Consider the following 139,937-nt stretch of genomic DNA (forward strand, 5'->3'; position numbering starts at 1 on the left):
TGAGAGATGTCAGCTAAACAAGCAGAGATGCGTGCGACGACCTGGGTCTCTGAGCGGGGAAAGGACAGAATTAATTGGGTGTCGTCAGCGTAGCAGTGGTATGAAAAACCATGCGGGCTAATGACTGATCCGAGCGAGTTTGTGTACAAGGAGAAGAGGAGGGGACCAAGAACAGAGCCCTGAGGGACCCCTGTAGTTAATTGACAAGGGTCGGACTCGGACCCTCTCCAAGTAACCCTGTAGGTGCGGTCTTTGAGGTGAGGAGGGAAAGTGCAGAGCCTGAAACTCCAAGTTCTTGGAGAGTGAGAAGGAGGATCTGATGATTCACCGTGTCGAATGCAGCAGACAGGTCCAAAAGGATGATGACAGAGGAGAGGGATGCTGCTTTGGCAGTGTGCAGTTCCTCAGTGACAGCAATGAGAGCAGTTTCTGTGGAGTGACCTGCCTTGAAACCAGACTGGTGCGGATCCAGAAGGTTGTTCTGATGGAGATAACAGGAGAGTTGTCTAAAGACAGCGCGTTCAAGTGTTTTAGACAGGAACGGGAGGAGAGAGACAGGCCTGTAGTTTATAACATCTGACGGGTTGAGAGTGGGTTTCTTTAGGAGAGGGTTTACTCTTGCCTCCTTGAGACTGTTTGGAAAGTGACCAGAAGTTAGAGAAGTGTTGATGAAATGGGTGAGAAACGGTAGAATATCAGGAGCGATAGTCTGAAGGAGGTTTGAAGGGATAGGGTCCAGAGGACAGGTGGTAGGGCGGGCAGAGGTAATGAGGGTAAGAACCTCACTTGGAGAGAGAGGGGAAAAGGAGGTCAATGTGTGGGTGAAAGGAGGGTCTGGTGACCCAGCGGTGAGTAAAGGTGAGTCAGAAAAAGAAGAGCGAATATCATCAACCTTTTTTTCAAAGTGGTTAACAAAGTCGCTTGACAGAAGGGAGGAGGGGAAGAGGCTTTTTGGGGGGGTCCAGGAGGGAGGAGAAGATGGAAAATAGTTTTTTGGGATTGGAATAGGAAGATTGGATCTTATCTTGAAAGAAAGTGCTTTTTGCCTGAGAGATCGAAGAAGAGAAAGAGGAGAGGAGAGCCTGATAGGTTAGGAGGTCGTCCACCATTTCCGCTCTGCTGCCCGAAGGACGGTTCTATTAGCACGCAGTGCATCATTTAGCCAGGGAGCAGGAGGGGACTGACGAGCCTGCCGAGATGTGAGAGGACAGAGAGAGTCCAGAGAGGATGAGAGAGTAGAGAGGAGAGTTTCTGCAGCAGAGTTTGGAGGCAGCAATTGGAACGAGTCAGAGGAAGGGAGGGCTGAGAGCACCGATGAGGCAAAGGTAGAGGGGGAGAGGGAACGAAGGTTACGGCAGACAGGTGCAGGATGAGAAGAGATTAGTTTGTTATGTTTGGAAAGGGGTAGAGAGAATGAAATGAAGAAGTGATCGGATGTGTGGACCGGGTTTACAGAGAGGTTAGAAGTAGCGCAGTTCCTAGAGAATATAAGATCAAGGACATTGCCAGCTTTATGAGTTGGTGGGGATGGAGACAGTGAGAAAGCAAAGGCGGTTAACAGAGATGTTAGTTCGTCTATCTTCCCTGTCTGGAGGTTGAAGTCTCCGAGAAGTACAGCGGGGGGACCAGTTTCAGGGATGTGTGTGAGGAGATGATCTAATTCCTCCAAGAAGTCCCCCAAGGCGCCTGGTGGACGGTAGAGAACAACAATGTTAATTGTATAGGATGGGTTACTGTGACGGCATGGAATTCAAAGGTGGAAGGAGTGAAGTTAGGTAGCTTGAAGAGGGAAAAGCTCCATTTGGGAGAGAGCAGGAGACCAGTGCCACCTCCTCTGCCAGTGGGTCTGGGTGTATGGGAGAAGGAATATGCTGTGGAGAGAGCTGCTGGGGTGGATGTGTTGGATGGAGTAATCCACGTCTCAGTGAGAGCAAGGAAATCCAGAGACTGCAGGGAAGCGTAGCCAGAGATGAAGTCGGCCTTAGGAACAGCTGACTGGCAGTTCCACAGGCCGCCTGAAACTAGATGTTGGATCTCAGTGGAGCATGTGGGATGGACGAGAGCAGGCCGGTTATATCGATTACGAGATACACGGGGACAGTGATAATTGCGAGAAGACACATGAACAGGAATGGAGAAAATACACATGATTATAGCATGAGGGGCTAAACAACCAAATAAAATAAAACACCAGCGATACTTAGCTCAATCAAAGTAGGATTTGCCTTCTCTTTGCCTCCCGCAGGACTCTAATGTCTTTGCCAGTCTTACTCCCGCAGGACTCTAGTGGAAACGCGCCATTATGGCGCGTTTCCACTGCAGCGGGTAGCTCGCTTTAAGCGTGCCGAGCCGTGCGGGGCCCGTTTTTGGTTGCGTTTCCACTTGGCCTAGTTTTGGCCCGGGGCTACTTTTTCACCTTTTTTCTGGCCCGACTAAATCGTGGTTCTAGGGCCAGGAACAACCAGGCTGAGTCGGGCTGAGTATGCTAAACTAGAGAGAGGATCGCTGGCAAGGGGGCTACAACTACAACAAGATGAACATATTTGACCGTGATTTAATTGTAATACACGTTTCAAAATGATGCCGAAGTAACAACATACTGATACCGGTTAGTAAAAACCATGAATTAATGCTTTGACAAGTCTGCAGACAGACGGCAGGCGAAAAACCCTTTTAAAATGCATGTTTTCTAAATGTAGCTTGGCTAAGCTAACGTTGTATATGCTCCGACCGTCCACACTCACAGCAACGGCCTATACAGACATAAATAAAGCAGCGACTGTATTCACCATGACACAGGCAGTCTGTGGTTTGTACTTGTTTAACTTTTGTCTAGTTTCTGAACAGATATGAAGAGCTGTGAGCTCTGAGTGCTAAGAGCTAACGGCTGTGTTGTTTTTTGGGGCGCTCATTGAAGATGACGTCACGGCTCCGCCTACACTGTGTTACTATAGTTACTGCCCCAGTTCCTAAACTGTAATGGAAACGCAGCATTAAAGTGAGCCGGGCATAATAAGGCCTAACCAAACCGAGCGAGGGCTGCAGTGGAAACGCGCCATAATGTCTTTGCCCGTCTTAGCCTGTCTGACGCTGATGCTCCAGGAAAGTGCTACCTAAAATGGACACCTGATTGCTGAGTTCTCACAGCTGTGGGGCCACATCCTTTTAATTAGTTAACTCTCTGCAGCTGGTGACCCTCAAAAGGAAATCGAGACTGGCTTCCTCCTGACTTGTTATTGTCTTTTAAGTCAATTACATTAAACCCTAAGTAATAAAGTTATGAGTTTAACCCTTAATACAGTTACACCTACTTAATAAAGCTCTTAGTATTCTACAAATGTTTAAATCAAAGTTAACCCTAGCAGTCAGTTAGTTCAGTTTTAAGGTTTTCAGTCAAATTTCCATGTTTTATTTGTATTATTCGACTTTTCACTCAATTAATGCAAACCCATTCAAACTCCTACTCTATCTTTTTTTACACATAAGTAAGTAAGTCAGCAAAGCTTTGTTGATGTAGCTTTTCAACATCCAGCAATGGATTACCTTTGTATGAATTAGTTTTTATTAAATAGGGTTGACTGTTGTGGGGCAAAAATGGTCAACAAATAGCTGTGCTTTCGCGCGCTTTTATATCTTAATCCAAAAACGTAACCTATTTTTTATTTTCTATCAATATAATCTATTTATTTTTAAATTAAACCATACATCCACCACACAGCCCTCCCTTTTCCACTTCTCAGTTTTAATTCATGATTTCCTCCAGTCCAGACATCTTTCCGCCGCTGTGGGCTTTGCATAACTCTGCAATGTAGAGGGGGAAAAGATAATAAAATCATTACGAGTTCTCGCTCCATAGCCCAGCGGATTACGCTCCTTATGCAAACAGATGTTGATGAATTTACATAACAGAGAATCAGGCGGAGGAAAGCTCAGAGAGGAGGACACACGTAAACTATCCATGGTGTTTCAGCTCAGCCTGTTACTGCAGACATCATGACAGCAGGGAGTCAAGACTGACCCTGGGGTATTAACCGCTGACATTTCATCAGGGTTTTTCATGGAAAAGATCATCTTTTAGTTTCCACGCAAATGTAACCAATACTCGCATAGATTATCACACAATGGGATAGCTTTGACTGGCCTTTGGCTCTTTAATACTTCGGAAATCTGTTTCACTGCCATTTATAGGAAAACAGAAGGAGCTGATACAACGACAGAGTAACCAAATGAGCCTCTATTATCTTGAATTGATTATTTCAATCAAGAGTACAAACTGTCAACTTTATTAAATGTTAAATTATTTATCAAGATAAAAATGTCAAGCTTTCTCTTCCAAATGCAAAGATGTGTTCCCTGTTTATATATCTAATCAATTAAAATCGCTAGTTTTATGATCATAAAAATCATAATCCACTCAGGATACTCTCTGTGTTGTGCACTTTTAGCTGACACAGAAACACACACAATAAAACCAAAACCTCTGTATCTTTCTGTTTTTTTATTATCATTTACAAGCTGTAACACTTTACAATTTCTTATCCACATTAATGTTCTTCTACATAATCTTTATTTTACTTCCCACGGCAACATTTGTTGCATGTAATTAGTCCACATTTTTCAATAAACTCAATTCAATCATCATAAAGTTCATCTCAATTAGGACATGCATGCTATCGTTTAGAAATATTCAACATTTCCAGAGAAAGAATCGCCTTTTAATAAATGTATGTACTTATTTGTACCTTCAGGCAGAAACTCAATACAACCTTTAAAATGTTCCACAACTTTCATACATAATCGGAATGATCAATTATTATTATTCAACTTTGAAAGTGTTAAATCCACCGTGTTGAACTGCAGTGAATTGGCTATACTGTTATACTTCACAGTAAACAAAGGAAACAGAAACTCTACGCCTAACCTCTGACCTGACAGTATCAAATCTCTTCTGTCATGCTCAGATGGCAGTGTGTTATTTACAATATAAAGTGTACGCTCTGCATCTCTTTAGGTCATGCATGATCCTGATGCCCACCCATCACACCGCTGGCTCCTCCCAGAGAGTACAACTGGATGCAGCCACACCCTCCAACCCCCTTATACAACCTCCCAGCATCCCGCAGCAGGGCACACAGGGTCTCCACACACTGAGAGAAAGGGCTGCCACCTGGACCACGATAAACAGAACCGATACTGAGAGGAAGATAACATAACAGGAGGAAAACAGAAGGCTTGTTGCACCTTGGGTCGGCTGCTGGGTCTTGGATTAGGTGAAGCTATTGGCTGATGAACAGCAATCACCAAAATAAGGTTTGTACCTGGTGTCACTTTTTTCCTTTTTCTTTGGCAGTTGATTTCCTGTAATTGGAATAGTATTTGCTCCTGTTCTTTTGATCAGAAAACACACACTCGTACCATTTTGAGAAAAGGGCTTTATGCAGTCAGACAGTGATAATTATGTCAATCCCTGAGGGAACACATCCCACTCAATCTATCCTAATCCTAATTTGCTAGCACTGGCAAACACCAGCCAGCTGTGCTTCATCTGTCAGAAATTGTAAAAAGAAATGGTCATATTCATAATTACAACTTCAAATAGTTTTTTTTGTGTCTTTTGCAGAAATGAGTTTAGGGGCCGCGTGCGTTTTCTTGCGAGGAGGGAAGAATATTGTAAGTACATTTCTAATGGTGTGATGAAAGGTCTTGAACCAAAAATAAAAAGATGAGAGAAACCGAAATTGAGCATGCTGATGCCAGTGCTCCACCAGCCAATACACTTTAATCCGCAGTCTAATATGTGCACAGTTTAAATCTATTGTAATGTTCTGTATTGAACCAAAAAACATCAATTTTGTTAATTGAGTCTTACTACAAAAGACCAAACCAATTGCTTTTTCTCCCTTTGTGCAGACAAGACAGCTGGCTGAAGATGAGATTGAGGGTAAATACAATGTTCCTATTCTTCATATTCTCATGTTGGTAGATTAAACTCTTTGCATGTACCTCAATCTGACTGGGTGAATTTCTCTTTGCTGCTACAGAGCTTCGGGAAGCATTCAATGAGTTTGATAAAGACAAGGATGGGCTCATCAGCTGTAAGGACCTGGGGAATCTGATGAGGACGATGGGCTACATGCCCACGGAGATGGAGCTGATCGAGTTGAGCCAAAATATCAACATGAACCGTGAGTCCCACTCCCCAAAGAGAAACATATCTAAAAAACGTTTTTCGGCCGTAAACTGATGAGAAATCTCCAGTTAGAGAATCATTTGCAACGATGATTAAGAAAAGTCCTGAATAGTTTCTTTGGATTTCCCTTCAGTTGGTGGCAAAGTGGACTTTGAGGATTTTGTAGACCTGATGGCCCCGAAGCTTCTGGCAGAAACCTCCGGGATGATTGGGATGAAGGAGCTCAAAGACGCCTTTAAAGAGGTGAGAGTGAAAGGTTTTCTTAACATGAACTTTCCCAATTCAATGACTGAAAGATAGGGATACATAGTGATCTCATTTTCTTTGATTCTTCTCTTGTTTCTATGGTCAGTTCGATATGGATGGAGATGGAGAGATCACAACGGAGGAGCTGCGGTCGGCCATGAACAAGCTGATGGGAGAGCACATGAGCCAGAGGGAGATAGACACAATAGTAAAAGAAGCAGACGACAACGGAGATGGCACAGTAGACTTTGAAGGTAAGAAGTCTCAGGGAAATGGACTTCAATGATAGAGCAAATGTAATCACAATGATTTTATAAACTCTTTTTCTCTGCTGCAGAGTTCGTCAGAATGATGTCCCACGAATGAGCAGCTGAAAGAAGAAGAAATGACCTTTGCACCTCTACGGACAAGCTTTAATAACAATTCTGTCATTCTATAAAGCTCTTCAACAGATTATCTTTTTACATTAAGAATATATACTAATTTGTGATTTGAATAAAGTGCTGCTAAGAAAAGTGAAGCAATGTGAAGTTGTTCTCAGAGAGAATTTTACTATGCAACTATTGAAAGTGTCTATCAAACTAATAATGTTTTGCCTGATTATACCTATTTTATAAGTCATTTTGGATCATTTTGTTGAAATGGTTTGAATTTTTCAAATGTTTGTATTGTTAATTGTAGAATTTGATTGATTGTTTTTAGAGTACATTATTCATTTATGTATACAATCCAACAAGTAAAATCCTTGTCACAGATATCTTCCAGATCTCTAAATAAAACATCTAATGTAATCTTTTCCATTTTGTATATTTTGGTTTGAATGAATGCAACAGGCTTCATGTGTGGAACTGGAAAGGAAGCCAAGGACACTGTGCATGTATTATTCAGCATCATGTCTGCAAGAATTTTTATTTTAACTATTTGGTAAAAGGCTATCATTTGCCAAATGTGCCCAAAAACAAAAAATACTAATTTGTGCATGACTTCCATAATAAATCCACATGCATAACAGCACAAAACTCAATGGTTATATAATAATTTGGCATAACAATCTATGGATTTCGTGTACCAAAGCAGGGATTTGGAAAGCAAAAATATCAGCAATGCTGCTGCGCTGTGGGTAGATGAGGATTGAGTCATTTCTCTGCCGTGGCTTTGGTAGGACATCGGGATAAAGAGATTGTGTGACCACTGATTTGATAAGACTGCCACTCCAAAAACATCATAACTCTGACTTCCTGATTCGTGCAGAACAGATTTGTCGATATTAAGTGGAAAAAATGTTGGGAAAATGTGCTTCTACCAGAATATAGCCTTTTGAGTCATTCTTTCAATTTGGCTGTTCTCAGTACACATTTTTAGTGTTTGGGGAAATTTGTTTCAGTAAACATGCTTTATGGTGATGGTTAGAGACAACTTGTTCATATGATACTAATACTGATATCCAGTATCTGCCAAAACCAATCCGATAATGTATTTTCCCCTCTCTTATACAACCAAGCTGTTAACAATACATTTGCCCTTTGCTTAACCCCAGCCATTTAATAAACATAATGGTAAAACGAATATTTTATTTTCAGAAAACATACATAACCCACAACATGAGTCATTATTGCAAAACTGCTGCTTCCCCTTTATTGAAACGTTTTCACGCACTCGTGAAACATTGTGCAAAATCTGAGCATTAAGAATAACTTAAATAAAAAAGAAATGTGTAAAACTCTGGAAATATGCAAATCCGGTCCAATACTGGCCAAAATCAATGCATCGGCAATTACCACATTACCAATTAATCTAATCCGATAATACATTCCTTAAAACATCTGTCTATAACTGTCATTGGGTGTAGGAACATTTAGTTTTTTAGGTTTTTTTTAACCCTGGAATTGCATCAACTTTTGCACAAAATTGATTAAATAAAACATTATTTGAATGTTTATATTGTGCTGAACAATAAAAAGAAGCAGCATTTACACATTCAAAAGTCCTGTTTTGGGTTATCTATTTCTTTAATTTGGAGTAGAATATTTTTTTCCCAGTGTGAGCATGATGTTTTTAAAACATCTTCAGCAAAGTGCAGCCATACAAATGTTTTATCTGACTGTGACGAACTGATTTGTTGTGGGTTTAGAGACATGTTGTGTGTTTGTGTACATTACTGACCCAAATACCATAAAGAGTTCAGTGAGTGGATTCAGCCTCATCAGATTCAAACCATCCTCTCATTCTCTATTAACAAAATTGAAAATGTTATATTTAGTTAAAGTCAGCGGCAGAGGTTTTACTTGAGTAACATTTTGAATGCAGGACTTTTACTTTTAACAGAGTATTCCTACACTCGGGTACTTCAACAGCTTAGTTATTTAAGAGAGGGGGAAAAGATGGCAAAGGACTGATGTTGGCAGATATTATTTTGGTTTAAACATGAAAAAGTGATATTTGGCCATCCCAAGTATGAACCTGGACAGCACCCAGGCAAAGTATCCTAACCATAGCATACTGTAGTAATTGCATTTGCACTAATACAGAGTTATTATGTGGTCTGGAATAGCAGTTTGTGGTGAGCAAACACAAAAACATACAATTTGACTAAAATCTGCCTCAGAATTTCCACAGAATTCACTTCCCGCCCTGATAGAGGACCTGCAACAGAATACATCTCCATTGAACTGACAGCACATCTGAGCTTAAACACCTGTGGGGGATTTAGGGGTTGTAGACGGGACACTGTGCACCCTCACAGATGTTTTTGTATGGCAAATTTGACAAAACTTCCAATGGACGGACAGATGGGGAACAAGAGTTGACAGTACCAATTAACAAAAGTGAAGCAGTTCATGAAAAAACAGACCTAACTAAAGAAACACATCTGTCAGTTGTACTCCACAGATTGCATGCAAGGGGATAGAACTGTGGCAATATGCTTGAAAGATAAGTCACACATTGTCAGTTTTATGTCTCGTCAGTCAGACAGACAGGAAGCATTCATATTGTTTCATGGTTTTGTAATAAATGTATTGTAAGGGTGGGTGTTCCTAAAGAGGGTCCAACTCATCTGAGGGGTACCGTGCAAAGAGACGCCAACAAGGTCATAGTCAGAGTCAGATGATGTAATGCTCGCGTCCAGCCCTTTGCCCTCATCCTCCCTGATCCCTCTTACATCCAGCATCGACCTTTATCGCATAATCCACAATAATCTCTCTCTGTCGCTCTCTGAGTCTGAGGTAGCTACTCTGTCCAGCAGCAGCAGCAGCAGCAGCAGCAGCAGCAGCAGCAGCAGCAGCAGCAGCTTGTCGTGCACTTTTAATATGAACCGTTTGCAATCGTCTCCCAACATTGATAACCCTACGCTCAATTTTGTTTGTTTGTGCAGATTTGTTTATTTCAATCTCAGTAATCTGAGTGTAGGCTGCCTGGAGGGTATCTGCTGCTGCACCACCTGTCCTGGAGTCCATCAAACTCTAGTCTTTTCCTGTTTGCATTAATCTGTGAAATTGTTTCGTAACATTACATATGATCAGTGTTACATCATACCAGCAGCTAAACTGCTTTAACATGTTTTTGAGCTGAACCAATTTACAAAACAAGATTTTCAAGTGAAATTGTCGGAAGATTTTTTGAAAAGTTAAAGATATAACGGACTATGACGGACTGATTTGTTGTGTTTGTGTGCATTACTGACCCAAAAGAGTTCAGCGAGTTGATTCGGATTGATCAGATTCAAACAATCCTCTCATGTTCTATTTACAAAATGTAACATTTTATTTTTAGTTAAAGTCAGGGGCCAAGGTTTTACACGAAGAACATTTTGAATGCAGGACTTTTACTTGTAACAGAGTATTCTTACACTCTGGTAATTCTACTTTGACTCAAGCACAAGATCTGAGTACTTCCTCCCAGGGTCGTCCCTCCCTACACGCATCTCACAATGTCGCTTGGGACCCCAAATTGGCCAGGGACGGCCTTCCTCCTCTGGTCAGGGGTCCAAAGCTTAGAGCTTTGTCAATCCCTACTCTCCGCTACATTACTATTTGGAAACTCACATAAATCACTCTGAAAATTATTCTACGAAAATGGAATCACATTTTTCAAAAGATATACAAGAGTAACATTGCTACAACATTTGGATTATTAGACAAAGCACCATAGGAACTGAGATACAATGATGTATCTTTCCAAAAAAGCAGAAAGACACACAGTTGTTTAGTCGCTCTTTTTAGTCGTTACACATCTCTGTGAGTAGGTTATGTGTCTCTTTGCAGTTATTTTGTATTATATCAAAGTGGTTTTGTTGTCTTTGTAGATGAAGTGTGTCTATTTGAGTGAACGTTTTATTTAGGTGAAAGCCAGGGGAGTTCCTGACATTTTAAATTCCTAATTTATCCACCATGTAAATTATTGTTTACACTGTGACATAAATAGAACAGAGCCATTTAAATCGTTTTTCCACCAGCAGTACCTACTGCAATTACATATTTAGCTACTTGTAAATCATCAAGGGCCCGTCACTTTAACAAACGGAAGCCGGACATGGACATTCTGCTTCGCTCTCTGTCACTTCTGGAGAAATGTGTGCAACAAGAGAGCGCTACTAGTCTCCTGGCGATAGAGTGAAAGGCAAGAGAAAGTACGATTAGTTCACTCTTACACAAAGTTATGTTTCTAGTGTGTTTTTACTTATATCGGTGTGGACTGAGTGTGTATTAGTTGCTAATGTTAGCTTACTAGCTAGCCCTGCTGTTAGCTGCATGCTTCCCCAGCAGTCAGTGCCACTCATAGGTCATGTTAGACCCATAAATAAGGTTTGAAGTAGCGGCACTGCACTTTATTCATATAAAACAACCCTAAAGTTTGGGTTGCATGCCAGGTAATCGTCATACTCTTTGTCATTATTTTAGATATTGGACTAGCATTATAATTGTTGCTAACTAAACTCTTATTTACTTAGCTAGGACTTATAGCCTATTCGTTGTTTTCTGTCCACACAGGTCTCCACTGATGTTGACTGGATGTAGAAGCCCTTCTTGTAGATTTTTGTCACTCACCTATAGAAGACTTTGTACCAGGATCTCTCCATTTTCATCTCTCCCTCCACCAACTCACAGTCACAGCTTCTTTAGCCAACACACTTCAGTCCCCCCCTTATCTCCTCACTTCCCTCCCACCCGCTGCCTCTCTCTTTCTGCTCCCTGTCCCGGCTTGATGGAGCTGAAAGAGGTCCTGCAGGTGTTGGAGCAGCTCGCTCCTCTGTCTCTGGCCGAGTCCTGGGACAATGTGGGTCTCCTGGTGGAGCCCAGCAAACCCCGGCCTGTTAAAACCATCCTGCTGACCAACGACCTCACAGAAGGTGTCATGGATGAGGCCGAGGCCATGAGCTGTGACCTCATCATCTCATATCACCCCCCATTGTTTCGGCCTTTCAAGCGTCTGGTTCAAAAAGATTGGAAGCAGCGATTGACCATCCGGGCTGTGGAGGCCAGGATGGCGATCTTCTCCCCTCACACTTCGTGGGACAGCGTTAAAGGAGGAGTGAACGACTGGCTGGCTGGGGGATTGGGTAATATGTCATTTTGAGTTGTAAATGTGTCACACTTGCATATTTAATGAAGGCTAAAATGTTGTGACACCTCACTGACCCACTCTTCCGACCCTCATCTTGTCACCCTGGGTGTCTTATTCCGCCCTCTTTGCCTCTCAGGTAGCGGCCAGGTGTCCGTGCTGAGTCAGGCCCACGCAGCCGCCTCCCATAGCCACAAACTGGAGTTCACAGTCAAGAGCACAGAGGAACTAAACGCTGTGATGGAGGAACTGAAGGCTTGTGACAGTGACACAACTCTACAGCATTCAGCCGGCAGGTCCCGTACATGTTTGCATTGACCAAAGAAAAGTGTATAAATAACTAAATAAGCACCTCACATACTCACTTCAAAGGAATACTTCACCACTAAAATTATCAGTTGTATATCTTTTTCTCACATGGATCAGACGGCGAACAAAGAATCAAAAAACAGAATTTCTCACTGTTCAGGCATGTGAGAAAAGCAAATATTTTTACATGGGGTTGATAATTGTTAAAGAAATTACATTTTTTTTTTGTGTGAAATTATCCTTTAATTAAAGACCATCTTTCTAGTTTTGCATGTTTTCACTTTTAACCAAAATGTCTGTATAAAGACTTGTTTATTGTTCTGGGTTTGATATCAAAGCCAATGAATCCAATGCAGTTGTAGAGATGACTTTCACACCTTTGATACGTTTAGATTTTAAAAAATAATCTACGTTCACCCAGGCATTTTAGCACCGTTTCAGAAATGAACCCTATCGATACTTAACGCGCTGAAAAAAGTATTACACATAACCAATCATGTAGACTGGGCATGCCTTTCTAAACAGGAAGCAGATTATCTACTCAAAAAAAACAAAGGAGTATTTTTGTACTATTATAAAAGCTTTTGTTGGTGGCGTAAGATCTGCCTTTATCTTCTCCGACACACAGCCAGCACCTTTACCAAAAGCTGGTTACATAACTTCTACATCAAAGTAAAGGCTATAAAGGAAGCACTGATTGGGAGTTCCACACAATAGTAAAAAGAACAGAAGCTTATGTTGATAAGAACATAGTCAGGGGAATTTGATGTATAATTTTTTTTGAAAGTAATAGATTTAAACATGCAAAACCTATCAGTCCTTTTGGTGAATGACAGGTTGTTTGTCCTCACTATTAACAGACCAGACAACAGCTGGATCCATGTGAGCGTGACCTGCAGTGACTCAGCGCTGACCCCTAGTGTCCAGACTCTGTTACGACACAATGCTACCAGCCTGTCCTTCAGCATCCTCAAGTTAGAAAAGGTACAGAACACACACGCACAAACACACACACACATTCACGATAAACCAAGAAAACATTACTTTTATTCAGTATAAACCAATCAGGATAGAACAAATACTACTTTAGGATGGAAACAAAGCTCTATCTTGATTATTTCACAAAATAGTTGTGGATAGTTATATACTTATGATGTGATATACATGCATAGTGTTTATTTCTTGTTCACCTTCCACTCCCTGCAGCCTCCTCTCCCGGGTCACGGCCAAGGACGACTTAGTGTTTTGGACGAGCCGGTGACCGTTTCAGCAGCCATCCAGAAAATGAAGTCCCACCTGGGTTTGAGTCACCTCCGTTTGGCTCTGGGAGCAGGACAGACACTAGGTAAATACTTCTCAGAAAGACAGGAGGTTATTGTGCTGGTGTTATTAGTTGGATAAACACGTAAACAATGTAAAGTATGACAGTATAACACCCACCCATTAGGAGAGCCTGGGAGCTGTAGATGTCCTGAATGGTCTGCAGTTTCTCTTTTTTTAAGTCTAAAACCTGATTTTGGAATATCATAATAAGCTCTGCCAGAGATTTCAGCCTGGACTTGGCTTCTTTGGGGTTTAAAAGCTCACACATTAATAAAACCCCAAACGTGTCCTTGAATTGTATTATGGTATGTTTCAGAGTCCTCTGTGGGTACCGTGGCTGTGTGTGCTGGATCTGGAGCCTCAGTACTGGGCGGAGTCAAGGCAGACCTCTACATCACAGGTACATTTAAATAAAAATCTAATTTCAATGTCATAAAAAAAATGGTGTATTACTGTCAATGTATTGGCTTGATTACGCCTGCTGATGTAATGATCATACAGGTGAGATGTCCCACCACGAGGTTCTGGACGCCGTGGCGATGGGGACTAACGTCATCCTCAGTGACCATAGCAACAGTGAGCGGGGTTTCCTGGCAGTGTTCAGGGAGAAGCTGGCTGTGCGTCTTCCTGACAGTGTGACTGTGGCGGTGTCCAAGACAGACAGAGACCCTCTGGAAGTGGTCTGACCGACGGGGAGCTACACTTGTTGTCTGTCGGATACATGTTCACTGTTTTGATCGGATAAAATAAAAGATATTACCAAATCACCTTCTCAGGCTGCACGATTTCAAAAAATAAAAAACGATTATAGTGACTGATATTGCGGTATGATAGACAATATTAGATAATAGTAATTCAATACTACTATGATAATAGTACAATATAGGATCTGTACCAACAATTTTATTTTGATTAATTCTGTAGAATACCGTTTGTAATGCTAGACTTCTCTGCAACACCACAATACTTCATTTAGAATAATTTCCTATCTTTTTCTATTTGTGAGATTCAAATAGGTGTGTGTGAAATGACTGCATTAAATATATATTTTCCACGCAAAGTCTTTGTCGAGCAACATCTAAGCTATCTAAAGAGTAATACATGTCTTCTGTCTTAATGAAAAGTGCTTATTTCTGGCACAATCTTAGTACAAATGGGTTCTTGCCTGTTGGATGAGACAAAATATGCACAGTGAAAGCAGATAAAGCGTGTAATCTGACAACGTGTTTTCTGCATGCAGAGAATTTATTTATGAACAACACACAGTATGTTTCAATCCCAATAATCTGTGACATCAAAAATCCCTCTTTGTTGTGGGGAGACAGCCACAGACTTCCCCTAAAAGCAACAGTGTGTGCATCGTGCACAGAGCAACACTAATCCTCGTCAGATTACAATGCTTGTTGCTCCATTGTAAACATGCTCGAGGAATTCAGACAACCCCCTGTCATGAAGGAAGTGTTCGAACAGCAGGAACATCTGAGCCAGCAATGAACATTTCAAAACAAAAGCCTTTGATGGTGTCCTTTCCTCCCCGGTAACCTGACCTTTAGGCCTCAGTGAGCAAACAAAGGTGGATATCAAACCACTTAGCACATACATGTCGGGAGCAGGCCTATGGTAATCCTTAATGCACTGTCAACAGCACACACCACCTGCCCCCCACTCCAGTAATGGTACAAAAACAAAACAACTAACAATCCTCATCATGGCTTGTAACAGAATCTGGTGGCTGACACACCTGTTAGTTCGTAAAAACATTAAGAGACGTCACACACACCTCGCTGCCCTCATCAAGGTAATGACCTTTCTCTCAGCGTGGCGTTCACACCTCCACTTCCCCTTCTAGATTGTATCCCCTCCAACACACACACAGACACAAATGGAGAAGGAAAACAACAACTACAACAACATTTATACTTCACTCCTGGAAACGGTCTCCAGCTGTCACTCTTTAAAGTTGTCTATGAGCAGGTAGATTTGCTCCTCAAAGCTTTTAAAGAAGATGTTCTTGCTTTTCCAAGTAGTTCAGATGAATCCTTTATTTAAAAGCCTCTATGATCTGTTCCTAGAGTTCTCAAAAAGCCTCTATGATCTGTTCCTAGAGTTCTCAAAAAGCCTCTCTGTCAGTCCATGCATAATCAAGTCTCTGAGGAAGATTTGTTGTGATCTATGTTTCTTTAAGGACTTTAAGTTTTTTGGCAGGTAAAAAGCAGCCTACTATTTCATTTACATTACATTACATTGCATTTAGCTGACGCTTTTATCCAAAGCGACTTACAATAAGTACATTCGACCAGGAAGACACAACCTTGAAGAAAACAGAATCATATAAGTACATCAGGTTTCATAGAGCCAAGCATTTCAAGTGCTACTCAACTGGCTTTAGATAAGCCAGTCCTTTATTAGTATATAAGTGCTCTGTTAGCAGTTCTATGTTAGTAATTGTATCGCTCGAAGTGGAGTCGAAAGAGATGAGTTTTCAGTCTGCGCCGGAAGATGTGCAAGCTTTCTGCTGTCCTGATGTCAATGGGGAGCTCATTCCACCATTTTGGAGCCAGGATAGCTGGAGACATGTCAAATCCTACTCTACTAACAGGTTTCAATACATAAAATGGTGTACTTCTAAAGCCACACAGGTGCACTGTAATTTTAGAGATTTCATTTAATGTTTCTCTACCCAATGACATTTAATTTGAAAAAAAAGTACCTTTGAAGTTTCCTGAAGGTTTATGTTTGAATAATGCAAATGAAGCATTATCTAAGGCCAACGTTTAGTGAATTTATGAGATATCTACGGACACAAATAGACAAATTGTAGTTCAATAAATACTGAAATGTGTATATAGGATGTTTTCTTTCAACTAGTCTGAAAGACAACATGGTACAATAGCAAAACAGTTAAACATCTCAAAAATTAAAAACGGTGTTGGCCTTTTTGGCCTTGCAGTCGAGTAATCTCACATTGTGGTATCACTGCATTAGCAAGTGAAGGATCTAAATATCCTACACAACAAACTAATGTACTGCCTGGTACCAACAGAGGTTTGTCTGTGTGGTCCGCATTGTCTCCTTCACCTGAAACCCTGTCTGCACACCAACTTTTCTGTTATGTGGCAGCATATTTTGCACTTGAATCAATGTGGACACTCCAAGAAATGCTTTCGCAGAATCAGCTGTAATACCATGCTCTTACCTGAATTCAAACGTATTCATATAAACTTCTACACACTCGTGTTTTTGTTGGGGACAAATTGCAGCCGTCGGCCAAACTGTCTTCCTCTTCCACCTTCATTCAAGCCCGACTCCCTGCAGAGTGCTGAGAGGAAGAAACATGTCATCAAGCCATCAAACAGCCACAGGGTGGCTGCAGTGAAGCAGATTTATGTGTACACCTAAAAAAGTCATTTAAAGTAGGCAGCATTTCGAATAATTATTACAGACAAACTTAAAAGTAAGACTACAAATTGCAGTTGTCTGTTTTGATATCACATGAACACACATATACACACATGTACTGTACCTATTCAATGCTGAATTAATGACTAAAGCATTGTATTTATATTTAAATGTATTGAACACACTGCTTCTGTAACAAAATCATTTCCCAAATTGGGATTAAGTATATATCTATCTATCTATATTGAAACATTTTCTATATGTATAACAGATTAATCAGAACCAGTTGTTCATGACATGCAGTGGTGGAAGTCTTCAGCTCCCTTTTAAAGTAGAACATCAACATCACAAAGTAAAAATACTCCGGTCAAAGTCCTCTAAAAGTACAGAAATATAGGAAAATCACGTTTAAAATGCAAACATTTCAAAGTATAAAAAATGACATATAATAAGTTATTTATTTGTGTATAACATAAACGTAGTAGCCATATTTTAACGATGCAGGTGCAGACTTTTGTTTCCTTCTTGTTGTAAAATGCTTCAATGCAAAGTATCTACAGCAGTAAAAGAGTCATAGTGAAGTAAATTGCACAATATTTGAATCTGAAATGTAGTGAAACGTATTTATAAAGCCCTCAAAAATACAAATAACTCAAAACACTATTTAAGTTTAGGTATTTATCATACCTCTAGTGACACGCAATGACACACATCACATAAATGTTCCTCCAGACACTAAAGTAAACCCTAGATGTTGCGAATCACCTCTCTATATGACCGGGTTGTTTGTGTTTGTGGAGCGGGGACAGAAGGCAAGATGAGGGCGAAGTGTGGAGAGAGACAGGGAGGCAGAAGAAGAGCCATTTGGCCTCAAGTGTGAAGCTCCACACACCTATTTAACAGAGCAAGACACCACTGCAGGCATTAGAAGCAAAGGAAGCAGAGGGATAGGAACCAATCTGAAGAACATAACGAAGAAGAGGTTTCCAGTACAAGAGGAGATTGACCCCAAGGGAACAGGGAAGGAGTCAGCAGAGGTGGAGAGGGACATGTTACTTTGAAGCAGCTGAAGAGGACGAGTAAAGAGACAAACACACAGACGAGGACGATGCTGAGCATGGAGATGTACCCCAGTTTGACTCTGGGACCTCAGAGGATCGGAGACTGCTTTTACAGAGGTGAGGAAGAGTGTGTGTTTGTGTGTGTAAGGCAAAAGGAGAATGGACATTTAACTTTTTGATTACTTTCCGTCAAACTAAATGAGCGCTAAATCAAGCTTATTCAGGTGTGACATTGAGGAAATAGGGAACATAGTCAATCTAATAAATGTGTGTTTTCAAGGAATTGACTAATGTGTTTATAATGTGTTACAAATAAAAATGTTACACAGTTCAATTACAATTTTCTTTACATTTTAATCAGTTGCAGCGTAAATGTTTCTTCATCTTTTTCAAAGTTATCTTGAATAATCTTCAATACAAGTTTGAGAATCATCACTGTTGAGGCCGTTTAAAACATGTGTTAGATAAGTAGTAACAGATGATCAAATTGAATAAGTTACATTGCTTGAATAAAATAATTAAAAAAGTTACATTCGTCTATTCATTCACTTTAAACACATTAAATAGTATTCTGCTACCTTTTATATTTCAATTTCCAAGACTATTGTACAAATGATCAAACGTAAAGGTACACGACAAACATTTGCACGCATATTTGCTTTATTTCAACCATTTATCTAAATGTTTTTTTCCTGGATTTATGTGTTTCCACAGATCGGCCGGCTCCAGCTCACATGCCGATGTTTCCTCCCGCCGCCTGTGACATGGCGGCAAAAGCCCTGCCCCAAAGGATGCTGCCCCCTCCCCCGAATGACCCTACCACCAAAACCCCAAAAGATCAGGTGAAGATGGAGCTGGAGAACGCCTCTCTATGGAAACAGTTCACCACAGTTGGCACAGAGATGATCATCACCAAGAAGGGCAGGTGAGAGAACATCAATCTTTGACTCCTCCTCCTGTCTTTACTTTGACTCTTTTGAATTCTCCAATCTGACTGTTTCTTAAATCTGAAATCTTTGTCCCCCCCTTCTCTTAGACGGATGTTCCCCGGGCTGAGGTTAAAGCTCTCTGGCCTGAACCCATCTCTCCGCTACCTCGTCCTCCTGGACATCGTCCCATTGGACAACTCCCGCTATCGCTTCCAGGGTGGAGCCTGGCAGGCTGTTGGCGGGGCCGAGGCCAGGCTGCCGGACCGGGTCTTCATCCACCCGGACTCACCTGCCACAGGCGCTCACTGGCAGAGCCGCACCATCTCCTTTCACCACGCCAAGCTCACCAACAACACACTGGACTCCCAGGGACACGTGCGTACCAAAGACTGCACACACAAACACACCGCCCAATCTTTAAGGGTAGGTTTGTCTTTATGGTGCATTTTGAGTCAATTTCCTTTCTTCTATTTCCAGATTATCCTGCACTCGCTGCATCGCTACCAGCCCAGGATTCATGTGATTGAAGCCAGAGACGTGCTGAGGTGGGGCGGAGGGCAGCACTCCTTCGTCTTCCCTGAGACCCAGTTTCTCACAGTCACCGCCTACCAGAACAACAAGGTACCGTTATACTACATTTATATAAAGGAAAGGGGAGAATATGAGTTGCAAAGAGTGCAGTCCAAGATTAAGAATGATTTCTATGCGCCAATATCTTAAGCAACAATATTCATCAGAGCAAAATAAGAGATTAAACGCGAAAGAAACAAAGAACCAAAAGCAGAAGTCCAGGGAAGGTAAACCAACTGCTTTATCTTTTATTGTTTTCAGATCACAGAGCTGAAGATCAACTCCAACCCCTTCGCTAAAGGCTTCCGAGAGGATGGCATGAACAGCAAAAAGTAATTCACAGCAAATAGAAACATAGATCACACCTTTGCATACATGATGTTGAGGATCTAAACTCATTTTTCCCTTCATGCAGACAAAGAGACGCAAGACAGAAGCGCAAAATATGTGACGGGACAGAAACCTTGGATATTGGTAAGAAACCTTAATGATTCATTTGCTTATTATTCTAATATGACTATACTCACAATGTCATGGATTGCTTTATATTAAACTACTTTATTTTGCCTCCCTTAGTGAACTGTGATCCATGCGACTCTACTGACCTTCAGCCACAGCAAATGACCTCGGCCACAGACCTGCAGGCCCTCGCTCTGGCCTCTCTGCCCCCCATGCCCAACCCCTCCTGTGGGTTCAGACCAGAGGAAGCCCCCTATCAAGCCTCACTGATCCAGGAACAGCCGCTAGATCTCGGCCAGGCATTTATTGCCTCGCACATGTCCGATATCGGCATCTCCATGGCCAACGGGATGCAGGACATGCCGGGGAGTGAGGTGGCGAATTTGATTGAAGGGTAGGTGTACAGAGCGACAGAGGGATGTGTTCTTGTGTAGCGTTGCATTTTAGAAATATGTCCATCATCGGTTCATATGCAGATCAATTTCTCAAAGTCCAGGGTCTTAAATTGTCTTGTTTTTCAATTATATTGAGATAAATATGATTTTCAATGCAGAACATCTCCATGTTTGAGATGCTTGAAACAACATTTCTAATATATGTTTTTATTCTTCTCTACAGATCAGACACACAGGCTTACACCTCCAACTTCTCTGCTGTTCAGGCCAACTCCTCTTTCCCTTTAGCACCTCTTCCTCAGTCCTCCTTCCTCCCTGTTCCTGACTCATCAGATACATCCAATCCTCAGACTATCGACTACACCCCCATCCTCTCCTCATCCCCTACACTCTCCTCCTCCTCCAACACTCCCTTGCTGCAGCAGACCACCTTCACCTTCCCCACGCCGCCTCCTTCTAACTCCTCCTCACCGCAGCCACTCCTTTCCTCCTCTCCCTCCTATCACACCATGCCTGAGACAATCAGCCCACACACACCTGCAGACGCCTCCTTTCATGCGCCCCCTTGTCAGTCAGGTCTGCAGGATCAAATATCTGCTCATTCTCTGCTCAATGACCAGCCTCTGCAGGGAGACTCGATCTCCAGTGCAAGTAATTCTCCCATTGATCAAACGTCAGCGGTGTTTATCTATCCAAATAACCTTCCTGTAAATCCTGCTCCAGTTACCGCTCTCTCCAACTACAACCTCCCATTAGCCCCCAGTCTCCCATGCTCCCTTCCCACTCATGGTACATCTTTCCCCTTCCCCTCTGTCTCGCCACACATGCAATCATTTCCAAACATGTCTTCCACCCCTTCCCATCATGCCTTTAACTTCCAAAATCTTAGCCACCAAACCCAAGCCTTCCCTCCCTCATCCTTCTCTCATCCGTCATCCCTCCCTCACCCCCACCCTTCCTTCCAGCCTTCCTCATGCTTGGCTGTGCCCTCTTCTTTCCAGCAGTCTGTCTCTTCAGCTCCTTCAATGCCACCAACAGCCTATCCTCAAAACCTGGCCAATCCCTCCAACTCCTCGTACCCTCAAGTTGATATTAGTGGTATCCCACAATTCAATCCTGCCGCCCACTATCGCCCGGAGATGGTACGGCACCACCCGTCTCTCCTGCCTCAGCTGGATCCATCACTTCCCTCCAATCTCCCCTCCTCCAATCCTCCCCAGTCGCTCTATTCTGCCTTCCCGTCATACCCTCTTCGGCTCTGTCAGGACCCCCATCCATCCCTTTCACTCCCGTTCAGGCATCTGTACAGACAACACCAGCATGTACACGCCCACCCCCAGGGGTCTTACCTGGATATGAGCACAAGAGCTGTGTATTAGTATATAGTAGAAGATTAACGGCTTGATAATGGCGCTTTTAGGGGGTTTAGCAATGTGTAGCATTAGTTTAAGTAGTCTAATGTACTGTTTGTGTGTGTGTGTGTTCACAATAATTCAGCAGAGGAATGAAATTTAAGTTTGTATATATAGCTGTTGAACATTTTTTTATGAAATATCCATTCCAGTGTGAATAATAAAAAAAATGCCATGTCCACGACTTTTGTGATTCTATTTTTTCCACTGAAACACTAGACATGCTAAAAGTGAGCTAGCTAGCCAGGTTAGCTGTTTCTGATCTTTTTGCTAACCTACCTAACACAATGCTATTCTTTTTTAGTGTAAAAACTGTCAACATCTTTAGTCGTCGCCAATCTCAAGCCCTTCCTTTGACGTGTCTCTTTTTTACTTGGTGAAATAAAATAAAATAAAATAATGTTTCTTCAGCAAAGTTGCTATCTGCTAAAAATGCTGCTTCAGTTGAGCGGTCATCTTTGATAGCTATGATTACTTGGCACCTCTTTACATTTCTGCATAATATCCCAAGAGTGCCCAAACTTGTCTTCATAAGAATGATGATACTTGTAATTTTTGGAAAACTATAAGTATTTTCATGCCAGGTTGGTTAGCAGTGTCAGCATAACACAGATCTGAGTGACATGTGTGTGAAGTTAGAGGACTTTCTGTCAGGTCAGAGAACTGTACCTTACAGCAGGCAGCAGTTAATAATTTCCTCTCCTGGCTGTTTTTTTGTGTCTTTTTGGAAATATGTAATTCTCAACCCCCCTCAGAATATAATTGACCTCTCTGGGTGTTAGTCACTTTCCCCCTGGGTGTTAGGATTTGTCTGTGTTTGTATTTTTCGTGTCCTTTTCTATCTTTGGGTTTCCTGTTTTATTTTGTAAAGTGTTCACCCCCGTTTCCTGCCTGTTTGCTTTCTGTCGGTTTCCCTCTCTGATTACCCAATTGTGTTCACCTGGTACCTATGTGTTTTCTCCTCCCTCCTCACCTGTCTCGTGTTTATGTGATTAGTCCTGGGTGTATTTAAGTTCTGGGTTTTCTGTCTCTCTTTGTCGGGTTGTCTTGTGATTTGGCTTGTCCTCGGTGAGTGTGCTGTCTGTGTATATATAGCCTTGAAATAAAGGAATTATTTTGACTTTGATCTGCATTTGGGTCCTGCCTGCTTCACACACCGTAACACTGGGTTTCTTAAAGAGTTCTTGATTTAATGCAGGCATGTGCATTCACGCAAGCTTGAACAAAAATGTAGCATTCCTTATTCCTTATTTCAAAATACCTAACGGATCACAGCATTAACTATTTTTCAATGTTAGAAATGTAATAATTTTAAATTAAAATGTATAATCATTAATGCTAAGAGTTGAATTCTTTAACTTGACCCACTTTAATTGCCATACCATCTGACTGCCTAACCAAAGCCTTTTACAGCCACATTTGTTCCAAAACTGGCAAAAAGAAATACAGATCCTAGTAAAAAATAATTTCATACATGACCAAGTTAGCTTTTAATGTGATTTTGGCTGCTTTCAAACCTTTACATAATACAGTGTATACGTCAAACTTAGGGAGCACTTGTGTGTTGATGCTAAGGGTCAACTTGATGTTTACCTAAATGTAGTCACTTATTAACCCGGTAGTAAGCCAAAAATTAGGAATATTTCCATTGCACCTGCTTCGCTTTCCATCATTTACTGAGGGACTTTCGAAAAGCTACACAAAAGAGGTATTTATATTGACCTTTTCATTTTACAAATGATTGTCAATTTCAGATAGAGGGCTCTTTTTATTTTTGCTTTGTTTTAAAAATGTATTCTCAGTAAATGTAACTATCATTAACTGTTAATTCACTGAATGATCTGAACACACAGGCTCTGATAATGTCTCTCTGACACTAGTGTTCTTTGTACTTCTATTTAACACACACACAAACCCTTCATATTCTTCATATTCTTACTCCGGGAGCTGATATCACACAACAACATAGACACACAGCACTTAATTATTAAAACATCACCTAAAGGCTGATTCAATAACATTAAAAAACCTACTCACTTTTCCAGGGATGATGATGTGCTCTCGCTTGCGTCCCTCACTCCCTCACCCCTTGTCGCTGAGGCTTCTGGCTACTACGGCCTCTAGGATGATGGTGGCGGTCAAGAAGCCCGACCGCCTCTCGGCGACTCTGACCTTTGAGGATCCGAGTGCCTTCAGGGTGAAGAGTTTGGGAGAGCTGCTCCGAGCTCTGGGAATCTTCCACCTCTGCTCCTTCTCTGTGCTGGTCAACAACAGTGGGAAGGTAAGACGTGAGTTGCCATTGATAATTATTTGGAGTAAAATTAAGTGAATAAGACTGGGAAATGTATGGGTAACAGGGATCCTAGTCTTTGACATTCACTTAGGCAAGGCAAGGCAAGTCTATTTATATAGCACTTTTCAACACAAGGCAATTCAAAGTGCTTTACAAAAATTTAAAGACATTAAGAAAAAGGCATTTAAAATCAGTCATTAAAAAGAAAAGCTAATAAAATAAAAATACATGGATAAAAGTTACAGTGCAGTCTAAGATATGAATAGTTCAATTAAAAGCAGCGACAAAAAGAAAAGTCTTCAGCCTGGATTTAAAAGTAGTCAGAGTTGCAGCGGACCTGCAGGTTTCTGGGAGTTTGTTCCAGATATTTGGAGCATAATAACTGAATGCTGCTTTACCATGTTTAGTTCTGACTCTGGGGACAGAAAGCTGACCAGTCCCTGAAGACCTGAGAGATCTGGATGGTTCATAATTTAGCAGGAGGTCAAATGTATTTTGGGCCTAAACCATTCAGTGCTTTATAAACCAGCAGCAGTATTTTGAAATCTATTCTTTGACACACAGGAAGCCAGTGTAAAGACTTCAGAACTGGAGCGATGTGATCCACTTTCTTAGTGTTAGTGAGGACTCGAGCAGCAGCGTTCTGAATCAGCTGCAGCTTCCTAATAGATGTTTTAGTGAGACCTGTGAAGACACCATTGCAGTAGTCGAGTCTACTGAAGATAAAAGCATGGACAAGTTTTTCCAAATCATGCTGTGACATTAGTCTTTTAATCCTAGATATGTTCTTTAGGTGATAGTAGACTGATTTAGTAACTGTTTTAATGTGACTGTTGAAACTCAGGTCAGAGTCCATGACTATACCTAGATTTCTGGCTTTATCTGTTGGTTTGAACATTGCAGGCTGAAGCTCAGCGCTAACTTTTATACGTTCTGACTTGGCTCCAAAAACCATTACCTCAGTTTTATCTTTGTTTAATTGGAGAAAGTTCTGACAAATCCAGTCATTGATTTGTTCAATGCACTTACTCAGTGTTTGAATTGGAGCATAGTCTCCTGGTGAAATTGTTACGTAAATGTGATTGTCATCTGCATAGCTATGGTAACTTATTTTGTTGTTTTTCATTATCTGAGCCAGTGGTAGCATGTAGATGTTAAAGAGAAGAGGCCCCAAGATGGAGCCTTGAGGAACCCCACATGTCATATTTGTCAACTCAGATGTGTATTTACCTATAGAAACAAAGTTGTTTCTGTCCTTTAAGTAGGATTCAAACCAATTTAGAACTGTTTCCGAAAGTCCCACCCAGTTTTCCAGTCGGTCTAGTAATATGCTGTGGTCAACAGTGTCAAACACAGCACTGAGATCTAATAATACTAACACTGAAGTTCTGCCACTGTCTGTGTTTAAGTGGATGTCATTAAAGACCTTTACAAGAGCAGTCTCAGTGCTGTGGTTTGGACGAAAGCCTGACTGGAACACATCGAAACAGTTATTTAAATGCAAGAAATTACTCAACTGTTGAAAAACAACTTTTTCAATGATTTTACCTAGAAATGGGAGGTTTGATATGGGCCTGTAATTGTTCATTACTGAAGCATCTAGATTATTCTTTTTTAAGAGCGGTTTAATGACTGCAGTTTTCAGGGCCTGTGGAAAAATACCTGAGTGAAGAGATTTGTTTACTATATGAAGTAGTTCTGAGGCCATGCAAGGCAAAACATCTTTGAAAAATCCTGTTGGAATAATATCAAGGCAGCAGGAGGAGGATTTCAGAAGTTGTATAATGTCCTCTAGGTTTTTATTATTAATCTGATGGAATTGTGTCATGGTGTTTGAATTGATAAGTGGACACAGAGACAACACATTTGCTGTTCCTGATGCAGAGGCACTGACTGCTTGTCAGATTTTCTGAATTTTGTCAGTGAAGAAGGAGGCAAAATCATTGCACTGGTGGATAGAAATTCAGAGGCTACTGACACTGGGGGGTTAGTTAGTCTGTCGACGGTAGCAAACTGTGAACAGAAATAGAGCTCTCAAAGAAAACGCAGGAATGGTCAGACAGTGCAACATCAGTCACCACAACCTTAGAGATATTCAGACCCTTTGAGATAATTAAGTCCAGAGTGTGCCCCTTATTGTGCGTGGGCTCCGTCACATGCTGAGTCAGTCCATAGCTATCAAGAACACAAAACAATTATTTTGCCCCTCTGTCCTGGGGGTTGTCAACATGGATGTTAAAATCACCAACAATGACTAGACGGTCAAAGTCAATACACACTATAGACAGCAGTTCAGTAAAGTCATCAAAAAAACTTGCACTGTATTTGGGTGGCCTATAGATATTTAGGAACAGAGCTCGAGAGGAGCATTTCAGCTGAAGGGCCACATATTCAAAATAATCAAAGTTTCCATACGATGTCTTCCTGCATTGAAGGGAATCATTGAACAGAATAGCAACTCCACCCCCTTTCTTATGCATTCTTTCCTGACTCATAAAACTAAAGTTGGGAGGGGTTGATTCGATAAGAACAGCTGCACTGTTATTTTGTTCAATCCAAGTTTCTGTTAAAAACATAAAATCGAGATTGTGCTCAGTGATAAAATCACTGATTAAAAATGATTTTCCTGCCAAAGACCTGACATTCAATAAAGCTAGTAACACTTAACACGAATATTGTCAAGGTACTGTCTGTGTGCGTTGTCTTGTTATGATTCCTTACTGTGGTGTTATATTTCACACTGTAAATTGTTGTCTTAATACTAGAGAAATATGCTGAATAAGGGCTTCTCTGCAGTGGTGGAAGAAGTATTTAGATCCTTAACTTCAGTAAAAATTATTACCCTGCAAAGTCCCTCATTAGAAATGGTTTTGAAGTATGTAAGTACATTCAGTACAATTTTACTTTTTTGTTAGGGTGCAGGTAACCATTATTTAGTATTATGTAAGTATAATTGGTTTGTAAAGAATCTGCGAAGTGAGAAATGCCACAAGTGACTAATTCAAAATGCTTGTTTTGTCCAACCAATATCACAGAATTCAATACATTTAATGAAATAAAAATGCAGCAAATCTTCTCATTTGTAAAGCTAAAGACATTCAAAATTGACTTACTTACTGTACATTCCATCACTGTTTCTGTGTCACTACATTATTTCCCATCTTCTTCTCCATCACCCTCCCTCACCTTCTCTTCCTACTTCCTCTTCTCCTCCTCTCCTCTTCCAGCTGATGTCGGTGGCGCGCAGGCTGCTGGGGAGGAGGGTGTTTTCCTCCCTGCTGCGTCCCACCGTGTATGCCCAGTTTGTGGCCGGGGAGAATGAGAATGAGATCTCTCAGTCCATGGAGAAGATGAGCCTGCTGGGACTCAGGCCCATGCTGGCCGTACCCATCGAGGAGGATCTGGGCGAGAGCACAGGGCACGTCTAACTATTAATAACTCATTGAGCTCAGGCTCGACCAAACAGAAAATGTGAATACAAGTATTAAGACAAGTAAATGGGGTTGCGTTTAACAGCTAAACGATATCAAAGCATCCTTTTACAAACTCTCACACTACTTACAGCATAATGCAAATCTAATTTATCAAGTTCTTTGCTTACGACAAAATGTTGCTGTCTACACTATGTGATGACGAGGCTGGGCATGGCATGGTGATATTAAAGGGTATTAAAAAAATAAATAAAAAGATTATAATGGCGGATTAGATGCTGATTTAGGAAGTATCTCTTGTAGATGATTGCCCCTGAGCTCAACTTAAAACACACGTCTTCTACACTGCTGTTTCACAAGTAAGCTGTTATTGCATGTTGGAAATTGAAGTACATTACAGACTTATGTTGTTATGTGTCACCACCAGAGAGAAGAGATATGACGATAATATGGAGGCCATGCTGGAATGTGTACAAATATCCCACAGTAACACCTGGAGCAGAGACCCCATGATACAGCTGAAGGTCACAGCGCTGCTCAGCCCGGATCTGTGTGTAAGACAATGTACTCCATCATCATCAAAATGTTACCAGGACATATTTGATTACACTATTACTAACATATTCTTTACATTTAACGTTATTATGCAAAAAATACATTTTTAATTAACTTTAAAATGCTAAATCTGAAATCAATAAAGGGGGCATTTAAAATTCTTAAACAAATGACTTACTTACTGTATAAGTTTTGGTTACAAGAAGACCCATATGGGATATTCCCAGGTTTTTTGCCCCCAAGCGATAGCTGTAAAAAACGTGGTGATAAGAGTACACATTTCAGTGTTTGATGTTCCCACAGCTATTCCAGTTGAACTTTAGACATTTTGTCTTTCTCTGTACTGCTACGGTAAAGGTGAAACTGACAACCCTCATCGCACAACAACCATACGACCTGAATCTACTTGTTAGAGCTATGGATGGAGAGGTATATCCACTTTGTTACAGTTCAAATACTGTACATATACAATGCCTCTGTGAAATGACATGACCTCTGACCTTTCTGCCTCTCAGCAAATCAACTTCCCTGGTTTAGATGAAAGTGACCTCGCCCATTTCCTCAGTAGCCTGCGGAGACTCAACCAAATAGCAGAGGTACAAAAGTCAAGGAAATCTTTATTACATGGGAAGAAATATCAAACTGATTGTGTTTTGTAATTCTGAGTCACTACTTTGCATCTAAGTCAAATCTGTTTTTACCTTTTTTTTTAGGCAAGTGTGAACAAAGTCAGAGTCCTGGTGGATGCAGAGTACACCTACATGAACCCTGCCCTCTCTCTTGTCACCATGGCGATGATGAAGAAGTTTAACAAAGATGGGGCCTGGATCTGGAACACGTATCAATGTTACCTGAAGGCAAATATCTTGAATGTCACAAAATAGACCATTTTAGCTTGTATGTATTTTCTAACATTATCAAAGATCTGTATATATGTCTATATGTCTCCAGGAGTCCAGGTCTCTCCTGTTAGAAGCGCTGCGTCTGTCAGAGACTGAGGGTTTCTGTCTGGGGGTCAAGCTGGTGCGAGGAGCCTACATGGACAAAGAGAGGAAGCTGGCAGAGAAGCAGGGTCGCCCGGACCCCGTCCACAAGTGCTGGGAGGACACCAATGACAGGTGGATCAGAGGCAGCAGTCATTATTCGTTACAAGGCAAATGCATCACATATTAAGCTTAAAGGGGACCTATCATGCAAAATGCACTTTGTACGTCTTTTATACATGAATGTGTCGCCGGTGTGTCAGGGAACTCACCAAGTGTCAGAAAACACAACCCTCTCTCTTTTCCTCCATACCCAAATCTCTAAAAACGGGGCTGCAACGGAGCTGATACAGACTGATATAGATTTGAAATTGTTCTGAGAAACGAGGAGCTCCACCTATATGGGCAACTCTCCACCTATCAGGGGAATGAGAGGTTGACGTGGCATGGTAACAGCATGGTAACACAGCATGGTAACATGACGCTCGTGCCTCGCCCCCCATGATAGGTCCACTTTAAACTAGATAACAGAGCCTATTACTTAGGTCGTTTTTACCAATGCACCTGGATAAATCCTAAAAGCCTGGATTAAAAATAACTGAACTGCTATCCATTGAGTACATTTGTCCTTATAGAAAACAGACAGATTTTGTCCCCCACAGTAACATTTATTTAACAGTTTGCTTGTGTTTGTGCAGTTATAACAGCTCGCTGGATGTGATGCTGGAAGACATTTCCAAGAACCCGGAGAGCTCCAGAATTATTGTCGCCACTCACAACGAGGAGTCAGTGAGACGGGCCGCCAAACGGTACGACCACATGAAGTCAAAATCACATTTTAACATGAGAATTTACACAAAAAAAGTGCAATGATAAATAGTTGGAGTAATCTTTAATCTTCTCAAAACCCCTGATTTATATTGGGAACACTAGTCGGGTCTCAATCACCAGGTTGATTCATACTAGTATACTGTATGTGTGTAAGCATATATTCCTGTTACTAACTGGCAGCATTTTGGATGTCTTTTAAAACATTTTAATTATCCAGAATTGTTATACTGTTTATATTTGATATCATATTTTTCATTTTATTTTTTACTTGGAACTTAATTTTTAGTTGTAAATTCTCTGTTCCAATTTTTAATTTTGTCTGAACACACTGATGTTTCTTCTGTAACAAAATAATTTCCCAAATTGGAATCAATAAAGGATTTATCTACGTATCTAACTATTGTGTATTTTATTTTCAGGATGGAAGAGTTGGGGATTGCCAACGATGGAGGCCTCGTGTGTTTCGGGCAGCTTCTGGGCATGTGTGACCACGTCTCCCTCACATTGGGTGAGCTCAGTTTTCTGCAAATTATCGAGTGTTTTTTATTCAACTAAAACGTAATGCAAAACATGTATATTTTCTCATTTTTTTTAAATGCTATTTTATTGCTATTGATATTTATATTTCTAGTCTTTTAATTGTTATTGTATGCCATGTCTTTTTATGCTGCTGCAACACAAACATTTCCCAACTTGGGATCAATAAAGTATTTCTTATCTTATGTCTGTTTGAGGGTGTAGGCAGTGCTTGAATTGGAATAAAAAAGGTGCCAGTACTCTAAATCAGCAACTGTTTCAAGTCAATTTATTTATACAGCCCAAAAACAAGTATTTGGCTCATAGTCATATAGTATATCCTATAATGCTAGTGGGATTGTCTCTTTACTGTATATTTTAGGCAGGCTCACTGTACTTAAACAAAATGACTAATGATTTGGAAGCCCCTCTTTAGTTTTTCAACTGCTGGGCCCAGAGTAAAATGTGTTGGTGAGCACAAACTAGAGGGGAACAGCAAACACCAGTGTGATTTTGGTGATGTTGTGACTGTCCTAGACAAAGATATAGGGGGCGTTCCAAATCCGGCAGGAGAAATACCTGCTCTGCTGAACATGTTATGTAGAGAACAGTGCAGATCTTCCCTATTGACACCAGGAAAAACCTCGTCTAAAATAATGAACAATAATACACTTTATTTTAGGGCACCTTAAATGTCACCTTAAAATACAATAAAAAATAAAATATGAGTGGCATTACAATACAAAAATATGTTGAGTAGGAAACCACAGATGAAAACTACATTCAAAGGAGCAATTAAAGTGAGTGAAGCCATGTTGAACACATTATATTTTAGGCTTGCTTGAAAATAACAGTATCTGACATATGTTATATCATTACCGTCATATCATTGCTTACTATTCGTGGTTATCATACACTTAAACAACAGAGAAGGTTTTAAGAAATAGGACTATACTGACAAATGACATTATCCTGTCATTGTCTGTTCTGTAGGAAGGAGGAACATAGCAGAGTGGGACTACACTCAAAAAGTTTGTTCCAATACGAAGATTGTGACTATCTGAAAAGTGTCCTTAAAACGAGCCTCCTCGCAATTGTATGCACATTATTTATTCAGCCGTTTGCTGTTTAATCTGATGGGAAATATATAATTTAAAAGAGAGAAAAGCTTATTAAACGAGACGAACGCTCAATACAGGCGATGACGTCACGTTTGCGCGTCCCCGCGAACAGGGCTTCAATCTACGGCAAGGCTTCAATCTACGGCATAACAACGGTACCACATGGGTAAAAAGTGCCGGTAGTGCGTACCGGTGAGTACCGGCCCAATTCAAGCACTGGGTGTAGGCCTGGAAAACTTTCGTTGTAGGACCAAAGCTCTGACTCCATACACTCTTGTCCTTCTACCGCCAGCTAAGGAGGGTTATGTCGTGTACAAGTCAGTGCCCTACGGCTCGGTGGACGACACACTGCCCTACCTGATACGTCGGGCTCAGGAGAATCAGACCGTGTTGCAGGGAATCCGCAAAGAGAGGGACCTTCTGAAGAAAGAGCTGTTCAGGAGGCTGACTCTGAGGGGGGGCCGCTCATAGGACCCATGCAAGGATGGCAAACAGAGGAGAGACTGGACACAACCATATTAAGAGCTCCCCATCAGGACATGATGTAGAATAAGGGAGCAACAATATACATTTATATATCTGGAGTTGTTAGAGATGTAATAGAGCTTATATGAAAGTTACAACCTATTGTATGCTGATGAAGGGAATGCAAATGAAGCACATTTGAAATTGTTTTGATCAATATGTATGTAGCCTATACTATTCAGAAATATACCTCCATGGCAACTGAGAACAATAGGTGCAACAGTGTTTTAAGTTCCATGGAAAAGATGCTCAAATACATGCTGCTGTAAATTAAAAACTTGAGATGTGTTTTATAATAAAGTGCGTAAATGTAAGGAATACTTTTTCTTTATTTTTTGCGTGCCACTGATACACAACTCTAGACTTATGGTCAAAGCACTGAAATAAAGGTAAACTGTTAATGACATATTTGAAATGTATTTTTTATGCTGTGAGACCAAGCGGCAAACTCTGGGGAAGAGCCGGGAAGCCAATACGGAAGTGCCACACACTGCAGTTCATATATTGGCCGATAGGCGATGGCTGCAGAAAGGAGCAATTTCCATAGACCCCCATGTTAAAATGCCCAATTTTACAGCAGAAAAAAACATGTTTCTACCCCTGGCTCCATACATTTTATTATCGATATAGTTAGATTCCACCTTCATGATTATGGATCTGTGAGTGAATTGTTTTCTAACAATTCAACCTTTTATTTATATTAGGTCTTAAAGTTTGTGCATCAATTAGGGCGTGGTCACATTGAGTGACGGCTCTGTCAAGTGCCTGCCGCTGTTAGCTTCTGTCTCTCTGCTAGCTGCTCCGTGAAGCTAGCTACAGGGACTCTGCCTGCTCAGCTCATCCAGGAAACACAACTTGTAGCCGGCCGTGGTTGTTTGTTCTTCATGCTTATATATCGGACTATTGTGACTCGCTCTGCGGTTAAAACAGACGGTGCATGAATGCGGTAAGTAAAATTTGAGTGCTTTATTTATGTGTTAATGATTTTTAATCAGCTACGTAATGAATGGTAAGGCTTGGGTTAGCATGTAAGCTAGTGGTAGCTACATCGGTGCTAACGATGCTAATCGTAGCCTCCAAGTTAAAATCATAGACTGTATATATAAAGGTTAAAACGAAATAGACAAGTGTTAAGTGGGATAATACTGTTGAACTTGGCTTCTGTTTGAGGTTGATAAAATAAGGTTGCATCCTTGTAACTTAGAGATATTTTATTATGTAGGTAGAACTGGATGCATCTAAGGTTAATTTAAATTGGCTATGCTCAAGTATGTAGACAAGCTAATGTCGTGTATGTGAAATCAACCTCACAATAAGGTGTGTATATTACAATTATTAATGTCATATTTCAAGATGATAGCTGCCATACTCCCTTTTCCTAATTACCTGTTTTAACTGGTTTTCTCACAAGACAGTTGCACCTGGCGTGGCTCAGGGCCCCACATACCGTCCTTGAAGATAACAGGATGTAGCCGGCCAGCAGTAAACTTTAACACGTTATTTTTCCACTCAGACAGCTCAATGTTTTTAGCGTTTCCTATAACAGGATTTACTATATCTTATATTCACAGTTACTTTTTCCTTATCTTTATCCTTCATTACTTAGATATTACAATATGGTTGATTGAGCTGGAGTTCATTATCGAGCTTACACGTTAACGTCATAGTCATCTGAAGAACGAACCCAAACCTTATTGTTTTTATTAATTGCATTACCAAATGGGTATCAAATAAACAGTAAGCATTGGTAACACAACTTCCAAAGTTACAGTAAAATAAAAAGGACCCTGACTCGGACAATACACTATCCAACATGTTCAACAGAAGAGAATCAGTCATATTGTTTGTACACATGGTACTTTACATATATATATCTGTTTGTTTAAGGTGTCCAGGTGATGCAGACAGGCTGGACCAGAGAGTGAGAGACAGAACTGGACTCCTCACAGCAGTGAACTTCAGCTCAGGTACAAAGACTCTTTTTTCATACTGTACAAAGAATCAAGAAAGATATTGGTTTAAATTAAGTATTGACTTGAATACACTGATATACATTCCAATAAACAATACTAAATACTAGATCACCTACACATCAGTTAAGTTGAGGGTTTATTCCATGCAAAAAGTTACATTTTAGATATTTAGCAATATGACTTTGTCAGCTTTCTAATTTAATGTATTGAAGGCAAAGATATTTAACATATAGTGAGAACTGCTGCTATTTATCTCTCAATATTGTCTGTAAAAACGTGGTAAAAGTTATTCTTTCAGTGAGACAACAGAGCAAGCTTCTACAGTTGCACTACGTTTTGTAACAGTTAAATATTATTTTGATAACATATATTTCAATGTTGATGAACTTCATACTGTTCATTCATAATCTGATTGCTCACTGTTAAAAAAACCAAAAAACCATTACAATTACAAAATAATGATATCTACAGCCCCTAAACACACAAACACAACGCTTTCATAAATAACACACTTGTTCTGCAATATGTTTTATGTTTCCTGTCATTTTTGTTAGGAAAGGACATGCCTGAAAGACACGACATGTTCTCCTTCTCTGAGGGTCAAGAAGAACATCCAAGAGGAACATTAAAAGCTGATGTTATGAGACACTCCATCAGCTGATTATTTCTATTTGCCTCACTTTATGAGCTTCACATCACTTGTGCCTTGTACCGCAGAGTTTGCAACATCACAGATAAATGGGGCCAATCTTCAGTCAGATGTGAATGTGTAATCTAACATTTTCAGTAAGAATAATGGACGAAAGGATACAAATAATTGAAATGTGAACCAAAGTTAATCAAATGTTTTAAATAAAAAGCACATATGGACAGAAGGTGTAAACCTATTACATTTATAAGTAAACACATTTAGTCAAATAACGTGACAGACTAGGCCTGTGCAGTTGGTATCAGCTTTGCCCAGCATGGGCTCCTCTATCAGCCCTGGTCCTCCTCGCTGAGGAAAGACCCTCAGTCCTCTCCAAACCAACAGACAGGACGTCCATCACACGGAGGTTTCTCCCTGAAGTCTCTGCAGCTCTCTGGACACCATGCTGTCTCAATCCGTCCACACTGAATATGAGAGGGGGAAAATGAAAATAATAAATGCTTTAGACAATAAGAAACATAAAGTTGACTGTTGAGTTGCTCAGTTTTTTTAGATTGTCAATACTATCTTTATAACTAATATATCAGGTTAAGAGGCACATTCAAATAAAGATTGGTCTTTAAATACATGTTGTCTTTTGAATTGTTTGTCTAAAGTCAAGGATCTAGAACTGGTACTTAGTTTTAATGATACAGTCTGGTTATTATGCTGTTTGGAGGAGGCCTCACAGGTAAGAGCACTAACTAGCTACCATCACATGTACCTTAGCTTGACTTAAACTTATAATTAAGTGATATCAAAATACAAATAACTAATGTCATGCAAACATTAATATTTGCTTGATTCCAGTGTTGAATTTAGCACAATTGCATACAAACATTAAGGGGTTTTAAGATTCTGAAGTATTATGCTAAAAACTCAATAACTTAGATTATTTATAGTTTTGCTGAATAGTTTTATGTCCGCTTACCTTAGAAACGTAAAATGCGACGGCAGTGTGCAGATGGGGAGCATGTTAGCTTAGCTTGGTAGCTTCAGCTAGCTCTGGAACTTCCAGCTTGGTGGCTGCAGGTCCCGCCTCGGCTCCGCCTCTTTGCCCTTATTTGGAGCAGGCGGGAGTTGAACTCTGACGTCACTGTCGAGCCGTTAGTGGCCGACTCCGCCTACTAAGGGCTTCACGGCAACTCTGCAGATTCCTATGGGTGACGTCACGGACCCTACGTCCATTTATATATACAGTCTATAGAGGCTTCTCAATACTCAAATTTCCCCTCAACTCCTCGACTCCTCGGTCCTCCGGTAGTGACCCGGAAATGAATTTCAGCGTGCCATTTTGAAGGACGTCTCATTTCTCTAAATGCACACCGAGGACCGAGGATCGAGCGTCGAGGAGGCTCTCTGGAGGAGCTATAACCGAGGATACACTGATGGTTCCTCCACGGGTCCTCCGCGGATGCATTTCCGGGAACGGTGGCGGCGTGACGCACGGCCGGACTTATCTCAGCCAATGACAGCTCTGCATGCATCCCCTGGATATTATTTTAGAAACTGCTCTCATCGCAACGCGATGTTTACAGTGAGAACAGCTGTGAGGCCCGTGCAGAAAGCAGAGCAGTGTGTAAAATATATATCACTCAGTATAACAGGCCTACTCTCTTTGCTTTAGTTTAGTAGATATCTACAAAGAGTCCATATTTTTCTAAGAACATTTAGTGCTTCACAATAAAATACACAACGGCTGTTGCCTGATTATGCTTTAGGAGCTGTAGGTGTTTTCATTTCATTTCAAACCTTTATTTAACCAGATTGGTCCCATTGAGATCATAGATCTCTTTTTCAAGGGAGACCTGCAGCATATAGGTCCCACATGAAACATGAAACAATAAGGACATTATACATTATATTTACAGGATACATAGTTATAGACATTTACAAGTGCCCATTGTATCAGCAAGCATTTCATTTAGCCTAGCTTTAAAGACATGCAGAGGAATGAGATTGCTCAGTTTCAATTCTTGCTGAAGATTGTTCCAAGCATGTGTGTGGTAGGCCTATAGTGTCGGTTGCGTGTGGTACAGTGTGTAGGTGCGTGTGGTACAGTGTGTAGGTGTGTGTTGTACAGTGCGCAGATGCGGCGGACAGACGGGTCTCAGTTGGTTTGATGTCCTTACTTTTAATACTTGCAAATACAACTTTTGGCCCGTAATTTCAATTCCCCATTTCAGCGACCAGAGAGAGGGGGGGGGGGGGGGTATATCCAGTCTCTGATTGTGTTACGTTATTATGAGAGTGCTCTCATACTTTAAATTGCTTATATTTATATAAATATATGTGTGTCTGTGTGTGCATCTGTAGCCTGGTATTGCCTCATTATACCGCACTCTCAATGAACTCAAAGTAAATATGTGGGGGAACAATGTTCAGCTGATCTAACAGAGATTATAAAATATGACGAAACACTCGACAGCTGATGCAGCTGTTGTCACGTAATAATGAACGGACGTCGCTTTAATATGACCGCTCAGAGGAGAGGAGTTCTCATTTCTTTAAACGTCTGCTGCTTCCCCTCCTCTCTCCTCGGTTCCCCTCCTCGGTCCTCCGCTCGCATCTCCTGTGGGCGGGTCTAAGTATCGAGGAGGGGAGTCGAGGAGGGGAGTCGAGGAGGGGAAATTTGAGTATTGAGAAGCCTCTTATGTGTGAGACCAAGCGGCAAACTCTGGGGAAGAGCCGGGAAGCCAATACGGAAGTGCCACACACTGCAGTTCATATATTGGCCGATAGGCGATGGCTGCAGAAAGGAGCAATTTCCATAGACCCCCATGTTAAAATGCCCAATTTTACAGCAGAAAAAAACATGTTTCTACCCCTGGCTCCATACATTTTATTATCGATATAGTTAGATTCCACCTTCATGATTATGGATCTGTGAGTGAATTGTTTTCTAACAATTCAACCTTTTATTTATATTAGGTCTTAAAGTTTGTGCATCAATTAGGGCGTGGTCACATTGAGTGACGGCTCTGTCAAGTGCCTGCCGCTGTTAGCTTCTTGTCTCTCTGCTAGCTGCTCCGTGAAGCTAGCTACAGGGACTCTGCCTGCTCAGCTCATCCAGGAAACACAACTTGTAGCCGGCCGTGGTTGTTTGTTCTTCATGCTTATATATCGGACTATTGTGACTCGCTCTGCGGTTAAAACAGACGGTGCATGAATGCGGTAAGTAAAATTCGAGTGCTTTATTTATGTGTTAATGATTTTTAATCAGCTACGTAATGAATGGTAAGGCTTGGGTTAGCATGTAAGCTAGTGGTAGCTACATCGGTGCTAACGATGCTAATCGTAGCCTCCAAGTTAAAATCATAGACTGTATATATAAAGGTTAAAACGAAATAGACAAGTGTTAAGTGGGATAATACTGTTGAACTTGGCTTCTGTTTGAGGTTGATAAAATAAGGTTACATCCTTGTAACTTAGAGATATTTTATTATGTAGGTAGAACTGGATGCATCTAAGGTTAATTTAAATTGGCTATGCTCAAGTATGTAGACAAGCTAATGTCGTGTATGTGAAATCAACCTCACAATAAGGTGTGTATATTACAATTATTAATGTCATATTTCAAGATGATTACTTAGATATTACAATATGGTTGATTGAGCTGGAGTTCATTATCGAGCTTACACGTTAACGTCATAGTCATCTGAAGAACGAACCCAAACCTTATTGTTTTTATTAATTGCATTACCAAATGGGTATCAAATAAACAGTAAGCATTGGTAACACAACTTCCAAAGTTACAGTAAAATAAAAAGGACCCTGACTCGGACAATACACAATCCAACATGTTCAACAGAAGAGAATCAGTCATATTGTTTGTACACATGGTACTTTACATATATATATCTGTTTGTTTAAGGTGTCCAGGTGATGCAGACAGGCTGGACCAGAGAGTGAGAGACAGAACTGGACTCCTCACAGCAGTGAACTTCAGCTCAGGTACAAAGACTCTTTTTCATACTGTACAAAGAATCAAGAAAGATATTGGTTTAAATTAAGTATTGACTTGAATACACTGATATACATTCCAATAAACAATACTAAATACTAGATCACCTACACATCAGTTAAGTTGAGGGTTTATTCCATGCAAAAAGTTACATTTTAGATATTTAGCAATATGACTTTGTCAGCTTTCTAATTTAATGTATTGAAGGCAAAGATATTTAACATATAGTGAGAACTGCTGCTATTTATCTCTCAATATTGTCTGTAAAAACGTGGTAAAAGTTATTCTTTCAGTGAGACAACAGAGCAAGCTTCTACAGTTGCACTACGTTTTGTAACAGTTAAATATTATTTTGATAACATATATTTCAATGTTGATGAACTTCATACTGTTCATTCATAATCTGATTGCTCACTGTTAAAAAAAACAAAAAACCATTACAATTACAAAATAATGATATCTACAGCCCCTAAACACACAAACACAACGCTTTCATAAATAACACACTTGTTCTGCAATATGTTTTATGTTTCCTGTCATTTTTGTTAGGAAAGGACATGCCTGAAAGACACGACATGTTCTCCTTCTCTGAGGGTCAAGAAGAACATCCAAGAGGAACATTAAAAGCTGATGTTATGAGACACTCCATCAGCTGATTATTTCTATTTGCCTCACTTTATGAGCTTCACATCACTTGTGCCTTGTACCGCAGAGTTTGCAACATCACAGATAAATGGGGCCAATCTTCAGTCAGATGTGAATGTGTAATCTAACATTTTCAGTAAGAATAATGGACGAAAGGATACAAATAATTGAAATGTGAACCAAAAGTTAATCAAATGTTTTAAATAAAAAGCACATATGGACAGAAGGTGTAAACCTATTACATTTATAAGTAAACACATTTAGTCAAATAACGTGACAGACTAGGCCTGTGCAGTTGGTATCAGCTTTGCCCAGCATGGGCTCCTCTATCAGCCCTGGTCCTCCTCGCTGAGGAAAGACCCTCAGTCCTCTCCAAACCAACAGACAGGACGTCCATCACACGGAGGTTTCTCCCTGAAGTCTCTGCAGCTCTCTGGACACCATGCTGTCTCAATCCGTCCACACTGAATATGAGAGGGGGAAAATGAAAATAATAAATGCTTTAGACAATAAGAAACATAAAGTTGACTGTTGAGTTGCTCAGTTTTTTTAGATTGTCAATACTATCTTTATAACTAATATATCAGGTTAAGAGGCACATTCAAATAAAGATTGGTCTTTAAATACATGTTGTCTTTTGAATTGTTTGTCTAAAGTCAAGGATCTAGAACTGGTACTTAGTTTTAATGATACAGTCTGGTTATTATGCTGTTTGGAGGAGGCCTCACAGGTAAGAGCACTAACTAGCTACCATCACATGTACCTTAGCTTGACTTAAACGTATAATTAAGTGATATCAAAATACAAATAACTAATGTCATGCAAACATTAATATTTGCTTGATTCCAGTGTTGAATTTAGCACAATTGCATACAAACATTAAGGGGTTTTAAGATTCTGAAGTATTATGCTAAAAACTCAATAACTTAGATTATTTATAGTTTTGCTGAATAGTTTTATGTCCGCTTACCTTAGAAACGTAAAATGCGACGGCAGTGTGCAGATGGGGAGCATGTTAGCTTAGCTTGGTAGCTTCAGCTAGCTCTGGAACTTCCAGCTTGGTGGCTGCAGGTCCCGCCTCTTTGCCCTTATTTGGAGCAGGCGGGAGTTGAACTCTGACGTCACTGTCGAGCCGTTAGTGGCCGACTCCGCCTACTAAGGGCTTCACGGCAACTCTGCAGATTCCTATGGGTGACGTCACGGACCCTACGTCCATTTATATATACAGTCTATGTGTGAGACTCACATGTTGCCAAACAAACAATGATAGTGGTGGAGCAACACATAATTATTAACAAGATAATATGGAGGTGGAAGTGAGTCTGGTGTCTGGTGGTTAGTCTTCGCCCGAGTCTCACTGATGTTTCGCTGAACACTCTGACCCTGTTGCATTGGAGAAGTCACTCATTCGAGTTCACAAGAGGGAAAAAGTACAATACTTCAGAGTATAAGGAGAAACTTATATAATTTATAACTACTGATATTACATACCTCACACTACATTTTGTTGGAAAGCCTTTAAAGTGGGCATTAGCAGCTTTGAGGCATAACATGTGAGTTTAATGTCTGGCGAAAGTAGAATTCTCACTGCATACACCAATAGCTTTTTTTGTCGTTTTTAAAATAAATACTTTTTCACATTTTGTTTATATAACTGACATCAAGGATCTGTATGTAGTTCCTGAGGTTTCTACTGATAGAACCCTTTCATGAGGATACACATGATTTCTTCACACTTGCAAATTCACAAAGGCCTAACACCCCATCTGGCTGTTAGTGAAAGTAATTTATGTATCCTCCCATTCAATGTATTTTATGCTTTTTTGTTGTTGAATTGAATTTATAAAAACTGTGAAAAAGAGAATGCAAAACATTTCATTTTGGTAATTGTTTATTTCACAAGTATATGTGAACAATACTTGACGCGTCAGTCACCTGACTGCAATGCCTGTATAAAGCAGTTCTCTATTAGCAATAATAACAACCTTCAAAACTCTTCACCTTTATCCCAAGTACTGAAAATCCACACTATGTAGTAGCAGTGGGAAAGACTTGTACTGTATTAACTTTCAGCTGTTTCAGGAAAGCATTTATTATTATCGTTATGGAATGAAGATTAATTCGGGGTCAAGACTGAAATCTAAATGTTTCCAGCTCAGTAGTTTGAGTGGTTTTGATAACTTCCATGGTTACCATAACTTCCATGGTTCCCATAACTCCCACGATTCCCATGGTTATCATGGTTATCATGGTTATCATGGTTTCCACGGTTCCCATAGCTCCCACGGTTCCCCTGGTTCTGATAGCTCCCACGGTTCCCCTGGTTCTGATAGCTCCCATGGTTGCCGTGGTTCTGATAGCTCCCATGGTTGCCGTGGTTCTGATAGCTCCCCTGGTTGCCATGGTTCTGATAGTTCTGATTTCTGTAACCACCGCGATTGTAGCCTCCCCTATTCTGCTGGTAACCGCCTCCTCTCCCCTCTGTAAACAAGCAAAGAGGAAAACAAGGTTATACAAATGGATTTAAAATCATACCCATAGAACAGAGCGCAGGCTTCTTTTTTCAATTATCATTGAGGAGAGAGGGTATGTGGCGGCCTGGAGGTAAATTGCTTGGATTTTTTAGTTTGGAGCTCTAACTTTATGTGCAGCTAACAGAGCACATATCCTATTCTTAAAAAAGAAAAGAAACAGCGATTGAAATAACTAGGAATGCCTTACAGCAGGGGTTCCCAACCCCGGTCCGGTGTTACTGCCGGGCCGCGAAATAGCTGTGAGTTTATCGTAATATTTGCAGAATTATAAATATATAAAAATATTTTATCATAATATTTTTTACAAAAAGTGTTTAATTTTTGCACCTATACCAGTCATATTATTTCATCCAGTAGCCTAGTTAATCTTTCTTTTTGGTTTTCCATTTTTCCGAAAAACCAAAAAACGACACTGGTTCTTTTTTAAACGTTAATATGTTTTGGATGCATATTGTTCTAGTATTTGTTCAGGCTGTTACATACAATTAGCTGCTGGTGGTGAGTAAATATTAAAATCAGTTAAAATTGACAACCGGTCCGCGATTTTTTTTTAATGTATCTACCGGTCCTTGGCACAATAAAGGTTGGGAACCCCTGCCTTACAGGACAGACTGCCTGAACATTTTTCAAACACCACATCTCCCCTCACTATGACAGCCGTCTCTTCACTCCGCCTCCCCCGGCAGCCGCTCCGAGCGACTGTTAGTTACTGATTACTTTCAGAGAAACTCAGACAGCACCTTAGTTAAAAGCAGTAAACAACACACTCAGAGGAAAGTGTGGCTTCACTTACCTCTGTTGTAAGATTTGTTCTGTTGGTAGCCACCTTTCTGATCTGTAATGCAAAGGGAAAAAAACAGTCATTATTTTTTTCAAGAAAGCACTTAAACAACCCACACACCTATACAATATGAAATATAATCAGGGTTCATACACTTTTTCACCAATGATTTTCAATGACTTTTCCATGACTTCTCAATGACCTTTACCTAATTTTCACTGAAAAAAAATTACCACTGAAAATGTTTTATTTTAACATGGAACAGGAAATGAAACATGTAGTGCCTATCTAAAACAAATCAAATAGTAGGCTTACTAGCTTCTACACGCTGAAGCAACTGTAGTCAGGGATGCAAACTCATCAGGTATGAAAAAGGTGACAAGGATCCGAGCCCCCCGAAATATCGGTTTAGGGATAACAGAGGATGTTAGCAATCAGAACAACTAAAGCAGCAGGTAATAATAACAGAAATGCCAAAGAGTCACATCTAATAGAAATATATAAAAGCATTTATTTTAATTGTGTAGCAGTCAGTTTCTAATTTTGGCAGCACTGTTGAGCATTTTGAACATGTATTTTCATGCCTCTGTGCAAGGCTTAGTCTTTCTATCTGTATAGCCACTGGTGTAAAGTAACTAAGTTCATAAACTCAACAAGTACTATACTTGGGTACAATTTTGAGATACTTGTACTTTATTAAGTATTTCAATGTTTTGCTACCGTGTACTTCTACTCCTCTACAGTTCAGAGGTACATGGGGCACTTTTCCTCCACTACATGTATTTAATAACTTTAGTTACTTCACAGATGTGGATGAATGATGTGAAATATAATCGAGTGTTGAATCAGACTTTACAGGGTATATGCAGGAATCCTGAAGTCAAATTTAATACCTTTTAAGACCTTTTTTAAGACCCTTTCCATACATTTTAAGACCTCATCGCAACTTCGAGTTCTAACCGGTTACATTGGCGACACACTTTATCTCACATTTACTATTGATTGTAAGATAGCACAACTAAACAGAGTGCAGACAGAATACTGAAGCCTCCTCTCCACATGAACTTCAACCTCTCTGTGAAGGTCAGGGTTAATGCAGCATGCTGCTTTGTTGCTTCTGTGTTCTTTCATTCCAGTAGAACTCCTCAGAAACCATTAGAAACCAGTATTTGACCAATAAACAAAACAATTGACAACACTTTGAAATATTAAATATTAAACTTCATGAGCTTCAGCGGGGTAATGCCATATAGGAGCTCCCTCACAAATACCCAGGGGTTAAATTGGGCTGGGGCTGTCCGGGGCCAAGCCCGGCACATATGACGATGCTCTGACGTCATCCCCCTCACACATTTGTCATATGTTTACAAAAAACAATATATATGTTAAGACTTTTCTCGTTCTTAATATAGACTATATTTAGGGTAGATATGTGTTGACCTTACTTTAAAATAGCAGATCTCTGTGACCGGATATAGTTTGGCTTAGACTCCGGCCCCACGAGGGGCCTCATACAGAAAAATGCAAATGCAAAAAGTAGTACGTATGTAGTACATATGCCAGGCCTGTAAGTGGCGCTGCTGCCGCCACAAAATACACCAAAAGCAGCGAAGAAGACCCCGGAGCATGGTTGTCATGGTCGCCCTTCTGTTTATTCTCCGCGGTGGACGGCGTGTTCTCCTGCTGTATATCTCTCAGGTAGTCCACCAGCAGATTAAACCCCCCCCCCCACCCACAGAGCGGAGCAAGGCAACGAAACTTCAAATAAGAAGCAGCATTTTATGGCACGCTATGCATGGGGCCGCCTTGAGGGGGTTTCCCGACATGTTGTTTCAGTAAATTAAAGGGCGTTTCATTTTGTCGTTGCTGTGGACCTTCTTAATACCTTGGAAAATGCCGTTTAATACTTTTTAATAGCCTTAATTTTCGCTAAATTGATTTATCAACCTTTAATACTTTTTAAGACCCCGCGGACACCCTGCTTTAGTTCCACCTGGAGTAAATCCACCAGCTACCCTGCAGAATACAAAGTCATTCAAACTAGCTGCACCTTTACCAGCTTTGAGAACACTTTGAAGATCAATCATTATAAAACATATATATATATATTATTCTGAAATGGACCAATCTGCACAATGACTACTTTTACTGTCGCTACTTTCACTATATTTTGATGCCGATACTTTTACTTGAGGAACATTTTGAATGCAGGACTTTTATTGTAACAGAGTATTCCTACTCTCTGATACTTCTACTTTTACTCAAGTACAAGATCTGAGTCCCCGCTCCCGCCCCACTGCGTCAGGCCATTGTGTCCTTGGGCAAGACACTTCACCCGAATTTGCTCCTGTGGGTATTGTCCACAGTAGATGACCATTACATGTATGATCTGTATGTGTAAAGGCCCTGACACACCAAGCAGTCACCAGAGGACTAGCCGACGCTGAAGTCGGCTGTTGCCTGGCCGTGTTCTCCTGCGTTTTGGCCATGTGTCGCACGGGAACACACCGCACCGACTTCAGTGCATGAGTGGCAATAACTCTCCTTACCAGCAGGCGGCGGTAGTGTGTATTCGTCATTCAAAAGAGGCAACAACCGGAAGACAGAGAAGAAGAAGAGTATCTTTTCTCCGTAATATCATACAGAGCTGGCCTCTCCTGGATCAAGGTGATGAGCAGGTCTTCGTTTGCATCATTCCAGATCGCCATGATGAGATGAAAATGAATAGCAGTCTGTGTGTGCCTTCTTAAATCGTTTGTTTACGTCCCTCACTTCCGCTTCGCTTCTCATGCACTGATTTGCTAGCTGAACAGCCAATCAGAGTGATTATTTGGTCCGACTGCCAGACCCGATGCATGGCCGATTCAACATGTTGAATCGGCCATGCATCGGGTCTGGCAGTCCAAATAAGGCGTGTCACGGTCGACGGTGCGGGACACACCAACCTGACTACGGCGCCGCGAATGCCCGACAGCCTCTGACTCCCAAAATCGGGTTGGTGTGTCAGGGCCTTTATGTGTATTTGTAAAGCGCTTTGAGAGTCTTTGATAAAGCGCTATAATAAATATAAGGATTATTATTATTACTTCTACTTTTACTACAAGATCTGAGTACTTCTACTTTTACTCAAGTAAATATCTATACTTATACCACCTCTGTTTATAGCCTATGAAAAAAACTATTAGAAAACGAAGGCTAAAGCTAACGTTAGCAGATAGTGACAATGTATGCTAGCTAGCTAGCTAGCTAGCTCGCTCAACGATTCCTTAAATAATATTGCGACAGAAAAACGTTTCAGTTCACATCACGCTCTGCCGCTCTGCTCTGAACACCTGAACGGCCCGTTCTAACAGCTGTTCGCCAGCGGCTCAGTCTGTGCCACAGTGACTCCGCACAGTTAACGAACGCACCGTTGCTGATGTAGTTGACCCTCATCCCGGAGCAGCAGAGTTCAGCCGACAGGCAGGAAGACTCGAGCACACAGCTCGCGCTTCATATATTAAAAAATGACACCATGCGCGTCATGATGGCACATAACAGCTCGCGACCGCAGATTATTTCGGCGATTCGATAAAAATGTAAATTCAACGCAACTTTAGTTACATTTCCATGACTTTTCCAAAACTTTGGGAAAAATATTGTTTTCCATAACTTTTCCAGGGCCTGGAATTAGCATTTTGAATTTCCATGACTTTTCCATGTTTTCAATGACCGTACGAACCCTGTATAATGCATATAATCAAGCGTGTTGTCCCACTCACCTCTGTTGAAGTAGCCTCCATAGATGCCCTGCTTGAGGTCGAAGACGCGCTCGTTGTTCTCCACCAGGCTGCCCAGTTTCTCAGCCAGCTGCAGGGCCATGTTCTGCAGGGAGGTGGGCTCTGTGCGGTGCATCACCACCGTCTGAGTGGGCTGGTCCAGGGACGCCTTTTGAACAAGAGGACACAATAGGTTTAGAGAACAACATTGAGAAAATAATTGTACATGCAAAGATGAAAAGGAAATGAAGTAGAGAAGTCAGAAACGTACCATCAGCTCCTCGTTGATGATCATCTTGCTGATGATGCTGTGAACTGTTGGGATCTCCAACTCAAACATCTCAGAAAGTGTTCCCATGCTAAAGGACAGATGGACATTTTAGATGTTTTAAGTTTGCGTGAGTAGGCAGTGCAACATCTGAATAGATATAGAAATACAAACGGACGCCTTATCTCAGAGAACACGGTGTAACACTAACAGTGCTTCGCTAGTGACTGGTGCTCATCTTGTTCTTACCTGATGGAGTCGTACACACTGCTGTACGTGAACAGATAAGTCCTCAGGGACTCTTCTTGGATCTTCCTATCAAGGCAATAGGGAAATTCATAATCATTCACTTCAACAAGGAAAGCACAATGACTTTATACCTACAAATATAATGCAAGTGCCAGATTAAATCATCATGGGATGATCTGAAATAATAATCTGAATGATCACTGTTGTATGAATTAATATGATGTGCAATATGTGCTATATATATAGATGCCGTTAATAACGGTGCAATATATACCTGGCTGCTAAATCCTAAGAACTGTTACAGGATGTGTATTTTTTTTTAAATTATGTAACTTTTTATTATATCATAACTTAGTACTTTTTTTTAATGCATGTCACATATTTAACATATGTAACATTAAGCTGTCTGTGGATCTTTTTCCTGCTGTAATTATACAAATGTCCCCTCCGTGGGACTAATAAAGGTATTCTGATAAAAGCAAGTTCAGACTGAATTCCCTAAAACCATTAAGCTTGTAACAAACCCTAACTGATGGATGAGAGGTGTATGCTAACCTGACGAGCATCTCGCGCACTCGCTGCGTCTCGGGGAACAGGTCCCACACCTTGCTGTTCATCTTCTCGTTGATGATGAAGGAGTGGCAGGTGCGCCAGTCTCCCATCTTCATGGCCTTACTGGCGGCCACCACATGCTCCCTCATGCTCTCGGGGGGTCCTGCGGGACAAACAGAGCTACAGTTAGACTCCGTTTCCCTTTGAGTTAAACAACCTGGTGTAAAGAGATGCTAGAGGACATGTTACACACCCAGAAGAGGCTGTCTCTCTCCCACTCTCAGCTGGTGATGGAACTGCTTGCTGATCATCCTGCGGCGGGCATCGAACTCGTGGGCGGCCATGTAGGGGATCTCCAGCAGCATGGCGGACACCAGGTACACACACTCCAGCAGCTCCAGGTTGATGTGCATGTGGAACGGCACCTGTGAGGGAGATCAAAGCAAATGTTATGATAATGTCAGCATTACTGAATCCATCGTCGGTAGGCCATACTTTCTAGGAAGATTTCTTGGAAATTTGTCCAAAGGTTGGAAGATTCAAGGTTTGTACAGTTTCGAAAAAATTAAAATCGAAGTCTTAACTACTATTTAACTAACAACTAATGCCTGCACATTTGAAACCTATATAATCACATCTAAAATTGCTACTATAAATGTATATTTAGGAAAAATAAAGTTGACAGAATGAATTCATACCCATTGTATTCGATGTATACCGTAACCTTCATTCATTCATCAGCCTAGAGTACACCAAGCAGGTTTACAACAAGGAAAACCAACATGATCTCAATCATAGGACTTACTTGTCTTCTCTTCTCGATCTTCTCCTGCTCTGCGTTCCTCTCCTGCATGTTCCTCATCAGCAGACCCTGACCCAGCAGCTCCTTGGCGCGGCCAGAGGACTGGATGTCCAGCAGGGCATTGTGGGCATCTTTAATCATGCCCTGCCTAAAGGCGCAGATGCCAAGCTGCACCATGGTTCTGTTGTACAGGATCTACACAAGAGGGGGAGAGAGGTTTTTAGAGACAAAGCTACACGAGAGGGGGAGAGAGGTTTTTAGAGACAAAGCTACACGAGAGGGGGAGAGAGGTTTTTAGAGACAAAGCTACATGAGAGGGGGAGAGAAGTTTTTAGAGACAAAGCTACACAAGAGGGGGAGAGAGGTTTTTAGAGACAAAGCTACACAAGAAGGGGAGAGAGGTTTTTAGAGACAAAGCTACACAAGAAGGGGAGAGAGGTTTTTAGAGACAAAGCTACACGAGAGGGGGAGAGAGGTTTTTAGAGACAAAGCTACACAGGAGAGGGAGAGAGGTTTTTAGAGACAAAGCTACAGAAGAGGGAGAGAGGTTTTTAGAGACAAAGCTACAGAAGAGAGGGAGAGAGGTTTTTAGAGACAAAGCTACACAAGAGAGGGAGAGAGGTTTTTAGAGACAAAGCTACACAAGAGAGGGAGAGAGGTTTTAGAGACAAAGCTACACGAGAGGGGGAGAGAGGTTTTTTAGAGACAAAGCTACACAAGAGAGGGAGAGAGGTTTTTAGAGACAAAGCTACACAAGAGAGGTAGAGAGGTTTTTAGAGACAAAGCTACATGAGAGAGGGAGAGAGGTTTTTAGAGACAAAGCTACACGAGAGAGGGAGAGAGGTTTTTAGAGACAAAGCTACACGAGAGAGGTTTTTAGAGACAAAGCTACACAAGAGAGGGAGAGAGGTTTTTAGAGACAAAGCTACACAAGAGAGGGAGAGAGGTTTTTAGAGACAAAGCTACACAAGAGAGGGAGAGAGGTTTTTAGAGAGCTATGAACCCTAAATAAAAGACAGCCTGCTTACCTGTACGGGGGGGTCGGCGTGCTGGATGTTGTCCTGCAGGTGGCTCATCAGCATCAGGTCGCGGGCCTGGTACCAGCGGGAGTGCAGCGCGTGGTGGTAGATGTGGCAGAGGATGGCGCAGGTACGGATGCGGTCGGTGCGATCCTTGGCGTAGATGAACTTGCAGAGACGGTCCATGATCACAGCGCTGTCCTCGCCCTCGCTCTCCTCCTGGTCCTGCTCCGACTGAGGCGCAGAAACACAACTCAGCTCAGACATCGGTACATTAGAGACGGCTGCGTTTTGAAAACAGGTACTCAGCTTTTTGCAGGTGGGAAAATACTCTTCTGCGTTAAACGTTTTATCCCCAGTTGTATGACATTATAAAGATTTCTTTTATTTAGCTTGAGCGTGATACATTTCCAAACAATATGGCAGTTACATCACACTAGACACCATGCCGGCAATCGAGACGAATTATCCGTTAGCTTTTACTTGATAAGAATGTATAGTCAAGGCATAGCAGTCTGTGCTAATAAGAAAGAACGTTTAAAACTAAATTAGAATGGTTTCTTTTTCGTTTTTTTTTTATTTCCCTCTTTTAAATAAAAAGATATGCTCAGTGTTTCCCCTAGGTTTACTGCCTTGGCAGGGGGCTGCTCTGGTACCCCCCCAATTTTTATTCTGGAGCAGAGAGAGGAGCTGTGGATCATTGTTATCATATAGTAACAAAGTATTTGTACATTCAAAAGTAATAAAGTACAGTGTTACACTGTACTTTATTACTTGTATTCAAACTGTATTCACTTCTTATCATGTAGCCTACACTTCTTCCTTTCATTGATACATTTAAATCACCTGACTACAGCATATAACATACCTTCTGCAACCCTGTGCTGCTGCTGCTTCTCTCTGCCTCATCCTCTATTGCTGGAAGCAGCTCCACCTCATCTGATTTCTGATATGAAAGCAATCGTGTTAGGATCATATTGAGCTATTGGTGTGAGTCTAACATTAAACAAGCAGTCTGCTTGTCATACATTGCTGACGATACATTTTAAGTGGCAATGTGTTGAGTCACTGCCGCTAAATGCCAGTAGCATCAAGCTAGCAAATCCTGCATTAGCTTCACATCAACAGGTGTAGACAGAACATCCAATTATCCTGAGTGTATTTACTGAATAAACCAAATCACATCTCCTGTCTTTTTTTTCACCCAACTCATTAGACTATTCTTCTGCTGGCGTTTCATTGCTGCCAAATTCAAAACTGTAGTTCAAAACCGCGGTACCTGCTCACCAGAGGTGGGACCCAGTCATTGTTTTGCAAGTCCGAGTCAAGTCTCAAATCATTGTTTTGCAAGTCCAAGTCAAGTCTCAAGTCAGGATGGGCAAGTTCAAGTCAAGTCCTAAACTTTGACAAAACGAGTCTTAAACAAGTCATTATGTGCTTTTCATCAAATGTAATGACGCCAATCAACAGAATAATACTTAATAATCAAACCGCTCTTTATTAGTCACATTAATAATTTAATAATCAATTTTCTCTCTGCTGGTAAAGTAACGTGTTTTTTTCTAATTTAAGAGGGATCAGCAAGGTAAGGCTACCGTGACGGTTTGATTCAGAAGTTTAATGTGTAAGATCCCTGATGTTGAGGTAACCAGAATGTTTATTTCCATTGTGTACAACATGTTATAAGGGACCCACGATCTATCTTTATGCCAGGGATAATGTGCAGCGCGGCGGTCTCTATGGGGAAAAGAACACCTGCATCTAGATCCCTCTGCAGGTGGTACTTTAACTATGTTTTGATGCCAATACTTTTCTACTTTTACTTGTAACATTTTGAACGCAGGACTTTTTATTGTACAGGGTTCCTGCGGGTTTCGCCAACTCAAATGTAATGTAACGCTACATTAGCTGCTGCTGCACTAGCTAACGCTACATTAGCAAAACAAACGCTAATTTATTTTGCAAACGGTGCAGCGGGCTTCAAACACGTTCCCTCCACTGGTTTCAACCAAGCACTAAATTAGATGTCTTCCAACCAAATACGGTTCAACTTACACTTCCCCATATTTATTTGTAAGTAGATTCGAAGATAGGCTACATGAGCTGAAGCTTGGTTGCTAGGTTACTAGCTGGGTGTTCTCCAAGGGGCCGGGGGAAACAAAGTTATTGATTACTGGTTCCATGTTGATTTAATTCAATACAAATTGAATTTAGACGCTATCGCAACACAGAAGTACCTTTCAAATCCGATAATTTTTAAGACCTTCTAAATCATATTTAAGACGTTTTATGGCCTTAAATTCAGATTATTAAATGTAAGACTTTAAGACTTGTTAAGACCCCGCGGGAACCCTGATTGTAACTTTTTTTTAATTGTCTGAACTTCTCCCACCTCTGACAATAAATCCTGAGTCATTGGTGTTCAAGTCGCAAGTGTTTTGTGATGTTTTCAAGTCGAGTCTCAAGTCATCAAATGTCTGACTCGAGTCCAAGTCATGTGACTCGAGTCCACACCTCTGCTGCTCACCATCTGTGAGCTATTTTTAGAATGCGCACGCTACGTTCGTTGTCACGTTCGCGCGCGTCCACCTGGGCGGGCTGTGTGTGTCCTTCTCCCGTGATGATAACGGCTTGAGGTTAAAACATAATAATAAACTAATTTGAAACTGGGGGTGGACACAAACGGGCAGACAGCAGAGCTCGGTGCAATAATACAGATTTGTTTGCCGTTTTTACACTTTGTTGTTCTCCTCCTTTCCTCCGCTCTTGTCTGGGGGGGGGGGAAACAGAGCGGAGTGAGAATGTGAATACACAAAGCAGTGGACACTGAAACATGCGCAGCGCCCCGCCAAGACAATGGTAGGGGAAACACTGATGCTGATGTCTGTCAAAAAAATAAACTAGCTTCCCTTTTCTCAGTATATTTAAGTGTCTCTCACCTTTGTCTCGACCGGCAGGCCCAGGGCACGGCGGTGAGCCTTGTAGTCGAACTTGTAGTAGGTGTGCATGATTCTGCGCAGGTAAATGCGGCAGATCTCCTCCGTGCTGCCCTTGGTCTCCATGTAGTTGAGCAGCCGGTCGATGATGCCACAGACGTGACCCTCATCCTTCAGATTGTCCACATACTCTGGGGGAAGAGTGAGGAAGAGAGCAATGAGCTGCTAGGAAAAGCTTTAATTCAAATACTAAAATGATAGTGTTCGATTCAGGCATAGCTCACCTTGTGAATGGGGATCAGTGTTCTGCATGATCTTGGTGAACTCTTCATCCATCCTCTCTACCAGCGTTAAGATGCACCCACGCACCCTGAATGGCTAACAAACATAACAAAGTAATACATATTTATTTGTATTGCAATGCCACCCTTTCTGTAGTACCACAAACAACCACAAGGATTATGCGTCGTTAAAATAATGCAGAAAAGCCCAATACAATAAACCACATATATCAGAAATGAGAGAAACAGAAGATGGGCGAACCTGGTCTGAGATGATCAGACTCTCGCTGTCCTCGGCGATGTTCTCTCCGATGAAGATGTCGTTGTGTTCAAACAGGATGTCCAGCAGCTCATCGATACATTCCAAGCACTTCTTCCACATATCAGGCTGAAGAGAAACACATAATGATGCAATTTGCAACAGTTGGCCACATTTCGATTCATTCAAAACAAGATGTCTGTTGATTTATCTTAACATGTATTACACTTAATACTATAAAGGAAATGTCAATGGCCCTGTTGTATTAATATATAAACGAGCATATTGATTAGTTCAAAACCTTTTAATTCATTATTTTAACTTTTTCACACAACACAACAATCTGTACATTAAGTAAAAAGAGCTTCTACCTTCATGAAAGCAGCCAGGTTGGGGTTGTAGTCGTACAGGGAGGCAATGATGTTGAACTTAATCTTGACCGTAACACCTTCGCCCAAATTATTCTCAGCAGCGATGTTTGCCAGAGCATGGAGCAGTTCGATCTGGGCAGCCCTGTCAGGAGGAGAGAAAAAAGGGAGCGGAGATTAAGTAAGAGAAATAGGTAGAATTACAAAATGTGTGTTTTTATATGTATTTTCTGCAGTGATTTTAAGTGCCTATTCATTTCTTGCAATTGACTATACTTGCATTCAAATACATTACAGATATTAAGGGGTTAATACGAGGTTCCTACTTGTCAGTGGCTTTGCTATAAAATATATCAATGTGCAACTTGTTAATTGGAAATGATTGTCCTTGCATGAATGGTAATATGCACTGACCTGTCCGTGCCCTTTTTGCCTCTTGCTTGCAGGATCTCATTCAGCTTCTTCACCACCACAGGAACGTTGATCTCCGTGCCTTTGGCAAACATCTTGGGCTTTTCCTGGCAGATTGGAAAAGAACACACAACATAAATATTGAAACAATGCGTTTATGAAAGCAGTAAATCTGAAAAGACCTCTTCTTTACCATGACCATGCCTCCCTTCACTTCCTGCCAGGCTTCTCCTCCCTCCTCCTCAGCCTCCTCCTCTATGCGCTCCTTCTTCTTGATCTTCTTCTTCTTGCCGAGCTTCTTGTCGCCGGGCTTATCTTCCCTGAGGACAGAAAGATGTGGTGGTGAGGTGGATGCTCCCATCGAGTATTTTGGGGCCGATCGCCGGAATCAGTATCGGCCGCTACCGATCGCCAATCTGATCGAGTGGGCGGGGCCTATGGGGATCTTCCATTTTATATTGCTTCAGTTTATAAAATCGTAATGGATCGAAAAGTTCAGATACATTTTTCAATAGGCCTACATGATGCCCTTCCACAAACATAATTATTACATTCAAATGAAGTACATTATTCAAGTTCACATTAACACGGAAGAAATGAGCGGAAGCGCTCTCTGTATCTCATGCCGCTCACTGATCCAGTAATGAGTGACCCGACAGTGAAGAATAAATATATTTATAATAACTAGTTTAGCTTGTTCCAGAGGTAGATTAAAGTGTGTTAGGTTTAAGTCTTGGTGAGTGTTTTGCTCCACTCACCGGTCCGCCACAGCGGGTGGAGCTGCAGAATTTCTGCTTCACACGTTGCATACCGCTATTTTTTCGGACACCTTAAAATAATAATAATTAGCTCTGATAAACTAAAGAGCAGATCGCGTTCACACCGGAATAAGTCCCTGAGGGAGGATTAGGCATTTTTTCTATACGGCGTATACTGCCACCCGGAGTCCCCGGAGTTGGGGACTGGCTTCAGTAGAAGCTGCTGGGACTCCCAGCAGCTTCTACTGAAGACTTCGAGTAAATCGCTAGAAACGCCGACACCTCCTCATCTCCACCGCTCCCATGTTTTCTTTTGTGTTGCCATAAGTTAGTCTCTCTGCGTTTGTGCGCTGGGCGAATGCTAATAATGCTAATGCTAATAATGCTAATGCAAGGAAAATAAAATAAAAATGTTGGGAGTTTTACGGGGCGTGGTGTGCAATCCGCCCAAACAATCAGAAATGGGAACCGATTCTCCCATGAGAGTACCTCTCTAGCAGGGACTGAAAAGGTTCTCATTAACTAAGTTCGGAACTATACAGGGAAAAGTACTCCGGTGTGAAAGCGCCTATGGTATCTTGAGAGGGAAAGTAGTGGCATGCGTGTCCAGTTTGGGTTATATTTTCTAAATGTGTTGGAAACATAAAAACCAAAAGCTAGGTAGACTCACTTCTTGAGGAAGACTGCAGCGATGGAAGCATGCTTTCCCTCCCCATCATCCGAGCTCTCACTGCCACTGTCGACAGTGTCTGATCCCCAGTCTTCCGCATCTTCGTCATCACTGCTAGACGAGGACTCATCCTGTTGAGGGAGAAACACAGCATATTAACATTAGAACTATGTGTTTTCCACCAGGTTTATCTTTCTTTGTTGTACATTCTCATGATGGCCTCTTACCCCGGATCCCTTCTTGAGGAACGCGCTGGCATCTTGGATCACCTCAGGTTTTTTCTTTAAGAAGTCCTTGGCCGACATTACCTCTTCCTCGCCTTCTTCCTCGCTATCAGAAGATGAGCCTTCTAGAAAATGCACGAGGTTTTTGAGAGATGATGCTTGCAGAGGTAATACAACTAAATGCAGTTTGCCCTGACAACTTTAGTTAACTTGTGATTTGTATACATCAGTGATGCAAACACAGGTATGGTGAAAAAAGAGAGAAGTTTTGAAGCAGAAAAAAAACTGCGTAATATACCATCTGACAAAGGCCTGTGCTATAATGCTTCAATTAACTGGCTATTCTTTATAATGATGTTAAGTTATAAATCAAGGGTTTTTATTATTATTTACAGCAGGGGTGGGGAATCTTTCCTTTCAATTTTTACAACATCCTCCGAGGGCCGTACAAATTATTGAACTCAACCTCTGCTTAAAAAAACAAAAATCACAGCCCATTCATTTGGCCTTTCTTTCATGCTGTGCAAAGAAAAAGCAACCTCTTAATCCAGATATCTTACCATGACTCACGTATGCATGCATGTGCACGGTTGTGGCATGACCACCAAAACAGAAAGATATGGACACAAGATGTGTGGAAATGTATTTAGTTTCCTATCCATGTGAACATGATTTAAGTGGGGGGGGGGGGGACCTAACCTCCTCTAGGGGGGTCCGGGGGGTATGCTCCCCCGGGAAGATGTTTTTTTAAATATTGAAGTTAAAAGCATCAATCTGGTGCACTTTGAGAGCAACATTAGGAGATCTATGGATACATCTCTCAACACCCATATGAAACAGAACTGTAAGCAGATTCTTCTTTTTGGATATTTTACAAATCACTCTCCTTTTAAACTCTATTCTTGTTATTTTTAACAACTTTTTTGTGACTGTCATATAGTATTTTATATCTGTTTTTCATTTAGTCTCATTAATAACTATAATGATCATATCGAGGTGTGCCTTAACCTCAAGGGGCTGAGGTTATTTGAGCCTCTCAGGAGAGAGCTCTCTTCCACCTGGTTGTAGAAAAGCTCTTTAAATTCGTTAGCATAGCTAGCTAACCAGATGCTAATAACAACAGATCGCCACTGTGCTTAGAACTAAAGACACAGCCACGCAAACACTGCAGCATGTGTACGGCTCTTTATGGGTACTGCAATATTTGAAGAGCTGAAGCTGCGTTCCGGTGCTCTCTGTCAGCACTCCTTTCAGACGAGACATATACCACATGAAGACACATTACGCTCGTGTTCAAGGAACCAGGAAAAACAGGCACTCGCTTGTTTAATTATTTTGCGATCTAGATTTCTTCTTCTTTTTTTAAGTGAACCCCCCCCCAAAACAAAAACTCTTCGGTTCTCCACGAATTACACAAGTCACCCAAATCAGCGTTAAAAAAGCAGGAGGCGCCGAAAAGCGACTAATTTGCATCACTGATATATTTAATTTGCTTAAACAGGAAGCTTACCAGAATCTGCTGCCTCCTTCTCCTCCTCTTCATCAGCGGACTCCTGTGGGTTCTAATAGGGAGAAAGAAGACATTGAGATGTTGTTTTTGACCTTTGCTTATCCAGGCTGCACAGTGACACACATGGAAGCAGCTGGGCAGAGCTGCAGTCTGACATGGCACCCATAGAATAGTAATTCAGAAAAGCCAACGCTCCTCTCTTACTCGCACAGATTCATTTTACATTTTTAAACTCCCACAGCACGACTTAGAATAAGTTTCTTAATTTACCTCCTTGTATGCAGCTACTTCTGTTTCGTAGTCTCTGTTGTACTTGCGGATCTTCTGACGCAGTGTACTGAGGGCCTTTGCGTTGTTTTTGTTCATCTTCTTCTTGCCCTCTTTGTCTTCCCAAAGCTGGAAAAAAACCAACATTTATTATATCGGACTGGTAGATCGATCATGTCAACTCGGTTAATATATTTTGTTTGCTGCAGGCATATCAAAACACGTTGTTAAATGACATGGTTGGTATTTGTAGACTTGTGATGGGAGCTACTGACCTGATTCACATAGTCCTCCAGGTCGGCCAGAAGACGGATATAAAAAGGGGGAACCCCCTCTTTGTCCACTATAGTCTTGCTTTTGAGGAAGGCTCGACATAACTGCTCAAAATCCTCCAGACATTTGGACATGTCACGAATCTTCATAGCATTTCGGATCGTTTTGATGAGGTTGGTCAACTCCTCAAACCTAATATATAATCATTGTTTTAGTTAGAATAATAGTCGATAAGGAAATCTGCAGTTTATTACATAGGGCACTTAAAGAGTGACCACACAAACCTTTTGTCTTTGGCGCTGCGCACAATTCTCTTGGTGTCCTCCTCATCATCACTGATAAGCAAGGACCTGTGAAAACAATAACGCTGTGTGAGATTACTAGAAAAAGTTGCATTAGTGTCCTGATAGGATTTATAGTAAGCAATACTGACTGCTTGAAATTTCCTCCGGGTGCTTTATTGATGATTTCATCAGCAGATGAAGACTCCTCTGACTCACTGTCAGACCCGGTGGCAAAGAAACGGGACATGGCTGAAGGGAGATGTCAATCTGTGAGGAGAAAAATACATCATGTGAGGAACAGTATAAAAGACAATACAGCTGTGCTACATAATATGTTGTAGTAAAATAGTTTAGCTTCCTAGTATTACATTCCTTGTAATAATTGAATCAATTGGTGTCACTCAATTTGAAGGAGATTCCAGGTGAAGGCAGGTCCAAATATGTTTTCATTTAAAAAAGATACTCTTGCATCAGAGAAAATAATGTTGCTCAGACGTTTAACAAAAAGGTGAATAAGAATTTGTGTAAGATATATCAATTCAGTTTGTTGCTGGTGTGACATAATTGAATAACAATGTGAATGGAGTTTTGTCAAGCTAGCTATTATTCGTCATTAAGAAAATAACGAGCTAGCTGTAGTTGCTTCGATGTGAGACGACAGTTCACTTAAAGTCGGCGTAATTGTTGTAAAGATTAATCAAGAGATAGTTGTTGGACTATCGGTTTCTGGAGTTAATGCCGTTTTCAACAATTCACTCAACGGGCAGTGTACAGACATTAAACAAGTATAAATGAAGATATGTATACATGTTCATTCAACTGATCAACGTTTACCTTGTTGTGATATATCTTGTTTCTAACAGTTACTTGTAAATGTTGTGATGTTATTATGCTTGTGTGAACTAATATACACTGGCCTGTATTTCGATCTTACTTTGTTGCTGCTTAATCACCTACATTTCCCCATGGGGATCATTTGAAAGCCATCTTATCTCATAACGTCAGAAACCGGCATCTATAACGTGCAACGACAACCTTTGCTAAGCTACCTAGCTTTGACAGCTGTGTTGCATTAGCCTATCAAACTAAACAACAAACGTAAATTGCACCTACATGCCTTACAGATAGTTATTTTACAACTAATGGAATATAAATACATACCATAGCAAATTAATTATAAAGCTAACGTTGATTTATATATACTAAAACAACGTGAAAACTAACGTGGCGCGGGGTTAATGCTAAGCTAATGCTGCAGAGCACAGGGCCTACCCACATGTTTAGCTGTTAAAAACACTAACACGAACAATAATCCACCAAAGTGTAGTCAAATGTTGAGACCGACTCACCTACGTCCTTGTGAAAGTTATCCTGTGTTGTGTCTGCCTCTTTTGGTTGGTTATAAAATCCAGTTTGGCTGTAAAGTGGCTACAAATTAAATGCGTGCAACAGCCTTGCCGGGCATTTGCGTCAGGAAAGGAAGTGAGGTTTAGAGCTACAACTTAAAGGGATGTTCGCCGGCAGATATACAGAGAGACAGACCCCGGGTTATGGTGCCACCAAGCGGGCAACATTTCACCACACCTTCTTTTATTTTGTATTAAAATTACATTGCACTTTATTGAAAAAAACGCAAAATAAAACACAAGTGCTCATTCATTAATAAACAATTTTGATATTATGTTCTGTACATTCTTCTTCTTCTTTACTTTTCTTCAGCAGCTTTGGAAAGAAGGACATTTACATTAAAGACGTATGGGACACAATACACACTGCACAGTTTCACCCAAGATTTTGAGTTAAATTTGCCTACAAATCATAAAGAAAAACGTTGGAAATGAGAGCAATTAACTACTCTGAAAAAACATGCCAATACTTAGGCAACCATTTTATAATTGTTAGAAAAAAACGTCACCTAAAGGATTGTGATAATCGCTGATATTTTCTCAATTCCAGAACATTGCAGCATGTTTAAAAAAAAAACCCGCATTTGCAATAAACTGTATTTACCTAACACCACATAGTAAAGTCTTACCTTCTTTTAGTCTCCTTATTACTTCTGACTGCATTTTCAGTTGCTGTTCAAGCACGGCACAGTTGGCGCAGCCTGTAATACAAAGAAATCATTACATTAAGCAGGATAAGGACAGTGTCAAATTATTTATCTTCTTTATATTTTTCTGTAAACCAGACTTGGATAGGTGATGGTGACTTCCTCATGTATAACTTCCGTGTAACACTTCTGCTTCCTTGATAGATATCATCTTATCATAAAAAACATACAGGTGCAATTCAATAAGTTAGAATATCGTGGAAAAGTTATTTAAAGGTCACATGTCATGGTCCTTTCTACTGATCATAATACCATTGTTGAGGGATATTACAATAGAAAAATACTGTGCAATATTCCAAACTCACATTGTTTCGCATACAGCATCTCTGTAAACTACGTGTATTCACTCTCTCCACTAAACGGCTCGTTGGAGCTCTTGCCCCCCTCCCTGTGAGCCCAGTGTGCTCCGATTGACCAATCCACAGACTTCCTCACACACACACGCAGCTCAGCTGATGTCTCCTCCGGGCTGCTGCTGATAACAGACAGTTGCGATCGCGGCAAAATTCTCTCTGCAGACCCATTCTCACAGCGTCTCAAGCCACACTCATTGTTTTACTTTGGCTGAGACTTTGTGTGTGCTCGGGGTGATTCACAACGTCCGATTGTTTCACGTTGTGAATCGCGCTGAGCTCCGTGGAGGTGTGATTTCCTTGTTTAGCGAAACACAGCCAACTCACCCTGAGCACACACACAGTCTCAGACGAAGTAAAAACAATAAGTGTGGCTTGATATTGAGAAGAAAAAGCTTGATAAACGCTGTGAGAATGGGTCTGCAGAGAGAATTTCGCCGCGATCCCAACTGTCTGTTATCAGCAGCAGCCCGGAGGAGACATCAGCAGAGCTGCATGCACTGAGTGTGTGAGGAAGTCCGTGGATTGGTCAATTTGGACCAATCAGCGGGGGCTTAACGTAACGGCTCCACGGATTGGTCCATTTCGTTCCGGTTACAACATGACGTCCTGATGTACCCGGAAGAATCAAATGGATGAAGACGTTTCACCAACGAGGCGTTTTGGGGAGTTCTTCTCTGTGTTAGAGTTTTACTCGCTACAGGGTGTACTTTGAGGGTTTTGACTCTGCACACCGTTTACATGCATAAAAACCTTCATAACACACAAGGGGACGGGTAATAACCGGAAAAGCATGAAATGTCACCTTTAATATTTCAGTAATTCAATAAAAAAAGTGAAACTCATATATTATATAGATTCATTACACACAAAGTGAACTATTTCCACCGTATATTTGTCTTAATCTTGATGATTACGGCTTACAGCTAATGAAAACCCAAAATTCAATATATCAGAAAATACGAATATTATATAGGACCAATACAAAAACAGATTTTTAAAATGTTCCACAATATTCTAATTTATTGAGCTGCACCTGTATATATTTTTTCTCATTCCTTAATGGACAAGCATAACTTCACCATCAGAATGAGAGAGAACATGGAGCTAATAGTTCAACCTTTTACCAATTATAGCCAAAAGCTCAAGGCTGCAGCTGGAAGAAGGCTGTATTTTCCCAATCAGCATGTTTACCATTGAATTAAAATATAAGAAAGATTTAATGGAATTTTAGGCGAGTGACAGAAAGTAGATTCCCTTCCGAAGCTTTAACTTTAACTGACACAGGAATAGAAGTTAATTTCAAACAATCTAAAGATGGGCATAAAAATAAGATCTGTATGTCCATTTTTCGCACGCGCAACTTACCATGGTCTTTAGGTTTAGCAAACAGCGTTCTATGGCTGGTCGCAGGCAGTTTCAGGGCTTTGGCTTTGCTAACGGCAGCACAGGATGGTGGGATTTCAGCAGCAGTACTGGCTAGCACTGCAGTTTCGGAAAGAATGTGATAGAGAAAAGGTAAGTAACTCCCAAATAGTCCAGGTTATTAAAACACACTAGACCGTGAAACCCTTCAGCAGCAAATCACATAACAGTACGACGAAATACCTCCACATATCAGAACAGTATGGTACAGTGCCAACCTACCTTCCCTTTGGATTTTGGCTGGCAAAGCTCTCTTAGTGGTTGTGGGCCGTTTGAGGGTTTTGATTCCGTTTGCAGTATCACAGGAAGATTTTGAGGCTTCAGTATTACCACTTGAGAAGGAAGTATCTGAAATGAAAAGATCAAAGTCAGATTTTGAACCCCATCACACATTTTTCAACTAATAGTTTTGGTTATAGGTGTTGTCAGTTCGCTTCTTAGCACATATTAACCATCTAGTCTGAATCAATACAGCATTCCTCTGCCGAGTTTTTACCCATTTTCTTCCTCTTTGCTAGTGGCAAAGGTTCACCTCTGGTTAATGACTGCCTCTTTCCTTGTGAAGTCTTCGTCCCAGGAGAAGAAGCTGTTTGTGTAGAAAGAGGGAGAAAAACAACAAATACAATAACATGTAACAATTAAAAATAATAGCCAAGTCGGACAAGACAGTCAAATTGCGGATTCCGCATTACACACAGACCCTCAATAACTATAATGCAAATACAATTAACATAAAAACATATTGACTGTCAGATATGGTTGGATGCGAGTACCTGCAGGTCCACGGAGTTTGTTTGTATTTAAAAATGATGTGTTGTTTCTCATGAATAATGGTCTGAGACCTGTCGCAGCTCTCTGAATGCCGGTCGGTATTCCACTCAACTGCGGCCTCTGCAAGCCAGAATTGGGTTGCTTGGATCCTAACATCAACACAGAGGAAAGACAGTGTTTAGAGTGAATAAGGTGCAGACAGAACATCTTCTATTGAAGGCCACTATACTGTATGCAGCTTGAAGTTAGACTTGAAGTTAATAATGGGGGGGGGGGGGGGCACAATGAAACAAAACATTTAATGCCTTCCATTATAATCCCATACTATTAATAATTCACTCTCAACATTTATGAAGAACAGAATGCTATGTTCCAACCAGATTCTAAAAATAAAATAGACACCACCTACCTGTTGTTGCACGTAACTTGTATGAGCTTGATATTCCTGCAGTCTTAAGAACATAAGAAAGAAACCGACTGTTAGCCTTCCATGCGGTTATAGCTTTTGTTCAGTCTTGTTTATGAAAAAAGTGGATTTAACAGATGAATCTAACACGGTCAATTGAGTTCATTTGATTGCTTTTATCTGACCGAATGTGCAGTTAACATTTTGTAAACATAGTGGAAAACAAAAAGCCATTCGAGTTCTACTACCTGTGGAGGAGCAGCAGCAGCAGCAACAGCAGCAACAGCAGCAGCAGCAACAGCAGCAGCAGTATTTCTCAGAGCCTCGGTTCTTTGTCTCGTCATGGTCTGTCCGTATGTCTGCGCCTCAAACCTTCCTGGAAGCGCAGAGGCTGTCTTGTATTTGAACAACTGGGATGCAGCTTTCAAAGGAGGCAAAAGGGATTTAGCAGCTACAAGCTTCATGAAAGTTTTCCGGTCACAGACGAGGTTCGATGGGACCTCAGACGGCACTTGACCATCCGGTTTAATGGGACCATCCTCATGTCGTTTTTTCACTCCTCCTAAGATTTTACCCTCTTCTTTTGAAGGCATTGGTGTTGAAGTGATCCAAGATTCCACCTTGAAATCAAGGGTATCATCCAAGTTGAACGTGTTTGCATTTCTTGCCATATCCATGCTTTGATGGACTAAACTGTCGGAAAAAACATCCATCACAGGCAGACCCGATTGTGAAAGGTCCTGAGTTCTACGTCGATCAGCTCCAGAATTCACCACAACAGCTGTATAGGCTTCCAACTTGCTCTCAGCGGTGGTAGCCATCTTGGCAATAGGGTCTGTATCTGTAGTCCTATTCTGTTCTACCAGTTTAGGACATTGTGCATTAGAAGTGTTTGCTTTGGGGCTACTGGTTGCATTAAGAGAGGGCTTGTCAAAAGTACCCTGGTGTCTGTCACGTGGGCCTGATTCTGACAAAGTCATTGTGCCATTCTGCTTAGGGAGAAGTTTAGCATCGAAAGTATTGTTTTCGAGGCAAAATGTTCCTGCACCAGATTCCACTAAAATAGTACCGGCACTTGATGTTCTAAGAGAATGTCGGGGAAAAGTGGCGTTCACCATGTTACCGGGACCACTGGCATTTACAGTGGAATAATTTTGATTCTGGGAACCTTCGATGGAGTTGTTAATGACTGAAGTAGCGTCTACTGTAACCTGACTCTTCGCTTTGCAGCTGTTTACATCAGACGGAGGGAGATCCAGAGTCTTGTTCTGAGGGCTGGTTATTTCGGCAGTGGCGTTTAGATCCGTAGAGGAACTCGATTGCGAGGGCTGGAGGGAGGTAAACGTGCCGTTAGCAGACATGCCGTTAACAGACCCAGATGTTTTTGGGCTTGGTTGTGTCTCCTTGGTCGTCACTTCAGCATCGTGGCTGGTAAGTGACTTGTCATTGGCTTCCACAGAATTACAGTCAAGCACAGGTTCAACATGAAGCTCAGAGGTGACGTTCTTTAAACTAGTGTTGCATTTCCCATCAGAGGTAGAGAGCTGGGATGCAGCACACTGAGCAGACATGTCACTCGAGGAGCTCAAGTCATGTGTGACATTAGCAGGATGGGTACCAATTGTTTTTTCAGCTGATGTTTCAATCTTCACCATGTTTGGTCCGATGGGCTCCAATGAGGGCCTACTGTTTTCAAAAACACTGCTTGAAGAAATATTCTGCGTTACTTCCAGAAATGTTTGCGTTCTGTTTCCCCCCACACTTTTATCAGATTTTTCGCTAAAGGAGATTGTGGTGTGGGTGACATGTCCAGTAATAGTACTAGTACTTGACAATTCTTCTCCTGGAACCATATACGACCTGTCAGGCTCTGTCCCACGTTGTTCGCTGAACTCTGAGGGAGGCTGGTTGTTTTCCAGATTAGCCACTGGTGTTTCCTGTGTCTCGTCCGTGGAGGATAAGTCCTCAACTTGTGAAAGCTCAGAATCCCGCGTAGCATCAAGAAGAGTAATATCTGGGAAGTAACTGCTTTCCTGCCAGCCCAAAGGAGCACAAATGCTCTCGGAGATGTCTTTCATCTTGTCATCAGAGTCGTTAGCTGTTGTCCAAGCATGTCTGGACAGTACAGGAGAGTAGCCTTTGTTATTTTCTTTATCACTTTTACTGTCAATTGATCTAATTTCTGACAACTTTTTCATGCCATCCCATTTAGTATTGCAAGTATAATTTTCCACTTTGGAAATGTTTACATGAGATTGGCTAAAATCCATGCTCTTATTCAGAGGGCGGATTATTTCAGTTGTGGTGTTTGAATTTGGAGATGAAGTCAGTTGGGAAGGCTGGAGAGAAGTAATCCAGCTTTTCAAAGACCCAGCGGTCACAGGAGTAGCTGGCATGCCACCATGAAGAAATGAGTCACATGTATCATCAAGGAGCGTAACTTCTGGCATGCATTCCTCTTCCAGCAATGCATCCAAGACGCGCACGGATTGTCGAGCAGACATTTTTTCAGGTGTCCTCTCAGCCTCTCTGTGCATGCAGCCTGTGAATGAAAACATTTAAAGGTCAGAATTCCTTTTAGATTTGACATCACAAGATCACAATGTAAGATGCATGGCCCTTTTCCCTAAATAGTATTGTCCTTGCCCCCCTTTCTTAGGTCTGTCTACTCTGCCTCTTGTATGTTTAACATGTTTGTGTTTCGTTTGGTTTGAATGTTTTTTGCCTTTTTGAGAATATTTTATGAATTGAAAAGTGTCTTTGGGTGTTATGGAAGGTGCCTCCAAATGTATGTAATATTATTATTTATTATTGTTTATGTGTTGGTGTTAACATAAGTTGAATTTTTAATGTATAGCCTTTTTAGTAAAAAGCAATTGCGTACATCAATATAGATGAAAACAAAAACACTTTTCACTATTCAATAAAGCCAACTGACCACTACTTTGTGATGTATTTTCACTTCCGTTTAGTTAGCCAGAAAACATTTCATTTGCTAGATATAATAATAACATTGCAATTTCGACCAGCAGAGAAGCGTCTCAGGCAGCGCAGTTTACATACACAACATGTTATTTAAAATAAACTAATGACACATGTTGTTTCGTACATTTTATGTGAATAAGTTACAGTAGAGACGTTATGCCTGAAGCATGAGAAGATCCCGAACGAAACGAAGCTAATAGTAGCATAGTAACGACAGTTTGACGGAAACGACTTTGACTTACCTAACTCAACAGCCACTGCTGAAGGGAGGTATCTGGGAAGAGTCTCTAAACCTTTATCCTTGATTTGTGAGTCTTTTAAATTAAACTCTTCAACTGGTGACGACTATTTTTTGAACAAACATCGGAATGTCATGAATTTACAACAGACTGGAGCGCCACTCCGGTTCTTCAAATGTCAGAACACTTCGCACTCATTGGATGATTCTAACCAATCACAGCTGAAGGATTCTTCTTCGTGCGTTTAATGATGTCCATGTGATGCAGCAATACTGGCATCTACTGTCTCAACAACACTCGACTAAAATGTGCCCAAATCAATGTATACAAATATCAGCCACACTTTATTTTTATTTAGCGTATCTTAGTCTATTTTACATGTATTGTCTATTCTCCTGTAATACTTGTATATTGGTCACTTCACTTGCAACATTCTCTTGCACTACTTTATTTCTATTCTGTCTCTTTTTGCACCATTTTTATTGTTTTGTTGTATTAGGTCATACATATATTTATGTTGCATGGTTTAAGGAGACTGGGAATTGAGCTATTCATTGCCATAACTACACTGTAGCTACTTGAATTGAACCAACTCTGATGTAATGCACATATAATATGACTTGAGGCTCTGAGCTAATTCAAAACTGTGTTTGGTTTCATGTTTTCCACCATCCACCCCCAGTGTTTCAACCATGGACTTCAGAAGTTTATTATTTTCCTTTGCACCCCAGAGCTGTAGAAAAAAAATACTGTTTTTCCAGATAAGCTTGATTACAAAACATCCAAAAAATATGGCACATAATGAATGTGATGAACATTTCATCACTGTATTGAGTTTCATAAATATATACAAAATAAAGCAATTTGTATATTATATCCAAACATTCATATAAAGCATTACAATTCATCCACATGTCATTCTTTCGTGGTTTTTTTCAGTTTGGTCTTCAGCTCGGACATCAGTGGGTTTCCGAATCTGGGAACACACAAAATAAAGAAATCAGAAAATGTCTAACCACAGTGAGCCTCTTTTGTGAATATTATAACGTCAATAATCTTTTTACCCCGGATGTCTTGGTGGCATCCATTTAGGTTTCTGTTGTGCCTCATCTTGTTTGGGAGTGTCACTCTTCTCCTCCGGCTCCTGTTGATATTGTGACATTTAAATACAGTAAATAACAATAATAATAATAATAATGAACACACACACACACACATTCCATATGGTCATTTTCAAATAAACCTCAACATAAAAGAAAAGTGATATTGAAATTTACCTGAGAGACGGTGTCTGGGCTATTTTCATTCCTCTCCACCCGTTGTGTCTTTTTCAAAACAGGAAACCCTGCCCCAAACCCTAAAAAAACAAAAAGATTGTGAAATTATTGACAGATTATACAAACAAATAACTAACAAATCAAAGACTCAAGGTAGTGGCTTTTCCATGCGTCATTAGTGACCTACCAGGCAGTTTTATTCCCATGCCCATGCCTCCTAAAGGCACTCCTGCAGGGACTTTGGCTGGCAGACGTGGAGACGGTGTGGGATCCACTGAGGGCATCTGCAGGAGGGAGCGGGGGTCTTTGGGCGGCCTTACGCGAGGGTCTTTAACAGCAATTCTTGACCTTTGCACAGTAAAGTCAAGCGCAGCGGAGTCCACCTGCAATGACAAACAGCTCATTTAACAGATCTTCATATTTCAGGAATACAGCCTGATTTTACTCATGACTTAATAAGACATTTGTATGGTCATATATGTTATTTTCCAACAATACCTCCAACAGATCTGCATACTCTGCCATCAGCTGATCCTCCACCTCCACTTCATTTGGCCCAGGTAATGGTTCAGCTTCAACCTCTGACCATCGAAGTGGTGGTTCAGTGTCGCCTTGTGAGCCAGATTCTGTCATAACTATTTCCTCCCCTGAAGAAGAAGCCTCTGAGCCACTTCGGGATCGTCCGGGTTCAATATGTTTAATTTCATCTGGAGAGACAGATCTCTGAAGAGGCTCATCTTCACTTTCTGATTTCTCCTCTTTGAATAGAGGGTCTGCCTCTTTTGTGTCTTTCCAGTCAGTTACCTCAGCCTCAATGTCTGTCCGTGATACCGTTTCAGCCTCCCCTGATATAGCTCTATCATCATCTGATTTTTCTCGTGCTTTATCGGACTCCTGATATGGATGTCCAGCGTCTGGTGACGGGACTCCTGCATCCGGCTGAAATCCTGTCTCAGTGATTGATTTCTCTTCTTTCAGATATGATCGCCCTGTCTCAGCTGTTTCCTCCATCAATATCTCCTGGGAGTCAAGTTGTTGTGTTTCAGCGAAGTCTGCTGATTCTGACAGATTAACCAACATGTCGTATATGCCCTGAAATGACCCAGCACTAATTGATTTCAGCAGCTGAGTTTCCCCCCCTTCACTGAGAGACTGGTCTAAAAATCCAGACTCTACTGTTGATGAAGACGTTTCTGTGTCACTCACTAATTCAGATTCCTTTAAATTTGATGCCACAAGCTGCCCTTTATCATTCTCTGTCTGAACTGATGATATTTCATGTTGTTCCTCATTGGACGGCTCAATTTGACGTCTGGGCTCTGGTTCGTCTTGTTGTTTTATGCCTTCTGTGTCCTCTGACAAAGCACTATCGATCACATCCTGACGTCCACTCGTTTCTTCATCATAACTCCCTTCTGATTCTGTCACATGCTCAGCCACTTCTTCTGTTGACAACACACTCATATCTTTTGGTTTAGACTCAGCTGTCTTTGATTCCCCAGCCTCTTGAGTCAACATCTCTTCCTTTGTTATCTTAAGTGCTTCATCTGATAGCTGATTTCTCACCTCCAATTCAGATTCTGCAATCCCCTCTACCTTCTGATGTAAAATCTCCAACTCACTATTGTTCTGCATTACATCTTCTTCCGCCTCTTGTTCGATTCCATAACCCATTTCTTCCACATCTATCCCTGCATCATGCATTTCTACAAGTATTTTATGCCCAATATCTTCTGACTGTTTTAAGAATTCAGAGTCAGTCACGTTATCTAAAAAACCGGGAGTCATGTTTTTGTTTTGCTTCGAGTTTCCGGCATCTACAGATTCCTGGAAGAAGCTTGTCTCTATTTCAGACTCGAGGAAAGTTTCATCAGTGGACCAGGCCACTTCCTCTGCTGGGACAGCTTCTCTCGCCTCACTGCCTACTTGATCAGATAATTTGTAATCAACTGACCCTTTTTCTATGTCAAATTCAACCAACAGATCTTCAGTCCCATCTTGTGTCTCTTCTGTCTTTTCGTCTGTTCGGCTGATGTGGGACTCAAGCTCCTTTTCTGAGTGTACGATCCTCGACTTCATTGAGACCAACAGTAATTCCTTTTCCTCTTCTTCAAAGAAATGTCCTGACTCTTGAATCGTTGCTTTGAGAAGTTGTTTCTCCGTATCTTCTGATGGCCTGTCGTCAAAGCTGTTCTCAATGTCTTTCGTGCTTTCTTCTCCTTCTTCCCTTCGCTCCCTCTCCAGTAAGTAGTCAGCCCCGGTGCTGGAGCCACTGTTTTGAAGGCTCTCCGACTCTTTGCCCTCCACCTCTTCTGGTAATTGGCTCCCCATGATTTCCTCACAATCCCTTTCTTCCAGGAACCTTTGTGTTGTGTTTTCATCTGGCTTATTGTTGTAGTCAGGAACTCCCTCTTGTGTTTCCTCACGTGTTGGAGAGTTTAGCTCCTGCGACACAACAAGCTGGCCTTCACATATCCCCAGAGGAATATCCTTACACTCTCCGCTCATTTCCTCTCCAGTCTCGCCTTCAGGTCTTACCGTAACTGAGGTGGTTGTCCATGCTATTTCCATGTAACTTTCCTCGTGGACTACTTCACTGGAGAGCCTCTCCTCCTCTACTTGACCTTTATCCAAATCTACTGAAAAGTGTGTTGTTGTGACATCAGAGTTTTCATCGACCACATGGCTTCCTGTCTCTTTTGTTTTGGTTTGCACTTCAGTATCCTTTGCCTCATCCTCCGGTTCTCTATATGTGAATTCAGCTGCTTGTAGCTCTGTTTTATCATTCTGCTCATCTTCTTCGCTGCATGTAACACATTCAGCTAATATATCTGCTCCTTGGCCGTCTTCCGTATCTGTTTTGATGTTGTCTTCCTCCTCCGATGCTTCATCTATTGTCTGGTTGCTTGTAGCCTCACTCACACTTTCTTCCTTGATATCCCCCTCATCCAATGTGCTCTTCTGCTCCTCCTCCTCCTCCTCCTCCTCCTCCTCCTCCTCCTCCTCCTCCTCCTCCTCCTCCTCCTCCTCCTCCTCGCCCACCTCGCCCACCTCCTCCTCAGCTTTATCACTTTCCCTTCTATCAGCCATAGCATGCTCTTGCTCCACGACATTAACCTCTTCCTCAGGCAGGATGCCATCTTTATTTTGGTTTCTTTGGAGTTCAACATGAAGTGAAGAGAAGCCTGGGTCTTCCTTGAAATCTGTGTCATCGTCTGAGAACTCTTCACAGACTTGTTTTGCTCTCTCATCAGACTTGTTCTCATTTTCAGAGGCCAGCTGTGGCGCAACATCTTTGTTTTCTACTTCCTCAGGCGTCGCCTCTCTATCTGCCTCATTCCTCTGTAGCTTAGCCTCCTCTACGTCCATTTTATCTAGACTGAAATCTGTGATTGTGATCAAGTTTACCTCACCGTCTTCATCTCCATGCTCCTCTTCTTCCTGTTCTTGAATGGTTTCATCCATTTGTTGACGATCCTCTGGTGTTATAGCCTTCTTATTTTGGTCATCACCAGTTTTTATTTCATTGTCCTCCATGTCTTCACTCATTGCATCACCTGTATGTCTTAATGACCGGGTGATTGCATCATCTACATCCTCTCTATTCTCCGGCGTCTCATCTTGTCCACGAGTGTGCACTTTCTGATCTTCGTCTTTTTCTTGTTCGTCTTCTTTTGTGCCCTGCAGCCTTGCATTGTCATTTCCTTTTTGGTCTAATTGTTCCTCTGTCGTGCCCTGACCTTCTTCAGAGTCATTACTCTCGCTGCCTCTCCTGGACTGGGTTTTGTACTGCACGCTTTCTTCATCAGGCCTAAGGTCGATGTTTGTGGTGGAATGATCCCAGGCAACAAGTGGTCGGGATGAGCTTAGCAGAGAGGCTGAGGGAAGAGACTGTTCCTCATCGACCCCCTTTTCAATATCTGTGTGACCAAAGTGAGCGGACTCCCCGTCAACAGCAGATCCATTGATGGAGTTTGGGTCGTTGTTGGAGATGTCAGCGGGGTCTGGCCTGAGGAATCTGTTCACAGCCCCAGTTATATAGTTCTGAGAACAACCAGGAGACACAATAAAACAGATTTAATGGATTATTTATGCTTTTGATGAATCCACACATATTGTCCCCATTATGCATATCATGAACATTTGTTATTTGTAATCAAAATATGACCCCCCCTGTTTGAATACCTTCCTATGCATTTGGCCTAGGGCTGTGTTTCATGGTATGGGGTAACCCCTTTAGTTCTAGCTAAGGGACATCTTAATGTTACACAAGGCTATTTAGTTTCCTTCCAGCTTTGCAGCTACGATTAGGGAAGGCCCTTTCCTGTTTCCACATAACAATGCCTCCATGTCTATAAATCTGAGTTTGGTGTTAAGATCTCCCCCGGCCTGCAAAAACCTCAACCTCACATTGCACCTCGGAAACTTTATGTGGTGTAATCTTTCAAGAGAACTGATGAATGTGAGTTTCCCTTTAGCTCTCATTTGCTTTTCTCACTAAACTGAACTCCTCTCTATCTCTCTCTTTAGTAACTAAATGCTACAGTAGTTCAGCTGCTTTACGCTAATGTTGTCTGCGGTTTAGTGCAGGCATTATCAACCAAAACTACACGTCACTAATCCTCTAGTGGCTGAATGAGGGAAGTAAAGTAATGTTTTATTTTACAGGTCCATTAATTTCTAATTATTTCCCTGGAAAACTCCTTGATAGAACTGATACAGCAAATTATATTTTTCACATCAATGCAAAATACTAGTCAAACCTAGACTTTTTAAATCAGTGTACAGCTGATGGCGCAAAAATATGAGTGACAAGCAACTATTCAAATCAATATATATACAAAATTCAGTTTGCAATCATTTGGGATTGCAGCTGCTTATATTCCCTGAAATTGGTAGCGAACTCTTCTCTCCATTCACGTTTTGTGAAAGTGTCCGAAAAAGAATAAGAAGAATTAACAGGCCTGTAAATAAATAAATAAAGCTTGTGGAGAGCACATTATGGTGATAATGTTTGGGTGTCCAAATTTGGATCTGTTGTGTACATCAGTACTCAGGTTTACATTTAACACCTCGTATGACCCACACAGGAGAGAGAGAGAGAGAGAATTTTTTATTATGCTTTCTTCCTACTTGTTCTTCACTATTTATATTACATTAGTTGTATGTGTTTTTCATCCATAATGTGAAGGATGGAAATTTATTTTATTTTTTCATTGTGTAAGTGAATAAGTGTGAGTGAACTTTTATTTATACAACATTGGTATTATTTTCACTATCATCATTTTGATTTGGTTGATAATGCCCATTAGTTATACAGCTTCTTTCCTTGATTTTTCATTATACAATATTGTTTAATATTTTACTGTTGTATCATGTTTCTGATACATGATCATGCCAATAAAGTTTGAATTTTAGTAAGAGAGAGCGAGAGAGAGAGGGGGTGAGGGGTAGAGAGAGAGAGAGAGAGACGTTCACGGACACAGGAAGAGAGAGACTTTGCCAACACATTTAAATTCTCCTGACATTAAAATGTAAGCACTTCACAAATCACACGTTTGAGATTTAGAAGATGCAGCAGCTCACCCAGACTGTCCAGAGAGTCCTTTCCACCCTGGCGATGGGACTGTCTTCGATGTCCATCTTTCAAACTTCCTCCTCGTTTCAGTCTCTGAAGATCTGACTCAGTTTCCTCTGGATGTGACCGCTATGGAGGTTTAATTTACCTAAAACACGACAGCTGACTCCATCGAGCTCCTCCGCTGATAGCTCAGTTCCGTTTACATACATACGTCCGGGGTATCTTTATTATGAGGAAGAGGTGAACAACACGGCTGAGAGTCGCCACTGCACTAAATGCTGCAGAGTTTACGGATGTGCAAGGAGACTCTAATGAGTCAAGCCACAAAAGTGTGCACGTGAGACATGGATGATTTTTTCAATATAGCTGTGCTCACCAACAGCAGGGGTTAATGTTGATCTCAGTTACAATCATGGTAGAAAAACACAGGACCTCATGAGAAGCTATGGCTGTAGCCTCGCCAATTAGGACCAACTTCCCTAAACAAACAGATCTTAATCTTTGCTAACATCCCTTGATATTAAATTCCTTAGATTTAACAACTGTAGCCTTTAGATGTGCCCAAAGCAGTCTGACATATTTCAACATGAAATTTTCTTTAACAAAAAAAAAGTTTAATGCATAAGAATGGAAACAACTTTTATTATTTTAGGTTTTGCTGCCAACTACTTAATTAGCAGCTTATGGTGGCTGAAGTTAACTTAAATTAGCTAACTTAATTTAAAAAGTGCTGTTCATCTTGACTTTACTAACTCACTTTGTTAACCACATGACTCTTCACAGATGATTTCATACAAAAGTTGGTTTACGGATGTTGGGTAATATATGTGGAAATAGTTGAATCAGGCCTTTTATAGATCTGGTTGATGTTTGATATAAGAATGACCAGGTATGTCTGTTGATCCATTTTTAAAACTTTCCATTGTGGGTCTATGATGTCACGGGAGTGCATTGCTCAACGGTTTTTCACAAGCTGCCCACCCTTCAAGCATTTATGATTATTGCCACGTGTTGCAACTCTTCTGCAAAAGGCTTACTCCTCTTAGTTACTTTACATTTGAATTTATTTAATAATCTCTCCCTGCAAAATCAATAAATCATAATGGTTGAGTTTTATTTGGCCTTTATTTAGTTTTAGAATGTCAAGGATATCTTATTTTGTACTATAACTGTATGTTCATGACAACAAGATGGCTTTTTATTGGTCATGTAGCATATGTATTTAGAAGAAAGAAAAACATGACACTTTACTATTTCTGGAAGCTGCTAGAATTTACAGGACACAAAATGCAAACACGTATTCAATATACCAAGAATAAAAACTTGTATTTTGTGACATGTATGTTTCCACTTGTCGACAACCGTAGTTGATAATCCGAGAAGAGGAAGTTCTAAACTAAACAATATCTAAATACTCGGGTCAACCACGCAGCACCTCCTCTGCTCACAGTGAAGTGACAGTCCTGTGGTCGGAGTGCAACAGAAACAATACAGAAGTGTATTTTTCATTTCTTTGGTGGAACAACAACAGAAAGCACTACAGTATCTCTGCCTGTTGAATCTTTTCATACAAAAACAAAATCCAAAGAAACATCTCTTCTCTTCATTGCTTTATTTTTCTAAGCAGATTTATAAACTAAATCCACAGAAATGGATTATTCTTGTAAAATGCTTTGTACAAAAATATGAACATTTCAAAAAGTCATGAAGATGTAGAAAAGTAATGGATGACTGATTAAGACAAAGTAATAAATAAAAACCAAAAATGCTTGATCAAAACCACCTCATCAGACAGTTGGATATCATAACACTTGATTACTACCTTACTAAAGTTCTATATTAGATATATTATGCATTATAAAATAGAGAGGCACGTATAAGAGGTTTCATGCGGAAGATGACATTTCCTCATTGGGCTCTGAAAAGAGAGAAGACACAATATTTAAAATCTAAAAAAAGACCATGTACAAACTTCCTGTTACATTCAAATCACGATTGGCTCATTTAGATTTCCTGCTTTGTGTTTTTGTTAAATGTTGTAGTCTCTACATGTACATTTAAATGTGTTGTTTGCAGTGTTTTACCTGTCCAGGTTCGATAGACAGGAAGCTTGAGTGCAGGGTGTGTGATCTCCAGGCTGACTCTCAAACGTGCCCTCTCATTTTCTCTGGGAGCCTTGCTCACGCTGACTCTGTTGATGTGCAGCGCTCCCGGTTCTTCCTCCATTTCTTTGTCACTGTCCTCATCCACCTCTGACTGCGTGTCCTCGTCCCTGTCTATGTTGTTGTTCTCTACATCCACTTGTTCATCAATGTACTCTATTCCTTCAGCGTCAGGGTCTGTGACGGCAGCTTTAGTTTCTGTAAAGTAACAACAGTAGAACAAGATTATAGACGAAAATGGCCAGCATTCCGATGGAAATAGTACATTGCTATACATTTTCTATTACTGCTTAATCACGAAACTTTAATGAATGATGCAATCTTTTTTAAGTATGACTTCTGATATCTCATAAAGGAGATTTATAATCCATTCAGTCTACAAACCTCTCTCGCACAATGTTTTAAACTTTTCTGTTGAATTACTACTGCCTTTTTTTTGCAACACAGTGCAACCACTCAACGCTTTACCACCAGCAGACACTTCAATAGAAATTGTGACTCTTGTACAGAAAGATCAACAAAAGTAAGGTAAAAAGTCAACAACAGTGGGTGGACTATACATCGGGGACAGCTTTTTACATTAGATCCTCTAAAAAATACCCTTATCTTTAAACCCCACGCCACAACTTTGTAGAATAGCCCACTATTAAAACTTGCATACTTTCCCCAGGCTTCTCAATATTCTCAAAAGCTACAAAAGACAACTGTTTTGACAGAATTGATGGGACCCCTTATGTAGAGTAAACTCATTTTGATGTATAAGATTGTTGTATAACACATTTTTGATGAACTGCATTGGCAAGTAGAGCAAATGGCACCAGAGAAAAGGAATTCTGAATACATTCTTTATATATTTAAAAAGAGTAATGACGCGTACTTATTGCATGTCCATTCCTCCTTCTCTCAGGCTGTTTGTTCATCTGAATGGCCAGGCTTGTGGACCTCTCCAGGGCACACACACTTTTCATTTCCCTCTGTCCGTCGTCTCCTATCTCCTCTGTCTCGTTGGAAACCAGTGGTGAAAGAGTGGATCCTCCCGCCGCCCAGAGTAACTTGACCTTAGGGTGACCTCCCTTCAACAGCAGAGAGAACACCCCGACCCCTTCACTGCTCCAACAGACCGAGATCGATGGAGGAATGGCGGGAGCGACTGAGGGAATACAAACATAGGTGTCGGTGAATGAAAGAGAATAAAAGCAGGTGTTATTCTTTTCTTCTTTCTCCATATAACATCGAAGGTTGTTGACATTACAAGTGCCTATAAGGATTCATACCAATGTCAACATTGCTCCAGAGTTTCTCAATAGGTTCTTGTAGGGAACAGTGCTCCACTCTACAAATAATCCCTCCTCCTCTCTTCTTTTTGTTCTGATTTGTTGCCGTTATCTTCAGAGTGGCTGTGGCCCTGTAGAGTCTCGGTTGAGTCTGAACGGGGCCCCACATCTCTCCTCCCTCTATCACCTCCTCCTCTCTATCATCCTGCTCTCCCTCCCTGAGCTTCAGCCAGGTGACTGATACGTTCGGGGGGTAGAAATCTGTGATCTCACATCCAAGGGTCGGCTCTGGGGAAGACGTGGAGCCGACGATTTCAGACACACACGGCCTTTTCATGAAGCCTGGAGATAAAGGAGATGTAAGATTTTTTAATTTTTTTATTGTTTAATTGTGTTACTTTTCCAGTTTCTTACCCCTGGTCTCACGGGTGACTGGCTGCTTCAGGGCGATGTGGTGGACACTGACCCACACTTTAGTGCCTCCCTTTTCCAGTTCACTCTGGGGCAGTTTACACTGGCTGGAGGCTGAGAAGAAGCCTTCAGAGTTGGGTTGAGGGGAGGACGAGGCCTGGGATGCCACGGGTCTCAGCTCACTCCCCTGGCAGAACCAGCGGAAGGTGATGACGTCCGGATGGAAATGTGAAGCCTTTACCGTCATACTGATGACATCTGGAAGACAGAAGTTACAGGGATGTATCTTCTCACAACCAGGAATATTTTACACACAGCCTATTGAACAACAGCAGAAGGAGAAACGTACCAGAGTCATTTGGTGTCTCTGCAAGCTGGATTTCTGAAATCTCTGGAGCAGCTAAAAGACAAAGTTTTCCAAAAACATCCATAAATGGTGGACATTATTGAAAATCAGAGACAAAATTAATAAAAAAAAGTGTTTTCTTACACAGGATTGTAAACTTCTCTGACACCCTCTCCACCACGATCTTGTCTTTGCCCATGTAGGACACCTGACACTTCAAAACGGCACCCTTGTGGATGGAAATTTGGGGGATGAAGGTGAGTGAGGAGATCAGCTGTTGAGTATCACTTCCAGATGAGTGCAGGGGTCCCTGAGTGTGCAGCTTGTAGTAGCCCATCTCTCCTCTGGGGGGCAGCAGGGGGCCTTTCTCTGAGGCTGTGGACGTGAGAGTTAGACCGTAGGGCAGATGGATGGTGGTTAGCGGGTTATAGAGGCAGTTAAAGTTAGCTTTGGAGGTTCCTATGTGTGTAATATGGTCAATTGTTAGCAGAATTATGTGTAAAAGAGAAAACATAGCATGTTTTAAAAGAAGTTGCCACGCAAATAAAATATATTTTGTGTGGCATCATTCACTTTAATGTAATATTTTGACATCAACACATTTACATGTTGCATTAGGCTTGTGGTGCTCATAGCAGGAAACAATAGATTTTAAAAACTCAACAGCAATATCTCTTTTCAGAAATCATGACCTTATACTCAAGATAATCAACAGACTTTATTGAGAGCAGTTTCGTTTATGAAGTATTTTCTCTTATACTGTATTCACAGCACAATGGTAAAGGAGCTTCCCTGAATTAGCAGGAAAACTAGAACTAACTTTACTGCTTAACGGAAGAGGATGCCACATCTTGTACAGTCAGGGCCTAACATCCATGAGTAGATGCATACTTCCTGCTATCCCCAACACTCTGTAACTCAAACCATAAGATTGATAAACAGCACTAGAGGTGAGATTTCGTTTTTTTATTCGATTTTTTAGATTTTGTGGTCATTTTCCCCCCCCAAGTAACCGCCCTTTATCTGGACGTGTGGAATCTCTCATACCTGTGATTGACGTGTCAGAAATCGGGGTGTCATTGAGGAACCAAACGGTCTCGACTCGGTCCACCCGCCTACCCTGAATGCTCACTGTCACCCTGCCCTTGTGACCCACTATCACACGTGGAGGGAGGATGATGCATGACACACTCAGAGACTTCTGTTTCTCTGAAGGGGGGGAAATATAAAGAAGTCAGTGAGAGGAAAGGGGGGCTGAGGTAGCAGCAATCATGCAATAATTACAGGGTTTGCTGTCAACACTGTGCAATATCATTTCAAGGCATTCATTACTCACTACCTGATGGGCACAAGTACCTGTGTTTTTGGAGTAACCTTACTTACTAAATATGTGTTTCTCCCCACATTGGGGTTTCAATATGAATCACAGTAAGTGGTAACAAGATGATTATGTTACCCAAAGTTTCTTCCCTCTCTAGCCTTCAAATAAATCAACAAAAAACATCTCTGTTCATATCATAATGTTATAATTTAAAGGGTCACAGTGGAGTCTCACCATCCCTCCTCCTCCAAGAAAAGCCAAAGCAGAGCAGGAACACCAGCACGATGGAAATACTCATCATAGCCACGGATGCTTTGGCAGATTTATTTAAAACGGGATTATCATCTAAGAGAAATGAGAAGAAGAAAATTGGTACACTTTATATAAAACCAAGAAAAAGACAAACAAGTGCAAAAATGTGCCTCAAAAACACAACAGTGTAGGGCAGCAAGACTTCCATGCTTTTTTTACAGTTTCCGGCATCTGATTACAATCCATCTAACCATCCATATTCCAAAGAGAGAATGCTTGTCTCAAATGGGTGTGACCTGTTCCTTGAATCCACTCTACCTATACAAATGTAGAACATCTTATACCTTTGGGGTCCAGTGTCTCCAGGTTTTCCGAGCCACTGATCGGTTGCATCACCCCAGGTTGGTTCACTGCACACTCCACCTTCCCCCCTTGCCCCCTCTGCTCGGGGCTCAAATTGTAGTAGTGTCTGGCTCTGTAGGTCCCATCGGGGTTCTGCTCTGTGTCGGGGGGCTGAGGGAGCACTGTGCCGTTCTGAAGCCAGGACACGGACACTTCCTCTGGGTAGAAACTCTCCAAGTCACAGTAAAGAGTGAGGGGAATGTTGCTGGAGTGTGAGGACATGACAGAAAGTTTAACAGCTGGAAGATCTGAAGAGAAAGAAAATATTCCTCAAATATTTGGGCTTCATCATAGGCTTAATTACATTTTAACTGTTCGCATAGTTTGAAGTGTATCAATTGACCGAAATAGTTACTCTGGTTTTACATGAAATACAAATGTGATGTGTCCTTGTGTCACCTACAAGTGATGTTGAGTTGGAAATCCAGCGCTTGTAAGCTGCCGTTATGTGACACTCTGCAGCCGAAGGTCACATTCTGGTCCTCGCGGGACGGATAGAAGGTCATGTTGCCCACAGCCGTGTAAAACCCATTTGACGTCAGTTCACCTTCAACCTGGTGGGGAGGTTGAACCAATTGCCCATCTCTGGTCCAGGAGAAAGACACAGGAGGAGGATAGAAAGCATCTGCGTGGCATTTAAGCTGGCTTTCTGTTTCCAACACCACCCACTGCTGAGGGACTGACAGGGTTGGTGAAGCTAAAGGAGAAGATGTGAAAGAAATGTAGGTAAGAATTGCTGATTTGTTCCGTTCAAAAAAGCTATTTGCACTGAAAGGGATAGTTTAGTGGGATTAAAGTGAGGTTGTATAAGGTGCAAACCTACAATCATTGGCAGGATGCATGCCACAGATTGGTGAAACAAACAAGAGTACAAGCACAGAAGCAAAGCAATGCAAGAAAGGCCCATCTAAGATATCAATATCAGTTAAAGCAAACGTATGGAATTTTTCCCTGCTTTAAGTTGCTGTGAGAAAGCCCTTTTTAAACTGAATATTATCTCATCAAAGCCAGACTCCATTGACAAAAACATAATTTCTGTCTCTAGTGTTGTGTGGCTTTGATTAGTCTGGATTCACCAATGTCAGCAAGGTAAAGCGATGAAAACATCCCAAATATAGCGTACTGATGTTGTTGTTTTTGTGTAGCCCTTTTTTTCATGGCTAAAATATGTTTTACTGCTGTTCCTGTACACAGCCATACATCACTGCAAATAAGGGCCATGTTGACTTTCATCGACTGTAGGCAATGTGGATAAGTATCTCATTGGATCCCACTTGAACCAACCCAAACTTTGGCTTTAAATGAGCAAATAAATAAAAAAAACTGAACAATAACATACCAACAATATGTAATGTAACATTGCTGGAGTGCAGCATTGTGGAGTTGTAGCTGACGGTGCATTCATACACCCCCTGCAGGCTGAGTTCAGCTCTGAGGACGGTCAGTGAAAAGTCTCCATTGACGAAATTACTGATGTCCCAACTGAAGCCTTCCTTTATCTTCGTCACTGTTTCTCTAGAAGAGGCGATGTCCGAGCCGTTACTCATCCAGCTGACATTGATGAGAGACTTCTCTATGTTGTCCACCGTTGCAGACTGAGGGAACGTCACATTGCAGGGGAGGACTGCATTTGTATTTGGGCTGGCCTGCATTTCACTTGACGATACTGTAAACAGATAAATAAAGTTTAGATGCAGAGAAAATACAGAGCCTTTGCTAAACATCGCTTATTGATTGTCTTTTCTGCAAAACCACATTTACTTTTTGTAAAATAAAGCTTTTTAAAACTCTTTTTTTCATTAACAAATACACAACATACACAAATACATAGAAACTGAAAAAAGAGGACAAAACGGGACAACACTATGCCACATTTACAGGTTTTCTTTTTCCTTGTATACAGTCTATTTTTCAGTTTTTCATACATGTTTGCTTAAAGGTGGGGTAGGTAAGTTTCAGAAACCGGCTCGAGATACACTTTTTGTTATATTCCATGGAATGCTCTTAACATCCCGATAGCAATGAATATCTTAAGTGCTTTGACAAAAAATCCATAAAAAAATGTCATCTGTAGAAGCCGTAATACTGTAAAAAGTACAACCAATCCGTTTAGCCGGGCGGCTAAACGGATTGGATGGCCTACCTGCCTGTCAGCCTTCTATCGGGGCACAAACTTATCTCGTGCCCTCATTGGTCATGTGCGCGTTCGTGTGTGTTGGAGGAGAGGCTCTGTAAGGAAGTGGCAGATTTTCTCCAGTTGTGTATTTTCAAATTCTAGCGATCTCGAGCCGGTTTCTCAAATGTACCTACCCCACCTTTAAGGTCAGTCTTTCCGTATATTTATTCTACAATGTCCGGCCACTGAACCAGTGCAGGAGGGCCACTACAATGAAGCTTTTAATATTTGGTTAATATTCGAGCATAATCCTAAAAAACGCGGTTTTGTCGAATCCTTGACAGTTCATGTAAAAACAGTAAAGTATATTATTAACAGTTTTTTAAGACGCTTAATATCTGCGTCAGCTGTCAGGTAATAGTTACTAGCCTAATCTGTACGTTACATTGTGTAACTCTTGCAAAGCAATTGTGTCCTTTGAAAGAAGGAATTACACAATAATCTCTTAAATGATCATTTCAATCCATAAGCAATAAAACCTACCTTTGTTCAGTTAATGATGCAAGAGTTTCGCTTTCACAGTCTTACTTGCTGTTCTGTGACCAGAAATGTAAGCTAAGCTAATTTAGCAAACTGAGATAGATATTGCTGACATTACTGTATACCTCCTGAACTCCTGAATGACACTTTTTCTAGCTAAATTGTTTAAACAGATAACAGACGTATGTAAACACATGATATAATGTTGCAACACAGTCGCACGGCATTTCGTGTTATAGTCACAAAATGAATCTATTGATTTGTGTTCACCAACACGATTTTCGCATCTTTTTTGTGTCACACACGAGCAATGTAAAAAAAAGCAATGTAAATAACAAGATTGAAGGAAAAAGAGATACAAAAGAATACAGATTTCAGTATTCTGACCTTTATACAGTCTATGATTCTGACACAGAACGAAGCAATGTATTTATATTGTTAGTATGTTTCGTGCCTGCACCAAATAATAACAAATTATCCTCGCGGACAGCAAAAAAACTCAGACATTATACAATTTAAAATAAAAGGGTTAGTCTTAGGGTAAGATATTGAGTAAGAAAATGTTTTTATGAACCACACAGCTTCTGGTCTTCCAAGACTCGACCGGACAAAAATACGTGGTGCATGCACGAAACATACTACCAATAGAAATACATTGCTTTTAAAATCGTTCTGTGCGACACGAAAAAAATGCAAAAATCGTGTTGGTGAACACGAATCAATAGATTAAATTTATTTCGTGACTATAACCAAGACTGGGTTGAATGTTGTTGTCAAGGCTATAGGCCTTGACAACAACACAGCATCCACAACAGCAACAACAAACACTCATGTCAGCCTGGGCAAAGAGTACGCCTACTTATCCAGTTTACTTTTTAACATCTCACTGATGTGAGTGGTTTGAGTTTCATGAAATGTTCCACTCTTTCCACATTCTTTCTTTTCAGCGCAAACATAGTATACCTCCTTGAATCTGGTAAATATAAAGCCGTTCAGTATTGTCTAGACACCCAATCAGCTTAATAAGTAACAAGTACTCTAAATACTTGTCGGCTGGTATTGTGTCAAACGTGGGTGTGGGGTGAAGTGTGTATGTTGCACCTCTTGTGAAGTGTGATAAATGCGCCGATCATAGCAGTGTGAAAGTAAAGAAAAGAATGAGTGTTAAAAACAGACATGACTCATGCTACACTTGGGTGTTTGTTTTTGGCAATAGAAGAACTCTCAGGCTCAACTATTTGGCAATAAACATCATGCATCATATACTTTCCACTATTTACCATCCCTGAATCCTCTAGCTGAAATAACATTACAGAGTGTGCCATTTTAGATGTAAACAGTGACTTTTACTGTTGCATAATAATTTAGCTTTTAATCAGACTGTTGCACGGCTGTGCAACAGGGATACAATTGTCTTTTAAAGCATTTTAAACTGCAATAATACATGTCATGTCATCACATGTCATATACATCCCAAAGATGTTTTAAAATAACCAGATTTGCATGAGCAGTTGTCAAAAGTCTTATCAAACCAATTCAAAGCATGAAGCAATCCTGTAACAGCCTATAACACTGTATACAAATAATAATTCAATTAAAACATTTCCCAAATTGGGATCAATAAAGTACTATCTTATCTTATCTCTTACACAATGCTCTGATTCTTGTAATGGTCCCAACAAATCAAGAAATTATAAAGGTCTAGTAAATGTTGACACTGACATGTCTGACCAACATGTACTTTTCCAAGTATTTCAACTCCGAGCCAGTGAACCACTTTAGGATCTTCTCAGACTAATGATTTACGGACTATAAAACTTTAAAGCACCTCTGTTACAAGCCTACACATTCAAAAGAATCAATATTTACAATTTCCCTTGGTCAGCTCAAACCCGGCCATTAGGTGAAGAAACAACAATGGCCTTTGTAAACAGGTGAGTGTAAAGGCATGATACTCACCATGCTTTATGAGACTCAAGAGGACGACATGGATGAGGACTTTACACCGCATGGCCAGGCTTGTCTTGAGATCAGGTTCTTATCATCTGGCGCCTTAGCTGTCTTATATAGAGCTACAAGGTGACAGGGGGCGGGCTTGTCCTGCCAGATGGGAAATAAGAAATATTGTCCCAGGGCCTCAGTGAAAGGAGGCCCTTGATATGTGTATGTCCTCTTAAATAAGCGAGCCCCACAGGACTGAGGAGAAGGAGGGAGATGTGCAGGGACATGGGCAAATAGGTCACTTAAAATTCACACAGGCCTCCGGCCAAGATGTTGGGGCTACTTTACATTGGCGCAGTGTTGCTAGAACAAACGGAGAGGGTGATCCCACTGAGCTTATGTGGGCAAACACTTAGGCGAGACTAGAACTCTTTTATATCGTGCAGAGAAGTTAGTGTGGTGTTGTATCTGCAGAAAAAGAGGATATAAACAGGGAAAAGGCTTGTTTCTCGCTCTGTGTACAGGCTGTCTATCTTTGTAGTCTTCCTCTGCTTAGATCCTCTGATTGAGGTTAATTTTTAGCCAGGACCCGTTCTTGGCGTCTGAAAGAAAAGGTGTTTCATCCTGCTCTGCATTGACTTGATTTGCTTAAATTGCCTGACTTTGCACTTTTTCCAAACACATCAGTCAGAGAACATGTTAATTTCTTGTGTTGAGATCATATAAGCTATCTGCATCCTCCCTCTCTGCTTTCTTACTTCAGGTGGAGAATAAAGAGAGACTTTAAAGTGTTTGAAAGAGTTGATTCATGTGTTCCCTTTGTTTGTGTTTGGTCTCTGTTGCTCTTTCTGTTTGTCATGTTTTCTCTTCTTTCTTTGCCTGACACTCTCATTCTTTTCATTAGGTTTGAAGATTGATTGCACTTCAGGTTGGTCGGAGAAGAGGAGGGACATGAGGGTTAGACGAAGAACACACAAGCTAATGGAAAAGGAAATAACTCCACTATGTTTCTTTTTGTCTTTTTCTTAAAGTTAAAAAACATGAAGCATTTATCTGCATTCAATCAATGCTAGAGTCAGAAATATGAGAACAATGTATATGAAAGCTGTGAGATTAAATACCAATAATCTGTACATTAAACCATATCTTTACTATGGCTTAATGTACAGATTATTTGTATTTAATCTCACAATTGAATTAAGATGAAGTTTTACACACAATTTCAAATGTTTCATCCTAAATCCTTTTTTCTAAAGTATGGTATTTTTTCAGTCAAAATAAATATACTGCTGAGCCAAAGTTATGACACCATAAAACCTCACCAACCTGTGATAAGGTTTTTAATATAAAATGTGTCAAAAATCATCTGACTAATGAGACAGCTGTAATTTTCTTTTTTTAACTTTTAGATAACCTCTAAATCAGGGTTCTGCAACCTTTTTGACCAAAAGAGCCATTTTGCCCCCTTTTCCAACTATTTGTTTTGCCGCAAAACATTATTTTATAGCTTATAAAGTTGTATATATTGTTATATAATTCACAAAAACTACCGTTTTTTTTAATTTATTATTTCTAAGAAACAAATAACTCTTATAATGAGAATTAAAACAAATATACAGGCTTAAAATAAATCAAAAACAGCACTTGGGGAGTCCTCTGCACATTTGAAGGGAAAAAAAATACAATTACAATTGACCCACTTTGAAATAAATAAAACATATAGCTGCACCCTAAAAATAGTTAACTGATTGAATTATGACTGAAGATCGTCAGCTGTCTTCCTCTTCCGTTTTTTTCCTCGATACGTAAAGGCTGCAGCACCTTCAACTTCTCTCTACATATCAAACATACCGGTAGACCAGCATCGTTTGCTGTGAAAGCATATAACTGTCCACGCGGAATTAAATCCTGTGTTCCTCCGATACTTTTCTTTTCTTTGATGTATCCATAGGTACAGGTTTACAGGTTATTCACCTGTAAAGGCGCTGGCGCGGGACCGTAGCAGGATGTGACGCATATTTTAGTTGACCTAATTAAAACCGTTTTTATTTTTATTTATGTGTCACAGTATTACCTCAAAATATAAGATACGAAACATTTTCAACCATGCAACAAAATATAAATAGTCCTACAAATATTTTTATTTAATTTCCTTCTTATTTATGTCTAAACAAGGGAGCCAGAGCAGAGGGCATGCGGCATGAGAGCCGCGGGTTGCCGACCCCTGCTCTAAATGAAGGTTGTGGTGAAATGTTCAGAATCTTTCATTAAAGAACTTCCTTAAAACATATTTTATGTTATCACTATTATTGCCTTCTTTTATCCTACTTCAGTCACATTAATAGGGTGGGGCAGCAAACACAATGGGTTTGGTTTGAATGTAGCTAACAACTTATAGAACCAAAGATAAAGTTTTCCATTGGTGTGTTCTAAACTCAGTTAACTTAATATCTATTTACATAACAATTTCATGACAGACATAATTGAATGAGTCGCTCCAATAAGTTATTACTTACTTTTGGATTCAGCTTATATCTTATTCAAGTCTGTAACCTTAAAGAGCAACTTGCAGGTTAGAGACACCAATGAATACATGTGTAGGAAAATGATGAATACACTAGATTTTCCAAAAAATATACAGAAATATACACGACTGGCATCGTTTTAGTAAGACATTTTTACTTCCGCATAAAAAAGCCTCCGCACGTGACCTCCCGCGTGTGACGTAACATGGGGGAGAGCGGCCGGCTAAAGTAATATTGATAATATAGTAACGTTACTGGCAGGACTGTTGATACTGATCCATAACATAAACTAATGCGCAAGTATCAGCCGTATCTCGCGTAAAGACTTATTTTCCACCTCGAAATCTATTACAAAAAACAAGGAAGTGGATATTACTTACAAAGAACAAAGCTGCTGACTATGTTTTTAGCATTTACTAAACAAACAGACAATGTGGACTGATTACATTTCTTTACTGAGAAATGCCCCTTTACCTGCATCTGTCATGGTATAGTGGAATAAAAACACAAACTCACGACACAATAACATGATGGCAAAGCAACTTGCTCCAAGCACTGACTGAACATTTCCATTGGTAAGATATAACATAATTTAACCTTTTTAAATTAGACTAAATTGGATGGTCATCCCAAACAGTTTTTATTGGTCTCTCTAAAAATGCCAATGCTTAAAGTAATGATTTGATTTGAAACAGTATATTTGTCAAAAAGACTTTTAATCCATGCAAGCTGATCAAGAGCATGGCTCCTTATGAATTTATTTCAAGGGATCAAAAAGATATTTGCTGATCATATTTTGTACTTTGAATCTTAAAGTTATTAGCTGGCTATATTGGAGTGCAAATAATAACATTTGCGTTTGTAGTGTAGTGGTGTAGAAGTATAAAGCAGAAGGATATGGAAATAGAAAATAAAATTCTCAGAATTGTACTTAAGTACAGTAATCAAGTGAGTGCTTTGTAAAGCTGCTATAGGTTCAATCAATCAATCAATCAATCAATCAATCAATCAATCAATCAATGTTTATTTATATAGCCCAATATCACAAATGTTACATTTGTCTCAGTGGTCTTCACAGTGTGTACAGAATATCAGTATGACAATACGACACCCTCTGTCCTTAGACCCTCACATCGTACAAGGAAAAACTTCCAAAGAAAACCCAGTTTAAAGGGAAAAATGGGAGAAACCTCAGGGAGAGCAACAGAGGAGGGATCCCTCTCCCAGGACGGACAGACGTGCAATAGATGCCGTGTGTAAATTGAAAAGATAATACATTTGCAACATAGGTAGTCAAAATGTTTGGAAATGCATGTGTGTATAATAGGAAGATGAATCCACGAGGATATCCATCCAGGACCTATGATCCAGGACCACAGCCACGACTCAAGATCCAGCGCTCGCGATCCAGGACACAGGACCGCAGGATCATCCATGACTCCGGATCCCAGCGTATATAGACACCAAAAAGAAAGACATTTGGGGAAGCTGGGTTAATCGGAACATGAGTGTACACGGGTATAGACAGAGAGAAGGAAGAAGTAAGATGACCCCCGACAAACTAAGCCTATATCAGCAAAACTAGGGGCTGAATCTAATCAGCCCTAACTATAAGCTTTATCAAAAAGGAAGGTCTTAAGCGCACTCTTAAAAACGGATAGGGTGTCTGCCGCCCGAACACAAACTGGAAGCTGATTCCACAAATGTGGAGCTTGATAAGAAAAGGCTCTGGCTCCCATTGTACTTTTAAAGATTCTAGGAACAACCAACAACCCTGCATTCTTGGAACGCAATGCCCTAGTAGGACAGTAGGGTATAATGAGTTCTTTAAGGTAAGATGGCGCCTGCCCATTAAGGGCTTTGTAGGCGAGAAGAAGAATTTTAAATTCTATCCTGTGTTCTATAGGGAGCCAGTGTAAGGCAGCCAGAACAGGAGTAATGTGGTCCCTTTTCCTAACTCTGGTTAGTACACGAGCCGCAGCATTTTGAATCAGCTGAAGCGACTTGACTGACTTCTTAGTACTCCCTGATAATAAAGAGTTACAATAATCCAGCCTAGAAGTAACAAATGCATGGACTAGTTTCTCTGCATCGTTTTGAGGCAAGATATGCCAGGTTAAAAGTAAATAACTAGGAATCTATGATAAGGAGAACATAGGAACTATTAGCTTGACACACTCATCAGATTGTTAACTGAATAAATACCGTGGGGCAATACTTTGTTATATACCCTTTGTTGGCAATGACAGAGGTCAAACGTTTTCTGTAAGTCTTCACAAGGTTTTCACACACTGTTGCTGGTATTTTGGCCCATTCCTCCATGCAGATCTCCTCTAGAGCAGGGGTTCCCAAAGTAGGGGTCGCGAGACCCCGACGGGGGGGGGGGGGGTCGCGAGATGTTTTCAGAATCCTCTTGATGTGACCCCTGAGGTGTTTTTAAAAATAAAATAAAAAATAAAAAAATATTTTTAAATAATAATTATTTGTATTATTAATAATAATAACGTGTGCATAGACATTTTGTATTATGTAAGTCTGTTTAATAGGTAAGCGGGACAAATAAAGGAATTTTGATTCCAACAGATTTACGACATTTGCAGCTCAAAGGTCACTTTACAGCACCACAATAAATATCAGTAAAACAGACACATCAACTATACTAGTATAGTTCTTCTGAACGGATTCACATGCCTCATTATCAATGAAGCACAACATCCCCAATGTGTAGTGTGCACTGAGGTTCTTGCACATGAGCTTAAAGCCCGTAAAAATGCTCAGACATTTAAACACGAAGCACCCCTCTCTTGCTACTAAACCAGCAGATTTTTTCCGCCGAAAGCAGAGAGAATTGCAAGGCCAAAAGAAAGTTATACCTAACCAAGCAACAATCCCTACCAAGGCTCAAAAGGCATCATATGAGGTGGCATATTTAATTGCACAGGCAAAAAAGCGACACACAATCGGGGAAACCCTAATTAAACCTGCTGCTATCGCTATGAGTAGGGCAATGCATGGGGATAAACAGGCACGGGAGCTGGTAGCAGTGCCGCTGTCTGACGGGACCATATCCCGACGCATCACGGACATGGCCCAGGATATCAAGTGTCAGCTGATTGACAGAGTGAAGAAAGGGAAATATGCTTTGCAGTTAGACGAATCCACAGATATGTCAAACTCTGCCCAACTGCTTGTTTTCGCCAGATACAGTTTTGATGGAAAACTTGATGAGTCCTCTGTTTTGCACCCCGCTGGAGCAAACAATGGTGTAGCTGTATTAAAGTCCGAGTGGAAACAGTCCTGAGTAAATCAGATTTTGTCAGAAATCGGGAGAAATGCGGGAGAAATATGACCTCGGGAGGAAATCGGGAGAGGGCTATGAAATCGGGAGTCTCCCGCGAAAATCGGGAGGGTTGGCAAGTATGTCATTAGGTGAGATTAACGCTGAAACATAGCGTATTCCCCAAATGTAAATATGCACCGCAACAATGTTCATATGTTTACTACAGTTTATGTCTTTAAAGTTTACACCGCAACAATGTTCTCCTAATTTCCATGGAGATTACTTTGACTCACAAGTTCTGCTGTTATCTTATATTAAATTGCTATGTAAAATCATATCATGGTTGTCAGGCTGTTCTGTTCTTGTGTGTTGTCGTTATGCGCGTGTTTGGATACGCCTATTAGTGCGTGCGTCCCGTGCACACGTTTTTCTTTTTCTTCCAGTCACCACGTGATAGTGGGGGGTCGCCAGTCTCTGGCACTGTTATTTTGGGGGTCGCGGGCTGAAAAGTTTGGGAACCCTTGCTCTAGAGCAGTGATGTTTTGGGGCTGTCGCTGGGCAACACGGACTTTCAACTCCCTCCAAAGATTTTCTATGGGGTTGAGATCTGGAGACTGGCTAGGCCACTCCAGGACCTTGAAATGCTTCTTACGAAGCCACTCCTTCGTTGCCCGGGCGGTGTGTTTGGGATCATTGTCATGCTGAAAGACCCAGCCACGTTTCATCTTCAATGCCCTTGCTGATGGAAGGAGGTTGTCACTCAAAATCTCACGATACATGGCCCCATTCATTCTTTCCTTTACACCGATCAGTCGTCCTGGTCCCTTTGCAGAAAAACAGCCCCAAAGCATGATGTTTCCACCCCCATGTTTCACAGTAGGTATGGTGTTCTTTGGATGCAACTCAGCATTCTTTCCCCTCCAAACACGTCTAGTTGAGTTTTTACCAAAAAGTTCTATTTTGGTTTCATCTGACCATATGACATTCTCCCAATCCTCTTCTGGATCATCTAAATGCTCTCAAGCAAACTTCAGACGGGCCTGGACATGTACTGGCTTAAGCAGGGGGACACGTCTGGCACTGCAGGATTTGAGTCCCTGGCGGCGTAGTGTGTCACTGATGGTATAGCCTTTGTTACTTTGGTCCCAGCTCTTTGCAGGTCATTGACTAGGTCCCCCCGTGTGGTTCTGGGATTTTTGCTCACCGTTCTTGTGATCATTTTGACCCCACGGGGTGAGATCTTGCGTGGAGCCCCAGATCGAGGGAGATTATCAGTGGTCTTGTATGTCTTCCATTTTCTAATAATTGCTCCCACAGTTGATTTCTTCACACCAAGCTGCTTACCTATTGCAGATTCAGTCTTCCCAGCCTGGTGCAGGTCTACCATTTTGTTTCTGGTGTCCTTTGACAGCTCTTTGGTCTTGGCCATAGTGGAGTTTGGAGTGTGACTGTTTGAGGTTGTGGACAGGTGTCTTTTATACTGATAACGAGTTCAAACAGGTTCCATTAATACAGTTAACGAGTGGAGGACAGAGGAGGCTCTTAAAGAAGAAGTTACAGGTCTGTGAGAGCCAGAAATCTTGTTTGTTTGTAGGTGACCAAATACTTATTTTACCGAGGAATTTACCAATTAATACATTAAAAATCCTACAATGTGATTTCCTGGATTCTTTCCCCCCATTCTGTCTCTCATAGTTGAAGTGTATCTAGGATGAAAATTACAGGCCTCTCATCTTTTTAAGTGGGAGAACTTTTTAAGTGGCTGACTAAATACTTTTTTGCCCCTCTGTATGTGGTTGGCTTAAAGTTTGAACTTGTTGAAACTGAAATCAGATTCACACGATAGTGAAGGTAAACACATTTGAAAAGACTTCTGTATTTGTGTGGCACTGCGCCACATATTTCAAATCCTTCTGGTTAGTAGCAACCACACTTTTATGTCAACAAAGCTATTTCCTGTTCTTGACACACAAGTGTCTTCTCTAAATATGCTAAACTTGTTTACCTGGATGGTGAAGTATGGCAATCAGCATTCAGGTTAAGCAATAGTGAGAAACAAAACATACTGGAAGAGTACGTTTCTAAGGCCCTAGCGGCCTAGCCACACCGAGATGAAAGGGGTTGTATCCGCTACAGTTCTCTATCTTATAGACAGTTCGGCCACACGAGACCGACAGGGAAACGCAGATAACGATAACGGGTCCCAAGGTGGGTAGATCTGCAGACGCAACGCTCTGGGGGGCCAAACGGCTCCGTGTCTACGCCCTATACAATCATTTCCTGATAACGATGATGCAATAGCCCCACCTCTCCCCACCTCTCCCCACCTCTACTGCTCCCCCGCGTCATTGCTGATGTGTTTCGCCAACAACAACAACAACAACAACAATGGCGGATCACAGGGTTGATTTTAGATATTTTGGTAAAATTACTTCTGCCTAGTGTTAGATTAGAAGGTCAATACTATTCTCATAGGTGAAACGTAAATACAATACAACAATGCTTAGAGTAGAGATTGGAAAATAGAGGAAACACCTAATATTTCCTGAATATCGTTGGTGGTTTCCACACAATCTCATGTCGCATTTATATAATTTAGACAATTATAAAGTCATACATTCATTGGTTATCTAGAAATATTAACTAATGTTATCTCTAACATGTTTTTTTTAAATTATGGATGGAGTTACTCCATGTTCAGCTGAGGAATCAAGAAAAACAGGTATGAGGAGGGAGTGGCGTATAACATCATCTGTGGGATGGCAATGAGAGACTTAATCATCGGGACTCTCTGCGCTTACTGACAAATGTATCGACAGCACAGGATGGCAGCCTGGACGGTGTGGACGCTCCTGATGTGTGCAGGCCTCACTGGGCAAGGTGAGCTTTTACCAGAAAATTGTCCATTGTCCAAGTGTTAGAGGTTATTTTTAGTTTTTAATAACATCTTAGGATAAAGATTGAATATAAACTCTATAAAGACAGGGGCTTTGTCTCGTTGATTTTACAGAGAAATGAATTAATGTCTTTGAAATGGTAATAATTATCTTTAATTGATTGATTGTAAATCATAGGTAGGTGTATTCAAGTTTTCAAACGGGTTTGAGAGAATGACTTGCAATAACTTGGTTATTGTCAGCCTCGTCACCTGTCAACACACCTGTTAACATAACACTGTCTGACACGTCTGCCAAGATATTTAGGCCTAACAATTAAACACACACACACACACACACACACACACACACACACACACACACACACACACACACACACACACACACACACACACACACACACACACACACACACACACACACACACACACACACACACACACACACACACACACACACACACACACACACACACACACACACACACACACACACACACACACACACACACACACACACACACACACACACACTTCTGCACACATTATTAACTCATGTTTCTCTCTTCCTTGTGTCTCTACAGGCTCAAAGGCGCAGGGTGAGTTCAGTAACATTTAACAATGAACACATCTAAAACGGCACTCCATTTCCTCCAGCTGTTTCTGGGACATTCCTACACATTTTCCTCTTTCCCTAAAACACATTTTTACAATCCAGAAGTGAATTTAAAACCATCCGAAAATCTAAATGTTGTTCTGTAAATTATTTCCTTGTATATCGACAGTAACTTAAAGGTGGGGTAGGTAAGTTTGAGAAACCGGCTCGAGATACACTTTTTGTTATATTCCATGGAATTCTCTTAACATTCTGATAGCAATGAATATCTGAAGTGCTTTGACAAAAAATCCATAAAAAAATGTCATCTGTGGAAGCCGTAGTGCTGTAAAAAGCACGACCAATCATTTTAGCCGGCCCGGCTAAAATAATTGGATGGCCTACCTGCCTGTCAGCCTTCCATCTGTGCACAAACGTATCTCGTGCCCTCATTGGTCATGTGCGCGTTCCTGTGTGTTGGAGGAAGGGCTCTGTAAGGAAGTGGCAGATAGTTTCCGGCTGTGTATTTTCAAATTCTAGCACACTCGAGCTGGTTTCTCCAAAATGATCTACCCCACCTTTAATGAAAGCAACAATGTCCCAACTAAGGTATTCATCAATAATAACCACCTATTCAGCCAAGATTGGGTTGAAGGCTTAAAGGGACAAATTACGCTATAGAGCCAAATAATACTGAGGATAACAAGACATTGACAAAAATAATAGGTTTTTTCCAAGCAGCTTACAGTAAGTGCCAAACACTGCAGTTCATCAAGTGGCCACTAGAGGCCGGCTGCAGAAGGGAGTGAATCTCCATAGACCCCTATGTTAACTAAGTCAAATTTTGGTCCGTATTGCCTACTTAGATATTCATGGTAACTCACCAATTCAAAGTCAAATGAGTCTTGAGTGGAACTTTCGTGCCGGGGCCCTTAATATCCGACACACCTGAAGCGGATGTATTAGCCTATTTTGAATGTATATTATTAATTACACACAGTTGTCTCTGTCAGATTGTGGAGTAGCACCCCTGAACACGAGGGTAGTTGGTGGTGGAAATGCCACAGCCGGGTCATGGCCCTGGCAGGTCAGCATGCACAATATAGGGCAACGTCACTTCTGTGGAGGGACCCTCATCAGTGACCAGTGGGTCCTCACAGCAGCCCACTGCATTATAAGGTAATATAATATCCTACTACCTGCATCTGTTGCCTTTTCCAACTCTATACTAAAACTTTATCACTCGTAGCTTCGAACAATTGGTGGCCATTACCTGATTCACATAAGCATTACAGTAGTAGAGTGTTTTATTTTGTGGCTGCAATGCACATTAAGCATACATACATACACATGTAATGAGTCAATGGTATTCACAAAGGCTGTCTTTGTTGTTAAACAGTAAGCAAAGAGTAAAGGTAAACAAAAACAAAAATTCTCTAAAAATGTCACGTCATGCAGAAACACAAAAAACCAAGCCACCATTATGTTGTTTTGTAACCCTTGCAGACTTTTAACCACCTTAACCTCCAGACACCAAATGCCTTCTCACATAAAACAAGTGTAAAGGACCCTGCAACTCTTAAAATTACAAACCCTGACAATGTGCAACCATACATTTCTTTATGTCAAAATGTGTTCAGGAGAGGTCTTTATTCATTTTCCCGTTCTTTTCCAGTGTCACACCTAGTTCATATACTCTCTACTTTGGAAGAGAGACTCAGTCCGGACCTAATGTTCATGAGGTTAAACGCAGATCATCGTCCATCCGGACTACAATAACACATTGTTTAACAACGACATCGCACTGATGACGCTCAGCAGCGCAGTCAGTTTCAATGACTACATCAGACCTGTATGCCTGGCGAGTAACTCCAGCCAGTTTCACAACTCCACCTCCTGCTGGAGCACAGGTTGGGGCCTACTAGGAAAGAATGGTGAGTATTTGTATGCTAACATGCTAACCCTAGCATGAACCTTGAAGCACAGCACTTCTGTTTTAGTTTGGTTGGGTAGAACTATTGCAAACTAGTTGTCTTGCTAACAGACAACCTCTCCTGCTCTCTCTGAATTAAACTGAATCATTACATTACATGTTACTTGTTAGACACTTTTATCCAAAGCGACTTACATACTCAATACTGTGGGCAATCCCCACAGGAGATGTCTTGCCCAGTGTCTTGCCCAGGGACACAACGACATGCTGACTGCAGTGGGGTTTGAACCTGTGCTACCCTGATCCGAACACCACCACACTAATCTACTGCGCCACACGCCTCCCCTGAATCCATAATAAATGTTGATTGGAGAGATTATAGATCATGTTAAAACAAAGTAGTTGTTTCTGTTCAATATTTAGTTTATATATACAGTAAACATCAATTTAAACTAGACGATGAATAAGGAAAAAATGCTTTATCCAGTTTATATTCTATCCACACCCCTTTTTTTCACATCACATTTTGTGCTAGTCCCACCCCTGCCAATTATTAATGTTTGAGGTACAAAAACAATTGCATTATCAGAAGACTTGTTGAGTCTTGTTCAGCTTGTCCCAGAATACTAAAACAATCCCTTAAAACTGTGCAAAAGAAGGAAAATTAAAAGTGTGTCTGTCTTCTGATTTTTTACTCTCTCTCACAGAGGCCTTACCGAGCGCTTACTCGCTGCAAGAGGTTCAGGTTCCTGTCATTGGAGGAAAGCAGTGCGGTTGCATCTACCGCTCAGACATTAACATCACTAATGAAATGATTTGTGCGGGACAAGAGAACAAAGGCATATGTCAGGTTGTAAAAACAATCCCTTGTATTAGCTGTGCTAATTTTCTTTGTTGCTATTAAAGCAACACAATGTAAGATGTGTTGTTTTTTTTTGTTTGCCCCGACTGTGCATTTCTTTTTAAGGACATTACTTTTGAACAAAAACTTGTTAAAGTTAACAATTTTGCTTAAGAAGCCACATTCTCACAGAGAGTTGAGGCAAAGCAGCCAGAGGACACAGAGAGAAACTAATTAAAGAGAAATATGATCTTGTTGCACCCAAATCAAATGACAATCATCTAACAGTTTTTGTTTTGTCCCTTCTTTTCAGGGGGACTCCGGTGGTCCTTTGCAATGCAAACAAGCCTCAATGTGGATCCAGTCTGGCATCGCCAGTTTTGGAATACCGTGTGCTACAGCTGGTTTCCCTGAAGTCTACGCCCGAGTGTCTGAGTTCGAGACTTGGATAATAGATCAAGTAGCGGGCGCGAAGGTAAACTTTGTGACTTTCACCTCCAACGGCACTGACCAAGACAACAGTTTCGAGTGTCGCAGTTCACCCACAAAGGCTCCAAATACGACTTCCACAGCAACAACTGTTTTTACTGAGCTTACATTGATTGTCATTGTTGGGACAGTGCTCCTGCAGCACACTGTAGCTCCATAGTGCTGCGATGCGCTAACAACTTCTCAATGTCCTTGGGTTATGTTTGTCTCTTAAATTGTTAGACTAACATTCTACTTATATGTACTACATCAGTTCCATCACTGTAGTTTTAGAGCATGGTTTTGTCTCTGTGGAAAGGTTTTTCGTACTTACAAACTTAATTCAACATGCATCTTATTTAAAATACCAATGATTGTAATAACTAATGGTAGAGCCATTCTTGTTGTCAGTTGCACTACAACACCCTATATTAAAGCAAATAATAAAAGATGATCTGTTTGTCTCTTTCAAAAAAGATCACAAACCTCTTTATATTTTTTGATTCCAGATATGAACAATATAGCATAATATTTAAGTTGTATGTAACTTCACACCATGGAACTGAATAGTCATTTTGACTAAGGTGGAGCACGACTCGCTTCAAGACATGTAACCTACCACAATAATGACTTCCTTCCCTATAGTGAATGATAATTAAGAATACAGCTATGTTAACTGAGCTTTCTTATTACACTCATGGTTGTGCATAAAGTAGGCTACTGTGCCTTTGTATCCCGGGTCAGAACCAAGCTTTTTTTTGGTAGTAGTATTGCTAGGAGCATGAACATGTTTGGTTTGGAAGCATGTTAGCACATTTTAGTGTTAGCATGTTAAAATGTGTACAGTTAACATGAACTTGCAATTATAGCTCTTATTTCAGAAAAGCCACTACAAAGATCTTTTAATTTTCTGTTGATGTTGGTGGCCCCTTTGGAAAAAGTGATCGTGGTTTACCGGAATGAATTTCCCATGACAAACATTGTCATGGGAAATTCATTAAAGATCTTGATCTTTGTGTTAGCTACCTAAGAGATTAATTAAACTACGTTGCATTCCCACTAGGAGAGTCGTTTCTGAAATGTTGTTGCAACATGAACTTTGCATATAGGGTATTCGTTGATGAAATATCACATTAATTAGTGTAGCAACCTGCAGTTTTAAATGAAAGCGCTGTTGTCAGCCTGCAACCTGAAATGAAACGTCACATCTATTGCAAAACATTTGCTGCCTCTCTTATCATTCGACAGACCGCTTAAAAATGTTCAGCATTTTCAGGCTAACATTACCTGCCCAAGTAGGCTCCAGCTTTGAACTGTTGTTTGCATGAAATAATGTTTAGCAAGGACTCAAAAAGGAAGTAAAGCAACAGGTTAGGGCAAATTCTTTATTCCATGGTACCAGTATTAATCATATACTGCACTTGGTGAATTTAAAAGAAATCGTACAAGTTGTGTAAAAACAATGTGGGAATCTTCACCTGAAAACAGGTTTAAACGTTTTAAAAATAAAAGGAAAGGGAATGGAAGCAGACATTTTTTTACGAATCTCCTGGCTGCAGCAGTACCCACATGGAAGGTCTTCTCCTTCGCTTTCTACCAATATCCTGTACGAGTGCTGGTCTTTAAAAGCATTTTCACAATCGGTGACATGGCCTATTTCATGGTGATGGTGGTACTAATAATGGGAAGAAGGCGAAGAGGGAAACGGTGAGTGTCCATGCTTAATAAGCGTGGTTGGCCACGAACAGGGAGTCTGCGCCGGCAGCACTGGCTCCAGAGGGAGCATATTTGCCCTGGCAGGCCAGGTTGTTAGCCTGTATGAGACAAAAAGCACAATATTACTTAATGCACAATACAGAAAGGGGTTGATTGCAGTCCATACAGTTCTATGAACACTCTACTGCGGCTTCTGTGTAACACAACACTTTTTTATAGACGTACAAACTTTTAAATAATATTATTCATACATACCAGAGCTCTCTTGATGAACTCCTCCTGGCATGCCTTTCCATTCTCCGTCTTGCCGCACCAAGCTTTGAGGGCAGAGGCCTGCAGGGCACGGCCGTATGAGAAGGTCACGGCCCAGGGCCTGTGCAGAGGGCACTGGTTCATGGCGTTCAGATTGACAGAGGCCTCCTCCTCACTCTGGCCACCAGACAGGAAGGTAATGCCTAAACAGGAAGAGCATGAGTGTTTAGCTGTGCTAGCAAAGTTGGCAAATGTGTGCAACTCAACAAGGCAGTATTGTGTGCATCCTGCTTACCAGTGACTGCGGGGGGCACAGTGCGACGCAGGGCAGTAACGGTGGCCATGGCGATCTCCTGGTTGGTGTATTTGTGTGAGCAGGAGTGTCCGGCGGTAACCATGTTGGGCTTGAGCAGTGTTCCCTCCAGGTAGACGTGGTGGTCGGACAGGGCCTTGTAGACGGCAGCCAGGACCTTCTCAGTGACGTACTGGCAGCGCTTCAGGTCATGGTCACCGTCGGGGAGGATCTCAGGCTCGATGATGGGGACGATGCCGTGCTGAGGATGGCAGATACAAAAGGAGTCAAAAACGATTGTGTCAGCAACATGGGAGAAGGTTAACATTGGAATAAGAGATTATGATTTGAGTTTAAAAAAAGAGTAGATCCGAGACATATCATGCAGTGGAAACAGGGCATTAGAGACGACATGTTTCTGATCTGACTGATGCAAATTGTTTTTAATGATACAATTAGAGCATTTAGAAGAAGGTAATGCAGCTTTGGGGCCACTGTGAAATCCATCATAGCCACATAGACTTTTGAGAAGATTTTTTTTTTCTACTGATAACTTAGAATGAAGCTTATAAAACCAACGTGGAACTTGTCCAGACCTTACACTGATTTCAACGTCTGTCTGTTGTGTCTTACCATCTGGCAGATGCTGGCATAACGGGCCAGGACATTGGCATTCTCAATGATGGCCAGCCTGGAAGGAGTGGTGGGGGTGATCTTCAGCACAGAGCGCCACTTGGCGAAGTCAGCACCATCCTTCTTGTACTGGGCGCAACGCTCATACAGTCCATCAAGACCTGCGAAAGAGGGAGGATAGAGCAGATAAGTTAGACAAAGGTGTCAAAAGACGTAAATACTCTTTGGTTGTTTATCGGTTCTTCGCTCACCCTGGGTGGTTGTCTCGCCGTTGGTTCCGGCCAGGGGGACAACACCTTTGTCGACCTTGATGCCCACCACCATGTCTCTCTCCTTGAGATACTGGGTGAAGGGCTTGCCGTCGTCGGTCTTCTGGTACATGGTCTCGTGGAAGAGGATAACGCCTCCAATGCAAGGCTTGATGCGTTCATCAGCGGTGAAGAGGAGCTGGCGGTACAGCCTCCTGTTCTCCTCGGTGTTCTCAGCATTGATGCTCTGGAAACGCTTGGCCACGCTTCCTGGAGGATGAGGAGAAATATGATGAATGAAGGCTTGATCCATCTGAGCACTTCACTACAGTTTGTTTGAGCATTTGCATTAGAAAAGTTTTAATTCTAAGAAATGTCAAAGTCACCAGTTTTTCACCATTCTTATTGACTTTTAAAGATCTCCTACAATGCTATTTTTAGGCATATATTATGGGTCTCAGATATATAAAAATATATAAGCTCAAATGCTTTTTATCTTGCGGGTTTACCACAAGGTGGGTGAGTATCTTTTTATATCCTGATTTGTTACACATAGGCCTACTCTCTCCAGTACAGCTTAGCTCTGAGTGTTAGCATACTTGCTAATGTAAACAAAGACCATATTACTTCCAAAACACATCACGCATTGTTTCTGATAGCGACTTTTCTGATAGGGCCGTGAGCGTAAAGCCAGCCCACATTTCCGATATTAAGTAATATCGGCAGAAAATCTGGATCAGCTCCGTTGTACCCCCGTTTTTAGAGATTTGGGTACGAAGGAAAAGAGAGAAGGTTTTGTTTGACACTTTGTGAGTTCCCTGACACATCGGGACACATATTTATCTATAAAAGACATCAAAAAGGGAATTTGTGCATGATAGGAGACCCTTAAACAATAAAAAGTACATTAAAAAATGAAAATTACCGGTAGACTCGTCTGCGGCGAGGATACCCTTGCCGGTAGCGACGATCTTGTGAGCAATGTCACTGAGCTCCTTCTTCTGCTCAGGAGTGAGGAAGGGGTATGCGTGAGGCATCCTGACTGAGAGAATTACAAACAATTAGAAATTAAGAAAATATTAAAAGGCTGATAGGTCAGAGGGGTTCCACTAGGCAGATGTGCAAGGTGAAACGTTTAACGAAATGTCAAGCTGTGTAAACCTGACATTTGGGGTTGTGGTTATACTTGCAAATACATTGGAACCTGCTTCATGAAAGGAAGCAACACTTTTGGTTGACCATATGAAGGAAGCAGTGCAGTAAAGGCCTGACACACCTGTCTGTCTTCGGTGACTATAAAATTAGACATGCTGGTGCCCCGACCGTGAGACTGCAGTTGTTGCAGCTCTAACTGCTCCAGTAACCCGAATACTTTATGAGCTGGGGCTAGGCACTATTCCTCAGGCACAATATGCAGCTGCAGAGGGGATCAGTACCAGAGAGCCTTCCTCTACCCCACCCATCACATACTGTATCTGACCTCCCTTGAAAATGCGGGTGACCTATTCTATTTTCTAGCCTCTTATCCCTGACCTTTCTTTCCCCCCCCCCTCCCCCATCCCACACCTCCTGTTCACCATCCCCCTCGCCTGTGCCTCCACTATCAATTGACTGGACTAAATATAAACACAATGTACTTTATCAAGCACCATGGCTCAGCCAGAAGGCATTACATAAGAGAGAATCGTTCAGTTTCACTACCCTATTTTCAGCAGGCATGTACTGTAAAGGAAGAACAATAAAAGACAGCCTGGAAAAATTGAAACAGTTTTGAATAAGAGCTTAATAAGATTAGTGAGTGACTTCTGACCACACGGAAACAATGCAGTGGAACGTTTTCATCAGATAAAGAGGGGCGTTGCAGCCACCAATGATGCACGGAAAAAGACGAACTAAGTATTCACTAAGTATCTCAGTATTGAGAAGTTTAGTATTTAGTAATAGTATTGTAAGGAGAATACTGAGTGTACTATTAATAACACTTCCAGTTTTTAGTGTCTCAGAAAAGCCACTACAAAGATCTTTTAATTTAGAGTTAGTTAAGAAGACATCTGTGAGTTAAATATGACTCGCATTTAGTATGTTTAGCCTTCATAGAAAAGGGAAAACGCCATGCACTTCATGCTTTATAAGAAAGAAAAATCAACAGGTAGCACAAAAAGCCAATTAAAACATTGCATTTAGTTTAGTTTTACCTTGGAGGTTAGGAGGATATCTGAGAGAAGAGAAAAGAGGGAGAAGATCCGGCGTTCGTCTGCGACAACCCTCCACTCTGCTGGCCCTTGTATTTATCCTCTCATTGTGACCCCTCACATTTCAGCTGCCCGGCTATAAAAAGATCAGGACGCAACCAGAGATGGCTCGTGACATTCAGAGCGACTAGGGCTGGAGTAACATGGTGGTGAGCAGCCAGTCAAAGGGCAAAGAGTGTTTCGGTGAATGGCAAAGAAAGGGAGGGATGTATACAGGGATAAACAAGTAGAAATGTGGTAAAGTGTGCAGGTAGATGGGTAGGAAACAATAACCAGAACATTTGAGAGAGATTGCTTTACTTTAAAGTCTTAATTTCCTTCAGGCAAAAGCATGCTTCTTCTTCCATGCTCAAATGGCACCCTGAGCATTGTAGTTTAAGGCATTGTTATTGTATGTAGCATTGATTATGGCATTCTGTATACACATGTGCTGTTTCATCTGAGAAAAGCCTCCCGGCAGCCAGAGGCCATTACAAAGGGTATGTGGATGAAACACAAGATAACTTAAGTGCAACACACATGCAGTCTCACACAGAGAGCATGTGACAACATTGCTAACCTGAATTTAGAAATCAGATCCAGACACGGCGACACAGTGCTCTGATCCTTGACCTTTCTCTGACCTTTCCCGATCACCCTTGCTCGACAGGAAAGGGTGAACTGGCAAGCTTGGCAAAGGTTGCACATAGTCAGGTTGCAGAGCACTTTATATCTGTTTTATTTTATCCCTTCAGATAGGTAGACACAGAGCACAAGTCACACACATTAAAGGATGCGAAATGTTGCTCCATTAAAAAGGTCAAAGTATTTGGCTTTATCTTTGGTGAGCAGTGGTAGGAAGAGGTTCACTTCCTGAACCGGCTGGCAGCTAAAAGAGCTATTTCAATAGAAATAGATCATCTGAGTTACATTTATCATGTGTCTGGCAGGTCGACTTTATCAGTTTTCTGAGAATAAGTTATAGTGCATAAACATATTGGTTTTAATGTCACAGTAGGCACCATGTACAATAATCTGAAAATTATCCATATATGAACAGGTATATACATAGGCACTTATTCAACTGGAACACAGGCTTACAGGGACCAGACAGTCTAGAGGAAGTCATGCAAAAAGGAGAAATGGACATTCTTATTTTTGGGTTTGGTTTTTGAGAGTAAGCTTATGCAAACATTCACTGTTTGTGCATTGATCACAGTGAGGTTGGGCCATATAAGGAATGAAATGTGTCGAAGATGTGAAATGTAACTTCCTCCTCTCTTAGAAAATGTAATAAACAGCAACAGCTCTGTTAGAAAGAAGGAACAGGCCTTCTTGCTACTGTGGATATTTTCATACAATTTGAAGTGATAAAACTATGTTCAAGGTTTGTTGAAAAGTATTTTTGTTAAAAGAATTTAGCAGCACATTAAAGGACAGGGTAATGTTTTAATTATTTATTTGAATTATTATTCATCAGCCTTGCATGCAAATAAGGATCATTATACACTACACTATTCGACCAAGTTACAACAATAGGTGATCATTTAGAAGTGTGTAGGTGTGAGATTGCGTGGATATTGACTGGATCAAATTAAACAGTGCAATTGTCAAGATCTGTCTGTGTTGTGTTTTGTCTTGTCGTTTTCTGTCTTTGGTTTCCTGTTTTGTTTTGAAAAGTGTTCACCTCCTGTTTTGCCTGTTGCTTTCTGTCTGTTTTGCCTCCCTGATTACCAGATTGTGTTCTCCTGGTGTCCCTGTGTTTTCTCCTCCCTCCTCACCTGTGTCTTGTTTGTATGATTAGTCTTGTGTGTATTTAAGTTCTGGTTTTTCTGTCTGTCTTTGTCGGTTCGTCTTGTGAAATTACTTGGTCTGTGGTGAGTGTTCTGTTCAGTCTGCGTTTATAGTTTAGCCTTGAAATAAAGGAGTTATGTTTGACACTTTAATCTGCATTTGGGTCCTGCTTCCTACACACACCCTAACAGCAATCAAGTTACAACATATGGTGTGCTCATTAAAATATGTATATATGCTGCAACGCCTCCTACACAAGAGTTCCTCTAAGTGGCTGCCTTACCCCGAGCTGTCACCTTGTGATTTCTGCATTTTGCTTTCAACATCCCCCTCCTTGACAGTTGCAGTGGTACAAATTGTAACTAGTCAGCCAGAAAGCAAAAAAGTTTTCAATAAATGTCTATGTGCTCAGAATATTTTACACGTTTAGTTTTTCCATGGGAATAACACAATGGACTGGATCATTTTCATACTTTTGTCAGGTAAGACAAGTTTATACTTTCTGATTGTGTCTCTCTTTATAGATCTTTAAGGCAGCTGTTAAAACAATCCTGTCATTTAATACATTGTTATGTTCCTACAGCATGCTGAAATCATAGAAATGTATTATAATATTTATGTTATTAGTAAAAGTGAACAGGGTGAAATGATGAATACCTCCTATATGAATAAAGGGCATCATTAATAGTTATTATTTCCATAATCTTTTTAGATTAACTAATCGTTTAGTCTTTTAAAATGGCCACATCCCAGTTCCTAAAAATCTACTGTTATGTATTAAAGTGTCTTGTTTTGTTAGTCCAAAACCCAAAGATATTTATCTGATGATATAAAAAAAAGTGTTACTTTTACCAATGAGTTGGACCTTTAAGCTGCTAAATCTAATTATGCATTTATAAATTAACATGACTTGGGGGGGTTGAGATAAAAGGTGTACATTTATCTACACTTTTAATCTAGAATACCAGAAAATAAATTCACAAAAGCAGGTTAAACAGAAGCTTAAACTTCAGTCCAGCTCAATAAGGAACACAATGAATCCACCAGTTAAAACAGAAGTCAAAAAGTCCAAGCAACGTATCCATTTGTTAAAACTGGAGCTAGAAGTTCAGTCAGGAAGGTATGAGAAGCAGGACAAGACATAATGAGCAAATTATTCAAATGATGTAATAAAAATATGCAATAAAAACAACACTACATTCTCAGCAGGGGGTAGGAGGGCAGGGCCACTTCCTACTGCCACTTTACTGACAGCTTCTGCTTCTGGTGGTACATAGAGAGATCTGTTTATATTTATTGAGTGACAATCTAACATTTTTAATTCACTAAATTAATTTCTATTCTCTCACAATGCTGTATTTTAACACAACCGAAATGCATAACATATATTGCAGTATTTGTGTCATTCTGAAGTCAAAGACTGCTGTTACCTACTAAGGCTGTAGTGGTCACAAGAAAAAGCAGAACCTTACTTATGGTGATTCAATGTGATACAAATGATATGGGTTATGGTTAGAAGCTATTACAACAAGACTATGATGTTATTTCGTCAGACTTTTGAATGTACATCATAATCAAGAGGTTAGGGTTAGCCTGAAGTTTAACACATCAGAGAAGTTAAAGGTGGGGTAGGTAAGTTTCAGAAACCGGCTCGAGATACACTTTTTGTTATATTCCATGGAATGCTCTTAACATCCCGATAGCAATGAATATCTGAAGTGCTTTGACAAAAAAATCCATAAAAAAACGTCATCTGTGGAAGCCGTAGTACTGTAAAAAGTACGACCAATCATTTGGCCTACCTGCCTGTCAGCCTTCCATCGGTGCACAAACTTATCTCATGCCCTCATTGGTCATGTGCGCGTTCGTGTCAAGCCCCCAGGAAGTGCGCCGGAGTCTGATGAAAAATATTCGTGCTGGTCAAACGGCGGTACTACACTTCCTCTTGGTTGCTGGGCCCGGAAACACTTTTTCCCATTGACTTACATGGGGAAAGAGTGGTCTGTAACTCGTTGGATAATTTGTTTTAAACTAAATAAACTACCCGGTATGAACGTTTGTATAGCCCTTATTAAAAACATTCGTTCCTCAAGTTGTAAAAATGTGCTAATAACGTTATTCTGAGAGTTATTTCCCTCTGCATTATGAACGCGCATCTAACCCACGGGACTGCGCCGCCCGGCACGTTCATGTTACGTGTTCAGTACTACATGAGTTTCTCTTTACCCATGGATGCACAATAACAACGGACCCATATCGCCTTACTGCCAGCCCACGGAGCTGAAATAATAGATATATTGCACATGTTTGCTGTAATTCATCATTTGTAAAATATGATACTACATGGGCTGTATGATGTAAATCTTGTACCGTAAATGTTGTATTAAATAAAGTTAATATTACCGACGTAGATTAACGTTCCTGTAGCTTCTTATTGCACTTGCACATGAATAATCACAGTTATCCTTCTACTCCATCACATTTCAAAGATGGAGGCAATAGGCTATTGTTATTTTAACTCCACCACAGTAATCCATCATCAGCTTTACTTTTTAGATAAAGTTTTAACTCACAATTGATCATAACAGGCTTCAACATATACATTTTTATATATTACCAAGTGGTTTCATGTACAACCCACACAAGTATCATGCTAAATGAAGCTCTGTTGCTTGGATATCACTAGATCCTGATGTCAGCGTAATATAAAAGTACATAACAATTGATGTGTAATTTAGCATAATTTACTAGCTAGCTGCTAACTGCCGCCTCGTTAATATAAATCCAGTACCATGCTGTCATGAACGCGCAGTGCTGTTACGTGTACGCAAATTCACGTGCTTAATGTGAACGAGTCTTTTGGGCGGCGTGGTTAAAGTTGCTCATGCTGGCCCAATCCCAAACCACTCCCTCGACCCTACCCCTCCGTGATGGAGTGAACTCCGTCTGTAGCCACACTCGCAGCTCAACGAGGCTCCCTCCTGTCAGATGGAGGGAGTAAATACAGCAGCAAGCTTTGGGACGGCCTCCCCTCTCTCCGGCAGAAACAGGAAATGCCGAAACTGTATCTAACAACGGTTTCAAATCAGCATCTCTTAGACAAAAAGTTTAAATGAATAATAACTCAAATAAAACTCCAAACATCTTTCATTGTGTTTCAAAGCTCTTTTAGTTTTAAACCTGATGTTTATAAGCTTCTTAGTTTTTGCAACGGTCTGTAAATATACACAACTTTATAATAAAATGCACACATTTACCTTTTTCTAGACTAAACACAGGTATGATCCTAAGTTAAAAACATATGAGGTCATCATGAGGTTGTTAACATTGCAGTTTATCAGTGGATATTTGCTGGAACTACTTGTACACAGCGTGTTTCCTGACGGACACACACAGCGTGACTCCGGTCAGGTAGAGACCTGTCTCAAGTCAGCACCGCTGCAGACTCGCTGTTTGAGGGATTGATAGCCCACTCCCTCTCCACACCGCTCCACACTCGTTGCTTTGGAACAGCCCTCAATATGGCGGAGCCTCCGCGTGAACGCGCAAACGGAGGGGTAGGGTGTAGGGGGCGGTTTGGGAATGGGCCGCTCTGAGTGCACATACGGGTACTTCTCAGGCATGCCGGGTAATCTGTGACGTTTCGCTCTCTCAAAAGTTGGGTCATTTGTCATCATGCGCAAATGAGCAACTCTCATAGGAATGAATGAGGCCCGCCTCCCACGCTGTATCCAGTTCTTATTATACATCCATGGTTCGTGTGTGTTGGAGGAGGGGCTCTGTAAGGAAGTGGCAGATTTTCTCCGGTGGTATATTTTCACATTCTAGACTCGAGCTGGTTTCTCCAAAATTACCTACCCCACCTTTAACACATGCATAAGATCAGAGAAGTTAAGGTAGTTCAACACATTGTTTCTATTTGTATTCATCTCTTGTAAACTTGAGAAACCATGAGGAAGTAATACGCCAGTGAGTACAATTGTACAGAAAACCTCATGTTGTGGCAAAAAAGGAAAAACGGAAGACTTCATTTGTGAAATGCAAATCTGTCGAAGTCAGGAAATGTAAAATGAAGGGTCAAAATGAAATATCGACCTCATAGATTGCACTATACTGTAGTCTCTAGGTAGTGTCAGTTATTTATTTTAAACAGTATTGAACTACAATTTAAGGTCCTCTAAATATGACTATAACTCACTGTGAGTTATAGTCACATTTAAGGATTACTTCATTTTATGCTCATGTAGAAATTATATTTTTAAACATAAATCATTTCTTTGTGTCTTTATCTTTACTTTTTGAAGTAGAATTTATTTGTAAATGTATGACACTGACGCTCCCTGGTGGTTTTTGTTTGTTAACATAGCATATATAAATCCACATCACTTTTACATTTAGGCTACTAAAGGCAGCCGAGCTTTAGTCAGACCAACTTAATCAAGTCAAAGTTGAAGAAATGGGTCCAGTCGAATCTGAGGAAAGAGTGAGAGCATACCGAGTCCTAGTGTCCTGATTATGATGTTATTCCATTGATTTCATGCATAATCACACCCACACAGTGGTGATCACAGCCTGTTACTGTAAATGCAGGCAACAGACTAGTTGCAACATAGGTATATAAATAGAAAATGTAGCAATATTAAATGAAGGTCAATGACCAAAAACACTTCCTTCCTATACGTAAAACTCAAGACTAAGACAATTCAGAGTCCAACATGCATCAAAATGTTAAAAAAAGTGGTTTTGAGACCAAACCGGCCTCAACGTCTTGGAAAGCAGCACATACAATACATGTTTCTATTGGCTATATGCAAAACAAGTGTTAATGTCACATTAACATTCTTCATTTAGTGGCTTTGATTTCGTTGTTCTTTTTTCTTCTCGTTCCTCAGTGTTAAAAGCTGCACTTTGTTTCAACATCGATCCTGTGGCTTGGAAGACCCTGACGTACTCTTACGAAGGTTTTGGGTACCAGGTGGTGCAGAGGCCATCAGAGTAAGTCAAAGCATGGATGTTGTTGTGGAACATGGGGCTATAAGGCAGAATATGTTCTAGCTTTTCCATCGTGTGTATCTCACACTAATGCTAAATCTCAAGTAGCATTTTAAATGTTTTCCCATTTAGCTACACTGCTCGGTTACATGTCTGTCTGCTTGTGTTTCCTCAGCTTGCTGGTCAGTGCTCCTCTTGCACAGTCGTCTCCCACAGAAAGGGGGACAATATTTAAATGCTCTGCCGAAACTGAATCATGCAGTCCCCTACAAATTCCAGGTAAGAAACTATCCAAACGCTTCATAAATATTAAACTCAAGTATAAATAGTATATTTTTTAATAAGGATTCTCATTGGCTGTTTACAGAAACGAATAACAAGAAACAAAAGGTTGGTTATTGAATCTCAAAAGCAGTTTTTCATCCAGTTTTTCCGAAAAAGATGAAGTCATCAAGCAAAACATAGAATTTCTCAAATTCTATTTTCTGCTTGATCCGGAAGGAGTTTTGCTGAAGTTTCAGAATCAGAATCAGAATACCTTCATTAGTCCCACAGAGGGGAAATGTGCGTTGTTACAGCAGAAAAAGAGCCACAGACAGCTTAATGTTATGTTACATGCATTAAAAAGTACTAAGTTAACAAAAAGTTATGATATAATAAAAAATTCAAAGTTACACAATTTACAAAATACACATCCTATAACAGTTTTTAGTATTTAGCAGCCAGGTATATATTGCACAGTTATTAACGGCATATATATATATATATATATATATATATTAGTGCTGTCAAAATTATCGCGTTAACGGCGGTAATTAATTTTTATAATTAATTGCGTTAAAATATTTAACGCATTTAACGCATGTGCAGAATGGCCCGCCCCATACGTGCCACCAGTGGCAGCGCCAGGGTATGGCTGGGCAGACCCGGCGTCATGGGCGGGCCCCATGGGGCCGGGCCCGCCCATCCAGGATTTGGGCCCGGCCATCCAGGATTTGGGCCCGCTGTTTTAATCAGGGCAATCAATTATTATGTTCAGTGGCGGCGCCAGGGTATACTGGGGTAGGCTACACCCATACCAATAAATGGCTTGGCTCCACCATGAAAAATGATATTAAAGAAAGCAAAATAAAGTCTGCCAACTCGCGCGGAGTAAATTGCACAGACAGCAGTTAGTAAGATTGATTTCAGTAGCCACGGTTTTGAAAACTTTTGTCACGTAGTGATCGTCTTCTCAATAGAACATCTTTGATAACGGCGTGGTGTTGTTGCAGGTGTTGTTGATGATTGATAGGTGTGTGGGTTGTCTTTCATTTTGACATGCAGAAAAATGTTATAATAAACATACATACATGGATTTAAATGGATATATCCGCCTTCTTTCATTTATCTTTCCATTCCCACAACACTATACATAAATAAATGGCATATTTTGGACATAGTTCGAATGGTGATTAATCATGATTAATTAATTTTTAAGCTGTGATTAATCTGATTAAAAATTGTAATCGTTTGACAGCCCTAATATATATACATATTGCACAAGGTGTGTGTGTGTGTGTGTGTGTGTGTGTGTGTGTGTGTGTGTGTGTGTGTGTGTGTGTGTGTGTGTGTGTGTGTGTGTGTGTGTGTGTGTGTGTGTGTGTGTGTGTGTGTGTGTGTGTGTGTGTGTGTGTGTGTGTGTGTGTGTGTGTGTGTGTGTGTGTGTGTGTGTGTGTGTGTGTGTGTGTGTGTGTGTGTGTGTGTGTGTGTGTGTGTGTGTGTGTGTGTGTGTGTGTGTGTGTGTGTGGGGTTGTGTTCAATTATATTTTTTCAACATGACTTTTTCAATGCAGTGCCAGGATTTGCCGTCAACATGTCTCTTGGTTTAACAATGACAAATGATCCAACCACACACAACACTTTGGTGAGCAAGTAAACTGAAAATCCTTATTATTTGTCATTCTACCAGTTAAATATTTTTTTTCTCTGCTTTACATTTCATTAAAGGACAGCACCGATAGCAACATAATACTCATCATTCAGGACTTTGTCTCTTTCAGGCATGTGGACCAACCATTCCAAGAGACTGCAAAAGTATCACCATGTACAGCGGTATATGCATGCAGATAGACAGATCTAATGGCTTCACAGGTCCTGTACCTTCTACTGCACAAGGTAAATATGGAATAATAAATACGGACACACTAAGACTTGCATAGGAATCGTTGCATTGTAGTAACTTACCAAGAGGCTTTTCTAAAGTGTTGAGCCCTTAATTCATCCTTTTTCCTGCATGAAAACGGACATGTACCCATAAACTATGTTGTAAAACAGGTTAATGAAAGACAAGAACAAATCATGGAAGTATTGTTAGTACACTGCCATTGATAGCATGGGAACAGATACTTATAAATCACTTATTCAGATGTAAGGTCTGTTTCCTTTATGCTGTCAGCAGACACGCTCATAATTACACATACAATAGTAATGTATTATTTAAAGGGGGCCTATTAGGCTTTTTGGGGTTTTCTATTTCCTGTAGTGTTTTAGGTTTGTGTGCATGTAAATGGTCTGCAAAGGCTAACATCCGCAATTTTCTCCAGAGGAAGTTTCTCTCTCCGACTAATTCCCCCCCCCCCCCCCCCCCTCCCGCCTGAAACACCTCCATTGGACTCCTTTGTTTACTTCTGTTACATCATGACATCACTATGTAACATCTGCGCTTCTATTGGCTAGCGCTCCAACACATTGTACATGATAGGCTAAGGGTCGGGACATCTCTAAGCCGCTGACCAATCACAACAGAGCTGGCCAGCTAACCAATCAGAGCAGACTGGGCTCTGGTTTCAGACAGAGGGTGAAAAGAGGTGCTGCAGCACAGGCACTATGAGAAAGATAAAGAGCTTATTATACATTAAATAGGGCCCCAGTTTGCTGCTTTTATCTGACTTAATGTAAAAAAAAAAAATTCAACTCACTTTTAAATTTGTTGAAATCTCTTTGACAGAGTGCCGATTAGCAGATATTGCATTTCTATTGGATGGTTCAGGCAGCGTCTCCAGTCCGGACTTTCAATTAATGAAGAGATTTGTGAAAAATGTTGTCGACTCACTCCTGCCACTTGACACAAGGGTAAGTTTATGTTTACCATATGACAAAATCAGAGAAGTAATTTTCAGAGTTTAAAACCATTCTTAATAATTTCTACAAGAAATTTGACAGGTACATTTTTAAATGTGAGCGTTGACTGTGATATTAACTTGAATTTTTGTTTTTCCTATTTTCACAGTTTTCTATTTCCCAGTTCTCTACTAACCCTCAAGTACATTATTACTTTAATAATTTCATATCTGGAACTCAATTATGGCAATCTAAAGTTGACAACATTAGGCAACTCGGAGGTTCCACTTTCACAGCCAAAGCCATCAAGTTTGTGGTGTAAGTGTCATCATTATGTTGAATTCCCATTTGTGAGCAATGCTTTTCAGAATTCATTTTCTTTTATTGTAAAAATGTATTGAGTCTGTCAAAGCATCAATTGGTTTAGGCATTTTGAATTGTGTGATGGAAAAATAAAAACATTTCTTAATTTGGATCTACAAACACGTTAGAGTAGCTATGTGTTTAAACATTTTGCAACTTTTGCACATTTTAGTGGCAGTGTTTATTGGGGCAGACAAAACAGCAGGTGATTCATCTAGTAAAAAGTATTATAGGTATAACACCTTTTAACTCTTTACAGATGATGAGTCTGAACCTTTTTTTATCAAGTTACTGTAATTTTGTTCAATCACATTTACAGTATATATATTTTTAAAAAGTACTGCAACTAAAATAGTAATCCAAATCCTAAAAGATAAAAAAAATAGATAGCAATTTTTACGTTTCTCAAAGCTAAATAGTAATTGATGATGATTATTAGTTCAGTATTCCTGCATTAAAATAAATTGAAACTGACATCTTCTGTGTAAATTGTTAAAAGTAAGTCATTGTGTTGTCCCAATTTACCATTTCATACTACATAATGCAAAATGAAATTGCATCTTTCTTTTGACAGCAATAATGTTTTCACAAGAAGACAAGGTTCCAGACCCAATGCAAAAAAGGTCTTGATAGTCATCACCGATGGACAATCACACGACACGGTTAATCTCAAATCTTCAGCAGACTTAGCTGAGAGAAACAACATTGTTCGATTTGCCATTGGAGTAAGTTCTTCAGTTCCACTCTGGGATTAAGTTGCGATCCACTCTTTGGCGCAGCACAATATCTCAAACCATTGTTTTTAACATCTCCAGGTGGGGTCCGCATTTGACTCATCTGCAGCAAAACAGGAACTGGATACTATTTCATCTTCTCCCACGAAAAATGTTTTTCGAGTGCAGAACTTTGACGCCCTTGAAAAAATAAGGGCGATTTTGCAGGCCAAACTCTTTGCTATTGAAGGTAAAGTTATGATGGTGAAAATGTCTTTGAAATGTCAACCTGCATACAATTTCAGTCAAAGCAGGGACTTTGATTTGTAATGAATCTGCTCTTTTGAATTACACTGTATATAAGTAGGTATCAGGACATGACTATTGAATCATGCGGCATTGAGAGGTCATTGTGCCAATTCATGTATTATTTCCATTACAGGATCGCAAACAGATGGAGAGTCACTGCAAATGGAAATGGCTCAAGAGGGATTCAGTGCAGTTTATGTACCTGAGGTAATAAGAAAGCACACTTGAAATTCACTGGACGATGCAAACACACAGATGAACACGCCTTTGTATCTTTGTACCTCTTTGTATCAGCGTATGTTGATAGAAAGCAGAATATGCATCATGTTTTTTGGGAGATGTTTGGGACACAAGATACTTACTACTTTAACTTCATTCAATAAGTTTAGCAAATAGTGGAATGTTTTTTTTGGAAAGCCGGTTTAATTTAACATCTGTTTGAATTGAAGGGAGTTCAGATCGGTATGGTTGGGGCGAATGCGTGGAAGGGAGGCTACCTGAAATACTCAATGAGCACACTCTGGAAGACAGGCACATTTGAGGCCAATATAGAGGAAGACAGTTACATGGGTAAGTTAAATACACATATATATATATATATATAAATTCAAAATGTACATCTTGTACTTGTACTGCTCCACTGCAAATGTGTGTCCTCTCTGTTAAGTTATTAATATTATTGTTGTTCATAAGCAATATCAGTCAGAAAAAGGCAGTATTATGTTTTTACAAATGTCTTAACGGAAGCTGATAATAAAGTATCTGTATGCTACTTTCTAGTTTAAAGATTACAATTTTGAATCTGGTGATCTCTATCTAAATTAAGTATTTTTATGTAGAGATCAATATTTTATAAATAATGATCTGTGCATATTCATTTTCTGCAGTGGTAGTTAAAAAAACTAAGATCTGCAAAAATAGACAGTTTTCTCAGACTTTTGACCAATGAGCTTTAATTTCAGGGTACTCCATGGCTGTTGCCAGGACGACAAGAGGCACATTGACAATTATGGGTGCTCCAAGATATAAACACCGAGGAGTTGTGAGGGTAATTTACAACCACCTGAACTACAAAACTATTGACCCCTCTCGATGGCAGGTATGGGCTTATCTTTCAAAATGATCCAACAGTCGTGAAAAAAAGCAATTTCTTGTTTTATGTATGTATTTGTTGCTTTCACAGTTTCAGGTTGGTGAATATTTTGGTGCCGTTGTTTGTGCGATGGACGTGAATCAAGACGTATACTCTGATCTTATCCTCATATCCGCCCCAATGTACATTGACTCTGATCGAGAGGGAAGGGTTTACGTTTGCACCGTATCTCGTTTGGTAAATGACAGTTTCATCTGGTGCCATTGAATTAATCGGTTTCTTTAAATACAATGCAAACATTGACACTCATCCCTATATTTCTACCAGGATGTTGAGTGCCACTTAGATTCTCCATCAGTACTGAGAGGGGATGCATCTCAAAGAGGAAGGTTTGGGTCTTCCCTTGCTGTACTGCCGGATCTGGACACAGATGGTCTTAGGGATTTGGCAGTTGGAGCGCCTTTGGAGAACGACGGTCAAGGCAGCATCTACATTTTCCACGGCGAAGGTGGAAGAAGGAAAAGCATCAGTTCTACCTACACACAGGTGAGCGAGAAACATGACCCAGTAGTTGTGGCTTACACCATATCAAAAACTAATCAAAATGTTTCCATTTATTTAGAGGATCGCTGGCTCTGAAGTCAAGCCAGGACTAAAGTTCTTCGGCATGTCGATCAGTCAGTCGTCTTTTGACCAAAGTAGTGACAATCTGCCCGATTTAGCGGTGGGTTCAAAGGGCAGTGTTGTCTTACTCAGGTAAGTGTAATTCTACTGCAAAGATGAGTTAAGCCTCTTGGTACACATGTTAGCTCTTCACCAGTAAAAGTTTGTATCAGGCAGTTAAGATATGATTTGCTGGACTATTGATGAGAAATACGGAAGTTATCCAACTATGTTTTCCTGCTCCTTCAATTTCCCAGATCAAAGCCTATAGTAATGGTAGAAGCAAGAGTGTCGTTCGGCCCAAGCCAAATCTCTACTCAAAACTCAGACTGCACAAAACCTTTGGCAATCCAAGCTAAAATCTGCTTCAGAATGACAATGCACTCTGAAGTCCAGCAAGGTACCCCATACTCCCCCTTTCCATGCATTTAAATAACTGTTAACATGAATAAACTCTAAATTAAACTCTGATCGTTTACAGCTCAAGCAAAGATTAATTATGTTTTAACACTGGATGCCACCCGCAAAGTCCCAAACAACCGAGCTTACGTTGCTGGGAAACAACGAGAGGTGTCTAGAAACATTTCTCTCGGCTTGACTAGCTCGACATGCAACACCGAACAATTCTTAGTTGAGGTGAGTTGTTAGAAATACAAAATGCTGACAAATGCCATGTTTGATGCCTATGAGTTCAACCCACGCTGCATTGACAAAAAACATTTCATAATAGTGCCCTCGTCTTGCAGGCTTGTCCAGAAGATTCTCTCAATGCGCTGGACAATGAACTCAAATTCACCTTTGAAGGATTGCCGTCTGCCCAAATGCTCAGGCCGAGTCTCGCCCTGCAGGCTCAGACGACAACGTTTCATCGCGTAAGTAAAGGGTTGCTAACACGTCTTACACATGGTCTTCATCGTCTTGTCAGAATATTACTTCAACAATGCTTCAGTGTCCTTCTTAACACCAGTCAATTGTTATTTCATGGATGTCAGACTTTTAAATGTGGCGTCTAATCTTTCTAAACAAACGTGTTTTACTTCATTCTCTCTTCCACAGTTAGGGTTTGAGATCAACTGCGGCACGGACAATGTGTGTGTAGATAACATGAAAGTGGATTTCAACTTTACCAAGTGAGTTACACACGTTTAGCTTAACTTTGGTGTTTTCTGCAAGTGTAAGGAGTGCAAACTAACAATTTTTGTTTTATGTTTGGGTTATACACAGCAGAGATATTTCAGATGTTCTTTGCTGGAAGAAAAAACGAATGGATCTAATAGATGTCTTGTCGCATAATAAATACAATTAATCTTGATGGCTTTGGTGATCCCCTCACTTTTCATCTACTGCCATTAACAGGTCAAGTTTAGAACTATATGGATTCACACCAGAACTTGGACAGACATCCATGGTTCCCAGATGGTTTACTCTCATGATCGTCCCTTTTGCACCATCTTGAGGCTTTTACTTGAAATGCCTCAATGACAGGATGAAATGTAATCACCTCTGGGATCCTTCTTCTGGCGCCATCTTCAGATAAAAATGGAAAAAAATAATCTTTTTTTTATCCTTAACAGCAAGCCAATGTGCTGTCCTGTGCTAATTAAAACATGGCAGCACGGTAACATGACGCTATTAGCTCTAGGTATTGCTGTGCCTCAGCTTCACAGAGCTGCTAGCATACTGTAGCTGTAGACTCTTGGCTGCTTCAAACAGCATGCCTTTTGACTTAAGTAATTAATGTAGCTGCCTGTACAAAGTACTGTTGACTGCACTATGCTTTCAAATACAAACTTTTTGAACCCTCTTGGGTCTGGGTCAGGATAGCCAGAAAAGTATGCTGCTCACTACTAAATGCTACCAGATGCAGTATAACATCCTGCTATTTTTGGCATGCTGCATTTGACAATTAGCCTATCATGTATTGATACATATAGTTGTAATATGATTATTGGAACGCACCTTAACGTAATGTAATCTACCTTCATTTTTCTTTATAATCTGTCAGATCCTCAGAGGTCAAAGTGGGCATTGATGAACTGCTGGATGTCACTGTCTCCGTGGAGAACAGTGGGGAAAACTCTTATAACAGCCGCGTCATTCTCACATACCCAGCTGGACTCTCTTATAGGAAGTTTACAATTCTGCAGGTAATGCATCAAAATCAAATCTGCTTAATTTAATCTCCAGTCATCCCATTCTCTCTTGATTTTGCGATTTTCTTCAATTCTTTTGAACTACAGGGAAGAATTGAGTGCAACTCCTTGGACACTGAAGACGGTTTAATGCGAGGAAGAACAGACTGCACAGTTGACAAGCCTATTTTGAAGAGCAATGCTAAGGTTTGTCTTTTGTACCGAGTGTTGTACTGCTACAGACACAGAATAGGCTATCTGATCTTAATTCAATTCATTTCAGGTCTTATTCATCGTCTCCTATGGGGTTGAAACCAATAGTCAACTTGAAAGGAGGATTTTTGTTTCTGCAAATGCTACCAGGTACTGCTAAGCAACATGCATTATAAGCATACCAACAGGCAAGTGTGCATTAGTGCTTTTATCATTTGGACACATATATTTTTCTCTTTCTCTAGTGGGAATAATCAACACTCCGACTCAAGTGAACTGTACCAAAAGAAAGAGATCGATGTGAAGTACAGCATTTTTGCTACAATTGAAAGGTTTGTGTTTTATGTGAAACTTTTTTAATTTATTATTTATTATTTAAAAAAACTGGCATTTTATTACCTAATATCTATCAAATGTTTAATACGTCTGTTTAGTTCCCTCAGCTACAGCAACTTCTCTCATGGAAAGAATAATTTGCAGAAACCATTGCGGCAATCAATTGTGGTAAAAATATGTTATAATAATACAAGTTATCTATTTGAAATCATAAACTTTAATCCAGACTTTTTCTTAATGCTCATCACAATGATTTGATGCCTACCATGTTTTCTATTCTGCTCTTCTTTTAGGTTACAAATGATATCAGAGCGCTGAATCTCACTGTGGTGATCAGGGTGCCGGTGAAGCTCGGAGATAAAGGCATCTGGGTGGATTCAGGCAGTTTGCAGGTAACACGGAAACTTCTTGTCCTTGAACCCCCATATATCTATCAAAAATAGATTATTTTATACGATACAATAATACTTTAACAGATCAAGTCTGAAATTTGACTTGCATCACAGCAGCTCCATTTGCTAAATCTACATGGACAAATATCAATAATGCAACTAATGCGCCATAAATCGGCTCCATTCCAGATTCCAGACTGCCAAAGACACAGCGATGAAAAACCCACTGTCACAGATTTTGTTGCAGAGATAAAGACAAATAAGTTGGTGGTAAGTATGCCCTTTATGAGTAATTGCAATGTTTTAGATTGATATAACTACTATGGTTTCATTCCACTGGAGTGTGCAGGCCTGAACACAGCTTTCTCTGCTCTCTGTTTTATTTGAATGACCCACAGGACTGCTCAGTGGCCAGCTGCAGAGTGTTCAAGTGCAGTCACTTCATTGGAAGACTGAAGAGCCAAACGTACTACATTTCTGCAAACCTGAGTTCGGCATGGATAGAGCAGGTAATAATGTGAATGTAATGTGAATAATAATAATAATAATAAACTAACTGACTTGTTTATTTTACGTGCTGCATTTGAAACATCTTATAGTATCACATCTGACCAGGTATAAAAGAGGATTACTAAAAGCAGATAATTATTCATTTAAAAAAGTATTTTATTTATTGTTTACTTGACGTTATGAAATGAATATGAACTAAATGATTGCTTCACTATTGACGGTTTTGAGACTGTTACAAATGCTTTTAAATTACCAAAGAAATTAAACTAATGTACTGTGTATAACTCAAATACGCTGTAGTAAAAATAATTGTGTATATAAAGATAGTTTACGTCAAAATATAATTAGGGTTGTGCAACTAAGCTCATAAACCATCTTGGCGGTGCATGTCTCTCAATTCCTAATACTGTTATATTAATATATACAAAAAACCTTCCATATATTGTATGTATGAAAATATTCAAAATGTAAAACCGACTACTTGATTACTGAACCGCATTTTTTACAGGAACGATCGTCCCAAACGATTTGATCCACATTTAATTACTGTTGCTGGCTAAACTGAGGTCAAATGATTCCACAATCAGTATTTTACTAAAAAATGTTTCCCCCTAAACAGATCGGACTTCAATCTGCCAAATTCCTCTTGACCAGCACAGCCATGTTGGAGTACGACAGAAACGAGTACATCTTCTTTACGTCGGGCTCCAACAACAACCCTCCTGTTCGCAAGGTGACTACACGTTTTATCTTTTAAAATGATGTGTGTTTTAAACAAGCTTGAATTAAACCGACTTTTCCCCTCTCAGATTGAGGCAGAGGTAGAAGTGTATCCTGAGCCAGACTTCACCAAAGAGATTGTGGGAGGATCCCTGGGAGGACTGGCTCTACTGGCCTTACTCACCGCTGGCCTGTATAAGGTGAGACCCTGAAGTTCTGAACATAGTTTCAGATTATTATGCAACCAGGCCATTTTGAGTTGTGGTAATATTTTAAATGTGCTGTGCGCACATTTAAAATAAATACGCACATTTAAAAAACGGATCTTAGAACAGCAAACTCACTTGAAATGTTTAAAAGCAAATTAAAAAACTATCTTTTTAACATGGCTTTTAATTTGGGTTAGCTTTCAATTGTCACTAGTATCATTGTCCATGTTTTACTGGATTTCTGTTCTGTTTTGCTTTTATTTTACATTATTTTCTTTTAACATATTATCACTGTAGATGTTTTATCTTGTTCTGTATTCATTTTAATGTTGTTGTTGTGTTTTCTGTAAAGCACTTTGGGCTGCTTTGTGCATGAAAGGTGCTATACAAATAAAGTGTATTATCTGTTCATTCATTTATATTGCATCTTTTATGTAACGTTATTTGTTTCGTACTTTCAGGCTGGATTTTTCAAGAGCAAATACAATGAGATGATTAAAGATGATGCAGCAGATCCTGGGGTTGAAGGAGGCGCACCCGCACCAGAATAAGAAATCATCAGTGCATGTCCCACAGAGACCCACTGTTTTAGTTCTAATACATTCTTAATATTGAGCTTGCTTGTTGCAGCTGACCGCAACAAAACCAAACTGTTTCAACATGTATGTATGTGTGAGTTTCTGTTACCATAACTCAAAGTTGTGCTTTATTTTTTTAACTTTTTGGTATTATCTGGAATGTATGTTTTTTTTTTTATGGAAGAAATATCCGTCATACCATTCTGATGATTATCAGACTTAGGAGGTAATTGTAAGTGTATATATATATATATAGTTTAAAAAAATCTTACACGTTTCAATTGTAACAGTTGAATTAGCAAAGGTCCCTGATATATTAACATGCACCATGTAACAATTACAAGTAGACATCGGTTCTTATTAAGGGGTGAAAACCACATAAAAAAGGTCATAGTCATGCAATGATTAAATTGAATGGCGGGGTGGAATTTAGTGCACTGTACAGCCATGTGATGTAATGTGACAAGAGGCTTTACAAAATGAGATTTGTGTTATCCAAAAAGTATTTTTTTGTCTAAAATGAAACATTCCTTTTATATTTCTGCAAGCTGTGCTGTTGTTAATGTTGATTTTGAACATTATGATCCCCTGGATTCTATTGTTCATCACATATTGTACTGTTAAACTGCTGACATTGAAACTGCAACATTGATCGAAGTATGTTCTACAAAGAGACATTTGTTATACTTCATCAGTATTTATTATGCATGTGATTAAAATGACTTTACTTGTCATAATATTTTAGTAAACTCACACATGACCCATCACCACATTTTCATGTAGAAAGACACAAGAGGTAGAGCGGCATATAGAATATATTAGAACTTCAAAGTTGTCCTTCATTTAACTGGATTCAGCGAGGTACGTTATAAAAAATACATTTCCCTGTATCATACTACGATAAAATATATTTTTTGTTATAAATATATTAACTTCTTTGGACAAGTGACCTTAGTATCTTAAAGGACACCTATCATGCTATATTTAAATGATATATTGTAGGGCCATACCTATATAAGTTATATTTATACGTTTCTGTTTTCAAAATACCAAACAGATCATGCATTTTAGCCATGTATGATTTGTTCAACTTTTAAGTGCAACAATTAACTACTTCACAACAGTACTAACATCCTAACACCAGAAACAGTGAGGTAACGGGGACAGCGAGAGAGAGGACTAATGAAATTGAGAAACTTGCTGCATTTCCTGTTGCTGGAGACGGCATGTCCCCAACTGTCTCCTTTAAGAAAGAGCTGAATCTTGAAGCTTTGGCAAAGACCTGCAGGTCAGCACGGACTGATTTATTTCCACTCATGAATACAACGGCCACCTGGAACCAAGAGGAGTCTGACTTGCAGAGCAGAGGGCCGCCATGATCCCCCTGCAAAAAACAAACAGGAATCATCATCAATGGGTTACTGAAAACATCTGTCCAATTACAAGGACAACTGATTGCTACATTTGAAAACTGTATTTACCTGTTGAAGGTTCATGGCATAAGTGCAAATGTTGTCAGAACCAGACCCAGTCCCACAGCTTGCCACTTGAGTTTCTATATCCCGCAGACTTAAGCCGGCTTTTTGAGTGGCTGAAAAAATGTATGTATTGATGAAGATTAAGATCTACTGAATAATACCGATTTTTAAGTGAGCAAAAAGCATGATAGAAGCTTACCTCCGCTCTTGATGCCCTTATCCCAGCCTGCCACCCAGCATTGAGTTCCAACAGGGAAGCTTCGGGCTTTGCTAACGTCCATACACACAGGCTGGATAAAATCTCCTGTGCTGGCTCGCTTAGTCAGCTTCAGCAGAGCAATATTGAGGCCCGTAAATTTGCTCAGAATAATTTTCTTAACGCCCCGAGTCATCACAAACTCCTCATTTCCATTCACTAGGCGCGGGCCCAGCAACACTCTCCACTCGCGCTTATCTGGATTTGAGCTGTCAGGAGGATGAAGAGCAACATATTGCCTTATTTCACTGCTAAATATAACTTTTATAAACCAACAACGCTTTTATACTTACGTGGAGAAGCACTGGGCAGAAGTGAGGACAAAGTTTTTAGATATCAGGGTTCCTCCACATGTGTAGACCCCATTTTTGTAGAGACTAACCATCCAGGGCCACATCCCTCCAGGTACACGACCACTGTCCCCGGAAGCACGGCTGTTCAGGGGAGCTTTGCCACACATTGACGCTGTATGAGAAACAAATTGCGAAATAAAAATAATCTGAAATAAACGACAGGAAGAGAAAAATAACACGATCCATTTTTATTTAGTATTTTTTCAGGACACTCACGTGCAGCAGTGGTTACAGTTTGGGTCGTGGTGCTTGTTGTTGTTGTTGTTGTTGTTGTTGTTGTTGTTGGCGTAGTCGTTGAGGTAGCTGGAAGACACATATTAAGTACAATTATGCAAATTGTAACACCAAAAATGATTGACTAATGTTAAGAAATCAACTGACAATTAATGGACATAGGCTACCTATTTTTTTATTAACCTGTAGTGTCTCCCCCAACAAACCCAAATATGTATGATTTTATTTAAATTATTTAATAATAAAAAAATCAGGACACTCCCGTGAAGGAGTGGTTACAGTTTATGTTGTAGTACTTGGGGTTGTCGTAGGTATTGTGGTAGCACATATTAAGTTAAGTGTGGCTTTAATTGAATATTTATATATATAATTTTATAAAACTTGTGGTGCCAACGAAAAAAGCTCTTCAGAAGTGTCTGAAATACAAGACAGGTTACAATTTATTTTGCAATGCTTTGGCTTGTCTTTGGTAAGGTTGGCGGTAGGGCTATAGACACAACATTTTGTCTCATTCACTTGTTTAAACATTTTTTTTTTAAGAGAGAACGCTTTTCATATGTAGAGTCTCCAGTTAAAAAGGTATACAATATAATCATAAAAATTATAGACACTTAATTAAAAATTACATGACGAACCTTGGTTAAAAAAAGTGTCTTAAATTATCGATAGAACATAATAATATATGTGGGTTGGATAATATAATGGAAACTTGAGTTTATGTGAAGGTTTGAGAAAAAACATTTACATTCAGCGCTTTTTGTGGATCCTGGGTCAGTAGCAGTGTCTGGTTCTGCAGTAGTAATAGTTGCAGCAGTGACAGGGGGAGGTAGCAGACCAGGACAGGTGTAGCTGTTATCAGCATCCAGTCCACTGGAGCTGAACTGGACAAAGCCTGGCTTATCAGATGTGATGTGGGAGTTGATCCAGGACTGGTAGTTGGACACTCTGGAGTAGACTCCTGGAAGTTTGGGCCGAGCACAGCCAAAACCAAAGCTAACAATTCCAGACTGGACCCAGACGGAGCCCTGCTGGTTCACCATTGGACCTCCCGAGTCACCCTGAGAACATTTGAAGGAGACGTCTGAGCATTTCCTCAACACATTTTACCAACAAGTGACCGAGTCAAGGAAGCAGCCTACCTGACATGAGTCTTTGCCTCCTGCCAGAAGACCAGCACAGATCATGTTGTCTATGATTGTACCGACTCCATTGAGACAGTTACACTGTCTGTTTCCCAGAACTGGCACCTCCACTTCTTGAAGGGTTTCAGGGAACGGTAATGACTCTGAGAGAACAATAACAAGAGAGGTTACTCACAAATCCATCCACGGTTTATAAAGACAATGACACCAAACTCTTTGTCAGCAACAAGCAGACTCACCTCCTTCCTTGACTGCTCCCCAGCCCGTGACCCAGCTATCAGTGCCGCTGTTGAACACACTGTCACCGGCTGCCAGACACACAGGTCTGATGTAGTCTGTGAATTTGACTGGGGAGGAGAGTCTGAGCAGAGCTATGTCATTGTTGCTGGTGTCACTGTCATAGGCTGGGTGCAACACTATCTCAGCAACAGTGCTGGACACTTCATTTGGGTTATTGCCCTGCAGGTTCTGACGGCCCAGAGAAACCCGCCATCCAGAGCTATCCGCACTAAATTGAAAATGACAAAAACATGTATTGGCTTGGGAGAAACATGGACTAAAAGGATAACCGTAGTCAGAGACAATGAACATGTGATCTTTTTATACTTTACAGTTACCCACCTGGAGAAGCAGTGAGCAGCAGACATCACCCACTCTCTGTTGATGAGGGATCCACCACAAACATGGCTGCCAAATCTCTGCAGACTAACCTGCCAGGGCCAACTTCCAGCTGGAGCGTCTTCACCTCCAACTATCCTGGTGTTCAGGGGAGTGATGCCACACACTGCAAAAAGGAGGCATTGGTAAAAATAACAGTACCAACAAAACTGATAAACTGTAAAGTCAACCGAAAAGTCAAGGCGATAACTGCAGGAAGTCAGCTCAAAGCGAGAACCATCCGTATATTTTGGGCCAAATATTTTCATTTAATAATGAATCACACCAGTCAGAGACATCGGATCTATTCTCGCAATGTCCTGAAGGAAATTTAGCATGGAGAGTGTTCCTATAGTCTTTGAACGGTTAGAGCTTAGATAGATCTGAGTATCGTCTGAATACAAATGGACACTGATATTGTGCCGTTAAAGAAGTTGGCCAAGAGGGAGCATGTCAATGAAAAAGAGACCTGGTCACAGCACAGAGCCTACGGGCACCCTACAGTGAACTCCTATTGCAGCTGATCTGCTGGAAATTGCAAGCATATTAGAGTACTGCAGTAGATAGTATACTTACATTTAGCACTTGATTCTGTGGATCCTGGGTCAGTAGCAGTGTCTGGTTCTGCAGTAGTAATAGTTGCAGCAGTGACAGGGGGAGGTAGCAGACCAGGACAGGTGTAGCTGTTATCAGCATCCAGTCCACTGGAGCTGAACTGGACAAAGCCTGGCTTATCAGATGTGATGTGGGAGTTGATCCAGGACTGGTAGTTGGACACTCTGGAGTAGACTCCTGGAAGTTTGGGCCGAGCACAGCCAAAACCAAAGCTAACAATTCCAGACTGGACCCAGACGGAGCCCTGCTGGTTCACCATTGGACCTCCTGAGTCACCCTGAGAACATTTGAAGGAGACGTCTGAGCATTTCCTCAACACATTTTACCAACAAGTGACCGAGTCAAGGAAGCAGCCTACCTGACATGAGTCTTTGCCTCCTGCCAGAAGACCAGCACAGATCATGTTGTCTGTGATTGTACCGACTCCATTGAGACAGTTACACTGTCTGTTTCCCAGAACTGGCACCTCCACTTCTTGAAGGGTTTCAGGGAACGGTAATGACTCTGAGAGAACAATAACAAGAGAGGTTACTCACAAATCCATCCACGGTTTATAAAGACAATGACACCAAACTCTTTGTCAGCAACAAGCAGACTCACCTCCTTCCTTGACTGCTCCCCAGCCCGTGACCCAGCTATCAGTGCCGCTGTTGAACACACTGTCACCGGCTGCCAGACACACAGGTCTGATGTAGTCTGTGAATTTGACTGGGGAGGAGAGTCTGAGCAGAGCTATGTCATTGTTGCTGGTGTCACTGTCATAGGCTGGGTGCAACACTATCTCAGCAACAGTGCTGGACACTTCATTTGGGTTATTGCCCTGCAGGTTCTGACGGCCCAGAGAAACCCGCCATCCAGAGCTATCCGCACTAAATTGAAAATGACAAAAACATGTATTGGCTTGGGAGAAACATGGACTAAAAGGATAACCGTAGTCAGAGACAATGAACATGTGATCTTTTTATACTTTACAGTTACCCACCTGGAGAAGCAGTGAGCAGCAGACATCACCCACTCTCTGTTGATGAGGGATCCACCACAAACATGGCTGCCAAATCTCTGCAGACTAACCTGCCAGGGCCAACTTCCAGCTGGAGCGTCTTCACCTCCAACTATCCTGGTGTTCAGGGGAGTGATGCCACACACTGCAAAAAGGAGGCATTGGTAAAAATAACAGTACCAACAAAACTGATAAACTGTAAAGTCAACCGAAAAGTCAAGGCGATAACTGCAGGAAGTCAGCTCAAAGCGAGAACCATCCGTACATTTTGGGCCAAATATTTTCATTTAATAATGAATCACACCAGTCAGAGACATCGGATCTATTCTCGCAATGTCCTGAAGGAAATTTAGCATGGAGAGTGTTCCTATAGTCTTTGAACGGTTAGAGCTTAGATAGATCTGAGTATCGTCTGAATACAAATGGACACTGATATTGTGCCGTTAAAGAAGTTGGCCAAGAGGGAGCATGTCAATGAAAAAGAGACCTGGTCACAGCACAGAGCCTACGGGCACCCTACAGTGAACTCCTATTGCAGCTGATCTGCTGGAAATTGCAAGCATATTAGAGTACTGCAGTAGATAGTATACTTACATTTAGCACTTGATTCTGTGGATCCTGGGTCAGTAGCAGTGTCTGGTTCTGCAGTAGTAATAGTTGCAGCAGTGACAGGGGGAGGTAGCAGACCAGGACAGGTGTAGCTGTTATCAGCATCCAGTCCACTGGAGCTGAACTGGACAAAGCCTGGCTTATCAGATGTGATGTGGGAGTTGATCCAGGACTGGTAGTTGGACACTCTGGAGTAGACTCCTGGAAGTTTGGGCCGAGCACAGCCAAAACCAAAGCTAACAATTCCAGACTGGACCCAGACGGAGCCCTGCTGGTTCACCATTGGACCTCCCGAGTCACCCTGAGAACATTTGAAGGAGACGTCTGAGCATTTCCTCAACACATTTTACCAACAAGTGACCGAGTCAAGGAAGCAGCCTACCTGACATGAGTCTTTGCCTCCCTCCAGAAGACCAGCACAGATCATGTTGTCTGTGATTGTACCGACTCCATTGAGACAGTTACACTGTCTGTTTCCCTGAACTGGCACCTCCACTTCTTGAAGGGTTTCAGGGAACGGTAATGACTCTGAGAGAACAATAACAAGAGAGGTTACTCACAAATCCATCCACGGTTTATAAAGACAATGACACCAAACTCTTTGTCAGCAACAAGCAGACTCACCTCCTTCCTTGACTGCTCCCCAGCCCGTGACCCAGCTATCAGTGCCGCTGTTGAACACACTGTCACCGGCTGCCAGACACACAGGTCTGATGTAGTCTGTGAATTTGACTGGGGAGGAGAGTCTGAGCAGAGCTATGTCATTGTTGCTGGTGTCACTGTCATAGGCTGGGTGCAACACTATCTCAGCAACAGTGCTGGACACTTCATTTGGGTTATTGCCCTGCAGGTTCTGACGGCCCAGAGAAACCCGCCATCCAGAGCTATCCGCACTAAATTGAAAATGACAAAAACATGTATTGGCTTGGGAGAAACATGGACTAAAAGGATAACCGTAGTCAGAGACAATGAACATGTGATCTTTTTATACTTTACAGTTACCCACCTGGAGAAGCAGTGAGCAGCAGACATCACCCACTCTCTGTTGATGAGGGATCCACCACAAACATGGCTGCCAAATCTCTGCAGACTAACCTGCCAGGGCCAACTTCCAGCTGGAGCGTCTTCACCTCCAACTATCCTGGTGTTCAGGGGAGTGATGCCACACACTGCAAAAAGGAGGCATTGGTAAAAAGAACAGTACCAACAAAACTGATAAACTGTAAAGTCAACCGAAAAGTCCAGGCGATAACTGCAGGAAGTCAGCTCAAAGCGAGAACCATCCGTACATTTTGGGCCAAATATTTTCATTTAATAATGAATCACACCAGTCAGAGACATCGGATCTATTCTCGCAATGTCCTGAAGGAAATTTAGCATGGAGAGTGTTCCTATAGTCTTTGAACGGTTAGAGCTTAGATAGATCTGAGTATCGTCTGAATAAAAATGGACACTGATATTGTGCCGTTAAAGAAGTTGGCCAAGAGGGAGCATGTCAATGAAAAAGAGACCTGGTCACAGCACAGAGCCTACGAGCACCCTACAGTGAACTCCTATTGCAGCTGATCTGCTGGAAATTGCAAGCATATTAGAGTACTGCAGTAGATAGTATACTTACATTTAGCACTTGATTCTGTGGATCCTGGGTCAGTAGCAGTGTCTGGTTCTGCAGTAGTAATAGTTGCAGCAGTGACAGGGGGAGGTAGCAGACCAGGACAGGTGTAGCTGTTATCAGCATCCAGTCCACTGGAGCTGAACTGGACAAAGCCTGGCTTATCAGATGTGATGTGGGAGTTGATCCAGGACTGGTAGTTGGACACTCTGGAGTAGACTCCTGGAAGTTTGGGCCGAGCACAGCCAAAACCAAAGCTAACAATTCCAGACTGGACCCAGGCGGAGCCCTGCTGGTTCACCATTGGACCTCCCGAGTCACCCTGAGAACATTTGAAGGAGACGTCTGAGCATTTCCTCAACACATTTTACCAACAAGTGACCGAGTCAAGGAAGCAGCCTACCTGACATGAGTCTTTGCCTCCTGCCAGAAGACCAGCACAGATCATGTTGTCTGTGATTGTACCGACTCCATTGAGACAGTTACACTGTCTGTTTCCCTGAACTGGCACCTCCACTTCTTGAAGGGTTTCAGGGAACGGTAATGACTCTGAGAGAACAATAACAAGAGAGGTTACTCACAAATCCATCCACGGTTTATAAAGACAATGACACCAAACTCTTTGTCAGCAACAAGCAGACTCACCTCCTTCCTTGACTGCTCCCCAGCCCGTGACCCAGCTATCAGTGCCGCTGTTGAACACACTGTCACCGGCTGCCAGACACACAGGTCTGATGTAGTCTGTGAATTTGACTGGGGAGGAGAGTCTGAGCAGAGCTATGTCATTGTTGCTGGTGTCACTGTCATAGGCTGGGTGCAACACTATCTCAGCAACAGTGCTGGACACTTCATTTGGGTTATTGCCCTGCAGGTTCTGACGGCCCAGAGAAACCCGCCATCCAGAGCTATCCGCACTAAATTGAAAATGACAAAAACATGTATTGGCTTGGGAGAAACATGGACTAAAAGGATAACCGTAGTCAGAGACAATGAACATGTGATCTTTTTATACTTTACAGTTACCCACCTGGAGAAGCAGTGAGCAGCAGACATCACCCACTCTCTGTTGATGAGGGATCCACCACAAACATGGCTGCCAAATCTCTGCAGACTAACCTGCCAGGGCCAACTTCCAGCTGGAGCGTCTTCACCTCCAACTATCCTGGTGTTCAGGGGAGTGATGCCACACACTGCAAAAAGGAGGCATTGGTAAAAATAACAGTACCAACAAAACTGATAAACTGTAAAGTCAACCGAAAAGTCAAGGCGATAACTGCAGGAAGTCAGCTCAAAGCGAGAACCATCCGTACATTTTGGGCCAAATATTTTCATTTAATAATGAATCACACCAGTCAGAGACATCGGATCTATTCTCGCAATGTCCTGAAGGAAATTTAGCATGGAGAGTGTTCCTATAGTCTTTGAACGGTTAGAGCTTAGATAGATCTGAGTATCGTCTGAATACAAATGGACACTGATATTGTGCCGTTAAAGAAGTTGGCCAAGAGGGAGCATGTCAATGAAAAAGAGACCTGGTCACAGCACAGAGCCTACGAGCACCCTACAGTGAACTCCTATTGCAGCTGATCTGCTGGAAATTGCAAGCATATTAGAGTACTGCAGTAGATAGTATACTTACATTTAGCACTTGATTCTGTGGATCCTGGGTCAGTAGCAGTGTCTGGTTCTGCAGTAGTAATAGTTGCAGCAGTGACAGGGGGAGGTAGCAGACCAGGACAGGTGTAGCTGTTATCAGCATCCAGTCCACTGGAGCTGAACTGGACAAAGCCTGGCTTATCAGATGTGATGTGGGAGTTGATCCAGGACTGGTAGTTGGACACTCTGGAGTAGACTCCTGGAAGTTTGGGCCGAGCACAGCCAAAACCAAAGCTAACAATTCCAGACTGGACCCAGACGGAGCCCTGCTGGTTCACCATTGGACCTCCCGAGTCACCCTGAGAACATTTGAAGGAGACGTCTGAGCATTTCCTCAACACATTTTACCAACAAGTGACCGAGTCAAGGAAGCAGCCTACCTGACATGAGTCTTTGCCTCCCTCCAGAAGACCAGCACAGATCATGTTGTCTGTGATTGTACCGACTCCATTGAGACAGTTACACTGTCTGTTTCCCTGAACTGGCACCTCCACTTCTTGAAGGGTTTCAGGGAACGGTAATGACTCTGAGAGAACAATAACAAGAGAGGTTACTCACAAATCCATCCACGGTTTATAAAGACAATGACACCAAACTCTTTGTCAGCAACAAGCAGACTCACCTCCTTCCTTGACTGCTCCCCAGCCCGTGACCCAGCTATCAGTGCCGCTGTTGAACACACTGTCACCGGCTGCCAGACACACAGGTCTGATGTAGTCTGTGAATTTGACTGGGGATGAGAGTCTGAGCAGAGCTATGTCATTGTTGCTGGTGTCACTGTCATAGGCTGGGTGCAACACTATCTCAGCAACAGTGCTGGACACTTCATTTGGGTTATTGCCCTGCAGGTTCTGACGGCCCAGAGAAACCCGCCATCCAGAGCTATCCGCACTAAATTGAAAATGACAAAAACATGTATTGGCTTGGGAGAAACATGGACTAAAAGGATAACCGTAGTCAGAGACAATGAACATGTGATCTTTTTATACTTTACAGTTACCCACCTGGAGAAGCAGTGAGCAGCAGACATCACCCACTCTCTGTTGATGAGGGATCCACCACAAACATGGCTGCCAAATCTCTGCAGACTAACCTGCCAGGGCCAACTTCCAGCTGGAGCGTCTTCACCTCCAACTATCCTGGTGTTCAGGGGAGTGATGCCACACACTGCAAAAAGGAGGCATTGGTAAAAAGAACAGTACCAACAAAACTGATAAACTGTAAAGTCAACCGAAAAGTCAAGGCGATAACTGCAGGAAGTCAGCTCAAAGCGAGAACCATCCGTACATTTTGGGCCAAATATTTTCATTTAATAATGAATCACACCAGTCAGAGACATCGGATCTATTCTCGCAATGTCCTGAAGGAAATTTAGCATGGAGAGTGTTCCTATAGTCTTTGAACGGTTAGAGCTTAGATAGATCTGAGTATCGTCTGAATAAAAATGGACACTGATATTGTGCCGTTAAAGAAGTTGGCCAAGAGGGAGCATGTCAATGAAAAGGAGACCTGGTCACAGCACAGAGCCTACGGGCACCCTACAGTGAACTCCTATTGCAGCTGATCTGCTGGAAATTGCAAGCATATTAGAGTACTGCAGTAGATAGTATACTTACATTTAGCACTTGATTCTGTGGATCCTGGGTCAGTAGCAGTGTCTGGTTCTGCAGTAGTAATAGTTGCAGCAGTGACAGGGGGAGGTAGCAGACCAGGACAGGTGTAGCTGTTATCAGCATCCAGTCCACTGGAGCTGAACTGGACAAAGCCTGGCTTATCAGATGTGATGTGGGAGTTGATCCAGGACTGGTAGTTGGACACTCTGGAGTAGACTCCTGGAAGTTTGGGCCGAGCACAGCCAAAACCAAAGCTAACAATTCCAGACTGGACCCAGACGGAGCCCTGCTGGTTCACCATTGGACCTCCCGAGTCACCCTGAGAACATTTGAAGGAGACGTCTGAGCATTTCCTCAACACATTTTACCAACAAGTGACCGAGTCAAGGAAGCAGCCTACCTGACATGAGTCTTTGCCTCCCTCCAGAAGACCAGCACAGATCATGTTGTCTGTGATTGTACCGACTCCATTGAGACAGTTACACTGTCTGTTTCCCTGAACTGGCACCTCCACTTCTTGAAGGGTTTCAGGGAACGGTAATGACTCTGAGAGAACAATAACAAGAGAGGTTACTCACAAATCCATCCACGGTTTATAAAGACAATGACACCAAACTCTTTGTCAGCAACAAGCAGACTCACCTCCTTCCTTGACTGCTCCCCAGCCCGTGACCCAGCTATCAGTGCCGCTGTTGAACACACTGTCACCGGCTGCCAGACACACAGGTCTGATGTAGTCTGTGAATTTGACTGGGGAGGAGAGTCTGAGCAGAGCTATGTCATTGTTGCTGGTGTCACTGTCATAGGCTGGGTGCAACACTATCTCAGCAACAGTGCTGGACACTTCATTTGGGTTATTGCCCTGCAGGTTCTGACGGCCCAGAGAAACCCGCCATCCAGAGCTATCCGCACTAAATTGAAAATGACAAAAACATGTATTGGCTTGGGAGAAACATGGACTAAAAGGATAACCGTAGTCAGAGACAATGAACATGTGATCTTTTTATACTTTACAGTTACCCACCTGGAGAAGCAGTGAGCAGCAGACATCACCCACTCTCTGTTGATGAGGGATCCACCACAAACATGGCTGCCAAATCTCTGCAGACTAACCTGCCAGGGCCAACTTCCAGCTGGAGCGTCTTCACCTCCAACTATCCTGGTGTTCAGGGGAGTGATGCCACATACTGGAAAACAGATAATTACATCAATACATTAGAAACAAAGTCAGTTTAGAGTTTTTGTTTGTATATTTAAAAAGTTAGAAAACTTTAAACTTTAAAAATGCCAGATAATTAAACTGATTAAATTAAATATTGAACTCACCATCAAGCTGAGCATGTGATTCTGGGAAAGAGAACAAAAAATTGACGTTTTATCAATTGGAAAATACTGGGTATTACAGTATAAGGCAAACACACAAACAATATATTCTACTTATATTGTACAAAAACATTTAAATTATTTGTCATGTTTATTTACCACTGTCAAATAATGCATCTCTAAAATAAAAACATTACAATTTGTGATTTATGGATTTATCTTTAACTAACTTCAGAGCTAAACAGATAATGTTATAGTAAAATATTTATATTTAATAAAGTCATTTTAAATTGTATAACTTACAACTTTTATTCGAAAGGATATAAAATGATAATCTGATTTATCAATGAAGAAAGTCCTAAAGTATGTCTCTTCATTAAAGATCTTGCCATTTTTTGATATATATATTCCATTCTTTAATTATATAGCACTTGAGCACACTGGCTGCAATTATTTTACATATAATACAGCTACCTTTTAGTTAAAACAATCATGAATACAAAACAAAATGTACCGGAAAATATAATAATAACATTTTGTAATGGCATTTAATAAAAAGATACATTATAAAAATGTAATACAATGCTTTATTCTTAAAGTTGGCACTTAAAAATGATTTACAATGCCACAGAAAATACTTTTGGGGTAACAACAATTCATGGGAATTACAGAAATTGATGCCAAACTACAAAATGTCGGGCACTTCTTTTAGAGGAAACCGGAAAATACATTACAGTGGTAAAATGTCTACTTATTACTATTTCATCTAGCTATTCATATGTTTTTATTGTAGGCTAATCTAAATTTACAATTTAAAATATATTCAGGTTTTCAAATCATACTGTTCACATCTAAAATACTCAGTTGAAATTGATGTTCCTTAATCACAAGATAATCGTAACAAACAGTTCAGAAAGCTTTAAAAATCATGTAAATAGAGAGTTAAATCATTTTAAGCCCTTTTTTTCAATAAGGCCTATCCTCAAATGTAAGTGTGACTTACCTGCAGTTAAAATGCAAAAAGTCAAAACACAGATCCACTTTCCTGAAGCCATTGTGTGACTGCTAGACTCCTGTTTGTCACTCTTTATATACTCATTTTGACGTGTCACCTGCCGGGACATGTGCCCCTCCCATCAAGCACTCCTGCATCATCTAAAAGAGTTACAGTTTCCTTGTTTGTATTGCTCAATTTTTGTGAATAAAAGACTACGATGATCCATGAATGTCCTTTTATACAGAGTTAAGAGGCCACTGTCCTGACTATAAGTCCCTTAACTCTAATAGTTTAATCTGTAATGAGGATAGTTGTCTTATTAGTGAAAAACTAGATTAAAACAAAGTAAAGATTATTACTCCAATTGTATTTGATAATTAAAACAATTTGATATCAAATTGGAATATGAGTCCTTGGTTTGAAGACCGAACTTCCCCTTTCACAGTCCAATAGATCTGAATAAATATATATATTGCTGCTACTGTCACGATCTGTCCGTGTTGTGTTTTGTCTGTTCATCTGCATTTGGGTCCTGCTTGCCTCACTCAACCCTGACAGAAGGAACTCACCAAATATGGGTCCAGCAGATCCTTTTGAGCAGGAATTGTTGGATTTTACTTTTTCTTTGGCTACCTGCTCTGATCGATGTATGGGAGCGTCCAGGGTTCAGCAGCGAGAGGCTGCTCTGGCAGAGGCGCGCCAGATAACTATGGAGAAACCAGGCTTGGTGAGATTCTTACCGGGCGGGATTTTGGATTTCCTCATGGTGTGTTATCCGCTGCCTGACAGTCCCAGGCCTCCTAACTCCCGTTATGAGACCACACGCATCGGTGTGGTCCGTTTGCAGCCCGATCCATGGTTCTGGCCCCAGCAGCCATGGTTCCAGACTTAGTTCTGGCCCCAGCAGCCATGGTTCCAGACCCAGTTCTGGCCCCAGCAGCCATGGTTCCAGACCTAGTTCTGGCCCCAGCAGCCATGGCCCCGGCCCCAGTTCCAGCCCCAGCGGCCATGGTTCCAGACCCAGCTCTGGCCCCAGCTGCCATAGTCCCATCTCTGGTCCCTTCTCTAGTCTTTTCTCGAGTCCTAACTCAAGTCCCTTCTCTGGTACCCTCTCTAGTCTCTTCTCGAGTTCCCCCTCTAGTCCCTTCCCAAGTCCCTTCCCTAGTCCCTCCTCAGGTCACTTCTCTAGTCCCTTCTCTAGTCCCTTCTCCAGTCCCACCTCTAGTCACTTCTCTAGTCACTTCTCAGGTACCAACTCTAGTCCCTACTCTAGTCCCTCCTCTAGTCCCATCTCTCGTCCCTTCTCAAATCCCAACTCTAGTCCCTTCTCAAATCCCAACTCTAGTCCCATTTCGAGTCCCCTCTCCAGTTCCCTCTCGAGTCCCCTCTCCAGTCCCCTCTCGAGTCCCCTCTCGAGTCCCCTCTCCAGTCCCCTCTCGAGTCCCCTCCCCAGTCCCCTCTCCAGTCCCAACTCAAGTTCCTACTCAAGTCCCAATTCAAGCCCCTACTGAAGTGCCGTTGGAGGTTCCGCTGGGGGTCCTGCCAACTCCATGTCTTGTCCCGTTGGGGGTCCCGCCGACTGCTGCTCTGCCGGGGGTCCTGCCAACCCTGTGTCCCGTCCTGTTGGAGGTTCCACTGGGGGTCCTGCCAACTCCATGTTCTGTCCCGTTGGGGGTCCCGCCGACTACTCTCCTGCCGGGGGTCCTGCCAACCCTATGTCCTGTGCCGATGGAGGTTCCACTGGGGGTCCTGCCGGCTCCATGTCCAGTCCCGTTGGAGGTCCCGTCGACTACTCTCCTGCCGGGGGTCCTGCCAACCCTATGTCCTGTCCCGTTGGGGGTCCTGCCGACTGCGCTTCTGCCGGGGGTCCTGCCAATCCCGTGTCCTGTACCGTTGGAGGTCCCGCCTACTGCTCTCCTGCTGGGGGTCCTGCCGAGGCCTGTCCCACCAGCTCCGGTTCCTGTCCGGCCGACACCGGGTCCTGCCCGGCCTCCGGCGCTGTCCCGTCAGCGCCTTCCTGCCCAGCCTCCGGAGCTGTCTGGTCTTCGCCCTCGAGCCCGGCCCCCTGAGAGCCGCGGTCTTCGCCCTCGAGCCCGGCCCCCTGAGTGCCGCGGTCCTCGCCCTCGGGCCTGGCCCCCTGACTCTTCCTGCCGCTGCCTTCGCCCTCGGGGCCGGCTCCCTGACTCTTCCTGCCACTGCCTTCGCCCTCATGCTCGGCCCCCTGAGTTCGCCCGCTGTGGCCTTCGCCCCACCTTGGACTCTGCCTTGCCCCCGGGCCGTCCGCCCGAGTTCCCCTTTTTTAACTCTTCGTGAAGCAGTCACGTGGTATCGACCAACCCAGTCTCACGGCATTTCGTGTTCACCAACACGATTTTTAATCTATTGATTCGTGTTCACCATCACGATTTGCCCCTTTTTTTCGTGTTGTACAGCACGATTTTAAAAGCAATGTATTTCTACTGGTAACGTGTTTCGTGCCTGCAGGCTGCAGCACGTCTTTTTCTCCGGTCGGGTCGTGGAAGCTGTGTGGTTCATAAAAACATGTTCTTACTCAATATCAAGCCACAGTTATTGCTTTTATTTTAAATCGTATAATTTCGGACTTTTGTTGCCGTCTGTGAGGAAAATAAATGGGGCTCAGAGCCTCAGGATACTGAAATCTGTATTTTTAAAATATTTTTTTCCTTCTAATTTGTTATTCTTTTCAAAATAACACACTGTTATTTACTCACCAATAACACACAATTATCCTTGCTTTTATTTATTGGTTTAATTCCATAATCTCGGGCTTTTTTGGCGTCCATCAGGAACTGAATTTCAAAATAAATATAACCGGAAACAGACGTAGGCATTTCGAGCGATTACCCAAGATCCTCAGCTATGGTTTTAAGCTCGCTGATTGGATGTGTTAGCCGCAATGCATGCTGGGAGTTGGTGTTTATATTATATGAAATCCGGAAAACATTTTAAAAGTATAAAATAATACTTAATTCCGAGTGCTCTTGCTTTTCTCTTTGAAAGTCATCACATAACGGCATTGTAACACACGGTTCGGCTGCATTACATATTACAGATCTGCCGTAGTTCTTTATTTAGAGAGCCCTGATGAGAAGACCTTTGGAAAAACTGGAAGAAATGGCGCCGAAACTGAATACTTGACGTGGATCATAAATATATCAACAATTAAACAACATCTTCAATTTCTCTTCACACAATACGTCTCCTTGCAGTATCAACACTAATTCGGCTGACTTTTACATTTGATCTAATTCATAGATATGTTATATTTACACCATAACGGTGCACAGCTGATAGAAAAGGACTGTAGTTTTTAAAGATATTACTGATTTTCTTTGAATGTAAGAATGTAAATACTGAGTCTGAAATAGTATAGCAATATGCTGTAAAATGATGTGAAAGCATGCATAAAACTATACATCTTCAGTACATACACACTAATAATACAAAGTTATTATGGCTGTGTGTACCTTGTGTGCACCTCCTAGTGGTTAAAGCACGTTATTGAATTATTGTTTTTATGTGTTATATTTGATTAAAAAAATATTAAGAGTACATACTTTCATAGGGGGAAAGTATAAATATAGAAATATAGAATATAAAAAATCAAGAAGATACTATAAGTGATCTCTACAATAAAACAGTTTAGTGCAGGACGTACAAAGATATTAATAGGAGGAGGTGCAAAACAGAAAAACGGATGAACCTTTATTTAAACATTAAATATTAAATATTAAGCCCGACAACGTAATTAATGTCTAATATATTGCTTTCCTGCAATGTTAACTATGTTGAAGCACTTATTTTAACTGATATTATACACATTAATTATACTCTTATGTATGTAGATAGAATAAGAAATGTGCAGAATATGACAGTTTAATGGTGGAGGTACACACATATTGATAGATGTCTTGTAATGCACTGTTGAGGAACCTGTGACCCAAGTTTTTCATTCATTGCATAACTACACTGTAGTTGTGTATGATATGTCAATAAACCTTTGAAAATCTTGAAAGGGATGTGCAAAATAGCCATAATATACAGTCTTTAATTAACTATTAGTAGAGAATAACGAGTAATGAATATACTTTATTACTTGTTTCCATTCATGTCAATTGCAGATACATGTTTAGTCTTCTCAAGCACCAACTATCAAATATCTCTCCTGATTGTTGGCACTTGACAATCACCTTACCTGAATGTTACTCAGGTGTAACTAAAGTCTGATTTAAGGGTTGTTTATATTTCACATAATTAATCAGAATCTGCAAAGTAAGTCAAATAAATGCAGTGGAGTAAAAATACCAGGTTAACCTCTGAATTGTAGTGGAGTAGAATTACAAAGTAGCAATGAGCTGTCATGTGGGTATATATTGATGCTGCGCATTATGGACACAAGTGATTTTCACCCATTTATTAATTATATGTTTTACATTTGATAACACCAATGTGTTTAATAATGGCAACTTCTAATTGTGGGAAAAACGAAAACGTTCAGTAGAGACGTCCCATAGAACATTTTGCGAAACACAATAGCCAGCATGTGTAGTTCTGGGGGGGTGTTCGATTCCAGTTTTGGATAATCTGGCGTGGTTTCGTTCCATTTCACACAGCTGTTTGACGCTCTGCGTAAGGACTGTAGTCCTAAACGATAGCTGGGGATTATGGGTAGTGTAGTGTCTTCGGCCATCCTAAACTCAGAAATGTTGACAATTGCAATGATGTTCGAAATGTCCCTTATAGGCCTACGTCTGTTTCCGGTTATTTTTATTTTGAAATTCAGTTCCTGACGGACACCAAAAAAGCCCGAGATTATGGAATTAAACCAATAAATAAAAGCAAGGATAATTGTGTGTTATTGGTGAGTAAATAACAGTGTGTTATTTTGAAAAGAATAACAAATTAGAAGGAAAGAAATATTTAAAAATACAGATTTCAGTATCCTGAGGCTCTGAGCCCCATTTATTTTCCTCACAGACGGCAACAAAAGTCCGAAATTATACGATTTAAAATAAAAGCAATAATTGTGGCTTGATATTGAGTAAGAACAAGTTTTTATGAACCACACAGCTTCCGGACTTCCACGACCCGACCGGAGAAAAAGACGTGCTGCAGCCTGCAGGCACGAAACACGTTACCAGTAGAAATACATTGCTTTTAAAATCGTGCTGTACAACACGAAAAAAAGGGGCAAATCGTGTTGGTGAACACGAATCAATAGATTAAAAATCGTGTTGGTGAACACGAAATGCCGTGAGACTGGGTTGTATCGACAGGCAGCGAGGCTTCGTTTGTCATCGGTGACGTCACTGGACCAAGCCTCGGTAGGTACATGCTTCACAAAAAGCTTCGGGGATTACTCGACACACGCTCCGAAGCCTCGGCGCAATACATAACATCACTACTGCTTGCCTCACTAAGCCCTGACAGCTACGCTTCTTTTGTGTTCCCATCAATTACACTTTTGCAGACGCAGATAAGGTACAAACCGAACATGTTTGTCGACAGCAGTGGAACATTCTTACAAGATGTCACGAAACTGTCTGTCTTTGTCTGCATTATACGTATTTCATCACCTTGGCCAACTTGGTGTAGATGAAAAGGGTATTTCAGAGTTCACTTCCATCCTTGTTTTGACACTGCTGTCTAGCTATTGTCCTGCTAATGACGTGACGTAGCATTAAGGCTACTCAAAAAAGCATATACTGTATCTACAGTACGATGTCAGCTGCAATAATTATAACATGCTTTAATCATAGTTGCTTAGTACCCCAAAGTAGGGCTGCAACTAAGGATTACTTTCATAGTTGATTGAACTGCAACATTATTGATGATTCAAAATGTCAGAAAAAAGTGAAAAATGTCAATTGCCTTTTCTCAAAGCCCTTGGCGATATCTTTACATTTGTTTTTGTGTCTGTCTAAAACGTAAAGATATTAAGATAGATATAAAAGCATTTTGTGCCATATTGACAATGGATCAATTATCAAAATGTACCTTTTTTTTACTGCGGTCAAGCCAGCCTCCACTTGGGAAAACACAGTCAAGCCAGCCCGCACGTGATATTGGGGTGCGCGAATATTAGAAGCATTGCGGTAAAATCCCAGCGCTTACTCGATCAATAACAAAAGCACCTATAAAATCAAACCGACATCAGAATGTCCTGATTTTTTCTGGGTGAGTAGATGGGCTGTCCTTCTATCACCCTGCAGTGAGATGAGTCTTGCATCAGGGAGAGATTTCGTTTTATTCTTATCTAAACACAGGGCTGATAGCTCATATATGGGATTTCAAAGGTCTTTTATTTTGAAACTCCACATCAGAATGTCCTGATTTTCTCTGGGTGAGTAGATGGGGTGTCCTTCTATCACCCTGCAGTGAGATGAGTCTTGGATCAGGGAGAGATTTCGTTTTATTCTTATCTAAACACAGGGCTGATAGCTCATATATGGGATTTCAAAGGTCTTTTATTTTGAAACTCCACATCAGAATGTCCTGATTTTTTCTGGGTGAGTAGATGGGGTGTCCTTCTATCACCCTGCAGTGAGATGAGTCTTGCATCAGGGAGAGATTTCGTTTTATTCTTATCTAAACACAGGGCTGATAGCTCATATATGGGATTTCAAAGGTCTTTTATTTTGAAACTCCACATCAGAATGTCCTGATCTTTTCTGGGTGAGTAGATGGTGTGTCCTTCTATCACCCTGCAGTGAGATGAGTCTTGGATCAGGGAGAGATTTCGTTTTATTCTTATCTAAACACAGGGCTGATAGCTCATATATGAGATTTCAATATGAGATTTCAAAGGACTTTTATTTTGAAACTCCTTACATTTTACATTTACTC

At 41.1% G+C, this 139,937-nt stretch overlaps 12 protein-coding genes and 1 long non-coding RNA gene across 19 annotated transcripts; 7 read left to right on the top strand and 6 right to left on the bottom strand.

The window, feature by feature from the left end:
• Window positions 1-5,622: 5,622 nt before the first annotated feature.
• On the top strand, window positions 5,623-6,802 carry cabp5a (calcium binding protein 5a). The gene is made up of 6 exons (XM_034108003.1): window positions 5,623-5,670; window positions 5,911-5,941; window positions 6,042-6,185; window positions 6,324-6,433; window positions 6,543-6,690; window positions 6,774-6,802. Exons 1-6 carry the CDS (start codon window positions 5,623-5,625, stop codon window positions 6,800-6,802), a joined length of 510 nt encoding a protein of 169 aa, XP_033963894.1.
• A 4,148-nt stretch (window positions 6,803-10,950) lies between these two features.
• On the top strand, window positions 10,951-14,395 carry nif3l1 (NIF3 NGG1 interacting factor 3-like 1 (S. cerevisiae)). 2 transcript variants are annotated; one of them, XM_034107505.1, is made up of 7 exons: window positions 10,951-11,063; window positions 11,425-11,993; window positions 12,135-12,291; window positions 13,165-13,288; window positions 13,511-13,649; window positions 13,944-14,027; window positions 14,129-14,395. In XM_034107505.1, exons 2-7 carry the CDS (start codon window positions 11,435-11,437, stop codon window positions 14,311-14,313), a joined length of 1,248 nt encoding a protein of 415 aa, XP_033963396.1. In that variant the 5' UTR covers window positions 10,951-11,063; window positions 11,425-11,434; the 3' UTR covers window positions 14,314-14,395. The 2 variants fall into 2 exon arrangements, with proteins under 2 accessions (XP_033963396.1, XP_033963397.1); XM_034107506.1 differs by having other exon boundaries at window positions 10,951-11,053.
• A 3,739-nt stretch (window positions 14,396-18,134) lies between these two features.
• On the top strand, window positions 18,135-21,799 carry tbx6 (T-box transcription factor 6). The gene is given in 9 exon segments (XM_034106841.1): window positions 18,135-18,204; window positions 18,802-19,012; window positions 19,124-19,391; window positions 19,494-19,637; window positions 19,848-19,918; window positions 20,002-20,060; window positions 20,163-20,439; window positions 20,664-21,747; window positions 21,749-21,799. Coding segments are annotated over 9 exon segments (2,235 nt in total).
• A 1,660-nt stretch (window positions 21,800-23,459) lies between these two features.
• prodh2 (proline dehydrogenase 2) lies at window positions 23,460-32,486 on the top strand. The gene is made up of 11 exons (XM_034106842.2): window positions 23,460-23,560; window positions 23,898-24,133; window positions 27,373-27,563; window positions 28,004-28,130; window positions 28,489-28,560; window positions 28,647-28,727; window positions 28,845-28,988; window positions 29,083-29,249; window positions 29,813-29,923; window positions 30,365-30,453; window positions 31,875-32,486. The coding sequence occupies exons 2-11, from the start codon at window positions 23,900-23,902 to the stop codon at window positions 32,051-32,053; spliced, it is 1,395 nt and encodes a 464-aa protein (XP_033962733.1). The 5' UTR covers window positions 23,460-23,560; window positions 23,898-23,899; the 3' UTR covers window positions 32,054-32,486.
• Window positions 32,487-37,720: 5,234 nt separating this feature from the next.
• LOC139435802 (uncharacterized) lies at window positions 37,721-39,370 on the top strand. Its single transcript, XR_011645004.1, has 3 exons — window positions 37,721-37,942; window positions 38,643-38,722; window positions 39,282-39,370. It is a non-coding gene; the product is annotated as an uncharacterized lncRNA (long non-coding RNA).
• Window positions 39,371-41,250: 1,880 nt separating this feature from the next.
• eif3c (eukaryotic translation initiation factor 3, subunit C) lies at window positions 41,251-59,071 on the bottom strand. 2 transcript variants are annotated; one of them, XM_034107428.2, is made up of 24 exons: window positions 58,931-59,071; window positions 57,731-57,848; window positions 57,582-57,647; window positions 57,300-57,489; window positions 57,028-57,153; window positions 56,758-56,809; window positions 55,251-55,372; window positions 55,024-55,154; window positions 53,789-53,915; window positions 53,599-53,702; window positions 53,188-53,329; window positions 52,820-52,945; window positions 52,561-52,654; window positions 52,280-52,467; window positions 50,209-50,286; window positions 49,350-49,574; window positions 48,325-48,516; window positions 47,773-47,944; window positions 47,523-47,682; window positions 46,968-47,033; window positions 46,722-46,809; window positions 46,454-46,619; window positions 42,705-42,746; window positions 41,251-41,858 (listed from the first exon to the last, which is right to left on the bottom strand). In XM_034107428.2, exons 2-24 carry the CDS (start codon window positions 57,826-57,828, stop codon window positions 41,533-41,535), a joined length of 3,081 nt encoding a protein of 1,026 aa, XP_033963319.1. In that variant the 5' UTR covers window positions 57,829-57,848; window positions 58,931-59,071; the 3' UTR covers window positions 41,251-41,532. The 2 variants fall into 2 exon arrangements, with proteins under 2 accessions (XP_033963319.1, XP_033963320.1); XM_034107429.2 differs by lacking the exon at window positions 50,209-50,286.
• A 71-nt stretch (window positions 59,072-59,142) lies between these two features.
• On the bottom strand, window positions 59,143-66,466 carry LOC117464689 (uncharacterized). Of its 2 annotated transcripts, none has more exons than XM_034107262.2 (9): window positions 65,877-66,466; window positions 62,898-65,191; window positions 62,653-62,695; window positions 62,246-62,392; window positions 62,005-62,058; window positions 61,695-61,820; window positions 61,416-61,532; window positions 59,617-59,688; window positions 59,143-59,303 (listed from the first exon to the last, which is right to left on the bottom strand). In XM_034107262.2, the coding sequence occupies exons 2-9, from the start codon at window positions 65,184-65,186 to the stop codon at window positions 59,287-59,289; spliced, it is 2,865 nt and encodes a 954-aa protein (XP_033963153.1). In that variant the 5' UTR covers window positions 65,187-65,191; window positions 65,877-66,466; the 3' UTR covers window positions 59,143-59,286. The 2 variants fall into 2 exon arrangements, with proteins under 2 accessions (XP_033963153.1, XP_033963152.1); XM_034107261.2 differs by having other exon boundaries at window positions 61,969-62,058.
• Window positions 66,467-66,670: 204 nt separating this feature from the next.
• LOC117464597 (enolase-phosphatase E1) lies at window positions 66,671-73,068 on the bottom strand. The gene is made up of 6 exons (XM_071206740.1): window positions 72,737-73,068; window positions 67,649-71,194; window positions 67,338-67,533; window positions 67,151-67,230; window positions 66,938-67,017; window positions 66,671-66,849 (listed from the first exon to the last, which is right to left on the bottom strand). Exons 1-6 carry the CDS (start codon window positions 72,791-72,793, stop codon window positions 66,789-66,791), a joined length of 4,020 nt encoding a protein of 1,339 aa, XP_071062841.1. The 5' UTR covers window positions 72,794-73,068; the 3' UTR covers window positions 66,671-66,788.
• Window positions 73,069-74,138: 1,070 nt separating this feature from the next.
• Window positions 74,139-83,737, bottom strand: LOC117464496 (uncharacterized). Of its 2 annotated transcripts, none has more exons than XM_034106951.2 (13): window positions 83,515-83,737; window positions 80,239-80,565; window positions 79,303-79,596; window positions 78,842-79,147; window positions 78,480-78,590; window positions 77,972-78,133; window positions 77,069-77,299; window positions 76,928-76,978; window positions 76,582-76,836; window positions 76,168-76,509; window positions 75,771-76,043; window positions 74,816-75,091; window positions 74,139-74,649 (listed from the first exon to the last, which is right to left on the bottom strand). In XM_034106951.2, the coding sequence occupies exons 1-13, from the start codon at window positions 83,564-83,566 to the stop codon at window positions 74,618-74,620; spliced, it is 2,712 nt and encodes a 903-aa protein (XP_033962842.1). In that variant the 5' UTR covers window positions 83,567-83,737; the 3' UTR covers window positions 74,139-74,617. The 2 variants fall into 2 exon arrangements, with proteins under 2 accessions (XP_033962842.1, XP_033962841.1); XM_034106950.2 differs by having other exon boundaries at window positions 77,069-77,383.
• Window positions 83,738-92,126: 8,389 nt separating this feature from the next.
• On the top strand, window positions 92,127-96,890 carry LOC117464598 (chymotrypsin-like protease CTRL-1). The gene is given in 7 exon segments (XM_034107127.2): window positions 92,127-92,181; window positions 92,782-92,796; window positions 93,806-93,971; window positions 94,468-94,535; window positions 94,538-94,726; window positions 95,433-95,575; window positions 95,880-96,890. Coding segments are annotated over 7 exon segments (972 nt in total). The 3' UTR covers window positions 96,216-96,890.
• A 515-nt stretch (window positions 96,891-97,405) lies between these two features.
• Window positions 97,406-101,481, bottom strand: aldoab (aldolase a, fructose-bisphosphate, b). 2 transcript variants are annotated; one of them, XM_034106745.2, is made up of 7 exons: window positions 101,371-101,481; window positions 100,101-100,217; window positions 99,179-99,445; window positions 98,928-99,088; window positions 98,298-98,556; window positions 98,006-98,205; window positions 97,406-97,848 (listed from the first exon to the last, which is right to left on the bottom strand). In XM_034106745.2, the coding sequence occupies exons 2-7, from the start codon at window positions 100,210-100,212 to the stop codon at window positions 97,756-97,758; spliced, it is 1,092 nt and encodes a 363-aa protein (XP_033962636.1). In that variant the 5' UTR covers window positions 100,213-100,217; window positions 101,371-101,481; the 3' UTR covers window positions 97,406-97,755. The 2 variants fall into 2 exon arrangements, with proteins under 2 accessions (XP_033962636.1, XP_033962637.1); XM_034106746.2 differs by having other exon boundaries at window positions 100,101-100,213; window positions 101,371-101,471.
• A 2,002-nt stretch (window positions 101,482-103,483) lies between these two features.
• LOC117464363 (integrin alpha-X) lies at window positions 103,484-120,278 on the top strand. Of its 2 annotated transcripts, XM_034106743.2 has the most exons (30): window positions 103,484-103,682; window positions 108,093-108,195; window positions 108,368-108,471; window positions 110,028-110,098; window positions 110,235-110,349; window positions 111,182-111,306; window positions 111,464-111,612; window positions 112,232-112,382; window positions 112,473-112,620; window positions 112,813-112,886; window positions 113,129-113,249; window positions 113,642-113,778; window positions 113,863-114,009; window positions 114,100-114,318; window positions 114,395-114,528; window positions 114,693-114,835; window positions 114,917-115,071; window positions 115,182-115,307; window positions 115,492-115,565; window positions 116,441-116,582; window positions 116,676-116,774; window positions 116,851-116,930; window positions 117,026-117,112; window positions 117,215-117,284; window positions 117,410-117,508; window positions 117,698-117,778; window positions 117,907-118,017; window positions 118,638-118,751; window positions 118,828-118,938; window positions 119,409-120,278. In XM_034106743.2, the coding sequence occupies exons 1-30, from the start codon at window positions 103,652-103,654 to the stop codon at window positions 119,496-119,498; spliced, it is 3,411 nt and encodes a 1,136-aa protein (XP_033962634.1). In that variant the 5' UTR covers window positions 103,484-103,651; the 3' UTR covers window positions 119,499-120,278. The 2 variants fall into 2 exon arrangements, with proteins under 2 accessions (XP_033962634.1, XP_033962635.1); XM_034106744.2 differs by lacking the exons at window positions 103,484-103,682; window positions 108,093-108,195; window positions 108,368-108,471 and adding an exon at window positions 108,557-108,582.
• A 98-nt stretch (window positions 120,279-120,376) lies between these two features.
• Window positions 120,377-133,161, bottom strand: LOC117465093 (uncharacterized). Its single transcript, XM_071206656.1, has 31 exons — window positions 133,077-133,161; window positions 132,077-132,097; window positions 131,775-131,937; window positions 131,393-131,661; window positions 131,151-131,296; window positions 130,754-131,069; window positions 130,142-130,304; window positions 129,760-130,028; window positions 129,518-129,663; window positions 129,121-129,436; window positions 128,509-128,671; window positions 128,127-128,395; window positions 127,885-128,030; window positions 127,488-127,803; window positions 126,876-127,038; window positions 126,494-126,762; window positions 126,252-126,397; window positions 125,855-126,170; window positions 125,243-125,405; window positions 124,861-125,129; window positions 124,619-124,764; window positions 124,222-124,537; window positions 123,610-123,772; window positions 123,228-123,496; window positions 122,986-123,131; window positions 122,592-122,904; window positions 121,829-121,915; window positions 121,553-121,724; window positions 121,203-121,468; window positions 121,007-121,116; window positions 120,377-120,909 (listed from the first exon to the last, which is right to left on the bottom strand). Exons 1-31 carry the CDS (start codon window positions 133,126-133,128, stop codon window positions 120,652-120,654), a joined length of 6,327 nt encoding a protein of 2,108 aa, XP_071062757.1. The 5' UTR covers window positions 133,129-133,161; the 3' UTR covers window positions 120,377-120,651.
• Between the last annotated feature and the right edge of the window lie 6,776 nt (window positions 133,162-139,937).

The sequence above is a fragment of the Pseudochaenichthys georgianus genome, chromosome 19, assembly GCF_902827115.2.
Source record: "Pseudochaenichthys georgianus chromosome 19, fPseGeo1.2, whole genome shotgun sequence".
Classification (NCBI taxonomy): Eukaryota; Metazoa; Chordata; class Actinopteri; order Perciformes; family Channichthyidae; genus Pseudochaenichthys; species Pseudochaenichthys georgianus.

Bases quoted from the DNA above. Each gene is read 5' to 3' on its own strand.
- LOC117464363 (XM_034106743.2), top strand. From the start codon at position 103,652: ATGGACTGGATCATTTTCATACTTTTGTCAG. The intron at 112,621-112,812 runs GTAAAGTTATGA...TTTCCATTACAG, and splicing joins CAAACTCTTTGCTATTGAAG to GATCGCAAACAGATGGAGAG. The intron at 115,072-115,181 runs GTGAGTTGTTAG...CTCGTCTTGCAG, and splicing joins CCGAACAATTCTTAGTTGAG to GCTTGTCCAGAAGATTCTCT.
- LOC117464689 (XM_034107261.2), bottom strand. From the start codon at position 65,186: ATGCACAGAGAGGCTGAGAGGACACCTGAAAAAATGTCTGCTCGACAA. The intron at 61,821-61,968 runs GTAAAAACTCGG...TTTTCATTTCAG, and splicing joins AGCAAAGAGGAAGAAAATGG to ATACTTCCTTCTCAAGTGGT. The intron at 59,689-61,415 runs GTAAGTTGCGCG...TTTGTATTACAG, and splicing joins TGCTAAACCTAAAGACCATG to GCTGCGCCAACTGTGCCGTG.
- LOC117464597 (XM_071206740.1), bottom strand. From the start codon at position 72,793: ATGGACATCGAAGACAGTCCCATCGCCAGGGTGGAAAGGACTCTCTGG. The intron at 67,534-67,648 runs GTATTGTTGGAA...TTGTCATTGCAG, and splicing joins AGTATGCAGATCTGTTGGAG to GTGGACTCCGCTGCGCTTGA. The intron at 67,018-67,150 runs GTAAATTTCAAT...CAATATCAACAG, and splicing joins GCCCAGACACCGTCTCTCAG to GAGCCGGAGGAGAAGAGTGA.
- nif3l1 (XM_034107505.1), top strand. From the start codon at position 11,435: ATGTTGACTGGATGTAGAAGCCCTTCTTGTAGATTTTTGTCACTCACC. The intron at 11,994-12,134 runs GTAATATGTCAT...TTTGCCTCTCAG, and splicing joins CTGGCTGGCTGGGGGATTGG to GTAGCGGCCAGGTGTCCGTG. The intron at 14,028-14,128 runs GTACATTTAAAT...ATGATCATACAG, and splicing joins GGCAGACCTCTACATCACAG to GTGAGATGTCCCACCACGAG.
- cabp5a (XM_034108003.1), top strand. From the start codon at position 5,623: ATGAGTTTAGGGGCCGCGTGCGTTTTCTTGCGAGGAGGGAAGAATATT. The intron at 6,186-6,323 runs GTGAGTCCCACT...ATTTCCCTTCAG, and splicing joins CCAAAATATCAACATGAACC to TTGGTGGCAAAGTGGACTTT. The intron at 6,691-6,773 runs GTAAGAAGTCTC...TCTCTGCTGCAG, and splicing joins TGGCACAGTAGACTTTGAAG to AGTTCGTCAGAATGATGTCC.
- aldoab (XM_034106745.2), bottom strand. From the start codon at position 100,212: ATGCCTCACGCATACCCCTTCCTCACTCCTGAGCAGAAGAAGGAGCTC. The intron at 99,089-99,178 runs GTGAGCGAAGAA...CCTCTTTCGCAG, and splicing joins CGGCGAGACAACCACCCAGG to GTCTTGATGGACTGTATGAG. The intron at 98,557-98,927 runs GTAAGACACAAC...TGCCATCCTCAG, and splicing joins ATGCCAGCATCTGCCAGATG to CACGGCATCGTCCCCATCAT.
- LOC117465093 (XM_071206656.1), bottom strand. From the start codon at position 133,128: ATGGCTTCAGGAAAGTGGATCTGTGTTTTGACTTTTTGCATTTTAACT. The intron at 126,763-126,875 runs GTGGGTAACTGT...TTTTCAATTTAG, and splicing joins GCTGCTCACTGCTTCTCCAG to TGCGGATAGCTCTGGATGGC. The intron at 123,773-124,221 runs GTAAGTATACTA...TCCTTTTTGCAG, and splicing joins CACAGAATCAAGTGCTAAAT to TGTGTGGCATCACTCCCCTG.
- eif3c (XM_034107428.2), bottom strand. From the start codon at position 57,828: ATGTCCCGTTTCTTTGCCACCGGGTCTGACAGTGAGTCAGAGGAGTCT. The intron at 48,517-49,349 runs GTAAGCAGGCTG...CCTCTTGTGTAG, and splicing joins ACGCCGACCCCCCCGTACAG to ATCCTGTACAACAGAACCAT. The intron at 46,810-46,967 runs GTAAGAACAAGA...TCTGTCCTTTAG, and splicing joins AGTGTGTACGACTCCATCAG to CATGGGAACACTTTCTGAGA.
- LOC117464496 (XM_034106950.2), bottom strand. From the start codon at position 83,566: ATGCGGTGTAAAGTCCTCATCCATGTCGTCCTCTTGAGTCTCATAAAG. The intron at 76,837-76,927 runs GTACGTTTCTCC...TCTGTCTTCCAG, and splicing joins AGAGACACCAAATGACTCTG to ATGTCATCAGTATGACGGTA. The intron at 75,092-75,770 runs GTACGCGTCATT...GTTACTTTACAG, and splicing joins GAGGAATGGACATGCAATAA to AAACTAAAGCTGCCGTCACA.
- prodh2 (XM_034106842.2), top strand. From the start codon at position 23,900: ATGATGATGTGCTCTCGCTTGCGTCCCTCACTCCCTCACCCCTTGTCG. The intron at 24,134-27,372 runs GTAAGACGTGAG...CTCCTCTTCCAG, and splicing joins TGGTCAACAACAGTGGGAAG to CTGATGTCGGTGGCGCGCAG. The intron at 29,250-29,812 runs GTGGATCAGAGG...GTGTTTGTGCAG, and splicing joins TGGGAGGACACCAATGACAG to TTATAACAGCTCGCTGGATG.